This window comes from Chiloscyllium punctatum, chromosome 31 (genome assembly GCF_047496795.1).
Source record: "Chiloscyllium punctatum isolate Juve2018m chromosome 31, sChiPun1.3, whole genome shotgun sequence".
Classification (NCBI taxonomy): domain Eukaryota; kingdom Metazoa; phylum Chordata; class Chondrichthyes; order Orectolobiformes; family Hemiscylliidae; genus Chiloscyllium; species Chiloscyllium punctatum.
Window position 1 is genome coordinate 33,957,218 of NC_092769.1, and position 144,179 is coordinate 34,101,396.

At 43.9% G+C, this 144,179-nt stretch overlaps 2 long non-coding RNA genes and 8 other non-coding genes across 10 annotated transcripts; 8 read left to right on the forward strand and 2 right to left on the reverse strand.

The window, feature by feature from the left end:
• The first annotated feature begins 723 nt into the window (after positions 1 to 723).
• Positions 724 to 805, forward strand: trnal-cag (transfer RNA leucine (anticodon CAG)). Its single transcript has one exon. It is a non-coding gene; the product is annotated as a tRNA-Leu (tRNA).
• Positions 806 to 42,094: 41,289 nt separating this feature from the next.
• On the forward strand, positions 42,095 to 42,176 carry trnal-cag (transfer RNA leucine (anticodon CAG)). Its single transcript has one exon. It is a non-coding gene; the product is annotated as a tRNA-Leu (tRNA).
• Positions 42,177 to 57,003: 14,827 nt separating this feature from the next.
• trnav-aac (transfer RNA valine (anticodon AAC)) lies at positions 57,004 to 57,076 on the forward strand. The gene has a single exon. It is a non-coding gene; the product is annotated as a tRNA-Val (tRNA).
• A 1,664-nt stretch (positions 57,077 to 58,740) lies between these two features.
• On the forward strand, positions 58,741 to 58,822 carry trnal-cag (transfer RNA leucine (anticodon CAG)). The gene has a single exon. It is a non-coding gene; the product is annotated as a tRNA-Leu (tRNA).
• A 1,613-nt stretch (positions 58,823 to 60,435) lies between these two features.
• trnav-aac (transfer RNA valine (anticodon AAC)) lies at positions 60,436 to 60,508 on the forward strand. Its single transcript has one exon. It is a non-coding gene; the product is annotated as a tRNA-Val (tRNA).
• Positions 60,509 to 62,172: 1,664 nt separating this feature from the next.
• Positions 62,173 to 62,254, forward strand: trnal-cag (transfer RNA leucine (anticodon CAG)). Its single transcript has one exon. It is a non-coding gene; the product is annotated as a tRNA-Leu (tRNA).
• A 1,613-nt stretch (positions 62,255 to 63,867) lies between these two features.
• Positions 63,868 to 63,940, forward strand: trnav-aac (transfer RNA valine (anticodon AAC)). The gene has a single exon. It is a non-coding gene; the product is annotated as a tRNA-Val (tRNA).
• Positions 63,941 to 67,293: 3,353 nt separating this feature from the next.
• Positions 67,294 to 67,366, forward strand: trnav-cac (transfer RNA valine (anticodon CAC)). The gene has a single exon. It is a non-coding gene; the product is annotated as a tRNA-Val (tRNA).
• A 7,896-nt stretch (positions 67,367 to 75,262) lies between these two features.
• On the reverse strand, positions 75,263 to 115,117 carry LOC140456811 (uncharacterized). The gene is made up of 7 exons (XR_011953146.1): positions 115,022 to 115,117; positions 112,168 to 112,250; positions 109,563 to 109,670; positions 106,346 to 106,454; positions 101,194 to 101,300; positions 76,445 to 76,514; positions 75,263 to 75,348 (listed from the first exon to the last, which is right to left on the reverse strand). It is a non-coding gene; the product is annotated as an uncharacterized lncRNA (long non-coding RNA).
• A 10,052-nt stretch (positions 115,118 to 125,169) lies between these two features.
• Positions 125,170 to 128,937, reverse strand: LOC140456812 (uncharacterized). Its single transcript, XR_011953147.1, has 3 exons — positions 128,881 to 128,937; positions 127,347 to 127,429; positions 125,170 to 125,271 (listed from the first exon to the last, which is right to left on the reverse strand). It is a non-coding gene; the product is annotated as an uncharacterized lncRNA (long non-coding RNA).
• Between the last annotated feature and the right edge of the window lie 15,242 nt (positions 128,938 to 144,179).

Sequence of the window (144,179 nt, forward strand, 5' to 3'; positions counted from 1 at the left end):
TAGCAAAATGTATTGAGTCGCTTCTCGTCGATTCCCGCACAGGTTTCCGACTCAGTTGGTATCCATGTGGCTCATGTCCAGGAGTGAACATCTCTGCAGCAAATTGCCCGTTTAAGGTAAAAGGCACGGCAAGCGTCATCTCGAACTGGCTCCGAGGGCAGAGCATCCTCACAATGGGATCTGTCGCTCTCGGAATGTAATGCGACTTCCGGTTTTAGGGTAGAGAACTTTCTTTGGGACCCTTATTCTGCAAAACAGACACAGTGACTGAATAAATGCTGCACGGTATGATTTGGAACACGGCCTGCTCAGCTTTGTGCATTTTCCCTGTAGTCCGGCGTGTTTCGTGTTCCGTGTAAACGTGAAAGTCGTCCTGTTTCGAGCAATGGGTGAAATCATTTAGCAAAGCAAGAATCGAAATTGCAGTAATGTCAAGCAGCTCATGGTTATTTGACCAAATCATAAGCGAACATATATTGTCACGCACTCACAGATACATATGTAGCTGAAAAGAGTCTGAGAAGATAGACTCAGCTTACCATTGATTTTTGTCTGGATTGATGGGCTATCATTATCTACTGCGACATTGACATTGTAGCCGGGCACATCCCAGCAGCTGTGCGAGTCGGAGAGGGATCATGGAACCCTTTTCATGTGACTTTGCGTCTGTTGTTCTGCAGGGGCCCAATTGGAAATGCAAGAAAACGGGTCGTGCGGTCGGCTGGTAGTGTGGCCGAGCGGTCTAAGGCGCTGGATCCAGGTTCCAGTCTTGAAAGGGGCGCGGGTTCGAGTCCCGCCACTGCCATATCTGCTGTTTAACTCCAATGCTGCAGCTTGTTAAAATGCTGTTTCCGCCCCCACTGTATTGATGTTGAAAACAAAAGTAAAATGGGTTTGCTTCCCGGGGAATTAACTGTGGTGTGGGATAGTCCCACGCGGAAAATCGCAAACAGCTCTGACGTTCCAGGCAATTTGTGCGTTTACTGGAACCGAATGGAGACTGTTATTTCATCGCTGTTGTGATGAAACACTGCAGAAACGAACGACTTCCTTACTTTTGCTCCGACTGACCATACTCCGTGAAATTTTCCCAGACCCACAGTTGAGGATTTTTGCTGCTGGAAGTTACCTCAGAAACCCTGTTAACTCGGAATGTGGTGACTCGACTCGTCGTTATTTGGTTTTCTGGCCAATGGGAAAATCGATCCAATGAATTTCGATGTCACATGTTATTGAATTTCTCCCATTTCCTTTATTTCCGTCCTGGAGACATTGGAAGGGAAAGGGAATCTCATTGAGACTGTGATTGGTGAAATTCACTTTTTCTGGCCCGTTCTTATTATGTTCTTTCTTTCTCTCTTTTCAGCATTGTCTGGGAAGTGTTGGTGCACTAAGGCTGCAGTATGTTTCAAAAATTAGTTTGGAATTGCCCTGTTGTTAGTTGTGAGATTCGCCACCTCCTTCTGCTCCCACCCCCTCCTGCTGTCTACTCCCTCTCTCCGCACCACCACCTCCTCCCCCTCACCTCTTCTCTCCCCGCTAATATCCACCTCTGCTCTCCTCCTCCTCGCCCCCACACCTCACCCACTCTCCTCCTCCCCATCTCTAACACTCTCCTTTCCCCCTGCTGCTCTCTACCCCATCCTCCCACTCTCAGTCTTCCACCTCTCTCTTCCGCCCCTCTCTTCCGCCCCTTCTCTCCTCCTCCTCTCTTCTTCCCCACTCCATCCTCCCCTTCTCTCCTCCCACTCCCTTCCCTACCCTCTCTCTCCTCCCCTCTCTCTCCTCCCCTCTCCGTCCTCCCCCTAACTTCCCCTCTCTCTCCTCCCTCTCTCCGTCCCCACTCTCTCTCCTCCCCCTCTCTCCTCACACACCCTTCCCTCCCCTCTCTCTCCTCCCCGCTCCATCATCCCCTAACCTCCCCTCTCTTTCCACACTCTCTCCTTCCTCGCCCTCACTCCACCCACTCTCTCGCCTTCCCCTCTCTCTCCTCCCCTCTCTCCTTCCCTCTTGCACACTCTCTCTCCACCCCATCTCTCTCATCCCCCTCCCTCCTCCCCTCACCTCCCCTACACTGTCCTCCCCTCACTCTCTTCCCCCTCTTTCTGTCTCTTCCCCTCTCTCTCTTCCCCCTCTCCCCTTTCCCTCTCTCTCTCCTCCAGTCAACTCTGCCGTCTCCCCTCTGCTCTCTCCTCTCCTCTCTTCTCCCCCTTCCCATCTCTCATCATCCCTTCTCCCCTTCCTCCTCCCACTCTCCTCTCTCCTCTCCTCTCACTCCTCATCACTCTCTCCTCTCCCTTCTCCCCCTCCCATCTCTTCTCTCTCCTTTACCCCTCTGTCCTCATCCCCTATCCCCCTCCTCCTCCGTCTCTACTCTCTTCTCTCCCCTCTTGCCTCTTCCCTCTCTCCTCTCCCCTCTCCTGTCTCTCCTCACTTCTCTCTCCTCTCACTCCTCACCACTGTCGGCTCTCCCCCTCTGCTCTCTGCTCCCTCCTCTCTCCTCTCCCCTCTCTTCTCTCTCCTCTCACCTTTCCCCTCAGCTCTTTTCTCCTCTCTCCCGCTCAACTCTCCACTCTCTCCTCTCCCCCCTACCCCTCCTCTTACTTGTCACTACTCACTCCTCTCACTCCTCACCACTGTCTCCTCTTCCCTCTCCCCTCTCCTCTTCCCTCTCCCCTCTCCCCTTCCCTCTCTCCACTCCTCTCTCCCTGCTCTCCTCTCCACACTCTCCTCTCTACTCTCCTCTCTCCCTCTCCACCTCCTCTCTCTCCTCCCCATATCTCTCTCATCTCCCCCTCACCTCTCCCCTCTCCTTCCTTTCTCCCCTCTCCCGCTCACCTCTCCTCTCTCCCCTCTCCCCTCTCTATTTGGGCCCTGTCTCCTCATCCCCTCACCTCACCCCTTCTCATCTTCGACCCTCTCCTTTCTTTACCTCCCCTCCTCTCCTCTCCCCTTCCCCGCTCTCTCCTCCCCTCTTCTCCACACTCACTTCTTCCACTCTACCGTCCCCTTCTTCTTCATCCCTTCTCCTGAACCCCTTCCCTCCCCCCATGTTCTCCCCTCGTATCCTCTCCTCCCACCTGTCCTCCCCTCTACTCTCCCATCTCTCCTGCCCCCTCCTCCATGACTCTCCTCCCTGACTCTGCTCCCCTTCCCTCCTCACCTTCCCCCTCCTTCCCCCACTTCCGCCTCTCCTCCCACACTCTCTCCTCCCCCTCACCTCCCACCGTCCTCCCCAATGCTCCCCCTCCTTATCATCTTCACCGCTCTCCTCCCCAACCCTCCACACACCTTCCACCCCAAGTCCATCTCTACTCCACCTCTCACCCGCTTCTCCACCCCCTCTACTACTCCATCCCAACCTCTCCCTCGCCTTAACACCCCAAACTTCCCCTACGTCTTCGCCTCCTCCCCTTCTCCTCCCCCTCCTTCCCCCTCTCTCCTGCAACCTCTCCTCCTTTCTCCTCCCCATCACTTGCCCCCCACTTCATTCACTGTCTCCTCCCCCTCCTCCACCTTCCACTTGCTCCTCACCTCTACTCCTCTCCTTCATTCCTCTCCCTCTCTCCTATAACCCCCCTGTCCTACACCCTCCACCCCTCTACTCCCCCTCATGCCATTCAGCCCTCGCTCATCACCCCATGTCCTCATTTTCCCTCTCCTACCCAACTCCTCCTATTCTCTTCTCCCATCTCTCCTCCTACTCTCACCCACCGTTCCCAGCTCTCTCCTACAGCCCTCTCTCCACCCCTTCTTTCCTCTGCGCTGCCTCTTTCCCCAATCCCCTTATCCCCCCACCACCCCCTCCACAACCCTCTCTTCTCCCCCATCTCCTCCCCTCTCCCTCACCCCCCACACCACTTTCCCTCCCCATCTCTCACACTGAAAGATGAGGCATACAAAGTGATCAAAACTGTATGAAACTGGAAGATTGGGAAAGCATGAAAGGTCAAAAGAAAGCCACAAGGCGAGCGATAAGGAACCGTAAGAAAGAACAGGACAGAAAAATGCATCACAGAATTTAAAGACAGATAGCAGAAGTTTCTATGAAAACTTTAAATGAAAAAGAATGGCGAAGGTAAATGTTGGTCCTTCAGAGGATGAGAAAGGCCATTTAGTTATGGGATGTGATGGAACGGCTAAGGCACTGAACAGGTATTTTGTATCGGTCTTCACAGTGGAGGGCACTAATAACACGCCAGTGATTGACAAAGAGATGGAGTTGGTGAGGACTTGGAAATAAACATTATTACGGAATGCTAGTGTTGGGCAAGCTCATGGAGCTAAGGATAGAGAATTCTCCTGGTCCTGGTGTAATGCATCCCAGGGTGCTAAAAGAGACAGCTGTGGATAGAACAGCTGCACTGTCAGTAATTTTCCAAATGTGCTGGACTCTGGGGCAGTCTCTGCAGATTGGAATACAGTGGCACCGATGTTTAAAAAAAGGAATGTAGACATAAGATGGGGAAGTATAGATCAGTTAGCGTAACATCTGTAGTGGGGAAAATGCTTGAGTCTCTGAGCAGGGAAGAAAGAGCAAGGCATTGGTGGATCCTTAAGTGAATACCTTCCCACGCATGGAACAGCTGAACGACTTCTTCCCCGTGTGAATAGGGTGATGTTAAATAAAGACCATTGAATTTAAGGCCTTTACAGATCTTAACTTTTTTTCACCACAGTCAGCGGAAAGGTCTCTTGTCAGTGTAAAGTCACTGGTGTGACATGAAGCTGGATGACAAAATAAATCTCTTCACACAGAATGTCTGTGTCAATGAGTCTCCAGTAGGTCTGGGAATTTGCAATTCTTCTCACAATCCAGACATTTCCATTGTGCTCATCTCCTCACATATCTCCAAGTTGGATGATCTGGTGAATCCTTTCCCATAAACACAACATATTTATGGCTTCTCTGATGTGAATGTTTTTAGATTGTTAACTGGATAATGTTAAATAATTTCTGCAGTCAGTTCACTGGAACACTCACACTATTGTGTGTGTGTGTGTGTGTGTTGGTGTTTGACCACACACAATGTTGTTTGAAACCTTTGCTCACTGATAGACCAGATAATCATGTTCCCTTTATGTCTAAATGAATGTAGTGACTCTGTTGGATCTTTATATCATGTTGATTTGTCTCACTTCTTGCGAGAGTTGCAAGTGGAATTCATTGCAGCTAAATGTGAGGTTATGCACTTTGGGAAGAATAACAGGAAGGCAGAGTACTGGGTCAATGGAAATATTCTTGGTAGTGTGGATGTGCAGAGGGATCTTGGAGCCCATGTAAATAGATCCCTGAAAGTTGCCACCCAAGTGGATAGTGCTGTTAAGGCGGCATCCGGTGTGTTAGGTTTCATTCGTAGACGGAGTGAGTTCTGGAACCACAATATCATATAGCAACTATACAAAACACTGGTGCGGCCACAGTTGGAATATTGTGTACAGTTCTGGTCGCCCCATTATAAAAAGGATGTGGATTTTTTGGGAAAGGTGCAGAAGGATGGTGCCTGGACTGGAGGGAAGGTCTTATGTGGAAAGGCTGAGAGACTTGGATCTATTCTCATTGGAAAGAAGGCGGCTAAGGGGGGATTTATAGATACATATAAGGTAATCTGAGGATTAGATAGGGTAGAGAGTGAAAGTCTTTTTCCTAGGATGATGACGTCAGCTTGTACGAGACGGCACAACTACAAATTGAGGGGTGATAGATTTAAGACAGATGTCAGACGCAAATTCTTTACACAGAGAGAATGGAAAGTGTGTGTAATGCCCTACCAGCTAAGATAGTTAACTCAGCCACTTTAGGGAGTTTTAAACAATCCTTAGATAAGCTAGCTCATGGATGATTTTGGGATAGTGTAGGGGGACGAGTTGAGAAAATTCCACAGGTCGGCGCAACATTGAGGGCCGAAGGGCCTGTTCTGTGCTTTATTGTTCTATGTTCCATGTTCTATAATCTTAATCTTTTTCCAAGGTAGAAATGACAAATTCTAGAGGCCATAGATTTCAGGGGACAGGGGGAAATTTAAACAAAATAAAAACCAAAAGAACAGAAGATGCAGTAAATCAGAAACAAAAACAGAAGTTTCTGGAAATCCTCAACAAGTCTGGAAGCATCTGTGAAGAGAAATCAGAGTTCACGTTTCTGATGAAGGACCCGAAACATTAACGGATTTTTATTTTCTCAGAAGCTGCAAAACCTGCTCAGGATTTCCAACAACATGAGGAAGTTTAAAGGGAGTTATGTCAGGCAAGTTTCTTATGCAAAAGGTGGTAGATGACTAGAATGTACTCTCCTGGGAGGTGGTAAAAGCAGAAACAATCATAATGCTTCAGAGGCATTTGGGACGACACATAAGCCAGCAGGGGTTGGCAGGGACATGTATCATGTCCAGGCAGGTGGAATTAGTTTGGAATGGCATCATGGTCTGCACAGACATGATGGGCCGATTATTCCGGTGCTGTACTTTTCTGATTTCCAGGGGGTACAACGTATGGAGCGAGAGTTAATATTTTTTATAACACACAGTGAGTTGATACATTTTTAGAAAAGCAATGTAGAAAGGAAATATATATTTGGATAGCACAGAAACAAAGAGTAGAGACTGAGGGAAGGGGGGACAAGGTGTACAATTCTTTAAAGGAGAGAGGACATAATCAAAGAGTTTTGATCAAAACATATGGGATCCTGGGTTTCATTAAACAATTTCAGTGACTGATTAGGTCACAGTCAATCATTGTATCCAATTTAGGTCAACAGATTCCTGCTCAGGAAGGATCTGAGTGATCTTCAGGGTGTGGAGGACAGAATTACTGGTGTGGTGCATTGATGAAGAAAATGCAGTCACTGGATTGATTTGGAAAAAAAATGTCATTTTCTTTGAAGAAATCAAGTTGAATATATCTTGATAGATTAAAATGGATAAGATTATAACACATCTAGATAGATCAGACAATAAAATAAATTGCACTTGATAGTGATGGCTCAAAATGTAAGATTAGATTTAACGTTATGAGAAAGTGGGAGATGAGCAAGTGCTCCCGCTGACTGTATTGGCTGGAAATATGCAGAACATGCTGCCTATTATGGTGGTGCAAGTAGGGTTGATCAATGATTAACAAATACGATTATATCAGATCTGAGGGAAATAAACTTCCAGGGGTTTGGGGACAGTTGGAGAATGAGAATAAGGGATTCTGCTACAGAGAGACAGCTTAGATTTGATGGGTATCTTCCTGTGCCATAACACTATTTTTTTGTACTTGCTTAACTTGTTCTGGTTATTTGTGTTCAGTGTTAAATTATCATTAAGGTAAATCTGCTCTGTGTTCATGCTCAGACCAACACAGGTTGTCCTTCCACAGCAGGAGATAATGTCTACTGTTTTATACCTGGTTCTGGGGGAGTCCCCAGGTAGGGTACACAGAACTGAAAATCTGCTCCAGGGTGATTTAACCAGGACAGTGAACATCTTGGAACATCTAGTGCCACTCCAATACCTGAAATGCTTTCAGACTGACTGACTAAATGAAATATGTTCCTTCCACAGCATGTCGCTGGCTGGAGTTCTGTGGTCAGTGTTGTTCCACAAGGATCAGAAATGGCACATCTATTGTCAGTAACATATATCAATGATTAGCATGAAAATGTAAACGATTTAATTAGTAAGTTTCTAGATGGTGCAAATAGATGAAGTTGTGAATCGTGAAGAATGTTGTCAAAGGATACAGCAAGAAAGAGATCAGTTGGAAAACCCATACGAAGATAGATTTTAATCCAGACAAGAGTGAGGTGATGTATTTTGGGATGCTCATTGCAAGAGGAATGTATTCACTAAACCGAAGGGCTCTCAGCAGCATTGATGTACACAGGGATCTTCAGGGGCAAGTTCACAGTTCCCTGAAAGTGATGAAGGATCTGTATGGCATACTTGCCTTCTTTTGTCAGGGACTGAATATAAAACTGTCATTCGGCCACCTTTGGAGTATTGTGTGCTGTTTTGATCACCACATAAAAAGGAGGATGTGGAGGCTTTGGACAGCGTGAAAACAGGTTTACCACGATGTTGCCTGGATTGGGAGAGGTTGGAAAGACTTGGATTTTTGTCTTGGGAATTTCAGTGGCTGCGGGTGATCCGAAAGGTTCAGACAGAGTGAATAATCTGAATCTTTTTCTAAGGTGAAAATGGCAAATTCTAGAGGCCATAGCTTTAAGGGGAGAGGGGGCAAGTTTAAAGGAAATGAAAACCAAAACAACTGCAGATGCTGTAAACTAGAAACAAAAACATTTTCAAAACAGGTTCAGCAGGTCTAGCAGCTTCTATGAAGATAAATTACAGTTAACGTTTCTGAGGAACGGTGACCAGACCCAAAACATTAAATGTTTTTCTTCACAGATGCTGCATGATCTGCTTAACATTTGCAACAACATGTGCAAGTTTAAAGGGAGTTGTGTCAGACAAGCATCTTATGCAGAAAGTGGTAAGTGACAAGAATGTACTTTACTGAGAGATGGGAAAATCAGAAACAATCGCAACGTTTAAGAGGCATTTGGGCAGACACATAAACAGGCATGGATTGGCAGGGATATGGATCATGTACAGGCAGATGGAATTAGTTTGGAATAGCATCATGATCCGCACACACATGGTGAGCCAATTATTCCAGTGCTGTCCTGTTCTGATTTCCAGAGGGTATAATGTGTGGAGCGAGAGATAGTATTTTGAGTGGAATATGTCTCTTCTTTAGACCACACAGTAAGTTGATGCATTTGAGAGAAGCAATGTAGAAAGGTAATATATATATTTGAATGGCTCAGACACAGAGAGCAGGACAGCACGAATGGGGACAATGTGTACCAATCATTAAAGGAGAGAAAACAGAAAGTGTTTTGAGTAAAACAAATGGGATGCTGGGATTCATTATTGGTGGAATGATAACAAACTCATGGAAAAGATGTTGACCCTTGACAAATCTCCAGTTAGGTCACAGTCAATCATTGCATTCATATTGATCAACAGATTCCTGGTCAGAACGAGGAAGTTAAAATACCATAGAGGGGCCAGTTCCTTACCTTTTGTTTCTCTTTCAGGACACCGTGCGGTCTCAAGGGTTAAACAGTCCCCTGCAAAAGGCCTTATTTCTTCAACTGAAGGCCTGTACTCTGACAATACAGACAGAACACTACAGAAGGGGGGAGGCTGACAGTATCTCAAAATAGAACTTCTTGCTGCTACACATGTGGATTGCCCCGGAACCCCAGACAGAGGAATTTGCCCTTTCCAGACAAGACTGAGAGCCCTGTGCAAAACCCTGTTAAACTGCCTCTCACTTCTATTGTCTTACCTCCATAGGGCAGTGAATCCCCCATTTACTAAAGGAGGAGCCTTTCTGCCTTAATCTCTTCCCATCAACACATAGTCACATAGTCATGAACAATATGATAATCAATTTCTGTAATCCATTCACACGTTATCACAGGACATCGTCATTCATCAAGCTTTGTAAGGTCATAATTACCTGCTTTAAACTATGTAATGACAATCGCCCATTTGACTGATATGCCTTTGTCTAATTCCTATTAAATATACTGTCTCTGTGGGTAAGGCAGAGATTCATGAAGAAGAGTCTCTACAAGTAGACACTCTGCTACTTTAGAGATGCTTTGAAACTCTCGCCAGCTGTCCGATAATAAAGCTACTGTTATTGTGCAGAAAACTTGTCTCGTCTGGATTTGTGGAACAAAATGGGCATTAACAATGAAGGATATGACTGATCTTCAGAGTGTGGAGTACAGACTTACTGGAGTGGTTCACTGATGAAGAAAATGCAGTCACATGATTGATTTGAAGAAATGGCTATTTTCTTGGAAGTGAAGAAGTAAGATATAGTTTTGATAGAGCTGTATAAGATTATAACAGACCTAGATATAGCAGACAAAAAATATCTGCATTCGATAGGTGATGACACAAGAGTTAAGGTCAGATGTAAGGTTTTGAGACAGCGGGAGATGAGCAAGTGTTTCTGCTGACTGTATTGGCTGGAAATATGCAGAACATGTTGCCTATTATGGTGGTACAGGCAGAGGAGAAGATGAATGATTGATAAAAACAATTATATCAGATCTGAGGGAAATAAGTTTGGGGGATGTATGGGGAGTGAGAATATGGGATTCTGCTACAGAGAGCCAGCTTGGATTTGATTGGCCTCTTTCCGTGCTATAATGCATTTTATTTGGACTTGCTTAACTTGCTCTAGTCACCGATTAAGTTGTCATTTATGTAAATCTGCTCAGTGTTCCTACTCAGTCCAATACAGGCTGTCCCTCCACAGCAGGAGATAATGTTTACTACTTTATACTGGTTCGTGTGGGGGTGGGTGGGGGGGGGGGGGGGTGAGCTAATAGTGTGTATAACAGTCTGCTAACATTTATCTGAAATGGCAAAACAGCAGTGCAGCCACACTAGGGACAGACTCTGGAAATGTGGGGATTTCTTTACCCATCCCAGCTGGAAACTGGCCAAACCAGTCAGAATGGGGAGCTGTTGACCTGCTCTGTGTGTGTGTGGGGGGGGGGGGGGGGGGGGAGGCGGAGGGGGCGGGGGGTGTGTGGACGAGGGATTCACTCAGACATCCATCCTGCTGAGAAACCAATGAATTTACTCATAACCACAGCTGAAGGATTTTTTCTCTCTCTTTTTCACACCAAGGAATGAACAATGGTTTTGGCAGTTCATGAAGTTTTGCATATAGAGAACATAGTTTTGAAAATGTTCACAACATCGTTGAACATGTACAGATTCACACTGGGTAGAGACTTTTATTTTCCTTTATTCATTCACAGGATGAGAGTGTCGCTGGCCCGGCAGCATTTACTGCCGATCCCTAATTGCCCAGAGGGCAGGTAAGAGTCGACCACATTGCTGTAGGTCTGAGGTCACAATGTAGGCCAGACCAGGTAAGGATGGCAGCTTCCTTCCTGAAAGGGCATTACTGAACCAGATGGGTTTTGCTGGCATTCGATTAATGGTCATCATTAGATTCTTAAATTCTCGAGATTTTTAATTATTGAATTGAAATTCCCCCAGCTGCTGTAGTCGGCTTTGAACCCAGGTCTCCAGAACGTTATCTGAGGCTGTGGATTAACTGTCTAGCAACAATACCACTGGACCAAAACTTCCCCACATCGCTGTCCATCTGCACAGAGTGAACAGTGATTTTCTGGTTCATCACACATAAGTTTGCTGAATAATTGCAGGTGTTGGATGTTGATTGGCTATTGATATTCATCTATGAACAATGTATTCTGGGGTTTGATTCTGATGATGATTGGAAGCACCATCAGTCTTGTTATCTTTTGGGGATAAAAACAGATTTAATTAGCTTTCTGTTAAATGCATCACAATCGAGTTGATCCCATGACTTTCAGGCAGATTAGTTTCTTTTGAAGGGCTCTTCATTACCCCAACCTCCTCCATCCTCTCTCCAACAGTACAACAATCTCACAGAGTCTCGTTATGATTATGAATGAGACAATCTGATCAGCTGCTTCTTTCCCAACTCCTATGTTAAGTTGGATTTTAAACTCCCCTTGCTGCAGGTGTGATCCTGCATCATTGTACAGTGTTGCTCGTATTTCATGTCTTGGCCTATCAGTGTTCATGATACTGCATGTAGCTTCTTGTGCATGGGGCTGACCGTGTAAGAGTTCAGATCTTTCCTTCCACCAACAGCAGTAGAATTGTACTCCAACAAAATTAACAGAATCACGGCCCAGCATATTCCCCAACTTACCTCTTACCATCTAACCAGAGTATCAATCCTCATTCAACTGAGAGAATCCAGGAGGGCATGCCAGTAACAGCAGCATGAATACCTAAACATGAGGTGTTAACCTGATGAAGTTCCCAAAGAAGACTACTTGTGTGCCTAACAGCATAAGCAGCAAGTGATAGACAGAGTGAAGCAATCCAGGAAACAACAGAACAGATCTAAGATCTGCAGTCCAACCAAAACCAGTTGTGAATGAAATCAGAGCACAGCTGGAGTTCTGAGGACAGTTCTCTTCAAGATATGAACCAACAAGAATGTCAGACTGGATTAATTATCATAAAACTCAAGTCCATTTGATATTCATATATTTACAATCAGTGTTCAATTCACCAAATGTAGCTGAAGGTAAAGATAATCTTCAAGTGATTGTAACAGTGGAGACATCTGAATACTTGATCAGCAAATTAAAGCCTGTTGCCTTTAGATAGTAATAATTTTAAAGAGATTTTAAAAAGTTAGGTGACTTGAGTATAATAGAAGAAGTTGATTGATCGGTAGCTGATAATATTGTTTTAATCTGAAGTTAATTTAGGATGAGTAAACAAATAAACACATGGTAGGGAATCCCAGCCCCATGGAGTGCACATCCAGTTCCATGTGGGAAAACCAGGACACTTCTTGTGTGAATGACAACCACAGGAACACAGAGGTGACATGGGAAATGTCAGGAACACTCCTTTGACCACGGCTAAAGTACTTCACACATTTCTGATCCCCTTGTTCCAGAGTTGATGTGATCACACCAGAGAGGGTACAGAGGAGATTGATCAGAATGATTCTACAATTGGGAAATTTCTGCTCTGAGGAAAGGTTGGATAGATTGGGGATGATTTCCAAGGAGGATGAGCTGAGATTTAATTGAAGTGATAAAATGCTGAGGAATCCAGATCGGGTGGTTAGGAAGGAGCTATTCATTAACTGAGAGGTCAGAAACTGGAGGATTTTGATTGAAACTAATTCTCACAAAGAAGGGGAGGGGAGAATTCATTTCACTCGGAGATGGTGGGGAGCAGGAACTCATTGATGGGGTGGCAGAGGCAGTAACCAGCATCACATTAGAATAAAAGGACATGGATGTAACTGAGATGCTGGAACATGCAGGGCTGCGGACTAAAGTCTGCAGAATGGAATCATTGCGATTTACTTTACATTTCTCCAGAATATCAAACTCAAGTCCAATTTGAAAATTTATGAACATCATCCAACCTAAATTCCAAATGTCAGAATAAATTTATCAGAAAGTTACAGCACAGATCGAGGCCACTTGGCCTGTTCTGAATGTGTTGGCTGTAATAGAATGACCCAGGCTTTACAGCGTTCGTACTCACCAACGAGAGCAACAATTTCAGACTGTGAACTCTGCCCTCTATGTTGTTATAATCTGCTTTTATAATGTATATCTTTCACAGCTGCATAACTTGTTTCCTGGTTTCTTTCCCAGCCCTCACTCTATTCCCTGTGGCCTTGAGGGACTACCATTTCTGCTGTTTAATCTCTCCTGCCTTCCCCCGTGTAAAGGACTGTCTTTTTGTCCTTGTCTCAACCTCACCTTGCTCACAACCTGTTACATTTATGATTCCCAGACCTCTGTGACTTCACTGCGCCCTTTGGTCAATGGTACGAATTTTGAATTCTCTTCCTCATGAGATAATCGGAAATTTTTCTGGCTGCAGTTTCCCCTAGATTTTATTTTGATAAAAAAGACGATTTACATCAGAGTCAAGTATTTTGAGCCTTCATCCACAATTCTGAGCACTTAGACATAATTTGAGACCGTCCCACAGATGTGCAGGTTTGATGGATTGGCCGTGCTAACATGGCCTGTAGTGTGTAGGTTAGGTGGGTTGGGTTAGCCATGGTAAATGTGGGGTTATGGGGGTAGGGTGGGACAGCAGGTCATTGCAGACTCGATGGACTGAATAGCCTGTTTGTGTGCCTAAGGGATGCTGTGATTCTAACTAATTGTGATTGTTGTCACAGTTTCCTCATGCCAGGTTCATTTAGCTAAGGTACACATGCTGCGTTTTGTGTTTCTCTGGGTTCTCACTCAATCCTTTCCTTCAGTTTTACATCAATTTCACACTGTATGTGAGGGTGGGAATGAATTTGTAAATATAAATACTCCAACCGAAACCCCTCACAAGTCAGGAACTGTTTCTGCTAATAGCATCACTCACAACAGGAAAATAAAGGTTCAGTCAGAAATCTGACAGAAATGCAGCGGTTATAATCACTAGGAAAGGCTAAACAGCTTAAAACTCTTTTCTTAAGAAAACAGGAGGTTGAGAGACAACCTGGTACAAGTAGGAAGCTTTGTGTCTGTGTTTTCAGAGATTTGAAGCTGAAATCATTGGGTTGAAGCATATTTCATTACCCCAGGTCATCAAAGGTGCTATCGAAATGTGCATCTTTCTTTCTGCCTATCTGTCTGAGTTAACAATCAGATGGATAGGTCATTGAGTGTTTTCCCGAATCCCTGATTGAATCTGCCTCCCCCCACAATCTCACGTGCCTCACCACTCACTGGGTCTCGGAGAAACTCTGCTGTTATCATGAGAGCTTTCTTTGCTGTCACCTCCCTTAGTGTTTCTGCCTAATCCCCACTTCCCTTCATTAAATCCCAGTTGCCTCTAGTCCACCCACATGGGTATGTTGAAGAGCATGACAGGAGAATAGATTGAAACTCACAGTTCAATAGCCAGAATGAAAGAGTAAGGAGGAAATAAACGGGGTTTATGGATCCCGGGGATACTGACTCCATGATTAGTCCTTGTGGGCATTCCCGCAGTAATACTAGACAGCATTCCATGATATGAGTTAAACGCGGGTGGCCGGAGATGGAGCCACTGAACATGAACAGGGTTATTTCAAACACAGGAGGTTTGTTCAGTCAGTAACAGTGTGTTCAACATGGATGTGAAGTGAACAGTGAGGGGAAATGTTGCCACAAGCTGCAGATGGATAACTTCCATTGGAACAGGGGGAGGCCATTCAGCCCCTCAATCCTGCTCTGCCATTCAGGATGATCATGGATAATTTGTGGCCTAACTTGCAATTTTCAAAACCCTCCAAACTCATCAATAAACTCCTCTGCAACAGACAAGATGAACATTGAAAAACTGATCATCAGCAAATGCTGGGATATCAGGAACAAAAGCAGACATTGCTGTAAAAATTCAGCAGATCTGGCAGTATCTGTGGAGAGTGCACCTTTGCGACCAGTGACAGGTCAGGTCACCAGCTGCATCTGACCATTCTGCCTTTTCTGTAACACTCTCTGGAACAGGTTCCGGTGCAAGGGGAATGAGACTGTCAATAACAACTGAGAAAACAGGAGGATGTGCTCAATCAGGCTAAAACCCATTTTGGTCTTTCACTTTTAATTCAACTGGAAACATTATTCATTAATATTTCTGAAATAGGATAACAGACCAGACATCAACTCTTCATGTCATTGGGCCTGGGAAATTGTGCTAATTCTGACCTGGTCCAGCCGACATGTGAATCCAGACCCTGAATAATGGGGTTGACTCTGAACCATCTCCTGGACAGTTAGAATGGATGACAAATGCTGCCCCAGCAAGTGATGCCATGATCCCATGAACAAACAAAACAAATCCAATCACTGTGGTTACTTGTGAACTCGCCGATGATTCATCAAGCTGGATATCTGAGTGCGTGGCTTCCCACACTCAGAGCAGGTGAATGGCCTCTCCCCAGTGAGAATTCGCTGGAGTACAGTGAGGCTGGATGGTGCACTGAACCCAGTACGAGAGTGGGAGCACCTGAATGGTCTCGCACTGGTCTCCTGGGACCGGGAGAGTTGATATTCATCATCCCAGGGGATACTGGGTAAAAATACCTTCAAGAGGGATCTAGTGAGAGTAGATCGGGAGGAACTGTTCACATGCATGGGGGAATCAATAATGAGGAGGCTCTGATGTAAAGGGATTGATAAAGGAAGCACGTGTGACATGAGACAAAACGTTTTCATGCAGAGAAAGTTTATAGAATGCACTGCCAAAAGAGCGAGGTGGAGCCAGGTACAATGACGAGATAGAATTGAACAATTATTGGAAGGGGATGAATGGGAATGTTTATGGGGTAAAGGTAAAGAATGGCATTTGGTGAGGTGATGCTTTGGAGAGCTGATGAGTCAATCAGCCTCGTTTTGTCCTTCTGTGAACATTTCATTCTGAGCCCTCTAAGGAATTATCAGAGCAGGCATTGTGAAGAGGTCAGATTGAATGAGAGTCTCGGTGAACAAAAGTGGGACACCTAACAGAGAAGTTTTGGGATGGAATAAATGAAATGTTATAAATTTACACGGCCACCAACATTACAGCAGTTACAAGTGGGACTGATCAAGAGAGTGGAATTAGAGCAGCAAATAAATCTTAAACATTTATGCAGCTAAAGGGGATGCTGGGTAAAGATACCACAGATGGTGCTGATTTCATTCCAGACACATCAGCCAGGGCACACATCCTTGCAGTGTCTACCATATTGATCTCTTTAAGATGTTTGTTCATTTTTAGATAGTCCAGAGAAGACAGCTTCATTCTCCTCAATCACTTCTGCCAAGGCAATGCTGCTGTTACAATTCAATTCATTGGCATGTTACTGGCTGCTTCAAGGACTGGAACTGGAAATTGAGACTGAAAGGTTACTGTATAAAATATCTTCGATTGTATTGCCAGATTGCCAGACACATGAGGGGCTTTAACAAAAATAACTTAAATGATGGGCACTGAGTGTCAGAGTGCCTACTGTTGTGGGGGCATCCCGTTCAGATACAATCTATTGGTAATTGTTAGAATTGACTTGCACTGGCTCCAGAGAAGTGGTCAGAGCATTATAACGGTCATCGGAGATGGTAACAAATTTCCCATGGGTTACAAATCGTAAATGACAGAGGAAGTATGAGTTCTGCTGGTAAAGTGTATAAAGTTATTCAAAATGGCGCCAACTTACTTTCAGATACAAGTGAGAGAAAGGCACATTAAGTAGGTCATTGCATTCGTCCAAATTTAGAAATTCAGGGGAACTGAAGGGAGAGCTGGTGTTGGGAGTTATAGTAATGATAGGGGAAACCTTGTTTTACAGACAGAGAGAGTTCCCAGATGGGAAACTCAGCTTTAACATCACATCAACTGCAGAGTCGTCCAATTCCACAGGTCCTGATCCTTATCGGTAATATGGAAGGGGAAAGCAGCATTCCCAGCCCAGAAAAATCATTCCTATGTTATGCAAGTGGTCGAATATTTAACTGGTCATGTGATCTGGGAAGACACCAATGTGATTGGACCAAGGTGAGGCTGTGTACATGTAAGGACTGTGGGAAGGGATTCACTTACACCTCCCAGCGCGACACTGACTGACACAGTCACACTGGGGAGAGGCCGTTCACCTGCCCCATGTATGGGAAGGGAACTACTCGATCTTACAGGTAAAAACAATGACTGCAGATGCTGGAAACAAGATTCTGGATTAGTGGTGCTGGAAGAGCACAGCAGTTCAGGCAGCATCCAAGTCGCTTCGAAATTGACGTTTCGGGCAAAACCCCTTCATCAGGAATAAAGGCAGTGAGCCTGAAGCGTGGAGAGATAAGCTAGAGGAGGGTGGGGGTGGGGAGAAAATAGCATAGAGTACAATGGGTGAGTGGGGGAGGGGATGAAGGTGATAGGCCAAGAAGGAGAGGGTGGAGTGGATAGGTGGAAAAGAAGATAGGCAGGTAGGACAAGTCCGGACAAGTCAAGGGGACAGTTACTGAGCTGGAAGTTTAGAACTAAGGTGAGGTGGGGGAAGGGGAAATGAGGAAACTGTTAAAGTCCACATTGATGCCCTGGGGTTGAAGTGTTCCGAGACGGAAGATGAGGCGTTCTTCCTCCAGGCGTCTGGTGGTGAGGGAGCGGCGGTGAAGGAGAACCTGCTGAGGCACCAGAGATGGTACAGCGGATTAAGACCCTTCACCTGCTCCATGTGTGAGAAAGGATTAATTCAAATCTCTCACCTGCGAAGACATCAGTGCATTCCTATCGGGGAGAGGCCATTCACCTGCTCAGTTTGTGGGAAAGGATTCACTCAGTGACCTGCTGAAACACCAGCGAGCTCACTCTGGGGAAAGGCCATTCATTTGCTCCCAGTGTGGGGGGAGATTCACACAAATGCACCACCTGCGAAGTCCCAGTGAGCCCACACAGGGGGAGAGGCCATTCAGATACTCAATATAGGAGAATGGATTCAGTGATTCATCCCACCCCGAGTCCCCAGCGCGTTCACACTGGGTAAGAGCTGTTCACCCCTCTGCATGACAACGGATTTGCTGCGTCTTCAACACGATTGAGAGACCAGTGAGTGCACACAGGGAAGTTTTAAAGCCAAAATTTAAAAACCTTGTGTTAAAGATAAATGTTAAATAAAATCCATCAAACCGTACCTCACTGAAAACTGTTGTGAAAGTGCAATCTCCTGGAGAATGCCTGCCCACTTCTTCCTATCCGGGCTCCATGACTACATACATATCTGGGAGATAGCAGCAGGAGGCCATTCGGTCTTTCAATCCTGCTCCACCATTCAATGGGAATCAGCTGACCATCCAGCTCAGTCTCCTGTTCCTGCTCTGTTCCAATCCCCTTTCATGACTTCACCTCGAAGAACTATATCTAAGTCCTCCTTTGGTTTCACTGCCTCTTGTTCCAGTGATGTTGCTGTGTTACTGTGTGGGTATAGGCAGGGGTAATGTGATGGTGCTGCCTCCTGGAGGATGCACTCAGACCCCTCATCATCCTGCAGTAACATCAGTTGGATTTCATGCAACTAGAGATAGAAACCATTTCCAGGATATGGGCATCACTGGCTCAGTCAGCATTTATTCCCCATCTCTCGTTACCCTTGAGAAGATGGTAGTGAGCTGCTGTCTTGAACCATTCACAGTCCATTTGGTGCAGAGAGATCGACGATGCTGGGAGGGAGAGTGTTGCAGGATTTTGGCCGAGTGATTCTCCATCTTTGCTTCGTCAAATGCTGGTTAACTTAATCACGACCTGCACGTGATTTTGAGATTTCAGTCTGCAAACCTTCACCATCTCGCACCCTGTGTCCAGGATAATGTACAGATTAGAAATTCAGAACAGACAATTCTTCTTGTTTCTCTGGAATCTTTTTCCCTTTCTTCCCTCAAAACTGTAATCCTCCAGTCCACTTACTCTCTCCCACCATTCTGACTCTGCTACCCCCTAATGTACACCCTCCACATTCTCATAGAGCTACTAATAAACAGATCCATGCCACCACTTCCCGTCCCTGGTTAGACTCTGCACTCTTTCTGGGTTCACTTCCTTTCCCTTCAGTCAATGATGTAACAGCAGAATGAAACAAAAGGAAACAGAAAGGGAGGTGGCAGATCCTGGACCGAAGAGGAACCTTCAGTCTGGGAGAATGGGTCAGATCCTTCTTTGTTCCCCATTAGGTGATTCCCAGCATTACAATGAATTGGGAATGGAGAGTGTTCCTACATGGATGTAGTGACACTTTGACCCCCGAACAGATCAATACTATAAGCAGATACATTCCTCCTCCAGCCAATCACATGTGAAATACTTTCCGCAAAGTATACTTACCATAAGTACATCTCAAAAACCCGCCCACATTCTGTACATGTATAGTGCCGGGTTTCCCCGCACACGTATGGTCCCTGCCTCACGGATTGTGGAAGTTGTAGTCCCCATGAAGCCACTGGAGCCCTGTCTCAGGAAAGTGAAAGAAAAGCGTGGACTGTTGGGTGTTGTGTATAGGATCCCCATTCAGATACACAGAAAATATGGACTGTCACTGGGTTTTACGGAGACATCTGCTTCCACAACCTGATTTTCTAATGTAAGGAATATAGATTCAGCCAACTGGGGCGTGGGGAGTTTAATAGGAGGAGCAGATTTTAAGCAGAGGTGGCTCAATGGTTAGCATTCCTGAGTTTCAGCGTCAGGGACCTGGATTTGGTTCCAGCCTTAGGCGACTGTGTGGAGTATACACGGTCTCCCTGTGTCTGTGCGGGTTTCCTCTGGGTGCTCCAGTTTCATCGCACAGTCCAAAGATGTGCAGGTTAAGTGGATTGGCGATGCTAAATTGTCCACAGTATCCATGCGTGTGCAGGTTAAGCCATTAACCATGGGAAGTACAGGAAATGGTTGAGTCTGACTTGGATGCTCATTGTAGGATTGGTGTGGACTCCATGGATGATTACCCTGTTTCTGCATGGTAGGGATTCTATTCTATACCCATGAAGAAGAATGTACCTATCTCAATGTGCTGTGAATCTGTGGAATTCCCTATTCAAAATGCGGTGGATGCCAGGACAATGAGCAAATTTACTGAAGAAATATAGATGTTGATTTTCCAATGAGATGAAGGGTGAGAGAGAGCAGGCAGGAAAATCCAGCTGACACCGAGGTGAGCTCAATCATCACCGTATTAAATGGTGGAGCTGGTTCGAAGGGCTGCATTGCCTCTCCTGTGCCCAGGGCCTATCTTCTTACGGTAATAACTGGAAAGCTGAATCTAAAACTCACCACCTTCACCAAAGGGGATTTTTGGAAAAAGCAGTATATTCAGGTGGATTAGCGGTCCAAACGTAGATAGTGAGGAAGCATGTGGGAGATAATGATTTTGCAATTTTAAACTGAGGTGAGTTAAAAATCACACAACAACAGGTTATAGTCCAACAGGTTTAATTGGATCATGATGAAAGAGCAACGCTCTAATCTAGTGTGCTTCCAATTAAACCTGAAGGACTATAACCTGGTGTAGTGTGATTTTTCAATTTCTTCACCCTAGTCCAGCATCGGCATCTGCAAATCATGTAAACTGAGGGGAGACAGTGATTTATGGTTTTAGACTGTGTAGTACATTCACACCATCCAGAATACTCTGTTGTGAATATTTATCCTGTACTTTGTTACAAAGCTAAGGTCTCTAACAATGAAAACCAAAACACCCTGGTAACATCGCCTCATCCCGTAATCTGATAAAAAGACTTGTGATAAGTCTGGTTGAATTTAGAATACAGTTGGAAGGCGGGAATATTAAATCTAATCCCAAGATCCTGTGCTTAAACAAAGGAGACTACGATAGAATGAGGCAAGAGTTGGCTATTGTAGACTGGAAGCAAAGACTTTAGGGTGGGACAGTTGACGGACAGTGGAGGAATATCAGAGATTTTTTCCAAACTGCTCAGCAAAAGTGTATATCAGTGAAAAGGAAGGACTGTAGGAAAAGGAATAATCTGCCATGGGTGGCTAAGGAAATAAGGGAGTTTATCAAATTGAAATAGAAAGCATACAAATTTGCAAAGACCAAGGAGAAACTCGGAGATTAGAAAAACTTTAAAGATCAACAGAAAGCTAGATGGGATTGGGGGAGAAAAGTGATGAGTAGCTATCCACAGGGCCGGAATAGCAGTTTACACTGCTAGAGGGGAACCTATTGTTTGGTGAACATATGGCCTCTGTAACTTATCATAGAGATAATCCTGATCAAGTTCAAAATCACAGCACACTCCAAAAGCTTGTACTTCCAAATAAACCTGTTGGACTATAACCTGGTGATGTGTGGTTTTTAAACTTTGCCCACCCTACTCCAACACCGGCTCTTCCACATCAGAATCCTGACAGACAGCCCCACTGAGAGTGAACCGCCTGTCAGATACCTGATTGAGCCACAGGGGCGTGGGGGAGGGGTATGTGGTTTAACCACGAAGTGTTGAGCTGAACTCGACTTTTTAACTGCCATTGCCATGGAGATAATATTGAGAGACAGCATCCATTCAAAACCACAAACCACAAAGTTATAAGAATGGGAGCCATACGTCGGACAGGCGGGGAGTTACTTGATGCTGCCTGGAGGTGTTCTGCATGTACACTATTCAAGTAACTGCCATGTCTCATCAATAAAAGACTCAAAGAAGACCTCTCAGAGTTCTGTGCCTAGTTATTCCTATCCAGCAGGGTTCAGGAATATGAGCACACAGCAGTCAGTCTTCATAGTGGAGGATACGAAGAACATGCCAGTAATTGATAAGGAGACTAATGAAAGCGACAACCAAGAAACAACCATTATCACCAAAGTGTTAGAACTGGGCAAGCTAATGGAGCTAAAGGTAGACAAGTCTCTTTGCCCTGATCGAATACATCCCAGGGTGCTACCAGAGATAGCGGGAGAATTAGTAAATATACTTGGAGTCAGGGTCCTACAGCTGAGACAGGCTCTTTGGCCCAAGCCAATCAGATTGCCCATCCACGCGATCCCCATTTCCCTGCACTTGACCCATTTGCTTCTGACCCTTTGCTATCCATGTATTTGTCCAAATGTCTTTTACATGTTGTTAGTGTACCCGCCTCAACCACTTCCACTGGCAGCTCAGTCCATATACATACCACCCTTTGTGTAAAACAGTTGTCCCTCAGGTTCCCTTTCATAATTTCTCCTCTAACCGTAAACTGATGCCCTCCAATCCTTGGTTTCCTGAGAAAAAGACTGAGTGCATTCACCTTACCCATGCCTCTCATGATCTTATACACTTCCAGAAAACACCCCCCTCTGTTTCCACTGCTCTAAACAAAAATAAAATCTTCACTTGTCCAACATCTCTCTGTAACTCAGACCCCTGAGACCTGGCAAATTCCTTGTAAATTTCTTCTGCACCTTTTTACAGTTTAATAAGTGAAACCTACACTGCATTCATCACATTTGCAGTGTTTCCCCAAGGCATTGGAACTGATGTGACAACGCCAATGGATTACAAGCCATGATCGATAATTAACCCCTTTACAACAATCCCGTTTTCATAGTATTTTCCATGGTGCAGGGATCCTGGTGTCTTTCTGGTTGCATGATTAATTAAAAACTTGTCCTCATACAAAACAAATCAGTAACTTAATTGTTCATGGGAAATGTGCCATGTTTTTTCAGACTTTAAAAAGCAAATGAACTCTTTCTCCACAGTCACCACACTAACATGGACATGGCTGTGTCTCGGTACTTTTTTTCCCAGACACACTGACATTTGAAATATTCGCCCACAGACAGAATACACACCTTTCCTTCCACATGAAAAGGCCAATGATATTCAGATCGGCACGGATCAAGTAACTATCAAAACTGAACAGGAAGTTCAGTTGGAATTTCTCATCCACAAATCCGCCCTTTCAGAACCCTACAACAGAGAAAATAAGTCACAACTGTTCATACAGGATGGAAATTCATAAGACAATTATAGGATTAAATTGTAGTTTCTTTGTTTCCCCCAAAGCTTTAAATCTCAGTCTCACAATTTCTCTCTTCTGTGAACTGAAATCCAAACCAATCTCCTCACTCCTTCCCTCCACACCCAGTTCTTACACTCTCTATTCTCTGAATTCATTTTCAGAGCTCCTGTCTTCAGACTAAGAACCAAAAAAAGAGGCGGCACGATGGCACAGTAATTAGCACTGCTGCCTCACAGCACTAGGGTCCCAGATTCGATTCCAGCCTCGGACTCATTCTCTCCGTGTCTGCGTGGGTTTCCTCCGGGTGCTCCGGTTTCCTCCCACAATCCAAAGACTGGCAGTGCAGGTCAGTTGAATTAGCCACGGTAAATTACCCATAGTGTTTGGTGCTTTAGTCAGAGGGGAAATAGGTCTGGGTAGGTTGCTCTTCAGCGGGTCGGTGTGGACTGGTTGGGCCGAAGGGCCTGTTTCCACACTGTAGGAAATTTAATCAAATCAATGAATCTGACTCGGAGCCTCCCGGTGTTTGATGAATCCTCCCCCGACCTCCCAGGGTCAGACCCACATTGATTTTTTTCCCTCCAAACTGGAACCTCATACTCATTTCCCCCAGTCCAACCTCTGATGAGAACCATCCTGCACACACTGGCCAAATCATATCTGAACTAAAATGAAACAGATGAGAACTCTAATTACAGGCCCACCCCTGTCCCTTTCCATAACATTCCTGAATCTTCACAAGAGTTCTGATAACTTTCTGCAAAATGCTTCCCCATTGATACTTTGACCACTGGTCAGGATACCAGGGGAGGGGCCATTCACCTGGGTCCTGTTTTCAGAGGGAGGACGCTGCCATTGACAGATTAATCCCACACACCCACAGCCTCCCTGGCATTGACCCACCCTACACATACGCCAACAATTGCCCAGCTCTGCCCCCGTGCACTGGTCTCCCCTCCTACAGCACATGCTCCAGATCTCACAGGAGCCTGGGTGATTGACAGCAGCTGCTGCCTAATAGGATGGAGGGGGCGGGGCTGGAGAACTGGGACAATGGGATTGTAACCAATGAATGAATGTGGAGGACACTGGGGGATGGACAGGTCAGTGAGGGACAGGAACAGTGCAGTAGCAGAAGAGGATCCTGGACAAAGGGAGCAATAGAAGAGTCTGACAGGAGAGAAACTACGGGAAGGTTCTGTTTGGAGGCTCAGGCAGGGACAGCTGGAAGATAGTATCGAAAACATGACCAAGCCAATCAGCCTCTTCAAAGATGCTGTTACTCAACTCTGAACCAGATCCTCCTGGTCCAGAGGTAAGGACACTACCACCATTTCTTGGTGGGCTAGTGGAAAGGAGGGAAGAATTTCTCAATCTCAATCACATGGAAACTCCGTGAGCTCCTCCCACTTACTGTCTATGTTAGGGAGGGAGGAGACAGAGCAGGTGGGAGAGGGTTAGGGATATAGGGACTGCCTTTCAAAAGGAACTCACCTGTGTTGGTGATATCAACAAGACTCAATACACAGTCACTAACACAAAGCTGGTGTACGTGAACTTTATCCAGAATATTAACACCTATAATTGGGTGACACAGACCCCAATGTACAGAGTTAAGTTCTGGATATTAATAACGGCTTTGTGTGTGAGAAATCACTTCTCATGAACTTCAGTCAATTTTTTTGAAGTAACAACAAGAGGATTGATGGGGGCAAAGCAGTGGAAATGATCTAGATGGACTTCAGTAAGGCATCCAACAAGGTTCCCCATGGGAGATTGGTTAGCAAGGTTAGATTTCATGGGATACAGAGAGAACTAGCCATTTGGATACAAAACTTGTTCAAAGGTAGAAGACAGAGGGTGGTGGAAGGTTGCTTTTCAGACTGGAGACCTGTGACCAGTGGAGTGTCACAAAGGATCGGTGCTGGATCCACTAATTTTCATAATTTATATAAATGATTTGGATGTGAATATAGGAAGTAATGTTAGTAAGATGACACCAAAATTGGAGGTGTAGTGGACAATGAAGAGGATTACCTCAGATTACAACAGGATCTTGATCAGATGGTTGAATTTGCTGAGGACTGGCAGATGGAGTTTAATTTAGATAAATGTGGGGTACTGCATTTTGGAAAAGCAAATATTAACAGGATGTATACACTTAATGGTAAGGTCCTCGGGAGTGCTGCTGAACAAAGAGACCTTGGAGTGCAGGTTCATAGCTCCTTGAAAGCAGAATCGCAGTGAGATAGGATAGTGAAGAAGGTGCTTAGTATGCTTTCCTTTAATGGTCAGAGCACAGAGTACAGGAGTTGGGAAGTCATAGGAGTTGGGAGGTCATATTACCGCTATACACGGCATTGGTTAGACCATGTTTGGAATATTCAGTGCAATTCTGGTCTCCTTCCATCAAAACAATATTGTGAAAGTTGAAAAGGGTCAGAAAAGAATTACAAGTATGTTGCCAGGGTTGGAGGATTTGAGGTACAGGTAGAGGATGAATACACTGTTTTCCCTGGAGTGTCAGAGGCTGATGGGTGACCTTCCAGAGGTTTATAAAATCAGTAGGGGCATGGACAGGGTAAATACACAAGGTCTTTTCCCTGTGGTGGGGAGGAGGTACGATGGGCGATGGGAGACAGAGGGGAGAGACCAAGAGGGGAGGGTGACTGTTATTTTCTAGATCTACAACACAACCTTGTTTCTGTTTTCTCCCCATCCCCTTCAATCCCTCTGAAGGGCTCAGAACAAGTGCACATTCCCAGGAAAGTAGAGTTTCAGGGTGATCAAGTGCTGAAGGTTACATTTGGGACGCTGACTTTTATTCGTCTGTCTACTTATCAATAAATAGACCTGGGTTCCACTGTCCTGGATTCATGTCTGTGGTCACAGACGCGTCTGTCTCTGACCCTGTCACTGTAGCTCTGCCATTCTCCTTCCTCCCGTTCTGTGCAGCGGAGCTATCTGTGGTGTAATGGACCTGGCTGTTGATTTCCCCTGAGAGTCCACCCCACCCAGTATAGAATCCCAAGCGGTGCACAATATCTGTCTGAGAAGGGGAATGATCACTGGGGAGTGCTGCACTTCCTTCCTGAACCTTTTACTTGATCTGATGGTCACCCATTCCCTTTCTGCCTGTGTAATCCTCACCTGCAGTGTGACTAACTCACTAAAACGGCTGTCTATAACATTCTCAGTATCACAGATGCTCTACAGTAAGTCCACTCACAGCTCCTGTTCTGAAAAGCAGTTTCCCAGTAGCTGTAGGTGGGCCCACTTCCTGCACACGTAGCCGTCAGGGACACTGAAAGCGTCCCTTATGTTCCACATCGTACAAGAGGAGCAGACCACGGGTCTGAGGTCTCCTGTAACTATGTGTCTCTAGATTCAGCTAGTTACTCCCATTAAGAGAATTTAAATGAGCGAGAAACATTCCTTCATTTCAAACATTTCCATCATAATCAAAAGCCCCAATCTTTACTGAAGCTGACATTTTATATTATTAAAAACTGTTGAAAAACAAACTCAGCAGGTTTCACTTACAAATTGCCTGTTCCCATTGGGACCAAGTGAATTTCTGAATGTCCTGAACTAAAACTGAAGCTGTAGTTCACCTTCTCCCTGTCTCCCCTCGCTCTGTTTACACCCAACTCCAAAACACACTGATTGAGCCAAACAGCCCTCACAGTGCAGCCCTGTCATTTTTATTGCATTCTCCCATCTACACTGCCCTCAGCCTCCTGTATTGTTCCAATTCATCTCAATGGGAGATGAGGAATTGTATCTCATCTTTCACTTCAGCCCTTTGTAACCCCAGAGTGAACATAGATTTCAGCAGTTTCTGGATGAACAGACAGTTGTCAGAATCTGGAACATTCGAACCGAAATGGGGCTGCAATTTGAGTCCATAAGGAATTTTAACGAGAAGTTTGCAGTGAATTGAAAATAAGGGGTTTACAGGCAAACATCATGAAGTGGGTGACTGGGACAAAATCTGACATTTCCTACAAAGAGACGAGGTGTAATTTGGATCAATCTGTGCTCCCTCTCAGGGCACTATCTCCTTCCACAGCTGCAGGGCCCAGAACAGAGCACAAACCCAAAGGGTGATCCAACCACAAATTTGAATATCTTTTTGCTCGAAAAGAAACACTTTCCCACAGACAGAACAGACACACCTTCCTCCTTTCTACAGTTCAGTGTCAATGGTATTCAGATCCTGATGACCCTGCTGATGATAGAAAATTGCTTTTGAGATCCCTGTCTCAATTATTCTCAATTAATATCCTATAAAATGAATTCACAAAACAAAGCTCACAGTCAATGCAAGATGAATAGTGAAGGCAAACACTTCTCATGGTATGTGTTTGATGTGTAAATGCTCCTCTTCAAATCACCGCTCCCCCACCCAGGAAGAGGACATGTCTATGTGCCTCGCTGTACCTTGCCCCAAGTAAACATGGCGACCATAACCCAGGACCTATCACGGCCTGAGGCCCACAGCCGTTTTCCCATTTGCTGTAAACGTGGGAGCAAGAGTTTCTAATTCAGGCCTAACTACCTGTTCAGAGTGTAATTAAACCCTCTTAGTCAAAACTGGATCCAACTCCCCTTTCCAGTTTCCTCCCCCTGCACACATCAAGGGTCATTCTCGGTCCAGTGACCCTTCCTCAGAACCGACGGTAGCTGGGAAAATTAGAATCCCTACAGAGTGGAAACAGGCCATTGGGCCGAACAAGTCCACACCCACTCTCTGAAGAGTTGCTCAACCAAACCCATTCGCCGACCCTATTATTCTACATTTCCCCTGACTAATGCACCTAACCTATACATCCCTGAACACTACGGGAAACTTAGCTTGGCCAATTCACCGAACCTGCATTTCTTTGGACTGCAGGAGATAGGGGTTGAAGAGTAAATAATAGGTGGGGACAGAGCACAAAGAGAGACAGGAACATTTGGAAAGAAAAAGGAGTGAATAACGATCTGGCTTGGAGGGTGCACAGCTGTTAATGGAGGGGACAGGAACCTGTGTCTGGCAGCATCTCAGTGGAGGTGCTGGAAATGGCAGCTGATGATCTACGTTCTGCTGCAAAACAGACCCCGAGCTTCCAGTTGCCTGTCATTTTAACACACGAGTCTGTTCCCTGGCCAACATCTCAGTCTCATGCTTACTGCAGTGTTCCAGTGAAGCTTGATGCAAGCTGGCAGAACACTCCAGAACATACCAAAACGTCCCGTATTTCAAGGACTGCAATTTCCCCTCCCACGTGGTCAACAATACTCTCCAGTGCATCTCCACCACTTCCCACACCTCTGCCATTGAACCACATCTCTCCAACTGTAACAAGGATAGAAACCCCTAGTCCTCACCTTCCACCCAGATACAACGCATCAGCCTCCGCCATTTCCACCACCTACAATCAGATCCCACCAGATATATTTCCCGCTCCATTCCTTTCAGCATTCCACAGAGAACAATCCCTGTGAATTCCTAGTCAGATCCATGCTTCCAACTAACCCACCCTCCACTCCCAGCCCCTTCACTTGTCAAAGCAAGAGGTGTAAAACCTGTGCCCACACCTCCCCCTCACCCCTAAAAGGACCCTTCCACATCCAGCAGAGATTTTCCTACCCATCCAAACACCTCAACTATCATGGCCTTTACTTTCGATGTGGTCTCCTCTCCACTGGGGAGTCAGGACACCAACTTGTGGAATGTTTCAGGGAACATTTCTGGGATGCACGCACCAACCAACCCCACCATCCTGTGGCCGACCACTTCAACTTCCCCACCCACTCCTCCAAGGACATGCAAGTCCTGGGCCAACCCCACCACCAAACCCCAGCCACCCGACGCCTGGAGGAATAAAACCTCACCTTCCACATTGGGACCCTTTAACCACAGAATCAAGGTTCCCTCATCTCCCCTCCCTTACCTTATCCCAGATCCAACCCTCCAACTCGACACCACCCTCTTGAACTGTCCCGCCTGTCCATCTTCCTTTCCAATTATCCACTCCACCCTCTCTCCATTACCCTCCACCTATATCTACCTATTGCCTTCCTTGCTCCCTTCCCACCAACCCCTCAAATTCCTCTTATTTATCTCTCCGCCCTCTTACTCCCCCATCCCAAACCCGGCATTCCTGATGAAAGGAATATGCCCAAAACGTCGATTCTCTTGCTCCTGAGATGTTGCCTGACCTGCTGTGCTTTTCCAGCACCACACGTTAACGCAAGCTGGAAGAACAACACCTCATCTTCTACTTGGGGACCCTGCACCCCTCGAGCCCCAGTATCAAATTCCATACGTTTCGGTCCTGACCTCTCCAATGTCCTAGCGCCCTAGCCTCTTAACCCACATACCAGGCCCTTTTATTACAGCCTACCATTACCACCTCATATTTGTCTGAAATGAACTCGATCTGATAATCCTCAGCCCAGTTGATTGAAGTCCCATTGTACTCTGAGGTAACATTCTTCGCTGTCTAGTGCACCTCCACTTTTGTTGTCTACTGTAAAACTACTAACTATACCTCATATTCACATAGAAATCACTGATATAAGTGCTGAAAAGCAGTGGACCCAGCACCGATCCTTACAGCATATTGCTCATCACAGGCCGCCAGTCCTAAAAGCACTACACTCCGTCTCCAACCTTCCAGCCAATTTGTATCCAAATAGCTGGTTCTCTCCGTATTCCATGGTGTCTAACTTGCTAACCATTCTGTTATGTGGAACCTTTTTGAATGCCTTTCTGAAGTCCAAGTTAGTGATTTATGTACAAAGCCATGCTGACTATCCCTAATCACTTCTTGCCTTTCCAATTACATATAAACCTGTCCTTCAGAATTCCTTCCAACACCTTGTCTGCCACTAACTTCAAGCTCACCAGCGTATTGTTCCCTGGCCTTTCCTCATCACCTTTCTCAAATAATGGCACCTGTCTTGCAGCACCTCACCTGTGGCTATCGGTGATAGAAATATCTCAGCGAGGGTCCCATCAATTACTTCCCTAACGTCCCACAAAGATTTGGGATACACCCGATCAGGTCCCACAGATTTACTCAGCTTTATGTATAAGACATCCAGTACAACCTCTGTAATATGGATAGATGTCAAGTTATCACGATTTATCAGCCTAGAGAGCATAGCGTCAAAATAAGGGGGTATCTGATTTAGGACAGAGTTGAGGAGGAACTTCTTCAGCTAAAGGGTTATGAATCTGTGGAATTCCCTGCTGAGTGTAGCAGTTGACGTTGTCAACTTGAATGTCTTTAAGGCAAAATGTAGATTTGCCAACAGGAAAGGAATTAAGGGTTAAGGTGAGAGAGCAGGAATGTGGAGCTGAGGCCATGAAAAGATCAGCCCTGATCTCATTGAATGGCAGTGCAGGCTCGAGGGGCCAGATGGCCTACTCCTGCTCCTATTCCTTCCGTTCTTATGTTCCCACTGTCCAGCCGGCCCTTTACCTGGGGGTTGCAAAGAAATATTGAAAGTTCTTGCCTTGTACCTTCAAAATTCACCTTTGTCCAATTTTGAACACCAACTTTTAGATCTGGTCTATTATTTTCTGCAACTATTTTAAAACTAGTAGAATTATCGTCAGAGAATCCCAAGTGTGGAAGTAGGCCATTGGGCCCATCACATCCACGCTGACCCTCAGAGCCTCCTATCTTACCCCTGTAACGCTGCATTTCACATGGCCAATCCCCTTAGCCTGCACATCCCTGAACACTGTAGGCAATTTCACATGCTGGATTAGTGGTGCTGGAAGAGTACAACAGTTCAGGCAGAATCCAACGAGCATCTAAATCGACGTTTCGGGCGAAAGCCCGATTTCGCTGCTCGTTGGATGCTTCCTGAACTGCTGTGCTCTTCCAGCACCACTAATCCAGTATTTGGTTTTCAGCATCTGCACTCATTCTTTTTACCTTGCAATTTCACATGGCCAATCCACCCAACCTGCACATCCCTGAAAACTATGGGTAATTTCACATGGCTGATCCACCCAACCTGCACATCCCTGAAAGCTATGGGCAATTCAGCCTGGATTATCCTCCCAACCTGCACATCTTTGGACTGTGGGAGGAAACCAGAGCACCCGGATGAAACCCACACAGATAACCTCAATAAGGTGATCATCCTGTTCTTATTTCCCAGTTCCACCCAAGTAATGTCACCGGGTGAACTCCCATGAATATCCTCCCTAAGCACAATAATAATATTGTCCCTAATCAAAAACACCATTCCACCCTCTTTCTTATCCCCCTTTCTATCCTTCCTCTTACATCTATTCCCAAGAACGTTAAGCTACCTGTCCTTTCCAACCTAAACCACGTTTCTGTAATACCCACTATATCCCAGTCCCATGTTCAAAACCATATCTTAAGCTCATCTACTTTCCCTGTCAAACCTCTTGCATTGAAATAAATGCAGTGCAGTGCTATCAAAAGGGCAGACTGATGGTCCTGTTGGTGAGGGATGACGTTCAGTCCCTTGCGAAGGGGGAGACACGGAATCAGAAGATGTAAAGTCAGGTTGGAGGGTGGCTAATGTTGTCCCATTTTTCAAGAAAGGTGGGAGAGAGAAAACAAGGAACTATAGACCGGTTAGCCTGATGTCAGTGGTGAGAAAGATGCTGGAGTCAATTATAAAAGATGAAATTTTGGCTCATTTGGATAGCAGTAATAGGATTCGTCAGAGTCAGCATGGTTTTACAAAGGGGAATATACTGACTTGGATTGAAAATTGGCTGGCTGACAGGAAGCAAAGAGTAGTGATAAACGTTTCCTGTCGGAATGGCAGGCAGTGACTAGTGGGGTACCACAAGGTTCGGTGCTGGGACCACAGCTGTTTACAATACTTTTAATATGTTCATCTATATTATTACTGTAATATTAGCAAATTTGCTGATGACACAAAGCTGGGTGGCAGGGTGAAATGTGAGGAGGATATTATGAGAATACAGGTGAACTTGGACAGCCTAGATGAGTGCACGGATGCATAGCAGATGCAGTTTAATGTGGATAAATGTGTGGTTATCCACTTTGGAGGCAAGAACAGGAAGGCAGATTACTATCTAAAAGGAGTCAAGTTTGGTCAAGTGGAAGTACAATGAGATCGAGGTGTTCTTGTACATCAGTCAATGAAAGCAAGCATGCAGGTACAGCAGGTAGTAAAGAAAGCTCACTGCATGCTTGCCTTCATAACAAGAGGAATTGAGTATAGGAGCAAAGAGGTCCTTCTGCAGCTGTACAGGTCCCTGGAAAGACCACACCTGGAGTGTTGTGTGCAGTGTTGGTCTCCACATTTGAGGAAGAGCATTGTGGCTATTGAGGGAGTGTTGGGTAGGTTCATGAGGTCAATTACAGGAATGGCAGAATGATCATGTTGAAAGATTGGAGCGACTGAGCTTGTATACACTTGAGTTTAGAAGAATGAGAGGGGATCTGATAGACACCTACAAGATTATTAAAGGGTTGGACACTCTGGAGGCAAGAAGCATGTTTCCACAGATGGGTGAGTCCAGAACCAGAGGACACCATTTAAAAATAAGGGAGAGGCCATTTAGAACAGAGTTGAGGAGAAACGTCTTCACCCAGAGAGTAGTGGACACATGAAATGCACTGCCCCAGAAGGCAATGGAGGCCAAGTCTCAGGATACTTTCAAGAAAGAGATGGATAGCGCTGTTAAAGAAAATGGAATCAAGTGGTACGGAGATAAGACAGGAGCAGGATACTGATTGTGGACGGTCAGCCATGATCATAATGAATGGTGGTGCTGACTCAAAGGGCAAAATGGCCTATTCCTGCACCTATTGTCTATTGTACCTCGACAGTCCTACTGTGCCTTGCCCTTGCCTGCCTTGCCTGTCTAACTTCTCAACTGTACCAGCCTCAGACTTACCTCCTTTCTCACTATCTCTTTAGGTTTACCCCCACGCCCTCACTGGTTTAATGCCTCCCGAGTAGCACAAGCAAATCTCCCTGCTTGGATATTAGATACCTTCCAATTCAGGTGTAATCCATCCTTCTTATGCACGTCAATTCTACCCCAGCAGAGATTCCAATGATCCAAAAATGTGAATCCTTCTCCCGTGTATCAGATCCTTGGCCACGCATAAATCTGCTCTACCCTGCTATTCCTACTCTCACTAGCATGTGGCACCGGGAGCAATCCAGATATTACTACCCACAAGGTCCTGCTTATTATCCTCCAGGCTAATTTGCTGTATTCTCTCATCAGGACTTCATCCTTTTCTCTTATGTCATTGGTACCAATGTACAGCGACCTCCCACTGATCATTCTCCTCTTTCAGAATATTCTGCACACTCGGAGCCATCCTTCACCCAGGCAGCAAGGAGGGACCACTCCATTCTGATATCTCACTGTCAGAAACTGCATTCTATGCTGCAGACTACAGAGCCCCCTATCACCATCGATCGCGTGGAGCCTGATATACCTCACATTACACTAGTAACTTGGCTGTCAGTGCGATATTCCCGAGAGTCTGTGACCCCTAATGCTTTGCAAAACATTATACTTATTTGAGATGAAAATAACCACAGGAGACTCCTGCACTACTTGCCCTCCACTCCTCCCTTTACGAGAGGAAACCCATCTACCTGACTGGTTCGGCAGTTTTCCTGCCTTTCTGAAACTGCCACCTATCATACCACTCCCCCTCCTCCGGTTCCTGAAAATTCTTCATTACCTTTATCGGGTCAATGAAATCCTCCAGGAATTGCATCCTCACTTCCTGCAGACAATCAGGATCATTGCAACTTTCCTTAATCTCCGAAATCCAACAGGAAGAGCACACTGTACGAATGGCCATCTCTGCACCTTAACAGTCCACAGACCCAGAAAAAGGCACATTGTCTTACAGTTTTATAAAACACTCCTCTAGAATAAATTAGTACCAATATTTTATATTAAAAAACTGAATCAAAGTATCATAAGATGTGGACTTAAAGAAATAAACCGTCGCTCTACTGAACGTTGTAGCTTTCCTAAAATAAAACAGACTAAGATTTATCTTTTAAAAGACCGAAACCGACTGAGCTGTGAGTCACAGATGAACACCACTAAATAGAACCTTCGGTCAAATTTGTCCATGCCGACTAGATATCCGAACCTAATCTTATCCCTCTTGCCAGCACCTGGGCCATACGCCTCTAAATCTTTCCTATTCATGTCAAGTATCTGAATGCCTTTAAAATGCTATAATTGTCAGCCTCCACCACTTCTTCTGGCAGCTTATTCCATACAGGCACCACACTCTGCGTGAAAAAGTTGCTCCTTAGTTCCCTTTTATATCTTTCCCCTCTCACCATTAACCTATGCTCTCTATTTCTGGACTCTCCTACTCAGGGAAAAGACCTTGTCTGTTTACCCTATCCATGCTACTAATGATTTTATAAACCTCTGTAGAGGTCACTCCTCAGTCTCTAATGCTCCAGGGAGAGAAAGCCCCAGCCTTTTTGCTCTCTTCCTGCAGCTCAAACCCTGGCAATATCCTTGTAAATCTTTGTTGACCCTTTCAAGTTTCACAACATCTTTCCAATTGATGGAGAACAGAATTGCACACAATATTCGAAAAGAAGCCTAACTGATGTCCTGTACATGACCTTCCAGCTTCTATACTCAATGCTCTGATCAATAAAGGAATGTATTCCAAACACTTTCTTCAATATCCGATCTACCTGCAACTCTACGTTCAAGGAAATATGAACCTGCACTGCAAGATATCTTTGTTCATCAACACTATCTAGGAATTTGCCACTAAGTGTATCAGTCCTGTTAAGATTTGCTGTTCCAAAATGCAGCACGTCACATTTATCTGAATTAAACTCCATCTGCCACTTCTCACCCATCTGAACAACATCCTGTTGTACTCTGAGGTAACCCGCTTCGCTGTCCACTATACCTCCAATTTTGGTGTCATCTGCAAACTTACTATCTATACCTCCTATGTTCATATCTAAATCATATATATATATATATATATATAATGACGAAACGTAGTCGATTCAGCATTGATCCTTGCGGCATTCCACTGGTCACATGCCTCCAATCTGAAAAACAACCCTCCACCACTACACTGCCTTCTACATTTGAGCCAGTTCTGTATCCAAACGGCTAGCTCTCCCTGTATTCCATGAGATCTAACCTTGCTAACCAGTCTTCGATGGGGAACCTTGTCGAGCGCCTTACTGAATTCCATCGATTATGTCAACCTCTCTGCCCTCATCAATCCTCTTTAATACATCTTCAAATAACTCAATCAATTTTGTGAGACATTATTTCCCACGCACATTGTCATGCTGACTATCACTAATCAGTCCTTGCTTTTCAGAATACATGCACATCTTGTTCCTCAGGATTCCCTCCAATAACTTGCCCAGCATCAATGTCAGGGTCACCGGTCGATATCTCCCTGGCTTTTCCTCACCAACTTTCTTAAATAGTAGCACCACGTTAACCAACCTCTAGTCTTTCGGCATCTCACCTGTGATAATCGATGATAAAAATATCTCAGCAAGAGGCCCATCAATCACATTCCCAGCTTCCCAGAGTTCTAGGGTACACCTGATCAGGTGCTGAGGATTAACCAAGATTTACGGGTTCCAAGACACCCAGCACGTCCTGTAAGATGGACATATTCAACAAATCGACATCTATCTCCCCACATTCTATATTGTCCATGCCCTTCTCCACAGTAAACACTGATGCAAAATATTTAGTTAGTATCTCTCCCATCGCCTGCGGCTCCACACACAGGCTACCTTACTGATCTTTGAGGAGCCCTATTCTCTCTCGAGTTACGCTTTTGTTCTTAATGTATTTATTAACACCCTTGGGATTATTCATAACCCTATTTGCCAAAGCTATCTCATGTCCCCTTTTTGCCCTCCTGATTTCCCTCTTAAGTATACTCCTACTGTCTTTAATGCTCAGGTTTGTTTGGGATTTTTGGATTAGAATAAATGCAATATATTACATTTTGATAAAACAAACGAGGGCAGACTTACACTAAGTAAAAACAGGGCCTCGAGTAGAGATATGGAACAAAGAGGCCGAGGGGTTCAGGTCTTTCAAGTCTGTGTCACATGTAGACAGGGTGGTTAAGAAGGTGCTTCGCACACTTGCCTTCATTGCTCAGATCTTTGAGTACGAGAGCTGGGACTTTATTTTGGATGTTGAGGAGGCCTTTTCTGGAATTCAGTGTCCAGTTCTGGTCATGCTGATATCGGGAGGACATTATGTAGTTGGAGCGGATTCAGAAGAGATTTACCAGGATGTTGATGGGAATGGAGAGTTTGAATTATAAGCAGAGGCTGGATAGGCTGCGACTTCTTTCACTATCCAGAAACTCATCCGATTACCTTTGCAATTTTCTGAGTGTAATCGCCTCCGTCACTTCCTCTGGTAGCTCATTCCAAACACGCACAACCTTCTGTGTGGGAAATGTGCCGCAGGTCCTTTGTCAATTTCAGTCCACTCACCTTAAACCGATGCTCTCGATTTTTCAACTCACCCCAACTTGGGTAAAACACATAAATACTCAGTTTACAACCCTTCCATAAGATCATGTCGCAGCCGTTATGCTGCGGGGAAAGTCGTCCCAGCTTATTCCACCTCGCCCTACGGTCCAAACATTGACGACATCCTTGTCTATATTTTGTCATCAATTTCACGTGGTTTTTTTTACGTTTTCAAGATGTTAATTTCGCTGGACAATAACAAGCTCTTGGAAACAGAAAGGTGAAACGTAGAATTGCTTCAACTTTCAGTGCTGGATGCCATTGAGCTGCAGTACGGTAGCCTCGGCTGGTTTCTGTGGTGTAGTGGTCATCACGTTGGCCTAACACGCGAAAGGTCCCCAGTTCGAAACTGGGCAGAAACTGCTTTCTTTTTCAAGTGCAGCCTTTCACTTGCACAAGAACGGAGCTTCCTTGCTTGCTTTCCCATCTGCAAACCTGCCTTCGAATTTGCTTGAACGAATCTGCTCTCGTAGTGAAATGCAAGGCAACTCCATTTAATTACTGTGCAAAGCGTTATAAAGTTTTTCTCCAACCTGGTTCTGATCATATGCCATTCTGTTTGAGAGTGTAGTTGCCGCGTTCTGATCCTTCCACGAAAAGCAGTACCGCATTTGCATTCCTTGCGCAGGCGGCCCGGTTCAAAGGCAGGGAAGAAGCTGATGCGCTGGTGTCACAGCGCACCACGAATTCCTGAACTTGTCTGTCTGTCAAACGTACCCCAAAGTCGTCTCTGAAAGGCTTCATTTGGAAGCTGTCTGTCGTTATTCAACGCGCGAGAGTTGGCACCGGAGGTCCTGAATCATGTTTTGGAGCAGTTCGCACGTTAGTGGCTCATTCAATCAGCAACAGCAATGAAAAAAAACATACACTCTGAGAGGAACCTCCGGACCTGTGCTGTCATAGCGTCGCTAGTATTAAGGTGCGCCCCGAGATCTAAGCCATGTTGGAACTGTAACGGAGGAATCGACAGAGAGGCTACAGAATGACATCGCATCCATTTAATTTTCTTTAAATCACTGACGAGCAGGAAAATGTTCACGGAGAGGGCGAGTGTAGAAGTGTGGCAATTGAAGCTCTGGTGAAACTCCTTCTTTTTGATTCACTCAGCAAACAGAGACGTGAAGGTGACTCAGGCGTGAGAGCTCTTCACATCGAGAACAAAAAGCAATCAAGGGCAGTTAGCACCTCTTCCGGAGTGGGGGTGGGGTGAGGTAATTACCTTTTGAGTTCTGTTACTATGTTCAGAAACTGCCTTTTAGATTGAGGTGAACAGAAACTCCATTTCTAATAAGCACCATGGAAGTTAGCAAAATGTATTGAGTCGCTTCTCGTCGATTCCCGCACAGGTTTCCGACTCACTTGGTATCCATGTGGCTCATGTCCAGGAGTGAACATCTCTGCAGCAAATTGCCCGTTTAAGGTAAAAGGCACGGAAAGTGTCATCTCGAACAGGCTCCGAGGTCAGAGCATCCTCACAATGTGATCTGTCGCTCTCGGAATGTAATGCGACTTCCGGTTTTAGGGTAGAGAACTTTCTTTGGGACCCTTATTCTGCAAAACAGACACAGTGACTGAATAAATGCTGCACGGTATGATTTGGAACACGGCCTGCTCAGCTTTGTGCATTTTCCCTGTAGTCCGGCGTGTTTCGTGTTCCGTGTAAACGTGAAAGTCGTCCTGTTTCGAGCAATGGGTGAAATCATTTAGCAAAGCAAGAATCGAAATTGCAGTAATGTCAAGCAGCTCATGGTTATTTGACCAAATCATAAGCGAACATATATTGTCACGCACTCACAGATACATTTGTAGCTGAAAAGAGTCCGAGAAGATAGACTCAGCTTAAAATTGATTTTTGTCTGGATTGATGGGCTATCATTATCTGCTGCGACATTGACATTGCAGCCGGGCACATCCCAGCAGCTGTGCGAGTCGGAGAGGGATCATGGAACCCTTTTCATGTGACTTTGCGTCTGTTGTTATGCAGGGGCACAATTGGAAATGTAAGAAAAGGGGCTGTGCGGTCGGCTGGTAGTGTGGCCGAGCGGTCTGAGGCGCTGGATCCAGGTTCCGGTCTTGAAAAGGGCGCGGGGTCGAATCCCGCCACTGCCATTTCTGCTGTTTAACTCCAATGCTGCAGCTTGTTAAAATGCTGTTTCCGCCCCCACTGTATTGATGTTGAAAACAAAAGTAAAATGGGTTTGCTTCCCGGGGAATTAACTGTGGTGTGGGACAGTGCCACGCGGAAAATCGCAAACAGCTCTGCTGTTCCAGGCAATTTGACCATTTTCTGGAACCGAATGGAGACTGTTATTTCATCGCTGTTGTGATGAAACACTGCAGAAACGAACGACTTCCTTACTTTTGCTCCGACTGACCATACTCCGTGAAATTTCCCCGGACCCACAGTTGAGGATTTTTGCTGCTGGAAGTTACCTCAGAAACCCTGTTAACTCGTAATGTGGTGACTCGGCTCGTCGTTATTTGGTTTTCTGGCCAATGGGAAAATCGATCCAATGAATTTCGATGTCACACGTTATTGAATTTCTCCCATTTCCTTTATTTCCGTCCTGGAGGCATCGGAACGGAAAGGGAATCTCATCGAGACTGTGATTGGTGAACTTCACTTTTTATGGCCCCTTCTTATTATGTTCTTTCTTTCTCTCTTTTCAGCATTGTCTGGGAAGTGTTGGTGCACTATGGCTGCAGTATGTTTGAAAGAGTAGTTTGGAATTGCACTGTTGTTAGTTGTGAGATTACTTTATGACTCATGCCCTCGGACTGTCTCACATTTAGCATTCATGCATCTCTGTGTCTGAAAATGCATTAGGCATGCCAGTTTTGTTTGTGTTCCGTGTTAAATGCTTACTGTTTTGCGATTCGCTCAGTACAATACGAGTTAACAGGGTTTCTGAGGTAACTTCCAGCAGCAAAAATCCTCAACTGAGGGTCTGGGAAAATTTCACGGAGTATGGTCAGTCGGAGCAAAAGTAAGGAAGTCGTTCGTTTCTGCAGTGTTTCACAATACTACCTTTCCCGTGAGCAGTCGAACAGACGAAACGATTGTGCCACAGACAGCGACGGCAAGCTCTGCTAAAAAGTAATCCTTTAAAGCCGGTGTAAGCAACACGACGGTATTGGGGTACACCTCGTGGAATCAGATACTTCGGTGTATCTCGTCCATGCTCACCACATAGCCAAAGTTAAACAAGTCCCGTTCCCCAGCATTTGGCCCCGATCCCGCTAAACCCATCCTATCCAGAAACTCATCCGATTACCTTTGCAATTTTCTGAGTGTAATCGCCTCCTCCACTTCCTCTGGTAGCTCATTCCAAACACGCACAACCTTCTGTGTGGGAAATGTGCCTCAGGTCCTTTGTTAATTTCAGCCCACTCACCTTAAACCGATGCTCTCGATTTTTCAACTCACCCCAACTTGGGTAAAACACATAAATACTCAGTTTACAACCCTTCCATAAGATCATGTCGCAGCCGTTATGCTGCGGGGAAAGTCGTCCCAGCTTATTCCACCTCGCCCTACGTTCCAAACATTGACGACATCCTTGTCTATATTTTGACATCAATTTCACGTCGTTTTTTTTACGTTTTCAAGATGTTAATTTCGCTGGACAATAACAGGCTATTGGAAACAGAAAGGTGAAACGTAGAATTGCTTCAACTTTCAGTGCTGGATGCCACTGAGCTGCAGTACGGTAGCCTCGGCTGGTTTCTGTAGTGTAGTGGTCATCACGTTCGCCGAACACGCAAAAAGTCCCCAGTTCGAAACTGGGCAAAAACTGCTTTCTTTTTCAAGTGCAGCCTTTCACATGCACAAGAACGGAGCTTCCTTGCTTGCTTTCCCATCTGCAAACCTGCCTTCGAATTTGCTTGAACGAATCTGCTCTCGTAGTGAAATGCAAGGCAACTCCATTTAATTACTGTGTAAAGCGTTATAAAGTTTTTCTCCAACCTGGTTCTGATCATATGCCATTCTGTTTGAGAGTGTAGTTGCCGCGTTCTGATCCTTCCACGAAAAGCAGTACCGCATTTGCATTCCTTGCGCAGGCGGCCCGGTTCAAAGGCAGGGAAGAAGCTGATGCGCTGGTGTCACAGCGCACCACGAATTCCTGAACTTGTCTGTCTGTCAAACGTACCTCAAAGTCGTCTCTGAAAGGCTTCATTTGGAAGCTGTCTGTCGTTATTCAACGCGCGAGAGTTGGCACCGGAGGTCCTGAATCATGTTTTGGAGCAGTTCGCACGTTAGTGGCTCATTCAATCAGCAACAGCAATGAAAAAAAAAACATACACTCTGAGAGGAACCTCCGGACCTGTGCTGTCATAGCGTCGCTAGTATTAAGGTGCGCCCCGAGATCTAAGCCATGTTGGAACTGTAACGGAGCAATCGACAGAGAGGCTACAGAATGACATCGCATCCATTTAATTTTCTTTAAATCACTCTAGAGCAGGAAAATGTTCACGGAGAGGGCGAGTGGAGAAGTGTGGCAATTGAAGCTCTGGTGAAACTCCTTCTTTGTGATTCACTCAGCAAACAGAGACGTGAAGGTGACTCAGGCGTGAGAGCTCTTCACATCGAGAACAAAAAGCAATCAAGGGCAGTTAGCACCTCTTCCGGAGTGGCGGTGGGGTGAGGTAATTACCTTTTGAGTTCTGTTACTATGTTCAGAAACTGCCTTTTAGATTGAGGTGAACAGAAACTCCATTTCTAATAAGCACAATGGAAGTTAGCAAAATGTATTGAGTCGCTTCTCGTCGATTCCCGCACAGGTTTCCGACTCACTTGGTATCCATGTGGCTCATGTCCAGGAGTGAACATCTCTGCAGCAAATTGCACGGTTAAGGTAAAAGGCACGGAAAGTGTCATCTCGAACAGGCTCCGAGGGCAGAGCATCCTCACAATGGGATCTGTCGCTCTCGGAATGTAATGCGACTTCCGGTTTTAGGGTAGAGAACTTTCTTTGGGACCCTTATTCTGCAAAACAGACACAGTGACTGAATAAATGCTGCACGGTATGATTTGGAACACGGCCTGCTCAGCTTTGTGCATTTTCCCTGTAGTCCGGCGTGTTTCGTGTTCCGTGTAAACGTGTAAGTCGTCCTTTTTCGAGCAATGGGTGAAATCATTGAGCAAAGCAAGAATCGAAATTGCAGTAATGTCAAGCAGCTCATGGTTATTTGACCAAATCATAAGCGAACATATATTGTCACGCACTCACAGATACATTTGTAGCTGAAAAGAGTCCGAGAAGATAGACTCAGCTTAAAATTGATTTTTGTCTGGATTGATGGGCTGCGACATTGACATTGCAGCCGGGCACATCCCAGCAGCTTTGCGAGTCGGAGAGGGATCATGGAACCCTTTTCATGTGACTTTGCGTCTGTTGTTATGCAGGGGCACAATTGGAAATGCAAGAAAAGGGTCTGTGCGGTCGGCTGGTAGTGTGGCCGAGCGGTCTAAGGCGCTGGATCCAGGTTCCAGTCTTGGAAGCGGCGCGGGTTCGAATCCCGCCTCTGCCATTTCTGCTGTTTAACTCCAATGCTGCGGCTTGTTAAAATGCTGTTTCCGCCCCCACTGTATTGATGTTGAAAACAAAAGTAAAATGGGTTTGCTTCCCGGGGAATGAACTGTGGTGTGGGACAGTGCCACGCGGAAAATCGCAAACAGCTCTGCTTTTCCAGGCAATTTGACCGTTTTCTGGAACCGAATGGAGACTGTTATTTCATCGCTGTTGTGATGAAACACTGCAGAAACGAACGACTTCCTTACTTTTGCTCCGACTGACCATACTCCGCGAAATTTCCCCGGACCCACAGTTGAGGATTTTTGCTGCTGGAAGTTACCTCAGAAACCCTGTTAACTCCTAATGTGGTGACTCGGCTCGTCGTTATTTGGTTTTCTGGCCAATGGGAAAATCGATCCAATGAATTTCGATGTCACATGTTCTTGAATTTCTCCCATTTCCTTTATTTCCGTCCTGGAGGCATCGGAACGGAAAGGGAATCTCATCGAGACTGTGATTGGTGAACTTCACTTTTTATGGCCCCTTCTTATTATGTTCTTTCTTTCTCTCTTTTCAGCATTGTCTGGAAAGTGTTGGTGCACTATGGCTGCAGTATGTTTGAAAGAGTAGTTTGGAATTGCACTGTTGTTAGTTGTGAGATTACTTTATGACTCATGCCCTCGGACTGTCTCACATTTAGCATTCATGCATCTCTGTGTCTGAAAATGCATTAGGCATGCCAGTTTTGTTTGTGTTCCGTGTTAAATGCTTTTTTTTTGCGATACGCTCAGTACATTACGAGTTAACAGGGTTTCTGAGGTAACTTCCAGCAGCAGAAATCCTCAACTGAGGGTCTGGGAAAATTTCACGGAGTATGGTCAGTCGGAGCAAAAGTAAGGAAGTCGTTCGTTTCTGCAGTGTTTCACAATACTACCTTTCCCGTGAGCAGTCGAACAGACGAAACGATTGTGCCACAGACAGCGACGGCAAGCTCTGCTAAAAAGTAATCCTTTAAAGCCGGTGTAAGCAACACGACGGTATTGGGGTACACCGCGTGGAATCAGATACTTCGGTGTATCTCGTCCATGCTCACCACATAGCCAAAGTTAAACAAGTCCCGTTCCCCAGCATTTGGCCCCGATCCCGCTAAACCCATCCTATCCAGAAACTCATCCGATTACCTTTGCAATTTTCTGAGTGTAATCGCCTCCTCCACTTCCTCTGGTAGCTCATTCCAAACACGCACAACCTTCTGTGTGGGAAATGTGCCTCAGGTCCTTTGTCAATTTCAGCCCACTCACCTTAAACCGATGCTCTCGATTTTTCAACTCACCCCAACTTGGGAAAAACACATAAATACTCAGTTTACAACCCTTCCATTCGATCATGTCGCAACCGTTATGCTGCGGGGAAAGTCGTCCCAGCTTATTCCACCTCGCCCTACGTTCCAAACATTGACGACATCCTTGTCTATATTTTGTCATCAATTTCACGTGGTTTTTTTTTACGTTTTCAAGATGTTAATTTCGCTGGACAATAACAGGCTATTGGAAACAGAAAGGTGAAACGTAGAATTGCTTCAACTTTCAGTGCTGGATGCCACTGAGCTGCAGTACGGTAGCCTCGGCTGGTTTCTGTAGTGTAGTGGTCATCACGTTGGCCTAACACGCGAAAGGTCCCCAGTTCGAAACTGGGCAAAAACTGCTTTCTTTTTCAAGTGCAGCCTTTCACATGCACAAGAACGGAGCTTCCTTGCTTGCTTTCCCATCTGCAAACCTGCCTTCGAATTTGCTTGAACGAATCTGCTCTCGTAGTGAAATGCAAGGCAACTCCATTTAATTACTGTGCAAAGCGTTATAAAGTTTTTCTCCAACCTGGTTCTGATCATATGCCATTCTGTTTGAGAGTGTAGTTGCCGCGTTCTGATCCTTCCACGAAAAGCAGTACCGCATTTGCATTCCTTGCGCAGGCGGCCCGGTTCAAAGGCAGGGAAGAAGCTGATGCGCTGGTGTCACAGCGCACCACGAATTCCTGAACTTGTCTGTCTGTCAAACGTACCCCAAAGTCGTCTCTGAAAGGCTTCATTTGGAAGCTGTCTGTCGTTATTCAACGCGCGAGAGTTGGCACCGGAGGTCCTGAATCATGTTTTGGAGCAGTTCGCACGTTAGTGGCTCATTCAATCAGCAACAGCAATGAAAAAAAAACATACACTCTGAGAGGAACCTCCGGACCTGTGCTGTCATAGCGTCGCTAGTATTAAGGTGCGCCCCGAGATCTAAGCCATGTTGGAACTGTAACGGAGCAATCGACAGAGAGGCTACAGAATGACATCGCATCCATTTAATTTTCTTTAAATCACTCGAGAGCCGGAAAATGTTCACGGAGAGGGCGAGTGGAGAAGTGTGGCAATTGAAGCTCTGGTGAAACTCCTTCTTTGTGATTCACTCAGCAAACAGAGACGTGAAGGTGACTCAGGCGTGAGAGCTCTTCACATCGAGAACATAAAGCAATCAAGGGCAGTTAGCACCTCTTCCGGAGTGGCGGTGGGGTGAGGTAATTACCTTTTGAGTTCTGTTACTATGTTCAGAAACTGCCTTTTAGATTGAGGTGAACAGAAACTCCATTTCTAAGAAGCACCATGGAAGTTAGCAAAATGTATTGAGTCGCTTCTCGTCGATTCCCGCACAGGTTTCCGACTCACTTGGTATCCATGTGGCTCATGTCCAGGAGTGAACATCTCTGCAGCAAATTGCCCGTTTAAGGTAAAAGGCACGGAAAGTGTCATCTCGAACAGGCTCCGAGGGCAGAGCATCCTCACAATGGGATCTGTCGCTCTCGGAATGTAATGCGACTTCCGGTTTTAGGGTAGAGAACTTTCTTTGGGACCCTTATTCTGCAAAACAGACACAGTGACTGAATAAATGCTGCACGGTATGATGTGGAACACGGCCTGCTCAGCTTTGTGCATTTTCCCTGTAGTCCGGCGTGTTTCGTGTTCCGTGTAAACGTGAAAGTCGTCCTGTTTCGAGCAATGGGTGAAATCATTTAGCAGAGCAAGAATCGAAATTGCAGTAATGTCAAGCAGCTCATGGTTATTTGACCAAATCATAAGCGAACATATATTGTCACGCACTCACAGATACATTTGTAGCTGAAAAGAGTCCGAGAAGATAGACTCAGCTTAAAATTGATTTTTGTCTGGATTGATGGGCTGCGACATTGACATTGCAGCCGGGCACATCCCAGCAGCTGTGCGAGTCGGAGAGGGATCATGGAACCCTTTTCATGTGACTTTGCGTCTGTTGTTATGCAGGTGCACAATTGGAAATGCAACAAAAGGGGTTGTGCCGTCGGATGGTAGTGTGACCGAGCGGTCTAAGATGCTGGATCCAGGTTCCAGTCTTGAAAGGGGCGCGGGTTCGAATCCCGCCACTGCCATTTCTGCTGTTTAACTCCAATGCTGCAGCTTGTTAAAATGCTGTTTCCGCCCCCACTGTATTGATGTTGAAAACAAAAGTAAAATGGGTTTGCTTCCCGGGGAATTAACTGTGGTGTGGGACAGTGCCACGCGGAAAATCGCAAACAGCTCTGCTGTTCCAGGCAATTTGACCGTTTTCTGGAACCGAATGGAGACTGTTATTTCATCGCTGTTGTGATGAAACACTGCAGAAACGAACGACTTCCTTACTTTTGCTCCGACTGACCATACTCCGCGAAATTTCCCCGGACCCACAGTTGAGGATTTTTGCTGCTGGAAGTTACCTCAGAAACCCTGTTAACTCGTAATGTGGTGACTCGGCTCGTCGTTATTTGGTTTTCTGGCCAATGGGAAAATCGATCCAATGAATTTCGATGTCACAAGTTATTGAATTTCTCCCATTTCCTTTATTTCCGTCCTGGAGGCATCGGAACGGAAAGGGAATCTCATCGAGACTGTGATTGGTGAACTTCACTTTTTATGGCCCCTTCTTATTATGTTCTTTCTTTCTCTCTTTTCAGCATTGTCTGGGAAGTGTTGGTGCACTATGGCTGCAGTATATTTGAAAGAGTAGTTTGGAATTGCACTGTTGTTAGTTGTGAGATTACTTTATGACTCATGCCCTCGGACTGTCTCACATTTAGCATTCATGCATCTCTGTGTCTGAAAATGCATTAGGCATGCCAGTTTTGTTTGTGTTCCGTGTTAAATGCTTACTGTTTTGCGATTCGCTCAGTACATTACGAGTTAACAGGGTTTCTGAGGTAACTTCCAGCAGCAGAAATCCTCAACTAAGGGTCTGGGAAAATTTCACGGAGTATGGTCAGTCGGAGCAAAAGTAAGGAAGTCGTTCGTTTCTGCAGTGTTTCACAATACTACCTTTCCCGTGAGCAGTCGAACAGACGAAACGATTGTGCCACAGGCAGCGACGGCAAGCTCTGCTAAAAAGTAATCCTTTAAAGCCGGTGTAAGCAACACGACGGTATTGGGGTACACCGCGTGGAATCAGATACTTCGGTGTATCTCGTCCATGCTCACCACCTAGCCAAAGTTAAACAAGTCCCGTTCCCCAGCATTTGGCCCCGATCCCGCTAAACCCATCCTATCCAGAAACTCATCCGATTACCTTTGCAATTTTCTGAGTGTAATCGCCTCCTCCACTTCCTCTGGTAGCTCATTCCAAACACGCACAACCTTCTGTGTGGGAAATGTGCCTCAGGTCCTTTGTCAATTTCAGCCCACTCATCTTAAACCGATGCTCTCGATTTTTCAACTCACCCCAACTTGTGTAAAACACATAAATACTCAGTTTACAACCCTTCCATAAGATCATGTCGCAGCCGTTATGCTGCGGGGAAAGTCGTCCCAGCTTATTCCACCTCGCCCTACGTTCCAAACATTGACGACATCCTTGTCTATATTTTGTCATCAATTTCACGTGGTTTTTTTTACGTTTTCAAGATGTTAATTTCGCTGGACAATAACAGGCTATTGGAAACAGAAAGGTGAAACGTAGAATTGCTTCAACTTTCAGTGCTGGATGCCACTGAGCTGCAGTACGGTAGCCTCGTCTGGTTTCTGTAGTGTAGTGGTCGTCACGTTCGCCGAATACGCGAAAAGTCCCCAGTTCGAAACTGGGCAAAAACTGCTTTCTTTTTCAAGTGCAGCCTTTCACATGCACAAGAACGGAGCTTCCTTGCTTGCTTTCCCATCTGCAAACCTGCCTTCGAATTTGCTTGAACGAATCTGCTCTCGTAGTGAAATGCAAGGCAACTCCATTTAATTACTGTGCAAAGCGTTATAAAGTTTTTCTCCAACCTGGTTCTGATCATATGCCATTCTGTTTGAGAGTGTAGTTGCCGCGTTCTGATCCTTCCACGAAAAGCAGTACCGCATTTGCATTCCTTGCGCAGGCGGCCCGGTTCAAAGGCAGGGAAGAAGCTGATGCGCTGGTGTCACAGCGCACCACGAATTCCTGAACTTGTCTGTCTGTCAAACGTACCCCAAAGTCGTCTCTGAAAGGCTTCATTTGGAAGCTGTCTGTCGTTATTCAACGCGCGAGAGTTGGCACCGGAGGTCCTGAATCATGTTTTGGAGCAGTTCGCACGTTAGTGGCTCATTCAATCAGCAACAGCAATGAAAAAAAAAACATACACTCTGAGAGGAACCTCCGGACCGGTGCTGTCATAGCGTCGCTAGTATTAAGGTGCGCCCCGAGATCTAAGCCATGTTGGAACTGTAACGGAGCAATCGACAGAGAGGCTACAGAATGACATCGCATCCATTTAATTTTCTTTAAATCACTCTAGAGCAGGAAAATGTTCACGGAGAGGGCGAGTGGAGAAGTGTGGCAATTGAAGCTCTGGTGAAACTCCTTCTTTGTGATTCACTCAGCAAACAGAGACGTGAAGGTGACTCAGGCGTGAGAGCTCTTCACATCGAGAACAAAAAGCAATCAAGGGCAGTTAGCACCTCTTCCGGAGTGGCGGTGGGGTGAGGTAATTACCTTTTGAGTTCTGTTACTATGTTCAGAAACTGCCTTTTAGATTGAGGTGAACAGAAACTCCATTTCTAATAAGCACCATGGAAGTTAGCAAAATGTATTGAGTCGCTTCTCGTCGATTCCCGCACAGGTTTCCGACTCACTTGGTATCCATGTGGCTCATGTCCAGGAGTGAACATCTCTGCAGCAAATTGCACGGTTAGAACATAGAACATAGAACATAGAACAATACAGCACAGAACAGGCCCTTCGGCCCACGATGTTGTGCCGAACTTCTATCCTAGATTAAGCACCCATCCATGTACCTATCCAAATGCCGCTTAAAGGTCGCCAATGAATCTGACTCTACCACTCCCACGGGCAGCGCATTCCATGCCCCCACCACTCTCTGGGTGAAGAACCCACCCCTGACATCTCCCCTATACCTTCCACCCTTCACCTTAAATTTATGTCCCCTTGTAACACTCTGTTGTACCCGGGGAAAAAGTTTCTGACTGTCTACTCTATCTATTCCTCTGATCATCTTATAAACCTCTATCAAGTCACCCCTCATCCTTCGCCGTTCCAACGAGAAAAGGCCGAGAACTCTCAACCTATCCTCGTATGACCTACTCTCCATTCCAGGCAACATCCTGGTAAATCTTCTCTGCACCCTCTCCAAAGCTTCCACATCTTTCCTAAAGTGAGGCGACCAGAACTGCACACAGTACTCCAAATGTGGCCTAACCAAAGTCCTGTACAGCTGCAACATCACCTCACGACTCTTGAATTCAATCCCTCTGCTAATGAACGATAATACTCCATAGGCCTTCTTACAAACTCTATCCACCTGAGTGGCAACCTTCAAAGATCTATGTACATAGACCCCAAGATCCCTCTGTTCCTCCACCTGACCAAGAACCCTACCATTAACCCTGTATTCCGCATTCTTATTTGTTCTTCCAAAATGGACAACTTCACACTTGGCAGGGTTGAACTCCATCTGCCACTCCTCAGCCCAGCTCTGCATCATATCTAAGTCCCTCTGCAGCCGACAACAGCCCTCCTCACTGTCCACAACTCCACCTATCTTTGTATCATCTGCAAATTTACTGACCCACCCTTCGACTCCCTCATCTAAGTCATTAATAAAAATTACAAACAGCAGAGGACCCAGAACTGATCCCTGCGGAACTCCACTTGTAACTGGACTCCATGCTGAATATTTACCATCTACTACCACTCTCTGACTTCGACCGGTTAGCCAGTTTTCTATCCAATTGGCCAAATTTCCCTCTATCCCATGCCTCCTGACTTTCCGCATAAGCCTACCATGGGGAACCTTATCAAATGCCTTACTAAAATCCATGTACACTACATCCACTGCTCTACCCTCATCCACATGCTTGGTCACCTCCTCGAAGAATTCAATAAGACTTGTAAGGCAAGACCTACCCTTCACAAATCCGTGCTGGCTGTCCCTAATCAAGCAGTGCCGTTCCAGATACTCGTAAATCCTATCCCTCAGTACCCTTTCCATTACTTTGCCTACCACAGAAGTAAGACTAACTGGCCTGTAATTCCCGGGGTTATCCCTATTCCCTTTTTTGAACAGGGGCACAACATTCGCTACTCTCCAGTCCCCTGGTACCACCCCCGTTGCCAGTGAAGACGAGAAGATCATTGCCAACGGTACTGCAATTTCCTCTCTTGCTTCCCACATAATCCTAGGATATATCCCGTCAGGCCCGGGGGACTTGTCTATCCTCAAGTTGTTCAAAATGTCCAACACATCTTCCTTCCTAACAGATATCTCTTCTAGCTTATCAGTCCGTTTCACACTCTCCTCTTCAACAATACAGTCCCTCTCGTTCGTAAATACTGAAGAGAAGTACTTGTTCAAGACCTCTCCTATCTCTTCCGACTCAATACACAGTCTCCCACCACTGTCCTTGATCGGACCTACCCTCGTTCTCGTCATTCTCAGGTTTCTCACATACGCATAGAATGCCTTGGGGTTATCCTTGATCCTATCCGCCAGGGATTTTTCATGCCCTCTCTTAGCTCTCCTAATCCCTTTCTTCAGGTCCCTTCTGGCTATCCTGTATCCCTCCACTGCTCTGTCTGAACCTTGTTTCCTCAACCTTATGTAAGCCTCCTTCTTCCTCTTTACTAGACATTCAACCTCCCTCGTCAACCAAGGCTCCCTCACACGACCATTTCTTTCCTGCCTGATCGGTACATACATATCAAGGACACGTCGTATCTGCTCCTTGAAAAAGTCCCACATTTCCACCACATCCTTCCCTGACAGCCTATGCTCCCAACGTATGCTCCTCAAATCCTGTCTTACAGCATCGTAATTTCCCTTCCCCCAATTGTAAAAACTTCCTTGTTGTGTGCACTATCCCTCTCCATAACCAAGGTGAAAGTGACAGAATTGTGGTCGCCATCACCAAAATGTTCACCCACTAACAAGCCCACCACTTGTCCCGGTTCGTTACCGAGTACCAAATCCAATATGGCCTCCCCTCTGGTTGGACAATCTACATACTGCGTTAGAAAAGCTTCCTGGACACACTGCACAAACACCGCCCCATCCAATCTACTTGATCTAAAGAGCTTCCAATCAATATTTGGGAAGTTGAAGTCGCCCATGACTACGACCCTGTGGCTTCTGCACCTTTCCAAAATCTGTTTCCCAATCTGTTTCTCCACATCTCTGCTGCTATTGGGGGGCCTATAATAAACACCCAACAAGGTGACTGCACCTTTCCTATTTCTGACTTCAGCCCATACTACCTCCAGAGGCAGATCTCCCTCAAACTTCCTTTCTGCAGCCGTTATACCATTTCTAATTAGCAATGCCACCCCCCCTCCTTTTTTACCACCCTCCCTAATCTTACTGAAACATCTGTAACCAGGAACCTCCAACAGCCATTCCTGTCCCTCATCTATCCATGTTTCCGTGATGGCTACAACATCGTAGTCCCAGGTACCGATCCATGCCTTAAGTTCACCCACCTTATTTCTGATACTCCTTGCATTGAAGTATACGCACTTGAGCCCATCTCTGTGTCCGTAAGTAGTCCCTGTCAGTGCTACCTTCTCCACAGCCTCCCTACAGTCTTGGACATCCTTGGACATCCTGACACACAGGTAAAAGGCACGGAAAGTGTCATCTCGAACTGGCTCCGAGGTCAGAGCATCCTCTCAATGTGATCTGTCGCTCTCGGACTGTAATGCGACCTCCGGTTTTAGGGTAGAGAACTTTCTTTGGGACCCTAATTCTGCAAAACAGACACGGTGACTGAATAAATGCTGCACGGTATGATGTGGAACACGGCCTGCTCAGCTTTGTGCATTTTCCCTGTAGTCCGGCGTGTTTCGTGTTCCGTGTAAACGTGTAAGTCGTCCTTTTTCGAGCAATGGGTGAAATCATTTAGCAAAGCAAGAATCGAAATTGCAGTAATGTCAAGCAGCTCATGGTTATTTGACCAAATCATAAGCGAACATATATTGTCACGCACTCACAGATACATTTGTAGCTGAAAAGAGTCCGAGAAGATAGACTCAGCTTAAAATTGATTTTTGTCTGGATTGATGGGCTGCGACATTGACATTGCAGCCGGGCACATCCCAGCAGCTGTGCGAGTCGGAGAGGGATCATGGAACCCTTTTCATGTGACTTTGCGTCTGTTGTTATGCAGGGGCACAATTGGAAATGCAACAAAAGGGGCTGTGACGTCGGATGGTAGTGTGACCGAGCGGTCTAAGATGCTGGATCCAGGTTCCAGTCTTGAAAGGGGCGCGGGTTCGAATCCCGCCACTGCCATTTCTGCTGTTTAACTCCAATGCTGCAGCTTGTTAAAATGCTGTTTCCGCCCCCACTGTATTGATGTTGAAAACAAAAGTAAAATGGGTTTGCTTCCCGGGGAAATAACTGTGGTGTGGGACAGTGCCACGCGGAAAATCGCAAACAGCTCTGCTGTTCCAGGCAATTTGACCGTTTTCTGGAACCGAATGGAGACTGTTATTTCATCGCTGTTGTGATGAAACACTGCAGAAACGAACGACTTCCTTACTTTTGCTCCGACTGACCATACTCCGCGAAATTTCCCCGGACCCACAGTTGAGGATTTTTGCTGCTGGAAGTTACCTCAGAAACCCTGTTAACTCGTAATGTGGTGACTCGGCTCGTCGTTATTTGGTTTTCTGGCCAATGGGAAAATCGATCCAATGAATTTCGATGTCACAAGTTATTGAATTTCTCCCATTTCCTTTATTTCCGTCCTGGAGGCATCGGAACGGAAAGGGAATCTCATCGAGACTGTGATTGGTGAACTTCACTTTTTATGGCCCCTTCTTATTATGTTCTTTCTTTCTCTCTTTTCAGCATTGTCTGGGAAGTGTTGGTGCACTATGGCTGCAGTATATTTGAAAGAGTAGTTTGGAATTGCACTGTTGTTAGTTGTGAGATTACTTTATGACTCATGCCCTCGGACTGTCTCACATTTAGCATTCATGCATCTCTGTGTCTGAAAATGCATTAGGCATGCCAGTTTTGTTTGTGTTCCGTGTTAAATGCTTACTGTTTTGCGATTCGCTCAGTACATTACGAGTTAACAGGGTTTCTGAGGTAACTTCCAGCAGCAGAAATCCTCAACTAAAGGTCTGGGAAAATTTCACGGAGTATGGTCAGTCGGAGCAAAAGTAAGGAAGTCGTTCGTTTCTGCAGTGTTTCACAATACTACCTTTCCCGTGAGCAGTCGAACAGACGAAACGATTGTGCCACAGGCAGCGACGGCAAGCTCTGCTAAAAAGTAATCCTTTAAAGCCGGTGTAAGCAACACGACGGTATTGGGGTACACCGCGTGGAATCAGATACTTCGGTGTATCTCGTCCATGCTCACCACCTAGCCAAAGTTAAACAAGTCCCGTTCCCCAGCATTTGGCCCCGATCCCGCTAAACCCATCCTATCCAGAAACTCATCCGATTACCTTTGCAATTTTCTGAGTGTAATCGCCTCCTCCACTTCCTCTGGTAGCTCATTCCAAACACGCACAACCTTCTGTGTGGGAAATGTGCCTCAGGTCCTTTGTCAATTTCAGCCCACTCACCTTAAACCGATGCTCTCGATTTTTCAACTCACCCCAACTTGTGTAAAACACATAAATACTCAGTTTACAACCCTTCCATAAGATCATGTCGCAGCCGTTATGCTGCGGGGAAAGTCGTCCCAGCTTATTCCACCTCGCCCTACGTTCCAAACATTGACGACATCCTTGTCTATATTTTGTCATCAATTTCACGTGGTTTTTTTTACGTTTTCAAGATGTTAATTTCGCTGGACAATAACAGGCTATTGGAAACAGAAAGGTGAAACGTAGAATTGCTTCAACTTTCAGTGCTGGATGCCACTGAGCTGCAGTACGGTAGCCTCGTCTGGTTTCTGTAGTGTAGTGGTCGTCACGTTCGCCGAATACGCGAAAAGTCCCCAGTTCGAAACTGGGCAAAAACTGCTTTCTTTTTCAAGTGCAGCCTTTCACATGCACAAGAACGGAGCTTCCTTGCTTGCTTTCCCATCTGCAAACCTGCCTTCGAATTTGCTTGAACGAATCTGCTCTCGTAGTGAAATGCAAGGCAACTCCATTTAATTACTGTGCAAAGCGTTATAAAGTTTTTCTCCAACCTGGTTCTGATCATATGCCATTCTGTTTGAGAGTGTAGTTGCCGCGTTCTGATCCTTCCACGAAAAGCAGTACCGCATTTGCATTCCTTGCGCAGGCGGCCCGGTTCAAAGGCAGGGAAGAAGCTGATGCGCTGGTGTCACAGCGCACCACGAATTCCTGAACTTGTCTGTCTGTCAAACGTACCCCAAAGTCGTCTCTGAAAGGCTTCATTTGGAAGCTGTCTGTCGTTATTCAACGCGCGAGAGTTGGCACCGGAGGTCCTGAATCATGTTTTGGAGCAGTTCGCACGTTAGTGGCTCATTCAATCAGCAACAGCAATGAAAAAAAAAACATACACTCTGAGAGGAACCTCCGGACCTGTGCTGTCATAGCGTCGCTAGTATTAAGGTGCGCCCCGAGATCTAAGCCATGTTGGAACTGTAACGGAGCAATCGACAGAGAGGCTACAGAATGACATCGCATCCATTTAATTTTCTTTAAATCACTCTAGAGCAGGAAAATGTTCACGGAGAGGGCGAGTGGAGAAGTGTGGCAATTGAAGCTCTGGTGAAACTCCTTCTTTGTGATTCACTCAGCAAACAGAGACGTGAAGGTGACTCAGGCGTGAGAGCTCTTCACATCGAGAACAAAAAGCAATCAAGGGCAGTTAGCACCTCTTCCGGAGTGGCGGTGGGGTGAGGTAATTACCTTTTGAGTTCTGTTACTATGTTCAGAAACTGCCTTTTAGATTGAGGTGAACAGAAACTCCATTTCTAATAAGCACCATGGAAGTTAGCAAAATGTATTGAGTCGCTTCTCGTCGATTCCCGCACAGGTTTCCGACTCACTTGGTATCCATGTGGCTCATGTCCAGGAGTGAACATCTCTGCAGCAAATTGCCCGTTTAAGGTAAAAGGCACGGCAAGCGTCATCTCGAACAGGCTCCGAGGTCAGAGCATCCTCACAATGTGATCTGTCGCTCTCGGAATGTAATGCGACTTCCGGTTTTAGGGTAGAGAACTTTCTTTGGGACCCTTATTCTGCAAAACAGACACAGTGACTGAATAAATGCTGCACGGTATGATTTGGAACACGGCCTGCTCAGCTTTGTGCATTTTCCCTGTAGTCCGGCGTGTTTCGTGTTCCGTGTAAACGTGAAAGTCGTCCTGTTTCGAGCAATGGGTGAAATCATTTAGCAAAGCAAGAATCGAAATTGCAGTAATGTCAAGCAGCTCATGGTTATTTGACCAAATCATAAGCGAACATATATTGTCACGCACTCACAGATACATATGTAGCTGAAAAGAGTCTGAGAAGATAGACTCAGCTTACCATTGATTTTTGTCTGGATTGATGGGCTATCATTATCTGCTGCGAAATTGACATTGTAGCCGGGCACATCCCAGCAGCTGTGCGAGTCGGAGAGGGATCATGGAACCCTTTTCATGTGACTTTGCGTCTGTTGTTATGCAGGGGCACAATTGGAAATGCAAGAAAAGGGGCTGTGCGGTCGGCTGGTAGTGTGGCCGAGCGGTCTAAGGCGCTGAATCCAGGTTCCAGCCTTGAAAGGGGCGCGGGTTCGAATCCCGCCACTGCCGTTATGCTGTTTAACTCCAATGCTGCAGCTTGTTAAAATGCTGTTTCCGCCCCCACTGTATTGATGTTGAAAACAAAAGTAAAATGGGTTTGCTTCCCGGGGAATTAACTGTGGTGTGGGACAGTGCCACGCGGAAAATCGCAAACAGCTCTGCTGTTCCAGGCAATTTGTGCGTTTACTGGAACCGAATGGAGAATGTTATTTCATCGCTGTTGTGATGAAACACTGCAGAAACGAACGACTTACTTACTTTTGCTCCGACTGACCATACTCCGTGAAATTTTCCCAGACCCACAGTTGAGGATTTTTGCTGCTGGAAGTTACCTCAGAAACCCTGTTAACTCGTAATGTGGTGACTCGACTCGTCGTTATTTGGTTTTCTGGCCAATGGGAAAATCGATCCAATGAATTTCGATGTCACATGTTATTGAATTTCTCCCATTTCCTTTATTTCCGTCCTGGAGGCATCGGAACGGAAAGGGAATCTCATCGAGACTGTGATTGGTGAAATTCACTTTTTATGGCCCCTTCTTATTATGTTCTTTCTTTCTCTCTTTTCAGCATTGTCTGGGAGGTGTTGGTGCACTAAGGCTGCAGTATGTTTGAAAGAGTAGTTTGGAATTGCCCTGTTGTTAGTTGTGAGATTACTTCATGACTCATGCCCTCGGACTGTCTCACATTTAGCATTCATGCATCTCTGTGTCTGAAAATGCATTAGGCATGCCAGTTTTGTTTGTGTTCCGTGTTAAATGCTTACTGTTTTGCGATTCGCTCAGTACATTACGAGTTAACAGGGTTTCTGAGGTAACTTCCAGCAGCAGAAATCCTCAACTGAGGGTCTGGGAAAATTTCACGGAGTATGGTCAGTCGGATCAAAAGTAAGGAAGTCGTTCGTTTCTGCAGTGTTTCACAATACTACCTTTCCCGTGAGCAGTCGAACAGACGAAACGATTGTGCCACAGACTGCGACGGCAAGCTCTGCTAAAAAGTAATCCTTTAAAGCCGGTGTAAGCAACACGACGGTATTGGGGTACACCGCGTGGAATCAGATACTTCGGTGTATCTCGTCCATGCTCACCACATAGCCAAAGTTAAACAAGTCCCGTTCCCCAGCATTTGGCCCCTATCCCGCTAAACCCATCCTATCCAGAAACTCATCCGATTACCTTTGCAATTTTCTGAGTGTAATCGCCTCCTCCACTTCCTCTGGGAGCTCATTCCAAACACGCACAACCTTCTGTGTGGGAAATGTGCCTCAGGTCCTTTGTCAATTTCAGCCCACTCACCTTAAACCGATGCTCTCGATTTTTCAACTCACCCCAATGTGGATAAAACACATAAATACTCAGTTTACAACCCTTCCATAAGATCATGTCGCAGCCGTTATGCTGCGGGGAAAGTCGTCCCAGCTTATTCCACCTCGCCCTACGGTCCAAACATTGACGACATCCTTGTCTATATTTTGTCATCAATTTCACGTGCTTTTTTAACGTTTTCAAGATGTTAATTACGCTGGACAACAACAAGCTATTGCAAACAGAAAGGTGAAACGTAGAATTGCTTCAACTTTCAGTGCTGGATGCCACTGAGCTGCATAACGGCGGCGCCGGCTGGTTTCTGTAGTGTAGTGGTCATCACGTTCGCCTAACACGCGAAAGGTCCCCAGTTCGAAACTGGGCAGAAACTGCTTTGTTTTTCAAGTGCAGCCTTTCACATGCACAAGAACGGAGCTTCCTTGCTTGCTTTCCCATCTGCAAACCTGCCTTCGAATTTGCTTGAACGAATCTGCTCTCGTAGTGAAATGCAAGGCAACTCCGTTTAATTACTGTGCAAAGCATTATAAAGTTTTTCTCCATCCTGGTTCTGATCATATGCCATTCTGTTTGAGAGTGTAGTTGCCGCGTTCTGATCCTTCCACGAAAAGCAGTACCGCATTTGCATTCCTTGCGCAGGCGGCCCGGTTCAAAGGCAGGGAAGAAGCTGATGCGCTGGTGTCACAGCGCACCACGAATTCCTGAACTTGTCTGTCTGTCAAACGTACCCCAAAGTCGTCTCTGAAAGGCTTCATTTGGAAGCTGTCTGTCGTTATTCAACGCGCGAGAGTTGGCACCGGAGGTCCTGAATCATGTTTTGGAGCAGTTCGCACGTTAGTGGCTCATTCAATCAGCAACAGCAATGAAACAAACATACACTCTGAGAGGAACCTCCGGACCTGTGCTGTCATAGCGTCGCTAGTATTAAGGTGCGCCCCGAGATCGAAGCCATGTTGGAACTGAAACGGAGGAATCGACAGAGAGGCTACAGAATGACATCGCATCCATTTAATTTTCTTTCAATCACTGACGAGCAGGAAAATGTTCACGGGGAGGGCGAGTGGAGAAGTGTGGCAATTGAAGCTCTGGTGAAACTCCTTCTTTGTGATTCACTCAGCAAACAGAGACGTGAAGGTGACTCAGGCGTGAGAGCTCTTCACATCGAGAACAAAAAGCAATCAAGGGCAGTTAGCACCTCTTCCGGAGTGGCGGTGGGGTGAGGTAATTACCTTTTGAGTTCTGTTACTATGTTCAGAAACTGCCTTTTAGATTGAGGTGAACAGAAACTCCATTTCTAATAAGCACCATGGAAGTTAGCAAAATGTATTGAGTCGCTTCTCGTCGATTCCCGCACAGGTTTCCGACTCACTTGGTATCCATGTGGCTCGTGTCCAGGAGTGAACATCTCTGCAGCAAATTGCCCGTTTAAGGTAAAAGGCACGGAAAGTGTCATCTCGAACAGGCTCCGAGGGCAGAGCATCCTCACAATGGGATCTGTCGCTCTCGGAATGTAATGCGACTTCCGGTTTTAGGGTAGAGAACTTTCTTTGGGACCCTTATTCTGCAAAACAGACACAGTGACTGAATAAATGCTGCACGGTATGATTTGGAACACGGCCTGCTCAGCTTTGTGCATTTTCCCTGTAGTCCGGCGTGTTTCGTGTTCCGTGTAAACGTGAAAGTCGTCCTGTTTCGAGCAATGGGTGAAATCATTGAGCAAAGCAAGAATCGAAATTGCAGTAATGTCAAGCAGCTCATGGTTATTTGACCAAATCATAAGCGAACATATATTGTCACGCACTCACAGATACATATGTAGCTGAAAAGAGTCTGAGAAGACAGACTCAGCTTACCATTGATTTTTGTCTGGATTGATGGGCTATCATTATCTGCTGCGAAATTGACATTGTAGCCGGGCACATCCCAGCAGCTGTGCGAGTCGGAGAGGGATCATGGAACCCTTTTCATGTGACTTTGCGTCTGTTGTTATGCAGGGGCACAATTGGAAATGCAAGAAAAGGCGCTGCGCGGTCGGCTGGTAGTGTGGCCGAGCGGTCTAAGGCGCTGGATCCAGGTTCCAGTCTTGAAAGGGGCGCGGGTTCGAATCCCGCCACTGCCATTTCTGCTGTTTAACTCCAATGCTGCAGCTTGTTAAAATGCTGTTTCCGCCCCCACTGTATTGATGTTGAAAACAAAAGTAAAATGGGTTTGCTTCCCGGGGAATTAACTGTGGTGTGGGACAGTGCCACGCGGAAAATCGCAAACAGCTCTGCTGTTCCAGCCAATTTGTGCGTTTACTGGAACCGAATGGAGACTGTTATTTCATCGCTGTTGTGATGAAACACTGCAGAAACGATCGACTTACTTACTTTTGCTCCGACTGACCATACTCCGTGAAATTTTCCCAGACCCTCAGTTGAGGATTTTTGCTGCTGGAAGTTACCTCAGAAACCCTGTTAACTCGTAATGTGGTGACTCGACTCGTCGTTATTTGGTTTTCTGGCCAATGGGAAAATCGATCCAATGAATTTCGATGTCACATGTTATTGAATTTCTCCCATTTCCTTTATTTCCGTCCTGGAGGCATCGGAACGGAAAGGGAATCTCATCGAGACTGTGATTGGTGAAATTCACTTTTTATGGCCCCTTCTTATTATGTTCTTTCTTTCTCTCTTTTCAGCATTGTCTGGGAGGTGTTGGTGCACTAAGGCTGCAGTATGTTTGAAAGAGTAGTTTGGAATTGCCCTGTTGTTAGTTGTGAGATTACTTTATGACTCATGCCCTCGGACTGTCTCACATTTAGCATTCATGCATCTCTGTGTCTGAAAATGCATTAGGCATGCCAGTTTTGTTTGTGTTCCGTGTTAAATGCTTACTGTTTTGCGATTCGCTCAGTACATTACGAGTTAACAGGGTTTCTGAGGTAACTTCCAGCAGCAGAAATCCTCAACTGAGGGTCTGGGAAAATTTCACGGAGTATGGTCAGTCGGATCAAAAGTAAGGAAGTCGTTCGTTTCTGCAGTGTTTCACAATACTACCTTTCCCGTGAGCAGTCGAACAGACGAAACGATTGTGCCACAGACTGCGACGGCAAGCTCTGCTAAAAAGTAATCCTTTAAAGCCGGTGTAAGCAACACGACGGTATTGGGGTACACCGCGTGGAATCAGATACTTCGGTGTATCTCGTCCATGCTCACCACATAGCCAAAGTTAAACAAGTCCCGTTCCCCAGCATTTGGCCCCTATCCCGCTAAACCCATCCTATCCAGAAACTCATCCGATTACCTTTGCAATTTTCTGAGTGTAGTCGCCTCCTCCACTTCCTCTGGGAGCTCATTCCAAACACGCACAACCTTCTGTGTGGGAAATGTGCCTCAGGTCCTTTGTCAATTTCAGCCCACTCACCTTAAACCGATGCTCTCGATTTTTCAACTCACCCCAATGTGGATAAAACACATAAATACTCAGTTTACAACCCTTCCATAAGATCATGTCGCAGCCGTTATGCTGCGGGGAAAGTCGTCCCAGCTTATTCCACCTCGCACTACGGTCCAAACATTGATGACATCCTTGTCTATATTTTGTCATCAATTTCACGTGCTTTTTTAACGTTTTCAAGATGTTAATTACGCTGGACAACAACAAGCTATTGGAAACAGAAAGGTGAAGCGTAGAATTGCTTCAACTTTCAGTGCGGGATGCCACTGAGCGGCATAACGGCGGCGCCGGCTGGTTTCTGTAGTGTAGTGGTCATCACGTTCGCCTAACACGCGAAAGGTCCCCAGTTCGAAACTGGGCAGAAACTGCTTTGTTTTTCAAGTGCAGCCTTTCACATGCACAAGAACGGAGCTTCCTTGCTTGCTTTCCCATCTGCAAACCTGCCTTCGAATTTGCTTGAACGAATCTGCTCTCGTAGTTAAATGCAAGGCAACTCCGTTTAATTACTGTGCAAAGCATTATAAAGTTTTTCTCCAACCTGGTTCTGATCATATGCCATTCTGTTTGAGAGTGTAGTTGCCGCGTTCTGATCCTTCCACGAAAAGCAGTACCGCATTTGCATTCCTTGCGCAGGCGGCCCGGTTCAAAGGCAGGGAAGAAGCTGATGCGCTGGTGTCGCAGCGCACCACGAATTCCTGAACTTGTCTGTCTGTCAACCGTACCCCAAAGTCGTCTCTGAAAGGCTTCATTTGGAAGCTGTCTGTCGTTATTCAACGCGCGAGAGTTGGCACCGGAGGTCCTGAATCATGTTTTGGAGCAGTTCGCACGTTAGTGGCTCATTCAATCAGCAACAGCAATGAAACAAACATACACTCTGAGAGGAACCTCCGGACCTGTGCTGTCATAGCGTCGCTAGTATTAAGGTGCGCCCCGAGATCTAAGCCATGTTGGAACTGAAACGGAGCAATCGACAGAGAGGCTACAGAATGACATCGCATCCATTTAATTTTCTTTCAATCACTGACGAGCAGGAAAATGTTCACGGGGAGGGCGAGTGGAGAAGTGTAGCAATTGAAGCTCTGGTGAAACTCCTTCTTTGTGATTCACTCAGCAAACAGAGACGTGAAGGTGACTCAGGCGTGAGAGCTCTTCACATCGAGAACAAAAAGCAATCAAGGGCAGTTAGCACCTCTTCCGGAGTGGCGGTGGGGTGAGGTAATTACCTTTTGAGTTCTGTTACTATGTTCAGAAACTGCCTTTTAGATTGAGGTGAACAGAAACTCCATTTCTAAGAAGCACCATGGAAGTTAGCAAAATGTATTGAGTCGCTTCTCGTCGATTCCCGCACAGGTTTCCGACTCACTTGGTATCCATGTGGCTCATGTCCAGGAGTGAACATCTCTGCAGCAAATTGCCCGTTTAAGGTAAAAGGCACGGAAAGTGTCATCTCGAACAGGCTCCGAGGTCAGAGCGTCCTCACAATGGGATCTGTCGCTCTCGGAATGTAATGCGACCTCCGGTTTTAGGGTAGAGAACTTTCTTTGGGACCCTTATTCTGCAAAACAGACACAGTGACTGAATAAATGCTGCACGGTATGATTTGGAACACGGCCTGCTCAGCTTTGTGCATTTTCCCTGTAGTCCGGTGTGTTTCATGTTCCGTGTAAACGTGAAAGTCGTCCTGTTTCGAGCAATGGGTGAAATCATTTAGCAAAGCAAGAATCGAAATTGCAGTAATGTCAAGCAGCTCATGGTTATTTGACCAAATCATAAGCGAACATATATTGTCACGCACTCACAGATACATATGTAGCTGAAAAGAGTCTGAGAAGATAGACTCAGCTTACCATTGATTTTTGTCTGGATTGATGGGCTATCATTATCTGCTGCGAAATTGACATTGTAGCCGGGCACATCCCAGCAGCTGTGCGAGTCGGAGAGGGATCATGGAACCCTTTTCATGTGACTTTGCGTCTGTTGTTATGCAGGGGCACAATTGGAAATGCAAGAAAAGGGGCTGCGCGGTCGGCTGGTAGTGTGGCCGAGCGGTCTAAGGCGCTGGATCCAGGTTCCAGTCTTGAAATGGGCGCGGGTTCGAATCCCGCCACTGCCATTTCTGCTGTTTAACTCCAATGCTGCAGCTTGTTAAAATGCTGTTTCCGCCCCCACTGTGTTGATGTTGAAAGCAAAAGTAAAATGGGTTTGCTGCCCGGGGAATTAACTGTGGTGTGGGACAGTGCCACGCGGAAAATCGCAAACAGCTCTGCTGCTCCAGCCAATTTGTGCGTTTACTGGAACCGAATGGAGACTGTTATTTCATCGCTGTTGTGATGAAACACTGCAGAAACGATCGACTTACTTACTTTTGCTCCGACTGACCATACTCCGTGAAATTTTCCCAGACCCTCAGTTGAGGATTTTTGCTGCTGGAAGTTACCTCAGAAACCCTGTTAACTCGTAATGTGGTGACTCGACTCGTCGTTATTTGGTTTTCTGGCCAATGGGAAAATTGATCCAATGAATTTCGATGTCACATGTTATTGAATTTCTCCCATTTCCTTTATTTCTGTCCTGGAGGCATCGGAACGGAAAGGGAATCTCATCGAGACTGTGATTGGTGAAATTCACTTTTTATGGCCCCTTCTTATCATGTTCTTTCTTTCTCTCTTTTCAGCATTGTCTGGGAGGTGTTGGTGCACTAAGGCTGCAATATGTTTGAAAGAGTAGTTTGGAATTGCCCTGTTGTTAGTTGTGAGATTACTTTATGACTCATGCCCTCGGACTGTCTCACATTTAGCATTCATGCATCTCTGTGTCTGAAAATGCATTAGGCATGCCAGTTTTGTTTGTGTTCCGTGTTAAATGCTTACTGTTTTGCGATTCGCTCAGTACATTACGAGTTAACAGGGTTTCTGAGGTAACTTCCAGCAGCAGAAATCCTCAACTGAGGGTCTGGGAAAATTTCACGGAGTATGGTCAGTCGGATCAAAAGTAAGGAAGTCGTTCGTTTCTGCAGTGTTTCACAATACTACCTTTCCCGTGAGCAGTCGAACAGACGAAACGATTGTGCCACAGACTGCGACGGCAAGCTCTGCTAAAAAGTAATCCTTTAAAGCCGGTGTAAGCAACACGACGGTATTGGGGTACACCGCGTGGAATCAGATACTTCGGTGTATCTCGTCCATGCTCACCACATAGCCAAAGTTAAACAAGTCCCGTTCCCCAGCATTTGGCCCCTATCCCGCTAAACCCATCCTATCCAGAAACTCATCCGATTACCTTTGCAATTTTCTGAGTGTAGTCGCCTCCTCCACTTCCTCTGGGAGCTCATTCCAAACACGCACAACCTTCTGTGTGGGAAATGTGCCTCAGGTCCTTTGTCAATTTCAGCCCACTCACCTTAAACCGATGCTCTCGATTTTTCAACTCACCCCAATGTGGATAAAACACATAAATACTCAGTTTACAACCCTTCCATAAGATCATATCGCAGCCGTTATGCTGCGGGGAAAGTCGTCCCAGCTTATTCCACCTCGCACTACGGTCCAAACATTGATGACATCCTTGTCTATATTTTGTCATCAATTTCACGTGCTTTTTTAACGTTTTCAAGATGTTAATTACGCTGGACAACAACAAGCTATTGGAAACAGAAAGGTGAAACGTAGAATTGCTTCAACTTTCAGTGCTGGATGCCACTGAGCTGCATAACGGCGGCGCCGGCTGGTTTCTGTAGTGTAGTGGTCATCACGTTCGCCTAACACGCGAAAGGTCCCCAGTTCGAAACTGGGCAGAAACTGCTTTGTTTTTCAAGTGCAGCCTTTCACATGCACAAGAACGGAGCTTCCTTGCTTGCTTTCCCATCTGCAAACCTGCCTTCGAATTTGCTTGAACGAATCTGCTCTCGTAGTGAAATGCAAGGCAACTCCGTTTAATTACTGTGCAAAGCATTATAAAGTTTTTCTCCAACCTGGTTCTGATCATATGCCATTCTGTTTGAGAGTGTAGTTGCCGCGTTCTGATCCTTCCACGAAAAGCAGTACCGCATTTGCATTCCTTGCGCAGGCGGCCCGGTTCAAAGGCAGGGAAGAAGCTGATGCGCTGGTGTCACAGCGCACCACGAATTCCTGAACTTGTCTGTCTGTCAACCGTACCCCAAAGTCGTCTCTGAAAGGCTTCATTTGGAAGCTGTCTGTCGTTATTCAACGCGCGAGAGTTGGCACCGGAGGTCCTGAATCATGTTTTGGAGCAGTTCGCACGTTAGTGGCTCATTCAATCAGCAACAGCAATGAAACAAACATACACTCTGAGAGGAACCTCCGGACCTGTGCTGTCATAGCGTCGCTAGTATTAAGGTGCGCCCCGAGATCTAAGCCATGTTGGAACTGTAACGGAGGAATCGACAGAGAGGCTACAGAATGACATCGCATCCATTTAATTTTCTTTAAATCACTGACGAGCAGGAAAATGTTCACGGAGAGGGCGAGTGTAGAAGTGTGGCAATTGAAGCTCTGGTGAAACTCCTTCTTTTTGATTCACTCAGCAAACAGAGACGTGAAGGTGACTCAGGCGTGAGAGCTCTTCACATCGAGAACAAAAAGCAATCAAGGGCAGTTAGCACCTCTTCCGGAGTGGCGGTGGGGTGAGGTAATTACCTTTTGAGTTCTGTTACTATGTTCAGAAACTGCCTTTTAGATTGAGGTGAACACAAACTCCATTTCTAAGAAGCACCATGGAAGTTAGCAAAATGTATTGAGTCGCTTCTCGTCGATTCCCGCACAGGTTTCCGACTCACTTGGTATCCATGTGGCTCATGTCCAGGAGTGAACATCTCTGCAGCAAATTGCCCGTTTAAGGTAAAAGGCACGGAAAGTGTCATCTCGAACAGGCTCCGAGGTCAGAGCGTCCTCACAATGTGATCTGTCGCTCTCGGAATGTAATGCGACTTCCGGTTTTAGGGTAGAGAACTTTCTTTGGGACCCTTATTCTGCAAAACAGACACAGTGACTGAATAAATGCTGCACGGTATGATTTGGAACACGGCCTGCTCAGCTTTGTGCATTTTCCCTGTAGTCCGGCGTGTTTCGTGTTCCGTGTAAACGTGAAAGTCGTCCTTTTTCGAGCAATGGGTGAAATCATTTAGCAGAGCAAGAATCGAAATTGCAGTAATGTCAAGCAGCTCATGGTTATTTGACCAAATCATAAGCGAACATATATTGTCACGCACTCACAGATACATATGTAGCTGAAAAGAGTCTGAGAAGATAGACTCAGCTTACCATTGATTTTTGTCTGGATTGATGGGCTATCATTATCTGCTGCGAAATTGACATTGGAGCCGGGCACATCCCAGCAGCTGTGCGAGTCGGAGAGGGATCATGGAACCCTTTTCATGTGACTTTGCGTCTGTTGTTATGCAGGGGCACAATTGGAAATGCAAGAAAAGGGGCTGTGCGGTCGGCTGGTAGTGTGGCCGAGCGGTCTAAGACGCTGGATCCAGGTTCCAGCCTTGAAAGGGGCGCGGGTTCGAATCCCGCCACTGCCATTTCTGCTGTTTAACTCCAATGCTGCAGCTTGTTAAAATGCTGTTTCCGCCCCCACTGTATTGATGTTGAAAACAAAAGTAAAATGGGTTTGCTTCCCGGGGAATTAACTGTGGTGTGGGACAGTGCCACGCGGAAAATCGCAAACAGCTCTGCTGTTCCAGCCAATTTGTGCGTTTACTGGAACCGAATGGAGACTGTTATTTCATCGCTGTTGTGATGAAACACTGCAGAAACGAACGACTTACTTACTTTTGCTCCGACTGACCATACTCCGTGAAATTTTCCCAGACCCACAGTTGAGGATTTTTGCTGCTGGAAGTTACCTCAGAAACCCTGTTAACTCATAATGTGGTGACTCTACTCGTCGTTATTTGGTTTTCTGGCCAATGGGAAAATCGATCCAATGAATTTCGATGTCACATTTTATTGAATTTCTCCCATTTCCTTTATTTCCGTCCTGGAGACATCGGAAGGGAAAGGGAATCTAATCGAGACTGTGATTGGTGAAATTCACTTTTTATGGCCCGTTCTTATTATGTTCTTTCTTTCTCTCTTTCCAGCATTGTCTGGGAAGTGTTGGTGCACTAAGGCTGCAGTATGTTTGAAAGAGTAGTTTGGAATTGCCCTGTTGTTAGTTGTGAGATTACTTTATGACTCATGCCCTCGGACTGTCTCACATTTAGCATTCATGCATCTCTCTGTCTGAAAATGCATTCGGCATGCCAGTTTTGTTTTTATTTCTTTGTTACATGCTTTCTGTTTTGCGATTCGCTCAGTACATTACGAGTTAACAGGGTTTCCGAGGTAACTTCCGGCAGCAAAAATCCCCAACTGGGAAAATTTCACGGAGTATGGTCAGTCGGAGCAAAAGTAAGGAAGTCGTTCGTTTCTGCAGTGTTTCACAATACTACCTTTCCCGTGAGCAGTCGAACAGACTAAACGATTGTGCCACAGACTGCGACGGCAAGCTCTGTTAAAAAGTAATCCTTTAAAGCCGGTGTAAGCAACACGACGGTATTGGGGTACACCGCGTGGAATCAGATACTTCGGTGTATCTCGTCCATGCTCACCACATAGCCAAAGTTAAACAAGTCCCGTTCCCCAGCATTTGGCCCCAATCCCGCTAAACCCATCCTATCCAGAAACTCATCCGATTACCTTTGCAATTTTCTGAGTGTAATCGCCTCCTCCACTTCATCTGGCAGCTCATTCCAAACACGCACAACCTTCTGTGTGGGAAATGTGCCTCAGGTCCTTTGTCAATTTCAGCCCACTCACCTTAAACCGATGCTCTCGATTTTTCAACTCACCCCAACTTGGGTAAAACACATAAATACTCAGTTGACAACCCTTCCATAAGATCATGTCGCAGCCGTTATGCTGCGGGGAAAGTCGTCCCAGCTTATTCCACCTCGCCCTACGGTCCAAACATTGACGACTTCCTTGTCTATATTTTGTCATCAATTTCACGTGGTTTTTTTTACGTTTTCAAGATGTTAATTACGCTGGACAATAACAAGCTATTGGAAACAGAAAGGTGAAACGTAGAATTGCTTCAACTTTCAGTGCTGAATGCCACTGAGCTGCAGTGCGGTAGCCACCGCGGGTTTCTGTAGTGTAGTGGTCATCACGTTCGCCTCACACGCGAAAGGTCCCCAGTTCGAAACTGGGCAGAAACTGCTTTCTTTTTCAAGTGCAGCCTTTCACATGCACAAGAACGGAGCTTCCTTGCTTGCTTTCCCATCTGCAAACCTGCCTTCGAATTTGCTTGAACGAATCTGCTCTCGTAGTGAAATGCAAGGCAACTCCGTTTAATTACTGTGCAAAGCATTATAAAGTTTTTCTCCAACCTGGTTCTGATCATATGCCATTCTGTTTGAGAGTGTAGTTGCCGCGTTCTGATCCTTCCATGAAAAGCAGTACCGCATTTGCATTCCTTGCGCAGGCGGCCCGGTTCAAAGGCAGGGAAGAAGCTGATGCGCTGGTGTCACAGCGCACCACGAATTCCTGAACTTGTCTGTCTGTCAAACGTACCCCAAAGTCGTCTCTGAAAGGCTTCATTTGGAAGCTGTCTGTCGTTATTCAACGCGCGAGAGTTGGCACCGGAGGTCCTGAATCATGTTTTGGAGCAGTTCGCACGTTAGTGGCTCATTCAATCAGCAACAGCAATGAAATAATTTACACTCTCAGAGCTGCAACTGCCTCACTTCTCCACTCGCCCTCCCCGTTTACATTTTCCTGCTCGGCAGTGATTTAAAGAAAATTAAATGGATGCGATGTCATTCTGTAGCCTCTCTGTCGCTTCCTCCGTTTCAGTTCCAACATGGCTTAGATCTCGGGGCGCACCTTAATACTCGCGACGCTATGAAACACAGCGTGGTAACAGGCCATTTGTTTGAAAAAAATGACCCTCTAAAGAGTAACCCACCCAAACACTTTTCCCGATCATATTTCTTCACATTTATTTCTGACTAATACACATATCCCTGAACACAACGTGCGGTTTAGCATGGCCAGCTCACCTAACCTGCATATGTTCGGATTGTGGGAGGACACCACAGCAAAGTCACATGCACTTGGGGAGAACGTGCAAAGTCCCCACAGTCACCCGAGGAGGGAATCAAACCAATGTCCCTGGCGCTGTGAGGCAGCATTGTTAAACACTGAGGTACCATGTAATCTTATGCAATAAGTAAAATCAGTGAAAGATACGAAAAAATAAGTTTCAAATGAACACTCTCCGATAATGTCAAAGTATGTCAATCTTACATTCAATACGAATAGGTGTATGGAAATAAAAAAAAATCCCGGCAATTCATGTATAAACAATAATTAAAAGTTTAATTTGATCAAAGGTCATAACAATATTTAGATGAATTGCAATTTTTAATAACAAATATCGGTAATTAGCTGACTAATGAACACTTGAAAGTGGCATATATTTACTTAACGCTGAAGAAAGCGACTTGTTTTCCCCCTTGTTACACAGCAGAATAACAATGTGTGTGTGTGTTCGAAATGTTTGAATCAAGCTCTTTCTAACAAAATGACTGATGACTTACGATCACTTAGACTTGTCACCTTTAAAACCACAACATTCTCAAATATTTTCCAGGAATTTACAATCAGAAGAACTAGCTAATTCCTTTTCATAGGAACCCAAAGAGAATAAGTAGCGGATATTGTGAATTAGTGAGTCAACGCAAGAATTCAACTGAAGACAATATCCCTTCTTTCCAAAAATGTTCAAAATTTTAAAAAATCAAAATTTATTGCCATTGTTGAATGAAAGAAAAAAGAGATGCTAATTCTTTTTCATTTGATTTTGTTGCATGAAACATCCGTAAATCGTACTATAATTACAAACACAATAAATGTGAGCATTGAAGTTAAATATAATTAATTGAATTCAACTATGTTTCAACAGGTAAAATAAAAATTGATACTTACAATGATTGACAGATTGTGCACTGCAATCTCTTTACAGTGGTTCATGTACTGTGCCGTAAATCCACATTTGCGCAACCTACTAGATTGAATAATTATTATTTTTTATTATAAATCAGCAACGATTGAATTATCAAAGTCTGTCAATGCATTAATGAATAATGAAAAATCTCTTTTTGCAAGTGATTGAGCAATGTCTGGAAATGAACTGGAATTAATTCAGTGAAAAGTAATTACATTTTCCTGAATTTTAAGGCTGAGATTACCGTGATCATTCAAATGAGCAAACATCAGATATTTGCAATAACGTTGGATGGGAAGTCATTGGTTCCTTTGTGGGGTAGGTGACCTGAAAAATAAAGGTATTTTCATACTGTACTATTAGCACTAAGACATAATGAATTAAATCTAAATGTGAATCTCACTATACTTGTTCAAAAGACATTTTTTTTATAAATAATTGTGCCATTATTGTAATGGCAATGACTTGATAATGAATGCTGTCTTTTGAAGAATTAAAATGAATCAATATTTCAAAAGCACTTTGCTGTGATGTTGATTGGATATTTATTAAGATCAGTAAACTGAGGAATAAAACATTGTACCTAGCTTTATGGATTGAAGAAAAATGTGCCATTCAGTGATTATGGAGCAAAAATATTTTTTTAAGTAAAAAATGTACGTAATACAAGAATTGTGAATTTCCACACACTGGATTCCTTGTAGAGATATGTTACATCAATTTATATGATCAATATTATGATCAATGTTTAAAGACTTGTGTCAGAATTAGGAAGAGAATTAGTAAGTCATGAAAGTGAGCTTGAAACTGAACAATGTAGTCAATGATATGTGCGATTTTAATAATATTGTCATTTTTGTACAATGATGAATAATGTTGGAATAGAAATGACAAAAAATCAACATGGTCAAAGCAGTTCTTTTCTTACAATGAAATGAAAACAATAATCATTTTGTAGCACGCATGATTTGAACTAGCAGTTTTTTTAATGTGACATATACAGTGAAGACTAACCCTTTTGCAAAAATGTGGGAAGTTCACAAATTTAAAATGCAGTATTTGTTCAATTTGTAATAAAAATGGTTATAATTTGAATTGTCTCTTGTACACACACAACAAAAAAGGAGCTTAAAGATTGTTATATTGACAAAGATTTGCTTCCCAACATTATTGTAGTATAGTCAATATCCGGGATAAAGTAGAATTATTGGTTTAAACAATACAAATCAACATTAACGACTGAGCTGAAATATAGCACATCAATTGCATTAACTGCATAGAATAGTAAATAAATGCTTACTGTTGTCATTTGTCCTAGAAACAATAAGATACTCACTCAGGTTATTCCACTGAATAGTAATCAGCTGATGATGAATATCTTTATGTCGCTTTATGTGCACTGTTTTGTGTGAACATTGATTTCAATAAATTTAGATATTTACATGAATTAGGAACAGACTGATAACTGGGTGTGAAAGATCTTATTTAAGATGAGACAATTTTTATGTATTCATGAGGTTTGCTGAACAAAACACTGTTAAGTCATCATGCAATAAACTGGATTAGAGAGAAATATGCAAATTCAATTTTCAAATGAATGCACTCGGATATTTTCACAACATTTCAATCTTACATTCAATATAAATAGATGAATGGAAAACTAAAAGCAAATTTCAGACAACTCATAAACAGATCAATAACTAAAAATTGATATATAGTAGGAAGTGGCATTTGTTTATTTAACTGAAGGAGAACTTAATTTTTTTTCTCATACTTATCCCTTTGAAGCATCAAGTTCTATGTGCAGTCTGAACTCAGTTCTTCAGAACAAAAGAAAATCAAGGAATATCTTTACTTTGTATATTTCATCTTTGTGAGTGCAACATTATCAAATATTTTGCAAAGAATATTGATTGAGTGGAATTTGATACATTCTGTTATTAGCGGACTGAAGAAAATATATAGCAGATACAGTGATTATTGGAATGAACAACAAATGAAAACATATCTAATGTTGAATTGAAAGGCAATTCATTCGATTCTTAGATATTTTCTTCTCGCATTCAGAGCTGCTCTGGCACAGCTCTGTGCAAGATGGGAATTGAAATTGTATCCTCTGGTCTGGTAACAGAGACACGACCAGAGTTGCACAAGATTCCTTCATAACATTCCCAACCAGGCTGGGCAGGGCTGAAAACTAATCAGATGTTTATTGTGATAACTGGATTGGAATTAAATGGTTGGATACTGTGTGCAATCTTCTGAAAATTCAGTAGTAATTTACAATAATGATGGGTGTTAACAAATGTCTTAATTTAACATGATTTTTATGATCACTTGTGGAACGACAACTTGACAGAATTGTGTGATTACTGTGCATTATAAATAAAAATGAATATAATTATTCTATATGTTCATAGGTTCCACATTTTCTGAAATGTAAATTACAATGTTTTTGATCTACACGTAAATTGGAACAAAATGATGAATTGGTCAATCAATGTGCCTATTCAACTTTCATTCTTTCTGAAATATACGATTTCTAAGAAGTCACCATTTCCTGTGGTTGTTTAATGAAAGAAGAGAGATGCCAACCCTTTTTTGTGTGCTTCAAAAAATTCATGTGGATTTCAATGATTTTGCACGTGAAAAATATTCAATTGTTATTGTGATTAAAAACACAATAAATGTTAACATTGAAATGATTTCCAATCAAATCAATTCAAAAGTGTTTCCAAGTTTAAAATGAAAAGCAATATTCAGAATGATTGAGTGATTGTGCATTGCAATGTCCTTGCATTAGTTATTATATGAAAACATAGTTCCACATGTACACCCCTTACTGAATTGAACAATTATTAGGTTTTGGCAACAAATCAATTTGAAATATTTTATTAATGAATTTAAGAATAATGAGGTATCTCCTCTTACTATTCCACTGAGTAATGTTAAGAAATGAAGAGAAATATTGCAGTGTAAATTAACTGGTGTTCTCTGAATTTCAATGGCTGAGAAGACTGTGATCTTTCAAATGAGCAAAAGTCAGATATTTACAAATGATGTTGCAATGGCAATTATTGGTCTTTTGTGGGTGTATTGGCCTTATCAAACAAGTTTTAATGTTGTAGCACTCACACTAAGAAATATGCAAGATATTAAAAGCACATTGTACTTGTTATAAAGCCTCAGTTAAAGTATTGCGTAATTATTGTAATTGACAATTGTTTCTAAAATCCTGATAGATAAATTGCTTAATATTTTGAATGCACTTTGCTCTGATGTCGATTGTATATTCATTAAGATTAATAAACTGAAAATTAAAATATAAAACGTGGTTTTAATAATTAAAAAATCTCAGCAACAATTGAACATCGTTCGACTTTTGTTTGGTCGGTTCGTGTCTATTTTATTAATGTAAATGTTTAGATAAATGTCAGAACTAGGAAGAAAATAATGAGGATGGGAAAGTGAGCATTATTATGAACTAAACATCGAGTTAATGACATTTGGTACAGGAAGTCATTTTGTAGCAAAAAACTAATAATTGTGATTATTGTTCATTGACAACTAATGTTGGAAGAAAATAAAACTACCTCAAAATGAAATTAAAATAAATATCATTTTGGAGGTCACATGATTTGAAAAACGGAAATTGTCACTTAATGTGACATTTGAGCTGAAGAATCGTTCTTCCCCCCGCCACCCACATGTGTAGTCCTTTCAATAATTTAAAATTTAGTATAAGTTGAACTAAATAACAAATGGATGTTCCTCCATTGTTTTCTTGAAAACAAAAATTAAAAAAATTAACATGAAAATGATATCGCTCTGCAAGGAATAATTTCACAGATAATAAGTGTTTGTATTGAATTTAAACGTCACCATAGCAGTCGGAGTGATTTCCCCTGACAGGGAATGAAGACTGAGGAGATAGGCCGAACTCAGGCAAGTGGAACTCATGCTGCAATCAGTTAATGCAGGGATCATCCCCCGAGGCCAATCTAGGAAGGGAGGTCCATGACACAATGTAACGTGTACAGGAAAAAGCAGTATTTTTACACACCTTCTGTATTACAATGTCCACATGCAATGTGGTTACAGTCCTTCCCTCATGATACAGACACCCGATCCTGTAGAACACCTAATCTTGGATGAACATCGCTATGGATAGCCTGAGCTTCCTATTGCTTCATGGTGTTTTACAGGTGCTATAATCTCCAGGCCTTGGGATCTCTGTGCATTTTATTTCCTCACATTACAAAATTAATTGCTGCAGTCCTTTGGGCCTCTCACTATGCCTTATTCACGATTCTCAAGAATATGTAATTAGAAATTTTTAAATGTTCTGAGCAACTTTAAAATAGTAACTATTTCTGACAATCAAACCCTGTCTGTTTCCCTGACAGCCGCTGTGGAAGTTAGCTGGGCTCTATCCTGCAGTTGGTGTTTATTCATTCACTGGGACAATTATTCTTTCATTTATGAAAGTCAGGGTTGGTCATTTTTCGGTGTGCCTGCATTCTCTTATCACTATCTGGAATATGACTGTCTGGAATAGCATACTTATGGACTTGGAGTAGGATTGTACAAAATGTTCTTTTTTTAACTTAAGACTGAAACAGACTGTTCGTCTTATTTATCTCCCCTCCACCATTTTGTGTTTTAATTCCAAGGCAGGCTGCTCGGGGCTTCCCTACAGCAGCAAATCAATGAGGATTTCTGCATTAAAATAAAAATCAACATTCGCAACCATTAGGAAACAGTACCATTCAATATGCTTACGTCACTGAGACTTAATTCCACACTTAAAGCCGACTATACTGATTTGATCAATGATTACATATTAGATATAAGTAACAATTAGTGTTAAACCTAGTCATTGTAATCTTAAAATGATTAGAAATGTCATATTACAATCTGCAACATGTAGAATTGGAGTCTAAAACAATCAGACGTATCTTCATTTGTAAGGCTGAATATGAATCCAATGCCTTCTGTGAACATTCAAATGAGAAGATATCAGATATTTCCTGTCAGTGTTGGATGAGGAATCATTGCTTGGTTTGTGGTTGTGTTGACCTGGAATAAAAGATAATGTTTTCTTTGTAAAATTGGCACTACGAAACAATGATTTAAATTAAAATGTGAATCTCACGATATTTGTTACAAAACCTACATTAAATTACTGTGTGATTGTTGGACTAACAATGAATTAGTAATCTATTTTAGAACACTGACACATTAAGTGATTCAATATTTCCAAACGGGTTTGCTGTGATATGGTACTAAGCACATATGCTCTTACTTAAAAATTAAAATCATGGCAATTGAAAGAAAGATAAATACACATACCATGCGCTTATTGTAAATTCATGCAAAATTCAACTGCGGAATATGTTTAAAGCAGTTTTTCCTGAAATGAAAAGATAACTAGAATGATTAGCAGCAGGATGTAATCGCAAAAAAAAATATTCAATGTGACTATTCAGCTGCAGGCAGCTCCCCTTCCTTACACACATGTAAAACTTCCAACAATTCAAAATTTACTGATAAAGAAAAGAACATACGCATGTAAATTCTTTTTTCTTGTTGACAAAAAAGTCACAAATTTGAATTTATTTTAGCTTTAAAATATTTAACTATTACTTTGATCAGAAATACAATAAATCTTCATGTTGAAGAAAAATCAAATCAAATCAAATCAAAATACACATCGATATTCACAATAATTGGGAGAGTGAACACAACAATATCTTTCCATCAGTTAATGTACTGAGCCATAATTCCACTTTATATCCCTTACTGGATTGATCAATTATTAGATATTAACCATAACTAAATTATTAATATGCTATCATTGAACTGAATATTAATGAGAAATCTCATTAATGTTTGAACGAGCAATGTGTCAACATAAACAGTAATTATTAGTGAAATGTGTAAGATATCTCTTCATCGATGAGGCTGAGATTACTTTGATTGTTGAAACGAGTATCATTCAGATATTTATAATGAGCATTGGCTGGAAATCAATGCTTTTTGGTGTAGACCTGAAAGATTTTGTTATTGTAGTATAGGCAGTAAGAAATTATGATGTGCATCTCACCTTGCTGAATATTTTCAAGTTTTCTAACAGGTTTCTGGTCCAATCTTCAGTTTAACATGGGTAATGTTGGGTCAGAACATCAATAACTGCAAACATTTTAAACACATCTCCATCAAAGTTGCTAATCTGATAATTCAGAACAAATATCAAAAAATTACCTCTGTAAATTTAATTGACTATATTTTTAGTTTGTAGTCAAGTTCGTTATCTACTTATTTCCTTCCTATTTCTGACACCAGTGGCTAAATATTGATTAGATGAAATGTCATATGAGATAGACATTAGCTTTCTCTCAAAGATCTGTACAGCACAGGAATGGGCCATTTGGCCCAGAACGTTGTGCTGAACATAATGTAAAAGAAACTCATCCCTTCTGCCTACCCTTGGTCCATACCCTTCCAAATTATCGAAATGAACATTAAAGAGCCTTAATGTATCTGCTTCCACCACCAACCCTCGAAGTTCATTCCAGACACCAATCACTCCCTGTGTACAAAACAAATTGCCCCTTACATGCCCCTTGAACTTTCCCTCCTAACCTTAAACACATGTCACATAGTTTTTGATGCTTCAACTCTGGGAAAAACTTTCTGACCGTCAACCCTATCTACGTATCTAATGATTGTACAGACTTCCATCAAGTCTTCCCCCAGTCTCTGCCACTTCACAAAAAAGCAATCTGAATTTTTCTCGCCTCTCCAAATCCAGGCAGCATCCTGATAAACACCCTATGTACCCTCTCCAAAGCCTCCATACCCTTCCTGGAACATGGCGAACAAAAGTGAATACAATACTTTAAGTATGCCTTAACCAAAGTGTTAAAATGTTACAACATGACTTCCTGACTCTTGTAACCAGTTCCCTGACCAATAAAGGCAAGCATGCCATTTGCCTTCCTAACCACCTAATTACTTGCATGGTCACTTTCAGGGAACCATGGTCTTGAACGCCAAGATCCCTTTGAATAATAAAGCTGTCAGGGTCCTGCCATTAACTATCTACTTTTTTTTAACATTTGAGCTTCCAAAGTGAAACACCTCACACTTGTATGGATTAAACTTCACCTTTAATTACTCTGCCCATATCTGCAATTTATCTTTTTCCTGCTGCATTATTTGACAACACTCTACATTGTCCCCAACTGCACTGAACGTTATATCATCTGCAAACTTATTAACTCACCCAATTAGATTTTAATCCATGTCACTTCTATATAATTGCATCGCAAACAGAAGGGTTCCAGTACAGATCCCTGTGGAAAAAAAGACAGAAAATGAGGGAAATGCAGAATTCTTGAAGAAATGAGGTTTTTTCAAAGACAGAATAATTCTGATGAATAATCTTCTAAAGTGTGATTTTTTAAAAAATTAACCCAATATTTTAATTCTGAGTTTATTGATCTTAATGAACATCCAGTACAAACTGCTTTGAAAATATTGTATCATTTTAAGTGTTGCGTTCTCACATTAAATATTATTTAATTGTTATTTCAATTATCACACGATCACGAGATTAACATTTTCGTTGAATCCATTATTTATTAGAGCCAGTATCATAATGAAATACTGACATTCTTTTCAGGTCAACACACCTGCAATTATCCAAAGTTCCCTCACCCAACACTCATTCTAACTCTCTCATTCTCTTTCATTTGAATTCTCGTATTAATGGAAGGATCATTAACCAGTCTTATCAATTAAGAGATTGCTAACTATTTTTTACATAAATATTTCATTTTTTTCCCAACATATTGCACAATTACATTGCAATAAGAGTTTTCTCATCATTCTTAATTTTGTTATCAGCCATTTTAAAACTAATTATTACCAAAATCTAACCGGTAATCATTGTTGAAATCCAATATCTCCAGCTGTATATGTGGAACTATGTTTCAGTACATCAACTGATACAAACAATATTGCACTCTACAATCTCTTAATCTTAGCAAAAATAATTTTAAGTGTGGAATCTTAGCTGGATTGAATTGGTTGTAAGAAAAAGTGCAGTCTGAAGAAAGGTCTCTCGGCCCAAGTGTTAACTCTCTCCACAGATGCTGCCAGACCTGCTGAGTTATTTTCCAGCAATTCCTGAGTTTGTTTGTGATTTCCAGCATCCACAGTTTTGTTTACATTCTTGTATTGATTGTATTTCACTTCAATTCCAACATTGCTACATTTCTGATTATTACAATAAGAGCTAAGTATTTTTCATGTTAAGCATTATTTAAATTCACGTGTTCCTTGTGTAAATAAACCAGATTTAACAAATGTTTGTTCTATGCTTTTACAATAAATCTTGAATTCTTAGAAATCACATTTTTTTGAAAATGAGGGAAGTTGTTTTTCGCTGAGTAGTCACATTGAATGACTAATGCTTTATTTCCAATTCATGTGCAATAAAAAGCAGGTTAATTTTAATTTATGCAGATGAATAACTGCTTCAAACAAATTGACTTACTTGATTATCATGAGATTTATGTTTAATTAAGACCATTGCTGCTTCGTTCCATCATTATTAGAAATTACTAATTCTTTTTATCGGTCCATTACACAATGGAACTGTCTAATACAATCCGAGTCCAATTATAACAATAAATATCTGAGCAGTTTGCCCTGTGAATAAACACAGTAAGTATGTGCCCTTCCTGCATGTGAATATTATGGAGGGCTCTGGTAATGTGTGTACTAGTAGACCAGGAGCCATGGGTTCAATTCCCACCTTCAACAGAGATGTGTCAAAACACCTCAGAGTTGATTAGAAAATACCTAAGTGTCGACTGAATTGCTTTTCAATCAACATTGTCTCAACTTGCAACTGTTGTTCATTATAATGATCACAACATCTTGAATTTATTTGCTTCACATCACTGATGAAAGTATGAATGTTATTACGCTGCTTCTAAATACCTCTCAACTTTTAATAACTTTGCAGTCTTAAAGATTCTACGCTGTAAATAATATTTAAGGTGAGGGGGAAAGATTTAAAAGGGGTCTGAGGGGCAACTTTTCCACACAGTGTGTTTCACATATTGGGATGAGCTGTGAGAGGAAGGGCAGTGGCTGGTACAATTACAACATCTAAAAGACTTTTGGACAGTTTATTGGATAGAAAACGTCCAAAGGGGTATGGGATAAACACAGGGAAATGGGACTAGTTTAGTTGAGGAAACCTGGCCGGAATGCCAAGTTAGGCTGAATGGCCTGTTTCCCTGCTGTATCAATCTAGCATTCTACAATTCAAACTTCACTGTGATTGGTAAAGGAAAGAACAACCGGGTGTTAATTCTATTTTGTATCCATAAAAAAGTGACATGAATTTTAAATAATTTTGTCACATGAAATAGTTTGCTCTTATTGTGATTAGAAATACAATGAATGTGAGCATTGAAGTGAAATATAATTTAATCAATTCAACTGTGTTTCCATGGTTAAAATAAAAATTGATATTCACAATCATTGTGAGTTTGTACATTGCAATATCTTCACATTACTTCATGTACTGAGCCATTATTACACATTTATACCCCCTACTGAACTGAACAATAATTAGATATTAGCAACACTTAGATTTTCGAAAATCTATCAGTGCACTTGTAAGAAGGAGAAATTTAATTTTGCTACATGACTGTGTAATGTGCAGACATGAACAGGAATTATTGCAGTGAAAAGTCGTTACAGTTTTCTGAATTCATAAGGCTGAGATTACTGTGATTATTCAAATGAGCAAAAGTCAGTTTACAAAGCGTGTTGCATGCAAAATGATTGGTTCCATTGTGGGATAGTTGACCTGAAAACAATAGCATTGTTTCAATGGATTAAATTAAAATATGGATTAAAATAATGTATGGTTCTGACGATACACGTTAGAAAGACAAACAAATTATTCTGCCATTATTATAAGGATAGTGAATTCCTAATAAATGTTGTATTCTGAACAAATAAATTGACTCAATATTTTAAAAACACTTTGCTCTGATGTTGATTAGATGTACATTAAGATCGGTAAACTGAAGACTGAAATATAATACCTCGATTGATGGATTGAGGACAATAAATGAGCCATTCAATAGTTATTGAAGAGAATTCTTTTTTGTCAAAATGCAGACAATACAGAAGTAATGTATTTCATTCAATTAGTTTACTTGTAGAAACATGTGATGTGATTTTAATTTATGTAATTTTATACTGATCGATGTTCAAACATTTGTGCCTGAATTAAGAAGAAAATAAAAAGATAATGAAAGTGAATATGAGAGTGACCACAAGATACAGTCCATGATATTTGATAGAAAAAGGAATTTGCATAATCTCATGACTATTTAATGTTAATAAATAATTTACTTCTCAGGTACTGAAGCAGTCCAAGTCCAAGTACAACAAGATCTGGACAATATCCAGGCTTGGGCTTACAGGTGGCAAGTAACATACATGCCACACAAATGCAGGCTATCACATATAAGACATAACCTAACCACCATCCCTTGACACTCGATGGTGTTACCATGACTGAACACCCACTATCAACATTATCCAGTGGATAATCATTGATCAGGAAAGGAATTGGTCTCACCACATAAACACAGTGGCTACAAGAGTAATTTAACTCCTGGCTCCTGAAATCCTGTCCACCACATAAACACAGTGGCTACAAGAGTAATTTAACTCATGGCTCCTGAAATCCTGTCCAAACGCTACCAGGCACAAGTCAGGAGTGTGACGGAATACTCCCCACTTGCCTGGATGAGTGCAGCCCTAACAACACTCAAGAAACTTGATACCATCCGGAATAAAGCAGCCCGCTTGATTGGCACTGCTGCTACTGAGCATCAGTGATGGTGAGGGTGGATGATTGTGGATGTCCTAGCTACAATCTCTGCCTCTTCTTATTAACAAAGATAAAAGAATCTTACATTGCTCAACTTTCTCATCAACAGCCCTCTTTTATATCAACCAGCAGCATTTCCACCAAGAGCAGCTTCTCTTAAAATATTTTGACAGTAACTTGTAATTAACTGGTTACTACAATTACAACTGAAAATGTGTTGCTGGAAAAGCACAGCAGGTCAGGCAGCATCAAAGGAGCAGGTGAATCGACATTTCGGGCATAAGCCCTTCTTCAGGAAGGTCCTGAAGAGGCAGTGAACCACATTTTGAAATGATCTTCCTGAACATAATATAGATCAGGTTAAAACTGAAGTAGGTGTCTTACACAACTTGCTGCAAGAACACAGACAGTAGAATCTGAGGTGATCATGAGTATGTGGAGGTGAATGTGGGAGACAAGCTGGGACTGTATTGGAGTAGTCACGGTGAGAGGGGACAAATGCTGGATGCAGGGTTTCAGCAGCTGATGGACTGATGCTCAGGTGAGCCATCGGAAACTGAGCAAGTGACCACCATCTAATAGGACAGAGAAACTGATCCATCAGCCTGAAACTGACTGATCACGTGGCTGTCAGTGACTCCAACACAAGGGAATGGAAACATTGCTCAGAGCCTGTTTCTGTAACATTCAACACAACCAGGAAATGGAAAGTGAATAATGAGCTGAAAACAAGGCCACTGCTCTGTTAGAGTCAAAATCATTTAATGTTCAGTTATTGAACATTATTGACTCTCAGACTATTCTAACCTGCAGAATCACAGGAAAAGGGGAAAGTAAACAACATTCTTGGCAAAGACAGAATGAACCAACTGCTTGTATAAACATGCGATGTGGTGGTGGGCGGCACAGTGGTTAGCACTGCTGCCTCACAGCGCCAGAGACCCGGGTTCAATTCCCGCCTCAGACTGTGTGGAGTTTGTACATTCTCCCCGTGTCTGCGTGGGTTTCCTCCGTATGCTCTGGTTTCCTCCCACAGTCCAAAAATGTGTAGGTTAGGTGAATTGGCCATGCTAAAATTGTCTGTAGTGTTAAATGTAGGGGAATGGGTATGGGGTGGGTGCACTTCGGCGGGTCGGTGTGGACTTGTTGGGCCAAAGGGCCTGTTTCCACACTGTAAGTAATCTAATTTAATCTAAAGGGCCTGAATCCTCCACATACTGACAAACACAGGTACCATCAATTTTCGATAGACAATGAAATTCTTCAGAAAAACCCTTCCCTGCTGATGGTGTGTGGTAGAAAACATTCTCAGTGAGAACTGTCACTTATTTCCTTTGAAAAGAATCTCAGTTTCCCCTCAGAAAAGCAGGTGTGTCCCTCACTTACAGACTGATTTACAGACAAAGGAAACCTGATCAGGGACTCGCAGGTTAATTAAGCTGTTAGTGACAGTCCATTGCACACAACAAGAGCTTAGACCACAACAGATTCTATGAAACCAACAATGCAATGAAAAAGGTGAATTAGTCTTTATAATCATGCAGCCTCTCTCAATCAAATAATTCCAGTCAACTTCTAAATATTTTAAAACTATTAATACCAATGTATACATATTTATTTCCTTTCCTAATTTCCTCCAAAACATCTGATTATTCTCTTCAAAATATATTTTAAATGGTCAATTCATAATCACAATTCATTTCCGATTATTCTTAGTGCAAAACAACTTGCAAACTAAAATAATTTTCATGTCAATAATGACACTGGAAACTTTGTTATGTAGTTCAACCATATTTCCAAATATTGTTTTGGTTCATTATTGCAGTGAAGCTAAAATTAAAGTCTATTTATTTTCTCTGATATCCTTCCATTACTTTATTCCCTAATAACAATGCCCATGGTGTAATGGGTGACAAGCATTAAATAAAATTGAATTTTCAATGCAAAACCTGTACAAATAATCACATATTATTCAGTTCATTCATTATCGTTGATTATGAGGGTTATTTTCACTGTATGATCACGTTAAATTCACTTAAATAATCACAGTAGAATTTTCCCCTTTAAAAATATGTAAAGTGAATGTCAAATTATTAATGTTTCAAGTCAAACCAAATTCACATTTTGTTCTGTTTTATTCCAGGAATGACGGAATATGTTACATTATTATGGGAAACAGGAACAAGTGAAAGTGGTGGCTCTCAGACATGAGGCCTTAAAGCCAAAGGGCCAGGTGGTAGTTACAGTGGGGGGAGGTACCTAGTGCCCCACTCTCCTCAGAAGGCAGTGAGGATGGTGACACTGACTGGAACGGGTTAGATGACAAAGCACCCACGTATGGACAGAGGGATGGCAATGGGTGGGATGACCCACCGCCCTGTAAGGCCCAGAAGGCCGTGTCTATGGCACCACTGGGCATCAAAGCTCAAACTTGGACAGACAGGAGGGGGACAAGAAAGCGAACTGACAGAAAACCAAACTGAACCGTTTACCTGGCTATACGATAGATGTTGGTGTCTGAACACCCAGCCTGATAGAGAAATGGTTATAATGGGCCTTATTGGGAGAATATGGATGAATTAGTTGAGGTACAGTCTCACCGATGATGGTGTTAGGCCAAAATCTTTTAGGCCAAGATGCCCGGACGTGTACAGCAGAACCTGTCTCTGCAATGAGAGGGTGAGGGTGTGAGCCGACACCGCCCAATCACAGCTGATCAGTGCCTCCAGGCATTTACAGATATTGCAGGGACACACTAGGGAGGGGACAGACTGAATGGGCTAAAATAACCTTGGTGACTCAGGGACCCAAGGGTAATATCGAGGATCATACAGAGAGGAAGCTTGAGGTGTGTAAGGACCATGGGGGATTACCAAACCCCAATCTGTGATGATGACATCAGTTTGTTGTTTTTAAACTGGGACCCTATTTAACTGTAATTATAAACATGGGACTCCCAGTGGGAGATAATTCTAACCACATTCTGAATTGGGCCATGAGAGCTGAGGCAAACTCAGAAACACAGGGGAATAGCTGCAGTACAAGGAGGGGAACCAGACCCACAATGTTACAAGGGAAGCAGGAAAGGGCACATAGCCAAGGAACGTAGGCAGAGAGAGGGAGATAGATGTTCACATTGTGTGTGTGTGCATGTGTTCACTTAGGCACATGAATATGCATTGACGCTGTGTTTGGGAACCAGCAGAACAAAGATTAATACAGGAGTATCTATATCAGTTACCGACACGGATTTGCCCCTCACCCCTCAATTACTAAAATGAGAGCAGTTGGACAGGGAATCGAGGAAGCTGGATGAAATGAACCTCTCCCGACGCAGATCACGGATATGGCAAAATATATTCAAATATGGGAGTGTGAAACTGAGGAAGGGACCATTCTGGGAGTTGTCAGTTTCGAACAGTTAGGACCAACTATTGATGCGGAGACACAAACTCTAATATGGGAACAACCTGGCCAGGCCCGGGACAGGAAGCAAAGGAGAGGTGACATCTCCAGAGTAGTTACCTTGCAGGGAGACTGGAACAGTCAGGGAATCTGGGGAGTTATAGCTATGACCCAAACAGCAGTGTAGGTAACTCAAACAGGAATGTGGGTTATTATCTGTAGATCCTGTAAAGATCGAGGGCCCTCTCACTCCCCACACAAACCGGATTCCATGAAAGCTGGGGCTGAGGAGGCAATCATTGTGACATATACAGATTGAGAGAAGCAGGGAATAGTCAGACCAACAGTATCCCAGACTAACTCACAGAAGCCAAACGGCTCATCCCACCTCACTATTGATTATACCTCCCTCAGTAAATCTGCCACTAAAGAGTATCCTACAGTGGTGAACCACACCACTTTATTTAATGGATTAAAATTGCAACAGGATACAGTCTCAGCCCTTGATATCGTGAACGGGTTCCTGTGGACCTAGAACGGTCAGAATTAGCTCGTATTTACTGTCTGAGGAAAGCAGTAGACCTGGATCCAGTTACCTCAGGGACCTCAAAATATTCCAGTATATCCCACCGATACATGGCTGATGGAGTTCGTCGATTTAATCTTACCAACACCTCATTACCTCAGTTGGAGAGAAAGAACATATCCGGATATTACACAGAGTATTGGGTCAGGTCAGGCAGGCCAGGCTTAAAATTAACCCATAGAGCGTGGGAAGGTAGGGAGAGATGTACCTGGGACATCACATCAGGAAGATCAAATCAGGAAGGGAGGGGGACAATCCCAGTGGAACAAAAGACCATGATTTCAAAACTATCTACCTGCACACCATGAAGGGGATAAGGCAAACTTTAGGATTGTTTAATTATTGGAGGACTTTTTTGGAGAATTACCCAGAAATGGCAGAACCATCACGAGCCCTGACAGAAGCACGGACATTAGCCAGGTGTCAGGGAGTCAGCATATACACAGATAGACAGCATGCCTTTGGTATAGTTCATGACCAAGTGATAGCCTGGGCTCGGTGAGGGTACATCACCCTGTCTGTGGGCACGTAGAGCATGAAGGATAGGTCAGAGACTTAGTGGAAGCAGCTAACTTTCCCAGTGAAGCAGCAATAATGAAGATTATAGCTCAAGGAAAGTAGAAACCTCACACCAACGGAGCAGTGAGTATGTGGGTAAGGCAGGTGAATAGACAATAGACAATAGGTGTAGGAGTAGGCCCTTCTGCCCTTCGAGACAGCACCACCATTCATTATGATGATGACTGATCATCCTCAATCAGTATCCTGCTCCTGCCTTATGCCCATAACCCTTGATTCCACTATTCTTAATAACTCTATCCAATTCTTTCTTGAAAGCATCCAGAGACTTGGCCTCCACAGCCTTCTGGGGCAGAGCATTCCATACACCCACCATTCTCTGGGTGAAGAAGTTTATCCTCAACTCTGTTCTAAGTGGCCTACACCTTATTTTAATCTGTGTCCTCTGGTTCAGGACTCACCCATCAGCGGAAACATGCTTCCTGCCTCCAGAGTGTCCAATCCTTTAATAATCTTAGATGTGAAATACTGATTGAAACAATGCAGACATTTGAGGAGATGGCAATGGCCGTAGCTACAGAAGTGAGAGACGAAGGTTTAATGATATTCCCAGAAACAGTCCTACAACAGGAGAAACAGGAATGGGAAAAAGGTGCGGCAGTAATAGGACACAACAGAGTCTGGATGATCCAGCAGTGCCACTACACTGTATAAGACAAACATTATTAAAACATATCATGGGCTGGCCCATATTGGGGAGGATAAAATGCAATATCAGATGATCCACGACAATCCTTGCCTGGAACAGGGAGAAATACAGCAAGGTTTTGTTGAAGGTGTGTAGTCTGTTCACAGTGTGAGCCAGGGAAAACAATAAAATGGAGGCAGCAGCAGGGACCCAGGGGCCCACGGGAACAATTACAAATGGATTTTACACACACACCCATCCCAATCCCAGGGAAGGAAATCCTGCTGGGTTTTAATAAATAGGTTTACTCAGTGGGTGGAAGCATTCCCCTGCAGATCCTGACCACGGGACAAATGTTACAGGGAACATAGCTAAAGAGCTATGTGCCCTGTTTGGTACTGAACAGAAATCCCATCCCCCATACCACCCCCAGAGCTCTGGGACAGTAGAAGGAATGACGCAGACACTGAAAGCTAGTCTGGCTAAGGCTCTCTCAGAGACAGGACAGCGATGGGTTAGAGTACTCCCCACCAGCCTAATGAAACTAAGGACAACCCCAGCAAAGCGGACGGGACTGTCCCCCTTTGAATTAGTGACTGGATGGACTATGCAGATGCCACAGGGTATGGTAGTGGGAGGGCCGGAGATGTGTGGTAGTGGGAGGGCTGGAGATGTGCAATGACAAGGATAGGGTTAAACCATTTGTGAAAGAACTGGCAAAGCAGCTGCATGAGCTGAGAGAATCAGAGACTGGGAAAGGAAACATGGAAATATCCGAGCTGACATTCCAAACCCTGGAGTTCAGGTCAGGAGGAAAATATTACTGGAACATATGAAGTAAACACATCAAAATGCTGGACTTACCTGGGGGAGACAGAGAGGGACCCCTCCCATCATGTATTAGTAAGGAGCTCTGAATAAATGTTGGTCATGCTGCTCAACACAGAACTCAAGGCTCCTCTTTGATATTTCTCCCAGCAACAGTTGTGCAGAGGCATGTTGCTGGCTGGAGCTCTATGGCTAGTGCTGTTCCACAAGGATCAGAACTAGGACATCTGTTGTTTGTAATGTATATAAATGAAAAGTTTGAAAATGTAAACGATTTAATTAGCAAGTTTGTAGATGGCACAAACTTGAAGTTGTGAATCGTCAAGAATGATGGCAAAGGGTACAGCAAGAAAGAGATGAGTCAGAAAGTTTTGTGGAGAAATTGCAGATATATTTTAATTCAGACAAGTGTGAGGTGATGCGTTTTGGAAGACACAAAGCAAGAGGAATGTATACAATAAACGGAAAGGTCCTGAGCAGCCCTGATATACAGAGGGATCTTCAGTTGCAAGCTGAAAGATCCCTGAAAGTGGTGAAGGTGGTGAATGGCAGGCTTGCCTTCTTCTGTCAGGGGAGTGAATATAAAACTATAATCAGGCCACCTTTGGAGTATTGTGTGCCGTTTTGATCACCACATTATAGGAAGAAGGTGAAGGCTTTTGGGAAGGTGGAAACAGGTTTACCAGGATGTTGCCTAGATTGGGAGAGGTTTGAAAATCTTGGATTGTTCTCTTTGGAAAGTCAATGTCTGTGGGGTGACCCAACTGGCACAGACAGAGTTTGTAAATCATGGTTTACTACAGAAATTGTATCTCTTGTTAAAAAGAAGAAAGAGGCTTATGTGTTGATAAGGCAAAATGGTACAGGTGAAGCAATAGAGAGTTACAGATCAGCTAGGAAGGATTAAAAGAGAGAGTTAAGAAAAGCAAAGGGAGGACACGAGTCATCTTTAGCAAACAGAATAAAGGATAACCCTGAAAGTTTCTCTACGTATGTGAAGAATAAAAGGATGATTAGAGTAGGAATAGGGCTAATCAAAGACAGAAGTGGGAAGTTGAGTGTGGACCCTGCAGAGATCGGAGAAGTGCTAAATAAATATTTCTCATCGGTGTTTAGACAGGAAAAGGAGGATATTGTAGAGGACAAAAATGAGGTACGAGATATTAGACTAGAAAGGATTGAGGTTAGTTACGCACAGGTGTTATCAATTCTAGAAGGAGTGAAAGTAGACAAGTTCCCAGGACGGATGGGGTTTATCCATGGATTCTCTGGGAAGCTAGGGAGGAGATAACAGAGCCTTTGGCTTTGATATTTGGGTCATCATTGTCTATGTGTTTAGTACCCGGGGACTGGAGGATTGCAAATGTTGTGCCCTTGTTCAAGAAGGGTAGCAGAGATGACCCAGGTAATTATAGACCAGTGAGCCTTATTTCCATTGTAGGAAAGGTTTTGGAAAGGATTATAAGAGATAATAGTTAGAATCATCTAACAAGCAACAATTTGATTTCTTATAGTCAACATGGTTTCGTCAAGGGCAGGTTGTGTCTCACAAACCTCATTGAGTTTTTTGAGAAGGTGACCAAGCATTTCGATGAGACTCGGGCAGTTGACGTGGTATACATGGACTTCAGTAAAGCCTTTGATAAGGTTCCACATGGTAGGCCGATGGAGAAAATGCAGAGGCATGGAGTTGAGGGTGATTTAGCAGTTTGGATTAGACACTGGCTTTCTGAAAGAAGGCAGCGAGTGGTGGGATATGGAAAATATTCAGTCTGGAGCCCAGTTACTTGTGGTGTTCCACAAGGATCTGTTTTGGGACCACTGCTGTTTGTCATTTTTATAAATGACTTAGACGCAGGCATAGGTGGATGGATTAGTAAATTTGCATTCGACACTAAAGTCTGTGGAGTAGTAGACAGTTTGGAAGAATGTTACAGGTTGCAGGGGGATTTAGATAAACTGCAGAATTGGGCTGAGAGGTGCAAGTGCAGTTCAATGCAGCTAAATGTGAGGTGATGCACTTTGAGAAGAATAACAGGAAGGCAGAGTACTGGGTCAATGGAAAGATTCTTGGTAGTGTGGGTGTGCAGAGGGATGTTGGAGTCCATGTACATAGATCCCTGAAGGTTGCCACCAAGGTGGATAGTGATGTTAAGGCAGCATACGGTGTGTTAGGTTTCATTGGTAGAGGGATTGAGTTCTGGAACCGCAATATCATGCTGCAACTATACAAAATGTTGGTGTGGCCACAGTTTTAATATTGTGCACAGTTCTGGTCGCCCCATGACAAAAAGGATGTGGAAGCATTGGAAAAGGTGCAGAAGAGATTTATCAGGATCATGCCTGGTGTGGAGGGAAGTTCTTATGAGGAACGGCTGAGAGACTTGGATCTGTTCTCATTGGAAAGAAGGCAGCTAAGGGGGGGGATTTGATAGAGACATGCAAGATGATCAGAGGATTAGATATGGTAGACAGGGATAGTCTTTTTCTTAGGATATTGATGACAGCTTGCACAAGAGGGCACAATTACAAATTGAGGGGTGATAGATTTAAGACAGATGTCAGAGGCAAATTCTTTACACAGAGAGTGTGGTAAGTGTGTGGAATGCCCTACCAGCTAAGGTAGTCAACTCAGCCACATTGGGGAGTTTTAAACAATCCTTAGATAAGCTCATGGATGATTTTGGGATAGTGCAGGGGACGAGTTGAGAAAATTCCACAGGTCGGTGCAATATTGAGGGCCGAAGGGCCTGTTCTGCACTGATATGCCTTTGTCTAATTCCTATTAAATATACTGTCTTTTTTTGGTAAGGCAGAGATTTGTGAAGAAGAGTCTCTACAAGTAGACACTCAGCTACTTTAGAGACACTTTGAAACTCTCGCCGGCTGTCCAATAATAAAGCTACTGCTGTTGTGCAGAAAACTTGCATCGTCTGGATTTGTGGAACAAAATAGGCATCAACAATGAAGGATATGAGTGATGTTCAGACTGTGGCGTACAGACTTACTGGAGTGGTTCACTGATGAAGAAAATGCAGTCACTGGATTGATTTGAAGAAATTGCGATTTTCTTTGAAGTGAAGAAGTTGGATATATATTTGGTAGAGCTGCATAAGATTATAACAGACCTAGATATAGCAGACAAAAATATCTGCATTCGATAGGTGATGGCACAAGAGTTAAGGTCAGGTGTAAGGTTTTGAGACAGCGGGAGATGAGCAAGTGTTTCTGCTGACTGTATTGGCTGGGATTATGCAGAACATGTTGCCTATTATGGTGGTGCAAGGAGAGAAGATCAATGATTGATATAAACAATTAGATCAGTTCTGAGGGAAATAACCTTGCAGAGTTTGGGGTTCGTATGGGAATGAGAATATTGGATTCTGCAACAGAGAGCCAGCTTGGATTTGATGGGTCTCTTTCTGTGCTATAATCTATTTTATTTGGACTTGCTAAGTTATCATTTAGGTAAATCTGCTCAGTGTTCCTACTCAGTCCAATACAGGCTGTCCCTCCACAGCAGGAGATAATGTTTACTGTTTTATACTGGGTCTTTGGTGTGGGGGGGGGGGGGGGCGCAGGCTAACGGTGTGTGTAACAGTCTGCCAACATTTATCTGAAATGGCAAAACCCCAGTGCAGCCACACCAGGGATCGACTCTGGAAATGTGGGGAATGCCAGAAGGGAATTCTTTACCCATCCCACCTGCACATTGGCCAAACCAGTCAGACTGGGGAGTTGTTCACCTGCTGTGGGTGGGTGGGGGGAGAAGGGGAGATGGGATTCACTCAGGCATCTATCCTGCTGAGACACCAGTCAATGTACTGATAGCCACAGTTGAAGGATTTTTTTTCTCTTTTTCACGCCATGTAATGAACAATGGCTTTGGCAGCTCATAAAGTTGTGCACTGGGTACAGATTTTTATTTTCCTTTATTCATTCACAGGATGAGGGTGTCGCTGGCCCGGCAGCATTTACTGCCCATCCCTAATTGCCCAGAGGGCAGGTAAGAGTCAACCACATTGCTGTAGGTCTGAGGACACAACGTAGGCCAGACCAGGTAAGGATGGCAGCTTCCTTCCTGAAAGGGCATTAGTGATCCAGATGGGTTTATCTGACAATCGATTAATGGTCATCATTGGACTCTGAATTCACAAGTATTTTTTTTTATTGAATTCAAATCCCCCCCATCTGCTGCAGTAGGCTTTGAACCCAGGTCTCCAGAACACTATCTGGGGTTTTAGATCAACTGTCTCACGACAATACTACTCGGCCAAGACTTCCCCACATCGCTGTCCATCTGCACAGAGTGAACAGTGATTGTCTGGTTCATCAGAACCGATTAATCACACATACGTTTGCTCAATGATTGCAGGAGTTGGATGTTGATTGGCTGTTGACATCCATCTCTGAACCATGTATTCTGGGGTTTGTTTCTGATGATGATTAGAAGCATCATCAGTCTTGTTATCTTTTGGGGATAGCTTTCTGTTAAATGCATAGCAATCAATTCTATCTCACAACTCTCAGGCAGATTAGTTTTTGTAGAAGAACTCTCCTTCCCCCCAACCTCCTCCATCCTCACCTCCAACAGTACAATAATCTCAGAGTCTCTTTATGATTATGAATGAGACAATCTGATCAGCCGCTTCTTTCCCTACTCCTCTGTCAACTTGGATCTCAAACTCCCCTTACTGCAGGTGTGATCCTGCATCATTGTACAGTGTTGCTCGTATTTCATGTCTTGGCCTATCAGTGTTCATGATATTGCATGTAGTATATGGGGCCAACAGTGTAAGAGTTTAGCTCTTTCTTTCCAACAACAGCAGTAAAATTGTACTCCAACAAAACTTACAGAATCACGGCCAAGCATATCCCCCAACTTACCTCTTACCATCAAACCAGAGTATCAATCCTCAGTCAACTGAGAGAATTCAGGAGGGCATGTCAGTAACAGCAGCATGAATACCTAAAAATGAGGTGTTAACCTGATGAAGTTCCCAAAGAAGACTACTTGTGTGCATAACAGCATAAGCAGCAAGTGATAGACAGAGTGAAGCAATCCAGGAAACAACAGAACAGATCTTAAATCTGCAGTCCAACCAAATCCAGTTGTGAATGAAGTCAGAGCACAGCTGGAGTTCTGAGGACAGGTCTCTTCAAGATATTAACCAACAAGAATGTTAGACTGGATTAATTATCATAAAACTCAAGTCCGTTTGATATTCATATATTTACAATCAGTGTTCAATTCACCAAATGTAGCTGAATGTAAAGATAATCTTCAAGTGACTGTAACAGTGGAGACATCTGAATACTTGATCAGCAAATTAAAGCCTGTTGTGTTTAGATAGTAATAATTTTAAAGAGATTTTATAAAGTAAGGTGACTTGAGAATAATGGAAGAAGTTGATTGGTGGGTAGCTGATAATGTTGCTTTAATCTGAAGTTAATTTAGGATTAGTTAACAAATAAACACATGGTAGGGAATCTCAGCCCCGTGGAGTGCACATCCAGTTCCATGTGGGAAAACCAGGACACTTCTTGTGTGAGTGACAACCACAGGAACACGGAGGTGACACTGGAAATGTCAGGATCACTCGTTTGACCACGGTTAAAGTACTGCACACACTTCTGATCCCCTTATTCCAGGGTTAATGTGATCACACCAGAGAGGGTACACAGGAGATTGATCAGAATGTTTCTACAATTGGAAAATTTCTGCTCTGAGGAAAGGTTGGATAGGCTGGGGGTGATTTCGAAGGAGGATGAGCTGAGATTTAATTGAAGTGATAAAATGCTGAGGAATTCAGATCGAGTCGATAGGAAGGAGCTATTCATTAACTGAGAGGTCAGAAACTGGAGGTTTTAGATTGAAACTAATTCCCAGAAAGAAGGGAACGGGAGAATTCATTTCGCTCGGAGATGGTGGGCAGCAGGAACTCATTGATGGGGTGGCAGAGGCAGTAACCAACATCACATTAGAATAAAAGGACATGGATCTAACTGAGATGCTGGAACATGCAGGGCTGTGGACTAAAGTCTGCAGAATGGGATCATTGTGATTGATTTAACATTTCTCCAGAATATTAAACTCAAGTCGAATTTGAGAATTTATGAACATCATCCGACCTGAATTCCAAATGTCAGAATAAATTTATCAGAAATTTACAGCACAGATCAAGGCCACTTGGCCCATCCTGCATGTGTTGGCTGTAATAGAATGACCCAGGCTTTACAGCGTTCTGTACTCACCAATGAGAGCAACAATTTCAGACTGTGAACTCTGCCCTCTATGTTGTTATAATCTGTTTTTTCAATGTATTTCTTTGACAGCTGCTCACCTTGTTTCTTGGTTTCTTTCCCAGCCCTAACTCCATTCCCCATGGCCTTGAGGGACTACCATTTCTGCAATTTAATCTCTCCTGCCTTCCCCCGTGTGACAGACTGTCTTTTTGTCCTTGTCTCACCCCCACCTTGCACACAACTTGTTACATTTCTGATGGTTCCCAGACCTCTGTGACTTCACTGCGCACCCTGGGTCAGGGGCACGAATTTTGAATTCTCTTCCTCATGAGATAATTGGAAATCTTTCTGGCTGCAGTTTCCCCCAGATTTTATTTTGAAAATAAAAGAGGATTTGCGTCAGACTCAAGTATTTGTGAGCCTTCATCCACAATCCTGAGCACTTAGACATAATATGTGACCCTCCCACAGATGTGCAGGTTTGATGGATTGGCCGTGCTAACATGGCCTGTAGTGTGTAGGTTAGGTGGGTTGGGTTAGCTATGCTAAATGTGGGGTTATGGAGGTAGGGTGGGACAGCAGGTCATTGCAGACTCGATGGACCGAATAGTCTCTTTGTGCACCTAAGGGATTCTGTAATTCTAACTAGCTGTGATTGTTGTCACATTTTCCTAAGTCCAGGTTCATTCAACCCAGGTACACATGCTGCCTTTTGTGTTTCTGTGTGTGCCCATAGTGTTAGGTAAGGGGTAAATGTAGGGGTATGGGTAGGTTGCGCTTCCGCGGGTCGGTGTGGACTTGTCCACAGTCTCCATGATTGTGCAGATTCAGTGGATCAGCCATGGGAAATGCAGTGTTAAATGGATGGAGTGCTTCAGGTGGGATGCTCTTTGGATGGTTGGTGGGGTTTGATGGGCCAATGCTCTCCTGCCACACTGGTGGGATTCTATTCTATGATTGTGGATAAAGGCTATTCTATGATTGAGGATAAAGCAGGGTGTCCTTGGAGAGGTGGTAATAACTGGAAAGCTGAATCCAAAAATCACCACCTTCACCAAAGGAGATTTTGGGAAAATGACAGATAGTCAGGTGGATTAGCATTCCAATCTTAGATAGTGAGGAAGCGTGTAGGAGATAATGATTTTGCAATTTTAAACTGAGGGGAGACAGTGATTTATGGTTTTAGATTGCGTCGTACATTCGCAGTGTCCAGAGTACGCTGTTGTGAATATCCATCCTGTACTTTATTACAAAGCCAAGGTCACTGACAATGAAAACCAAAACACCCACGAAACATCGCCTCCCCTCGTCATCTGATAAAAGAATTCTGATAAGTCTGGTTGACCATAGAACAAAGATGGAAAGTTGGAAGATTAAATCCAATCCCAAGATCCAGTGCTTAAACAAAAGGAGACTACAATAGGATGAGGCAGGAGTTGGCTAATGTAGACTGGAAACAAAGACTTTATGGTGGGAAAGTTGACGGACAGTGCGGGAATATCAAAGCAATTTTTTGAAGTGCTCAGCAAAATTATATATCAGGGAAAAGGAAGGACTGTAGGAAAAGGAATAATCTGCCATGGGTGGCTCAGGAAATAAGGGAGTCTATCAAACTGAAATAGAATGCATACAGATTGGCAAAGACCAAGGAGATTAGAAAAACTTTAAAGATCAACAGAAAGCTAGATGGGATTGGGGGAGAAAAGTGATTAAGAGCTATCCCCAGGGCTGGAATAACAGTTTATACTGCGAGAGGGAAACATATTGTTTGGGGAATATATGGCCTCTGTAATTGTTGAAGCACTTACATGTTACCATAGAGATAATCCTGATCAAGTTAAAAATCACAGCAGACTCCAAAAGCTTGTACTTCCAAATAATCCTGTTGGACTATAACCTGGTGATGTGTGGTTTTTAACTTTGTCCACCCCACCCCAACCCCAGCTCCTGCACATCAGAATCCTGATAGATACCCCACTGAAACTGAAGTGCCTGTCAGATACTTGAGGGAGCCACGGGGGCATGGGGGAGGTGTGTGTGATTTAACCACAATGTGCTGAACTGAACTAGACTTTCTAACTGCCGTTGCCAATGAGATAATACTGAGAGACAGTCTCTATTCAAAGTCTCAAACCACAAAGGTATAAGAGTGGGAGCGGGGGGGGGGGGTGGGAAGAGTTAACTGATGCTGCCTGAAGGCGTTTTGTATGTACACTATCCCTGTAACTGCAATGTCTCATCAATAAAGACTCAAAGAAGACCTCTCAGAGTTCTGGACCTAGTTATTCCTATCCAGCAGGGTTCAGGATTATGAGGACACAGCAGTCAGTCTTCACAGTGAAGGATACGAAGAACATGCCAGTAATTGATAAGGAGACTGAGGAAGGTGAGGACCCAGATAATAACCATTATCGTGAAAGAGTTACAGCTGGGAAAGTTAATGGAGCTAAAGGTAAACAAGTCTCATTGTCCTGATGGAATACATCCCAGGATACCAACAGAGTTAGGGGGTGAAATAGCAAATGCACTTGGAGTCATAGAGTCTGACAGCAGAGACAGGTCCTTTGGCCCAAACTGGCCCATGCCGACCAGAATGTCCATCCATGCTAACCCCATTTCACTGCACTTGGCCCATTTGCTTCTGACCCTTTCCTATCCATGTATTTGTCCAAATGTCTTTTACCTGTTGAGTGTTCCTGCCTCAACCACTTCCACTGGCAGCTCATTCCATATACATACCACCCTCTGTAAAACAGTTGCCCCTCAGCTTCCCTTTTATTCTTTCTCCTCCAACCTTAAACTGATCTAATCAATCCGTCCAATCCTTGAGTTCCTGGGAAAAAGACTGAGTGCATTCTCCTTATCCATGCTTCTCATGGTCTTATATACTTCTAGAAAAGAACCCCCTCAGTTTCCTCTGCTCTAAAAATAAAATCCTCACTTGTCCAACCTCTCCCTATAACTCAGACCCCTGAGACCTGGCAACTTCCTTGTAAATTGTTCTGCACTTTTTACAGTTTAATAACTGAAACCTACATTACATTCATCATATTTCCAGTGTTTCCCCACGGTGCTGGAACCGACGTGACAATGCCAATGGATTACAATCCATGATCGAGAATGAACTCCTTTACAACAATCCCGTTTTCATAGTGTTCCCCATGGTGCAGGTATCCTTGTGTCTTTCTGGTTGCATGGTCAATTAAAGACTTGTCCTTCTACAAAGCAAAGTTGTGGCTTAATTGTTCCTGGGAAATGTGCCAGGATTTTCCAGACTTTCACAGACAAATGAAATCTCTCTCCACACTCACCATGCTGACATGGACTTGGCTGTGTCTCAGTACTTTTGCAGTCACACCGAGATTTGAAATATTCGCCCACGGACTGAATGCACACCTTTCCTTCCAGATGAAAAGGCCAATGATATTCAGATCAGCACGGATCAAGTAACTATCAGATCTGAACATGAAGTTCAATTTGTATTTCTCATCCGCAAATCCACCCTTTCAGTACAATACAACAGAGCACACAAGTTACCACTGTTAATACAGGATGGAAATTCAAAAGCCAATTGTAGTATTAAACTGTAGTTTCCTTGTTCCCCCAAAGCTTTAAACCTCAGTCTCACTATTTCTCTCTTCTGTGAACTGAAATCCAAACCAATCCCCCCACTCCTTTCCTCCACACCCAGTTCTCACACACTCTCTCTTCGAATTCAGTTTCCGAGCTCCTGATGAGAACCATCCTGCATACACTGCTTCCTGCACACTCTGGCCACGACCCATCTGACTAAAATGAGCCAAATTAGAATTCTAATTGCAGGCCCATCCTTGTCCCTTTCCATAACAACCCTGAATCTTCACAACAGAGTTCTGATAACTTTCTGCAAAACGCTGCACCACTGATAGTCTGATCACATGTCAGGGTAGCAAGAGAAGGGCCATTCCCCAGGGTCCTGCTCCCAGAGGGATGAAGCTGCTAATGATAGATTAATCCCTCACACCCACAGCCTCCTTCCCAGGCACTGACCGATGCTGCACATAGTCCCACAATTGGCCTCCACTGCATTTGTCTCCCCTCCTACAGCACGTGCTCCCGATCATACACGAGTCCAGGTGATTGACAGCAGTTGCTGCCCAATATATGAGAATCCCTACAGTATGGAAACAGGCCCTTTGGCCAAACAAGTCCTTACTGACCCTCCAAACAGTAACTTACACAGACCCATTCCCCCTAACTAATGTAACTAATACTATGGGCAATTTAGCATGGACAATTCACCTGCCCTGCACATCTTTGTGATTGTGGGAGGAAACCGGAACACCCGGAGGAAACCCGCTCAGACACGGGGAGAATGAGCAAATTCCACACAGACAGTCGCTGTGGCCGGAATTGAACCCGGGTACCTGGTGCTGTGAGGCATCAATGCTAATCACTGAACCGTCTCTATCGACGGGAGGGGGCGGGGAGGGAGGACTGGGATAACGGGATTGTAAACCATGAATGAATGTGGTGAACACTGGGGGATGGACAGGTCAGTGAGAGACAGGATCAATGCAGCAGCAGGAGGGGATCCTGGACAAACTGAGCAATGGGAGAGTCTGACAGGAGAGAAACTACAGGAAGGTTCTGTTTGGAGGCTCCGGCAGGGACAGCTGGGAGACTGTATGGCCTGGTGGCTTGGGCAGGTTTACTAATCAGCCTCTTCAAAGATGCTGTTACTCAACTCTGAGCCTGATCCTCCTAGTCCAGAGGTAAGGACACTTACATTATTTCCTGGTGGGCAAGGGATACAGGGACTGCCTTTCAAAAGGAACTCACCTGTGTTGGTGACATGAACAAGACTCAATACAGACTCACTGACAAAATGCTGGCGTACTTGAACTCCATCCAGAATATTAACACCGATAATTCGGCAACGCAGACCCCAATGTACAGAGTTAAATCCTGGATACTAATAACAGCTTTGTGCATGGGAAACGATATCTCATGAATTTGACTCAGATTTTTTGAAGAAGTAACAAAGAGGATTGCTGAGGTCAGAGCATGGACATGATCTACATGGACTTCAGTAACATGTTTGACAAGGTTCCTCATGGGAGACTGGTCAGCAAGGTTAGATCGCATGGAGTACAGAACTGGCTCGAAGGTAGAAGGCAGAGGGTGCTTTTCAGGCTGGAGGCCTGTGACCAGTGGAGTCTCACAAGGATCGGTGCTGGATCCACTACTTTTCGTCATTTATATCCATGATTTGGATGTGAACATAAGAGGTATTGTAAGTAAGTTTGCAGATGATACCAAAATGGGAGGTGTAGTAGACAGTGAAAAAGATTACCTCAGAGTACAAGAGGATCTGGATCAGATGGGTGAATGGGCTGAGGAGTTCAGTTTAGAAAAATGCGAGCTGCTGCATTTTGGAAAAGCAAACTTTAGCAGGACTTATACAGTTAATAGTAAGTTCCTGGGGAGTGCTGCTAAACAGAGACATTGGAATGCAGGTTCATAGTTCCTTAACAGTAGAGTAGCAAGTAGATAGGATAGTGAAGGCCACAGTTGGTCTGCTTGTCTTTACTGGTCAGAGCATTGAGTATAAAGGTTGGGAGGTCATATTGCGGCTGTACAGGACATTGCAAAAGTTGCCGAAACAATATTCCATAGAATTCTGTTCTCCTTCCTATCAGATGGATGTTCTTAAACTTTAAAGAGATCAGAAAAGAATTATAGCATGTTGCCAGGGTTGAATAGGCTGTTTTCCCTGGAGCGTCAGAGGCTGAGTGGTGACCTGAAAGAGATTTTTAAAATCAGGCTGGGCATTGATACGGTAAATAAACAAGATATTTGCCCTGCAGTGGGGGAGTACAGAACTAGGGGACTGGGAGGGAGGGTAGGCAGATCGAGAGGGGTGGGACCGAAATGGATGCGGAAAGAGGGGGGGATAGAGAGGGGTGGCACAGAGACGGGTCGGGACAGAAAGTGGGATTAGAGAGGAGGGGAACGCGGGAGGAGGAGGGGAACGTGGGGGGGGGGTGGGGGAGGTTGCGACTGACAGAAAGGGTGAAGGGAACAGACTGGCGGGGAACAGGCCGATTGGGAGGGGGGGGGTGAAGAGACAGGCCGGTGGGGAAAGGCCGACAGAGGGAGGGGGACAGGCCAACAGGGGCTGGATGAGCTTTGGGTAATGGTAGGTTACAGAGTTAGGGTGGAATGCTGTTCCGATGGTTGGTATGGTCTCATGGGCCGAAAGGCTTGCTTCCACACTGTAGGGATTCTGTCACTGAGTATAGGGATTAGGAGGGCACGTTGTGGCTGAGTAGGGCATTGGGGAGGCCAGTTTTAGAATACTGCATTCAATTGTGGTCTCCCTGATTTCAGAAAGATGTTACCAGAATAGGACTCAACCTCTTAATGACAAGTTCCTGGGAGGTGTTGACAGACAAACAGACCGTGCAGTGTGGGTTGATAGTTCCTTGAAAGTGTGGTTGAAGGTAGACAGGTCGGTGAAGGTGGTGTGCGGTATGCTAGCTGTTATTTAACAGTGCATTGAGTATAGGAGTTGGGACATCATGTTTCGGTTGTACAGCGTATTAGCTCGGCCACTTTTGGAATCCCCAGACTGCTTTCAATTCCAGTCTCCCTGTTCCAGGAAAGATGTTGGGAAACTTGGAAGAGTTCAGAAAAGTTTTTCCAAGGTGTTGCCAGTATTGGAACATTTGAACCATAGGGAGAGGCTGAATAGGCTGAGGCTATTTCCCTGCAGCACTGGACACTTTCGGTGGCTTTATCGAACTTTATAAAATTATGAGGAGCAATGATAGGGTGACTAGTCATGGTTTCTTTTTTTCTCAGGGTAGGGGAGACAAAACAAATGTGAATCTTTTTTCCAAGGAGGAAATGACAAATTCTAGAAGAGAGATGGCAAGTTTAAAGGATATGAAAACCGAACCAACTGAAGATGCTGTAAACCAGGAAGAGAAACAGAAGTTTCTGGAAAAGCTCAGCAGGTCTAGCAGCATCTGTGAAAAGAAATTAGAGTTAACGTATCTGAGGAAGGGTGACCAGACCCGAAACTTGAACTGAACTTTCTTCACAGATGCTGCATGACCTGCTGAGCATTTCCAACAACATCTGTGCAAGTTTAAAGGGAGTTGTTTGGAGTATATACCTGAGAGGAACTTTATAAAGTGCGAGTGAGACCACATCTGGAGTAATGACAGAAGTTTTGGTCCCTTTATTTAAGGAAATACATCATTCCATCAGAGGCATTTCACAGAAGATTGACTGGGATGAATCCTGGTTTGCAGGGATTATCTTTAAAGAAAAGGCTGAAGAAGTTGGGACTTTACTCACTGGATTTGGGAAGAACGAGAGGGGATCTCATTGTAACATGTAGGATTCTTAAGGAGTTTGACAGGGTAAACAATGGGAGGATGTTTCCCAACATGAGGGAGTCTGGAACCAGATTCTGGGTCAGTCACAGAATCACGGGTTCTGTTTTGGATACATCAAGTTTGAGGCAACACCGACACGGGTCAGGGGTTTCAGTAGCAATGGAGCTGGGTGAGGTGGAGACAAGCAACATTTTAAGAGATTGTAATTGCTGGTGTTTGTGATTGTGTAGATGTCTGATCAGAAGGTCACCTTGGGGTCAGATATGACAGCAATAGTGTCAAGAGTGTGGTTCTGTCTCAGACAGTTCCCAGGGAGAGGGAGGGGCTCAGCAGTCAGGGAAAGTAATTTGTAACAGCAACTGAAGGCAATGGGTTTAACCATTGCAACGTTCTGTTGCAGGAAATTGCAGCCAATCCCGTAGTGGGAGTGTGATGAGCAGTTTGATAACTGAGTAATGGAGAGGGATGATGGGGAGGGAGAGCTGGGCATTGACAGTGTACATGTGAAACCTAACACGGTGCTTTTGGACAATGTCACCTCCTGGCAGTATGTAGGTGAGATAAAGGAGCGGCCAAGGAGAGATCCTTAAGGGACACCAAATACAAGGAATTCAGAAAGGAAAGGGAGAGTCGGGATGGAGTAGGTTTTTCAAACAATGTTGGGTTCAAATATTAGTTTGTAGCAGAATGGGAGAGACGGACATAACCAGAAAAGACAGACAGACAGAACAAGGAACAATATCTGTGAATTGGGGAGGGGGGGTGATGAGGAGGAGGAGCAGCCCAACTCCAAAAGCACTATTCCTACATCAGTGACATCACCCAACTCCACCCTAGTCTCAGCTCATTTACTGAAACACTCGTCCATCCCTGTGTTATCTCCAGACTTCATTATCCAAACACACTCCTGGCCAGCCTCCCACATTCAACTTACATGTAATCTCGAGAGTTATCTAAAACCCTACTGCCCAAGTGCTCACTTGTACCAAAACTTGTTGATCTATCAAAAGGCTCCTATTAACAAGCAACAATTTAAAATTCTCACCCTTGATGTAATTCCTGGCTGTGAACATCCCTGTCTCCCTGCACCACACAACCTGTGAAACCCTGACAACTCATTTTCTTTCAGACTCCCAACGATGTGTTTATTCATTGCTTCACTGGTCTGGCTGTTTCTACTGTTGCCAAGGCAACACGGTCTGGAATTCCCACCCTAACTGCCTCAGACCTGCTTCCCTCCTTCAAAGGTATTCCTGAAAACCTGCTTATTTGGCAATTCTTTTGATCACCTGACCTAATATCCCCATCTTTGGCCTTATGTCAGAAGTTCTCAATAGTATTTCTGTGGAATTATAAATATGATTAAAAAAAACAAACTGTTGTTGATTTGCACACACATTGTCAACTCTTCACTGTCGCTGAGTGAATAATCTATAACAGCTCTTACCCAAACACATTGTGGGAACACCTTCACCACACGAACTGCAGCTGTACAAGGAAGTCAAACATCACCTTCTCTATAGGCAATGGGGCTTTGGCATTGATCACTGGTATCTGTGGAGGGAGAAACACACAGTTGATATTTCAGGGAGTGCAAAATGCATTATAGGGAGGGAAAATGGTGCAGAATTTGGGATTTTCAAATTTGTGTTTTACAATGTGCACTAAGTTCTGTAAAACCTCTCATCCCATACCATGAAAATTTCCTTCTCTTCCTGGTCAATATGTCTTTCCTTTCCCCTGCCCTTCACCTTCACACATTTCCAATGCCTTGGTCACAACAACACTGTGCTGCCAGTGAAGTTTATGACATGGTTGAGTATTGCCCCGCCCCTCATTCACTCCGATTGGTTGAAGGACCAACTAGCACCTCGAGCCCCGTTCCCCAACTCTTATTGGTCCTGCGCTGACATCAATCATCCGAGGTCCATTGTGGGCTGGAGCATGCTCAGTGCTTCCTGCTTTTGTTGTTCATCAGGTCTCAGAGAGAGAGAGGGCTCATCCCTGTTTCGCCTGATGTCAGACAATAACAACGACTACCTGCATTGTATGGAGCCTTTCACATTGACAAATCTCCTAAAATGCTTCACGAATGATGGAAACGTTGATTAAAGAGAACGATTTTTAGATACATATTTAAGGCGGACAGAGGGGTTTAGGGAAGATATTCCAAAGTTTGTGTCCTCGGCAGCTCCAATCGTGGAGTGATATAGGTGGGCAACAGCTTACAATGGAGACAGTTAGTGGCTAACCATAAGTTCACAACCTCATGTCATAGCCCCCTACCCCACACACCAGGCCTCGTTCTCACAGCCTGCCATTACACACTACCTATGGTTCGCCATTAACAGTCTCCATTAACAGCTAAAGACCCTCCCCCAGCCAGATCGTTATCCACTCCTTTATCCAACTACTCTTCTCACTCTATCCCCATCTATCCTTTACTCCTTTTATCCTCCCCCCACACTACCTTCTGCACATAAACTGACCTTTTTTTCTCAGTAATATCTGTTCTGTGGAAGGGACACTGAGTCTGAAACTTTAACTCTGATATCTCTTCACAGATACTGCCAGACCTGCTGAGCTTTTCCAGAACCTCCTGGTTGTTGTTTCTGATTTACATCTTCCGCAGCTCTTTTGGTTTTAATTTACCGGGAGTCTGTAATTCAGGTCCCACAGCCTCTGCCCCAGTCTCTGCTGTCTCTCCCATCCCCACCCAGTGACACTGCACCTGCACAGCTCATGGACATGTGTTGTCTTGCTGGCCACACCCCTCATTCAATCCCATTGGCTGCAGGACCACACAGATTCTCCTCGCATTGGTCTGGAGCTGCCGTCAATCAGCCGGGCCCCATTGTGATGAGAGTGGAGGGCTAATCCCTCTCTCTGCCCTGGGATGAGCTTCATCATTCAGAGTGAATGGGACAGTATCAAAGAGCACAGGGCCTGGGGGCTATTCAGCCCATTGGGGCTGTACTCTCTCCCTCTGGAGATGCTGCAAATCTGTCCCAAGTCCCCTCCCATGTGCCCATAGCCCCCCAAATCTTTCCTTAAAAAGTAAAATTCTAAGTCTGCTTCAGAATACCTGCTGAATCTGTGTCGTTCAGACTGTTCCAGATGCTCAGAACTTACTGAATAAAATAGTGTTCACATTTTCACCTTGTATTATTTGCCAATTACTTGAAAGTAGTTACTAAAAATTGTGACAGTGTGAACAATTGCTCTCTCTGCAAATTCAAGACCTTGGAACCAAATCTGCACCAGATCGAAATCACTGCTTCACCTTCTCAGCTCCAAGGATAATTATCTGTGCTTCAGCTAGCTCTCTGCAAAAGAGAGGAATGAATCTTAATTTATTAAGATCAAAGAAACAGACCTTCAGTCCAATTCGTCCGTGCCAACAAGGAATACTAAACTAATGGATCCCCATTTACCAGCTATTGGCCTGTATCCATCAAAACCCTTCCTATTCATGTACCCAATTGGAAGCCTTTTAAATGTTGTGATTTTATCAGCCTCCACTACTTCATCTGGTAGCCCCTCCCATACACACACCACACTCAGCTTGAAAACGTTGCCATTTATATCCCTTTTAAATTGTTTTCCCTCTCAACTTAAACCCAGGTGCTCTAGTTTTGGACCCACCTAACCTGAGGAAATCGGACCCCGGCTGCTCACCTTATTCACACCCCTCGTGATTTTATAAATCTCCATGAAGTCACCTCTCCGTCTTTGACTGTCCAGAGAAAATAGCCCCAGCCTATTCAGCCTCTCCCTGTAGCCCAAATCCTCCAATCCTGGCAACGTTTTTGTAAATCTTGTCCAAACCTTTTCAAGTTTCATAACATCCTTACCAGAACAGAGTAATTCAAACTGAAAACAGAATTCCAGAAGTGGCTTAATCAATGTCCTGTCCAGCCACAATATGACATCCCAGCTTCTGTATTCAATGCATTGACCAATAACAGAGAGCTTTAATGGAGTCCCATTTGCCAGCGGTTCACCCTTATCCCTCTAAATCCTTCCTCTTCATGTACCCAATCAGATGCCTTTTAAATGCTGCAATTGTACTAGCCTCCACCCCTTCCTCTGGCAGTTCATTCCATACTTGCAATGCCCTCAACATGAACAAGATGCCCCTTAGATCCCTTTTAAACCTTTTCCCTCTCACCTTAAGCCTGTGCCCTCTAGTTCTGGACCCACCGAACTTGGGAAAAAGTCCCTGACTGCTCACTTTATCCACGCCCTTCATGATTTTATAAGATCACTTCTCAGCCTCCAACTCTCCAGGGAAAATAGTCCCAAGCTATTCAGCCTTGCCCAATAAGCTCAAACCGTCCAACCCTGGCAAAATCCTTGCAAATGTTTTCTGAACCCTTTCAACTTTCTCAACGTTATTCCAAGAACAAGGAGATTTGAACTGAAAACAGAATTCCAGAAGAGCTGTAATCAGTGCCCTGTCCAGCCACAATATGACATCACAACAGCTGCGTTCAATGCAATGACCAATAACGGGGAGCGTACCAAATGCTGCATTCAGTACCCCGCCTCCCTGTGACTCTACTTTCAAGGAACTAGGAACCTGCACTCCAAGGTCTCTTTGTTCAGCAATGTTCCCCAGGACTTTACCATTAAGTGTATAAGTCCTGCCCTGATTTGCCTTTCCAAAATACAACAGCTCACATTTATCTAAATTGAACTCCGTCTGCCATTCCTTGCTCCAATGGCTCATCTGATCAAGATCCTGTTGTATTCTGAACTAACTTTCTTCATTGTACACTACACCTCCAATTTTGGTGTCTTCTGTAAACCTCATATATTCACATCCAAGTCATTTATTTAAGGGACCAATATCCATCCTTGCAGCACATTGCTGCTCACAGGCCTCCAGTCCACAAAGCAACTCTCCATCATCATCCTCTGTCTCCTACCTTCAAGGCAGTTTTGTAATGGCTTGTTCTCCCTTCATTCCATGTTATCTAACCCTGCGAACCAGTCTGCTTTGTGGAACCTTGTTGAATGTCCATATAAACAACATTCAACGCCTGGCTTAATCAATTTTCTTTGTCACTTCAAAACACTCACTCAAGTTAGTGAGACACAATTGTGCATGTACAAAGTCACATTGACTCTCCCTGATCATTCCTTACCTTTCCAAATAGATGGATATCCTGTCCCTCGGAATCCCTTCCAACAACTTGCCTGCCACTGACTTCAGGCTCACTGTTCTCTTGTTCTATGGCCCCTCCTTACCACCTTTTAAAAATAATGGCACCTCACCTGTCGCTATCAATGATACAAATACCTCAGGAGAGGCCCAACAATCAGTTCCCTAGATTTCCAGAAAGTTCCAGGATACACCTGATCAGGTTCCAGGGCTTTATCCACCTTGATGCGATTTAAGACATCCAGTCCCACCTCCTCTGTAACATGGACACTTTTCAAGTTATCACTGTTTATTTCTCCAAACTCTCGAGCTTCCTTATACTTCACCAGTAAAAATGACGTGAAATATTTGCATATCTTTCACACCCCCTGTGGTTCCATAGACAGCCTTGTTGACCTTTAAGGAGTCCTATTCTCTGGTCCAGTTAGTCTTTTGTCTGTGATATATTTGTTTAATCTCTTTGGATCCTATTCCAGGACATCCCAGAAAGGCCTACTTCAAGGACCATAATTTTCCTCTGACTTGATCAACAATGCCCTCCAACACATACCCTCCACTTCCTGCACCTCCGCTTTTACCCCACCCCTCCAGCCACAATAAAGAATATAACCCTGCGGTCTTCACCTTCTACCCCACTAATCTCCAGATACAGCGCATTCACCTTTGTTATTTCTGCTACCTAAAGTCAGACCACACCACTAGAGGCAGATTTCCCTCCCCACCTCTATCTGTGTTCCGCAGAGACCATTCCTGCTGCGCCTTCCTTGTTCGGTCCACACCCTCCCACCAACCCACGCTCCACACCCTTGACCCTCCCTTACCGCCATGGGAGATGTAAAACATGCGGCCATACCTCCCTCTGACATCTGTCCAAAACCCCAAAAGGATCTTTTCACATCAAGCAGAGATATGCCTGCACATCCCAAAACCTCATATACTGCATCGAGACACTATGGGAAATTTAACATGGTTCATCCAACTAAACTACACATCTTTAGACTGTGGGAGCAAACTGGAACACCCGAAGGAAACCCTTACAGACACTGGGGAGAATGTGCCTACTCCAACACAGACAGTCGCCCGAGGCTGGAATCAAACCCAGGTCCCTGGTGCTGAGGAAGCAGCGCTAACCACTGAGCCACAATACTGTGCGATCTTTGGTGCTGATGTGCTGCCCCACTGATACCTCAGTCACTCACCCTGCCTCATGTCCTGATGACGGAGTGAAATTATCGCTAGACACTTAATCCAGAGACCCAGATAACATTCTGGGGACCCGGGTTTGAATCCCATCACGGCAGATTTTGGAACGTGAATTCAATAAATATCTGGGAAAAAAAACCTAGTGACGACAAGGAATCCATTGTCAATTGTTGGAAAAACCAATGTGGTTCACTCACGACCTTTAGGGAAGGAAAAATGCCATCCTTACCTGGTCTGGTCTGCATGGAACTCCAGACCTATAGCAACGGGGTTGACTCTTATCCGCCCTCTGGGTAAACGCAGCAATAAATGCTGGCCGAGCCAGTGACTGCCTCATCCTGTGAATGAATAAAGAAAACAGGTCAGGTTTTGTTCCTTCTCTAGTAGGTACATCCTACAAACTGAATCTGAAATGTTCTCGTACACACTGAACAAATACCTTTCCATCCAAGCCCTAAACACTACAGCACTCCGAGGCCATGTTGGTAAAGTTAAAACCACTTATCATTGTATCCATGTTGTTCTTATAGATAACTGAGATCTCTCGGTAAAATTGTGTCTCAATTCCCCGCTGACTATTGGGAGAGAATCTATAATACAATCCCAGTAAGATGGTCATCCCTTTCTTATTTCTCAGTACCAACCAAATAACATGCCTGGAGGTACTCCCAGGAATATCCTCCCGAAGCCCAGCCATAATGTTATCCCTAATCAAAAACACCTCTCTCCCTGCTCTGTTGGCCACTTTCTATCCTCGCTATAGCATCTATACCCTGGAACATTAAGCTGTTAGTCCTGTCCATCTCGGAGTGATGCTTCTGTAATTGTGGTAATATCCCAGTGCCATGTTCAAAACCATACCCTGAGCCCACCTGCCTGACCTGTCAGGTTTCTTGCACTGAAATAAATGCAGTGCAACCGGTCCGTCGCACCTCATTCTGTGACTTGCTCTTGCCTGCCTTGACAGTCTGACTGGTGAACAGTACCAGCCTCAGACTCACCTCTTTTCTCACTCTCTCTTTAGGATTACCCCGACTCCCTCACTGGTTTAATGCCTGCCGAGTGGCACGAGCAAATCTCCCTGCTCGTCAGGACCCCATGCTTTCCCCTTCCTATGCCATTGGTACCAATATACAATGTCCTCCCACTGGTTATTTTCCCTTTTGAGAATATTCTGCTCCCTCTGTGAGACATCCTTGACACTGGCACCAGGGCAGCACCACCCCATTCTGATGTCTCACTGTCAGCAGAAACGGCAGACTGTGTCCCTGACTAGAGAGTCCCCTATCACCATCGATCCTGTGGAACTGGATATACCTCACATTATGTTCGAAGCCAGTCTCAGTACCAGTAACTTGACTGTCAGTGCGACTTTCCCGTGAAAGTCTATTACCACCTTCATTTTCCAAAACAGTATACTTGTCTGAGATGGGGATAGCCACAGGAGACTCCTGCAGTACCGACCTACCCCTCCTAGCTTTCCTGGAGGTAACCCATCTACCTGACTGTATCTGCAGTATCCTGCATTCCTGAGACTGCCACCTATCACACCCCTCAGCTCCTGTCAATTCCTCACTGCCTTTAATCACTCCTCCACCAATCCATGCGATCCAATAGGATTTGCAATCACACTTCCTGCAGGCATACTCATCAGGGTCATCGAAACTCTCCCTAATCTCCCACATCCGACAGGAACAGCACGCCACTCTACAACAGGCTATCTCTCCACCTTAACAATCTACAGACCAAGACAAAGGTACAGTCTTACTGCTCGAAAAATACTGCCCGAGAATAACTTAATGCTTAAGTTTTATATCTTAAACATTTAATCAAGAGACCATAAGACATTAAAAAGAAATCCTCACCTGACTCACTATTGTAGATTTAATAAAATAAAACCGACTAAGATTGATCTTTGAAGAGACTGAAACTCACTGAGCTGATCCCCGGCTCTGAGTACTTCCAAGGGTGAGGTCTCTCTGAGGACAGCTGTGAAATATCTCTGTTTTTCTTCTCTGCCCACTCCATTTCCAGAGAGGTTTTTAACTTCACAGCAAGTCAGCTCAGAGAGGTCACTGCTTGGTTTTATTCACTGGGGGTATGCCTTTGATGCCCAGACCAGTATTCATTGGCCACCTTTACTTGTCTTGGAGAAAGTGGTGGTTAACCGCCTCCCTGAAATGCTGCAGTCCATGTACACCACAGTGATGTTTGGACAACAGTCCCCCTCTGGCCCCACAACCCTCCCTGTCTCTGTAATCGCCCTTCGGCTTCAGAAATTACTTGTCCGTGGCATAAGATTTTTATTTGGATTCATTTTTGTTTCATAAACACCCCCCCCCCCACCACCAAAACTGAAATATTTCACTCCCAAACAAATTTCTGTTGATTGACCTTTTGGAGAGGCTGACACATGGACGTTGCAATATTTTATCTCACATTGTACACGTAGAATGATGGAACTTTCTTTTAAACATTGCTAAAAAGGGAGGCAATGGCTTAATGGTATTCCTGCCAGATAAGTGACATGTGCAATGTTCCGAGGATTACGGATAGAATCCCAACATGGCTGATGGCAGCATCGGAATTCAATACAATCTAGAATGGAAAGGAGAATGATGACCATGAAACTATTGTTGATTGTAAGAAAACCCATCTGGTTCACTAATGTCCTGTAGGGAAGGAAAAGGTCATCCTCACCTGGTCTGGCCTACATGTGACTCCAGACCCACAGCAATGTGGTTAACTCTCAACTGCCCTCAGGAAAAGTACTTTAAAAACTGTTAACAAGTACTCCGCAGGTAACACTTAAAAACTGGCTGTTCACATTGGGACCATGTGAATTTCTGAACGGCCTGAACTAAAACTGAGTTTCAGCTTCACCTTCTCCCTATCTCACATCAGTCTGTTTACACCCAACTCCAGAACACTCTCATTGAGCCAAGCAGCCCTCACAGTGCAGCCCTGTCATTTTCATTGTCTGCTCACACCTACACTGCCCTCAGCCTCCTGGACTGTTCTAATGCATCTCAATGGGAGCTCAGGGACAGCACCTCATCTTTCAGCTCAGCCCTTTGTAACCCCAGAGTCAACATGGACCTCAGCAGTTTCTGAATGAACAGACAGTTGTCAGAAGCTGGAACATTCCACCTGAAAAGGTACTGGAATTTGAGTCCAAAAGGACTTTTAATGGGAAGTTTGCAGGTAATTGAAAATATGAAGTTTACAGGTTAACATCATGAAGTGGGTGATTGGGTCTAAATTTGAGAGTTCTTACAAAGAGAATTTGGATAAATCTGTGCTCCCTCTCAGGCTAATACCTCCTTCCTCAGCTGCAGGGCCCAGAACAGAGCACACACCCAAAGGATGATCCAACCATGAATTTGTACATCTTTCTGCTTAACAAAAATATTGGAGATATTTTTTCACAAACAGAACAGACAAACCTTTCTCCTTCCACAGTTAAATACCAATGATATTCAGATCCTGATGACTCCATTGACTGTAAAAACTTGATTTTGAGATCCCAGGCTCAATTATTCTGATTTAATATCCTATGAAATGAATTCACAAAACAAAACTCTCAGTCAGTGCAGGAAGAATATAAAGACATACTTTTTTCTTGGTATGTGCTTGATGTGTAAATGCCTCTCTTCAAGTTGCATGCCCCCCCCACCCCCCAAATCGTAGGAAGGGGACATGCACATACGCCTCACTGTACCTTACCCCCAATAAAAATGGCGGCCATATCCCAGGACCTTTCACTGCCTGAGGGCCGCAGCCATTTTCCCATCTGCTGCAAACGCTGGATTAAGAGTTGCTAATTCAGACTTACGAACCACGCAGTGTGTAATTAAAACTTCCCAGTCTAAAGTGACTCATTATCTCCCTGTCTCTGAGGCCAATCTCCCCTTCCCTGTTTGCGTCTCCCACATTCACCGACGGCCGAGTCACGTGGCACTGCACAGGCAGAGTTACTGGTGACGTGTCATCCCACTAGCCACGCCCCTCATTCACTCCCATTGTTTGGATGACCAGCTGGTTCCACTTGGTCCACCAGTCCCACCATTTTTTCCTATTGGTCCGAAGCTTCCACCAATCAGCTGGACCCCATTGTGAGGTCAGTGGTGGGATCCTCCCCCTGTCTGAATCAAACCTGGACTGTGTATGGATGGTGTGAATCAGGAACAACAAGCAGAAGGTGCTGGAAAAGCTCAGCAGGTCTGGCAGCATGTGGGAACAGAAATCTGTCCAGTGGCCCTTCCTCAGATCCGATGGGAGCTGGGAAAATTAGAATTCTGACAGTGTGGAAACAGACCATTCGGCCCAAAGGCTCCACAGCGTCTCTCCGAAGGGTATCCCATCCAGACCAATTCCCCTGACATATTACTGTATAGTTCTCCTGACTAATGAACCTAACCTACACATTCCTGAGCATTATGGGAAGTTTAGCTTGGCCAATTCAACCAACCTGCACATCTTTGTACTGAAGGAGATAGGGGTTAAAGAGTAAATAATAGGCAGGGACAGAACCAAAAGAGAGACCAGAACATTTGGAAAGACAAAGGAGTGGATTACGATCTGGCTGGGAGGGTGCATAGCTGTTAATGGAGGGGACAGGAACCTGTGTCTGGCAGCATCTCAGTGGAGGTGGCGGAAATGGCGACTGATGATCCACGTTCTGCTGCAAAAACAGATCCCGAGCTTCCAGCTGCCAACCACTTTAACATATGAGTCTGTTCCCAGGCCAACATCTCTGTCTTATGCTTACTGCAGTGTTCCAGTGAGGCCAGAACAGACCAAATGGCCCCGTATTTCAAGGACTGCAATTTCCCCTCCCATATGGTCAATACCATCCAATGTATCTCCTCCACTTCCCGCACCTCTGCCTTTGAAACCCACACCTCCAACTGCAACAAGGATAGAACACCCCCCGCCCCCACCCCCAGTCCTGACTTTCCACCCAGATACAACACATCATCCTCTGCCATCATTCCACCACCTACAATCAGACCCACCACCAGATTCTTAAGGGGTTTGACAGAATAAATAATAATGTGTCTGAGGGCAAACACTGAGAGGGGAGTCTGAAACCAGATTCTGAGTCAGTCACAGAATCAAGGGATCTGTTTCGGATTTGTCACGTTTAAGGCAACACAGACACGGTAAGGGGTTTCAGTAGCAATGGAGCTGGGGTGAAGAGGAGACAAGCAACGGTTTGGAATTCCTGGTGTTTGGGATTGTGTGGATGTCTAATCAGAAGGTCAGCTTGGGGTCAGATATAACTGCAATACTGTGAAGAGTGTAGTTCTGCTGCATAGTTCCCAGTGAGAGGGAGAGGCTCAGCACTAAGGGGAAGGAATTTGTCCGGCAACGGGTTTAACCATTACAATGTTTCATTGGAGGAAACTGCACCTAATCGAGTAGTGGGAATGTGGTAAGCAGTTTGAGAACTGAATAACAGTGGAGTAGTTGGGAGGGATGATGGGGAGGGAGAGCTGGGCATCGTCAGTGTACATGTGAAACCCAACACGGTGCTTTTGCACAAGGTCACCTCCTGGTAGTATGTACATGAGATACAGAAGGGACCAAGGACACCAAATGCAAGGAATTCAGAAAGGAAAGGGAGAGTGGAGATGTAGCAGGATTTAGGGAGAGGAGGACGGAACCAGAAAAGACAGAACAAGGAACAATATCTGTGAATCGGTGAGGGGGACTGATGAGGAGGAGGAGGAAAGAGAGTTGGAAAGTCTGTCGTTTAGTGAGATTAGGTTAAAGGGTCAAGGTGAGCTCTGATAAGGCTTGACAAGAGACTGGAGGAAGATATAAGTTTAGGACAAAAACCAGGAACACTACGTGACGCAGCTTGGCTTGGCGGGCTAGTGGGAGGGAGGGAAGCAGCAGATCGGATTATCTCAGTCTTAGTGACAGAGAAACTCCATGTGCTCCTCACTCATTGTTGGAGAGAAGGATGGAGGAGACAGGATGATGGACAGTGTTTCACAAAGAAACAAAACCAGGGTTAGTGATATTCAAAGTGAGTGTACAAACCTAATGTATTTAACCTTTATCCAAAATATTAAAACAAACGACTGAAGTCCTGGTTCGAATCCCATATTGGCAGGTGGTGGAATCTGAATTCAAGAAAAAAATAACGAATTAGGAATCTCCTGATCTCCATAGAACCATTTTCAATGGCGAAAAACATCCTGCCAATCTGACAGTGGCCCAGGCAGCGACTCACTGTATTAATCACTGCAAAGTCGCAACAAAGGAATGAAACTGGATGGACCACTCGGCATCTAACAAGGCACCATTTAATACAACCACAGAATCAGCCCTCTCGATGGTGCAACGTCCTCCAGACTAATATCTGGATTTTGGGGCCAAAATGTGCAGAGCTGTCTCACAGACCAATCAAGGAACAGCCTGACATAGTCATACTCATGAAATCAACCCTTACAGACAATGACCAGACACCACCATCACCATCCCAAGATATTGAGATTGTGGTGCTGGAAAAGCGCAACAGGTCAGGCAGCATCCGAGGAGAAGGAGAATCGACGTTTCGAGCCTAAGCCCTTCATCAGCCTGACCTGCTGAGCTTTTCCAGCACCAGACTCTTGACTCTGATCTCCAGCATCTGCAGTCTTCACTTTCTCCTGAAATCTCTGGATATGTCCGGGTCCCACCAGCAGGACAGATCAGGCAGAGGTGGTGTACAGAGAGGGAGGATTTGCCCTGGGAGTACTCAGCATTGACTCCGGAGACCAGGAAGTCTCATGGCTCCTGCTGATTACCACGTCCCGTCCTCCCTTGGCTGATGAATCACTTCTCCTTCATGTTGAACAACATTTGGAGGAAGCACTGAGGCAATAAAATGGTGTCAAACGCACTCTGGGTACAGGATTTCAATGTTCACAATTGAGACGAGCTCTGCAACAGAATTACTGACTGAGCTGGTCAGGTCCTAAAGGGTATAGCTGCTCAACTGAGTCTACAGCGGGTGGTGAGGGAACCAACAAGAGTGTAAAACATACTTGATCCCATTGTTATGAATTGACCAGCGGCAGATCCATCTGGCCATGACAGTATCAGTACGAGCGACCATCACACATTCCTTTTGGAGACAAAGTCTTGCCTTAAAGTTGAGAAAAACCTCCATTGTGTTGAGTGACACTATAATCGTTCTAATTGGGACAGACTTCGAAGAGGTGTAGGATCTCAAACTGGATCTCTCTGAGGCACTGTGGGACATCAACAGCAGCAGAACTGTACTCCAGCACAATCTGTAATCTCATGGGTTTGTAAATCCTGCTCTCACCCATCACAATGGACAGGAAAGGAGGGCATGCCATGAGCAGCACCAGACAGACCTAAAAATGAAGTGCCAACCTGGTGAAGCTACCAAACAGAACTACCTGCATATCAAACAGCATCAGCAGCAAGCAACAGAGCTAAGTGATCCTACATCCAATGGAACAGATCAGAGCTCTGCAGTTCTGCCACACCCAGTTGTGAACGGTGATGGACAATTAAACAAATCACTGAAGGAAGCATCACAGATATCCCCACCCTTACTGATGGAGGGGCCTCACACATCCACGCACCAGATAAGATGACAGCATTTGCTGCAATCTTCAGCCAGAAGTGCAAAGTGGGATGATCCATCTCAGCCTTCTCCAGTGGTTTCCAACATCACAGATGTGAGTTTTATACCAGTTCGGTTGAGTTTGAATAACATCAGGAAACGGTTCAGTAGTGCAAAGGCTATGGGTCCTGCTAACATTCTGGCAATAACACTGATAGATTGTGCTCCAGAACTTGCCACCCACCAAGTCACGTACCGCTCCTGCACTGGCATCTATCTACAATGTGGAACATTGCCCAGGGATGTTCAACACAAAAACACAGGGCAATCCAACCCAGCCAATTTCCATCTATCATTCCACACTCGATCAGCAGTAAAGTGATGGAAGATGTCATCAACAGGGCTACCAAGCAGCAGCTGCTCAGCAACAGCCAGCTGAGTGACACTCATTTTAGGCTCCACCAGGGCCACTCAGCTCCCGATTGTGTTACCGCCCTGATTCACAACCTGACAACAAGCTGAATCCCAGAGGCGAGGGGAGGGTGACAGCCCAGTCCCACTCCAAGATCACTAATTCTAGCTGATTCCACCCTTGTCTCAGCTCATATACTCTCATCCACCTTGTGTTATCTCCAGACTTCATTATCCAAACATACTCCTGGCCAGCTTCCCACATTCAACCTCCCTGTAATCTCAAGAAAAACTAAATCTCTGCTGCCCAAGTAATCCCTCGTACCAAAACTTGTTGATCCATCAAAAGGCTCCTATTCATAATCAACAACATAGAGCCACAGAGACGTACAGCATGGAAACAGACCCTTCAATCCAACCCATCCATGCTGACCAGATATCCCAACCCAATCTAGTCTCACCTGCCAGCATCCGGCCCACATCCCTCAATTTAAAATTCTCACTCTTGATTTAATTCCTGGTTGTGATCATCCCTAGCTCGCTGCATCACACACCCCTTGAGACCTCGACAACCCATTCTGTTCGAGACGCTCAATGACCTGTTAATTCATTACTTCACCTGTGTGGCTGCTTTTACAGTTGCCAAAGCAACAAGGTCTGAAATTCGCAGCTAAAACCTCTCAGGTCTGCTTTCCCCCTTTAAGACATTCCTCAAAACCTGCTTATTTGGCAATGCTTTTGGTCACCTGACCTAATATCATCCTTCTCTGGCCTTATGTCTAAAGTTCCCAATAATATTTTTATGAAATTATAAGCAGGATAATAAAACTACAAACTGTTCTTGATTTGAACATTATCTTCAAATGTCTGTTGCTGTAATGAATACTTTGTAATGTCTCTTACCCAACCACATTGTGGGAGCACCTTCACCACACAAACTGCAGCTGTACAAGAAAGTCAAACATCACCCTCTCCACAGGCAGCAGGGCTTTGGCAATGATCACTGGTATCTGTGGAAGGAGAAACACAGTTGATGTTTCAGGGAGTGCAAAATGGATTAAAGGGAATGAAAATGGTGTAGTATTTGATAATTCGAAATAGAAGGAAAATGCACTTGCTAATTAGAAAAAAGAATTCTTGACTGTCAAAGATTTTCCAGAAAAAAATTAATAAGCAGCACATGGTCAGGGGCTGGGTGGCAGTGAAAAATTAACTTACAAAAATGTCTGTAAAAGTAATGGTAAAATACTAAACAGACCAAAAATACACCCATTGTTCGATACTGAGCAAGCTAGACATTGACAAAGTGGTCATGAGGGAGCCCAGAGATGAAGCAGAACAGTGTAAGCTGCTATGATCCCACAGTCATAGAGATGTAGAGCACCGACATAGACCCTTCGGTCTAACTCATCCTTGCCAACCAGGGATCCAAACCTAATCTATTCCCATTTGCCAGCACATGGCCCATATCCCTGTAAATGCTTCCTAATCATATTATCTGTCTATTTAGATGCCTTTAACATATTTTAATTGTACTAGCCTCCCACCACTTCCTCTGGCAGCTCATTCCACCCACTGCATGAAAGAGTTGTCCTTTAGGCCCCTTTGAAATTTTATCCATTCACCCTAAAGCAATGCCCTCTACTTCTGGACACCACCACTCTAGGGAAAACACCTTGTTCATTTACTCTATTCATGCCCCTCATGATTGTATAAACCTCCATAACATCACCACTCAGCCTATAGCACTCCAGGGAAAACAGCCCCAGCCTTTTACGCCTCACCCGACAGCTCAAATCCTCCAACCCTAACAACATCCTTGTAAGTCTTTTTTGAAACCTTTCAACTTTCACAGCACCCTTCTGATAGGAGGCAGGCCAGAACTGCACACAATATTCCAAAAGTGGCCTAATGAATGTCCTGTACAGCAACATGACCTCCCACATCCTATACTCAATGCTCGAACCAATAAAGGAAAATACACTGAACACCTTCTTAACCATCCTATCTGCCTGCAACTTGACTTGCAAGGACTATAAACCTGCAGTCCAAGGTCTCTTTGTTCCACAAACCGTCTCCAGGGTCTTGCCATTCAGTGTATAAGTCCTGACCTGATTTGCTTTTCCAAAATGCAGCACCTCACATTTATCTAAATTAAACCCATATGATCAATATCTCATTGTAATCTGAGGTAACCTTCTTCATTATCCACAATACCTCCAATTTTGAATGACCTGCAAACTCATTTACGATACCAAATCATTTAAATGAATGACAAAACAAATCCAGAAATAAACATCCATTTCTGAGTTTGAATGTGCTCTGTGTAAATCCTGCCCAATGACTCTGTCCCAGAGAAAGGCTGCACATGCACCTGGCTGCACCTTGCCCCCTACAAAGCTGGTGGCTCCACACGTGTCCAGTGAATTTTTGCCCCAAATAAAGATGGCGGCGCGCACTCATGCCTGCAGCCACACTGAGGCAATTCCTTGTTTACTGAAAACACGAGACTGGGACGTTCAAATTAGTGTTTTCCGATGTGCATATTTTGTTCTTAAAACCTCTCCACTCATACAGAATCTCTCTCACCTCCTGCTGTTCCACAGACAGCCTTGATTTTTGCGGGTACCTATTCTCTGCCTGGTTACTCGTTTGTCCTTAGTGTATTTGTACAATCACTCTGGATTCTCCTTAAACCTAATTCCTAAAGCTATCTCATGTCCCCTTTTTGCCCTCCTGGTTTACCCAGAGTATACTCCTACTGCCCCTATACTCCTCTAGGGATTCACACAAACACAGCTCTCTGTACCTGCCATATGCCTCCTTCATTTTCTTGACCAGGCCCTCAATTTCTTTCGACAGACAGCATTCTCTACACCGACCATCCTTGGCCTTAACAGGAATATACTGTCTGTGTACTCTTGTTGTTGCAGGCCTATGGAGGCAATGGCAGATGAGGACAGAGAAACAATCATTCCCAGTAATGAGGTAATGTTGGGAAAGATAACAGCCTAAAGGTAGATGGGTCTCCTGGCCCTGATGGATTGCATCCCAAGGACTAAAGGAGATAGAGGGGGGAGGGGGGAGGGGGGAGGGGGGAGGGGGGAGGGGGGGTCAATAACAAATAGACTCGTGATAATTCACTAAAATTTGTTGGATTCTGGGATGGTTTTGACAGACTGGAAGCTGCAAATGCAGTGCCACTGTTTTTCAAAAAGGACCCGTTAGCTTAACTTCTGTAGTGGAGAAAATGCTTGAATCTCTCAAGGAAGTAGTGGTGAGATATCTGGGTAGAAATTGTCTCATTTAGCAGATACAGCATGGATTCAGGAAAGACAGGTCATGTTTAAGGATTTACTGGAATTATTTGAGGATAGGACGAGCGCGTTGGACAAGGTGGACTCGGTGGATGTGGTGCACCTGGATTTCAAGAAGGTATTCGACAAGTTGCCACACAAAAGGCTGCTGTATAAGGTAAAGATGCACAGCATTATGGGTAATGTATTATCATTGATACAGGATCGGTTAACCAACAAAAAATAAAGAATGGGGATAAACGGGTGTTTGGATTAGTGTTGGCACTACAACTGTTTGCAATTTACACAAATGTTTTGGAGTTGAGGACCAAGTGTATGGCGACAGAGTTCACATTTGATACGAAGGTGAGGTAGAGCAATGTCTGCAGAGGGCATTGTCAGTCTGCACAGGGATACAGATAGGTTATGTGAGTGGGTAAGGGTCTGGCAGATGGAGTTCAAAGTTGTGATATGTGAGGTCATCCATTTTGGTTGGATGAACAGCAAACTGGATGATGAAATGGTGAAAACATGCAGTGGCTGCTGTACAGAGGGAGCTGGGTGTCCTTGTGCATGAATCACAGGAAGTTGGTTTGCAGGTGCAGCAGGTAATTAAGGCAGTGAAGGGAATATTGTCCTTCATTGCTAGAGGGATGGTTATGCTGCAGCTGTACAGAGTGCTGGGGAGGCCACACCTGGAGTACTGTGTACAGGATTGATGTCCTTACATTAGCAAGGGTGTACTGGCACTGGAGGGAGTACAGAGGAGGTTCACTAGTTTGAGTTGGAAGTTGAGAGGGTTTGCGTATGTGGAGAGATTGAGAAAATTGGTTCTATAGTCATTGTAATTTAGAAGAATGGGAGGTTGGAGACAAAAAAATAAAATTATGAAGGGGGTAAGAAAGATGGAAGCTGGAATGTTATTTCCACTGGGGACGGTTGAAACGAGAGCATAACCTCAAAATAAGGGGGAGCAGATTTGGACTGAGTTCAGGAGGAGCTTCTTCAGCTAAAGGGTTGTGAATCTGTGGAATTCCCTGCCGAGTGCAGCATTTGATGTTATCAACTTGAATGCCTTTAAGGCAAAATGTAAATTTGTGAACAGGAAAAGAATTAAGGGTTATGGTGAGAGAGCAGGAATGTGGAGCTGAGGCCATGAAAAGATCAGGCCTGATCTTATTGAATGGCAGAGCAGGCTTGAGGGGCCAGTTGGCTAACTCCTGCTCTTATTCCTTATGTTTTAATGTTCCCACTTTCCAGCCATCCCTTTCCCTGGGAATAACCTCCCGCAAACAAATTTTGAAAGTGCTTCCCTTGTGCTGTCAAAATTGGCCTTTGTCTAATTTAGAAACTTAACTTATAGATATGGTCTATTATTTTCTGTAACTATTTTAAAACGAGTAGAATTATCAGAGAATCCCGACAGTGGGGAATGAGACAATTCAGCCCATCACATCGACACTGACCCTCAGAGCCTCCTAACCTCCCCCTGTAACGTTGCATTTCCCAGGGCCACCCAACCTACACATACGTGAACACTGTGGGCAATTCAGCCTGGATAATCCACCCAACCGACACATCCCTGAACACTGTGGCAATTCAGCCTGGATAATCCACCCAACCGACACATCCCTGAACACTGTGGGCAATTCAGCCTGGATAATCCACCCAACCAACACATCCCTGAACACTGTGGGCAATTCAGCCTGGATAATCCACCCAACCTGCACATCCCTGAACACTGTGGAAATTCAGCCTGGATAATCGAACCTACCCAGCATATCTTTGCACTGTGGGAGGAAACCAGAGCACCCAGATGAAACCCACGCAACAACCCCAATAAGGAGATCATCCCTTCCTTATTTCCCTGTTCCACCCAAATAACTTCACTGTACGTACTCCCAGGAATGTCTTCCTTAAGCACAACCATAATGCTGTCCCTAATCAAAAATGCCACCCCCCCTCCTCTTGTCCTCCTTTCTATCCTTCCTATAGCATCTATACCCGGAAACATTAAGCTGCCAGTCCTTTCCATCCCTGAGCCACGTTTCTATAATACCCATGATATCCCAGTGCCATGTTCAAAACCATACCCTGAGCTCATTTGCCTTCCCTGTCAGGCCTCTTGCATTGAAATAAATGCAGTGTAACTGCTAAATCCCACCTTGTTCTGTGCCTTGCCCTTGCCTGCAATGACTATTTGCCTTCTGAACTGTACCCCTCAGAGATACCTCTTTTCTCACTATCTATTTGCGATCACACCCACTCCTTGCTGGTTTACTGCCTCCCGAGTAGCATTAACAAGTCTCCCTGCCTCGATATTAGACACCTTCCAAATCAGGTACAATCCATCAATTCTACTCCAGAGTTGATCACAATGATCCAAAAATGTGAATCCTTTTCCCCTGCACCAACTCCTTAGCCACTCATTGAGCACCTCCTCCTCCTCCTCTGTCATATGGACTTTTTTTCAAGATGTCACCATTTATTTCCCCACATTCTATATCTCCCATGTACTTCTTCACAGTAAACACTGATGCAAAATACTTGTTTCCCATCTTGCCCATCACCTGCAGCTCCACACAATGTCTGCCTTGCTGATCTTTGAGGGTCTCTATTTTCTCCCTAGTTATCCTTTTGTTCCTCATGTATTTATAAAAGCCCTTTGGATTATCCTTAACCCTATTTTCCAAAGCTATCTCATGTCTCCTTTTTGCCTCCCGATTTCCCTCTTAATTATACTCCTACTGCCTTTATACTCAAAGGATTTTTAGATTGGAATAAATGCAAAATATTACATCTTGATAAAACAAACGAAGGCGGGACGTACACTCATTAAACGTAAGGCGTTGAGTAGTGATATGGAACAAAGAGACCGAGGGCTTCACGTCTTTGAAGTTTGTGTTACATGTAGACTGGGTGGTTAAGAAGGTGTTCAAGCACACTTACCTTCATTGTTCAGACCTTTGAGTATAGGAATTAGGACGTTATATTGAGGTTGTACAGGATGTTGGGGAGGCCTCTTCTGGAATTCTAAACCCAGCTCTGGTCATGCTGTTATAGGAAGGATATCATTAAATCGGAGCAGGTTCAGAAGAGATTTACTGGAATGTTAATGGGAAAGGAGGGATTGTGTTATCAGGAGAGGCTGGGACTTTTTTCACTGGAGTGTAGGAGGTTGAGGGGTGACCTTATTAAAAGGTTTATGAAATCGTGAAGAGTGTAGATAAAGGTGAATGGCCGGGAGAGAGGGGAATTCATTTTGAGAAGAGATGAGAAAGATTTGAGAAAAGACATTAGGGGTTTTTTTTAAATTTACATGTGTGGAATGAACTTCCAGAGGAAGTGGTTGTTGTGAATACAATTACAATATTTAAAATACATTCAGATAAGTACATAAATAGGAAATATTTGGATGGATGTGGACCAAGCGGAGGCAGGTACAATTAGTTCAGTTTGGAATTATGTTCGGCATGGACTGGTTGGACCACAGGGCCTGTTTCCTTGCTGTATAACATTAGGACTCTAATTCTCACTACCTCCAAATTCCTCCATCCTCACAACTCTCCCGATCACTGTCACCTCATCCAGCCTCACAACTCTTCCTTATTTATATGATGCCTCTCCAGCCACAGAACGCTCCCTATCTCTAATCTTCTCCAGTTTCTCAAATCTCTGCTACATGTGCCTTTCTTTAATTCCAGCCTTAAGGATACCCTCATTCACTCAGATTGGTTGGAAGACAAACTGGTCCTGCCTGGTCCTCCAGTCCCACCCTCTGCCTCCTATTGGCCTGCGCTGACATCAATCATCTGAGGCCCATTGTGAGGTGAGTGGTGGTATCCTCCCTCTCTGCCCTGGGATGAGCTTCATCATTCACAGTGAATGGGGCAGTATCACAGAGCACAGGGGCTGGGGGCTATTCAGCCCATTGGGGCTATACTCCCTCCCTCTGGAGATGCTGCAAATCTGTCCCAACTCCCCTCCCATTTGCCCATAGCCCCCCAAATCTTTCCTTAAAAAGTAAAATTCCAAATCAGTTTATGAATAACTGCTGAATCTGTGTCCAGCTGCCATTCAGACTGTTCCAGATGCTCAGAATTTACTGAATAAAATAATATTCACATATTCATCCTGCATTAGTTGCCAATTACTTGAAAATAGTTATTAAAATTGTGACGTTGTTAACAATTCTTCTCTCTTTCTGTAAATTAAATACCTTGGAAACAAATCTGGACCTGGTTGAAATCATTGCTTAACCTTCTCAGCTCCAAGGATAATTATCTGTGCTTCTGCTAGCTCTCCACAAAAGAGGAACACTTCTTATTTTCATTTATTAGTGTCAGAGAAGTACAGCACAGAAACAGACGTTTGGTCCAATTGGTCCATGCCAACTAGGAATCCTAAACTAATGGGGTCCGGTTTGTCAGCTATTGGTCCGTATCATTCGAAGCCCTTCCTATTCATGTACCCAATCGGATGCCTTTTAAATGTTGTAATTCTGTCAGCCTCCACTACTTCATCTGGCAGCTCATTCCACACAGCTCAGCTTGAACACGTGGCCCCTTAGATCCCTTTTAAATTTTTGCCCTCTCAACTTAAGCCCATGTGCTCTTGTTTTGGACCCATCTAACCTGGGGGCAAAAGACTCTGGCTGTTCACCATATCCACGCCCCTCGTGATTTTATAAATCTCCGTAAAATCACCTCTCAGTCTTTGACTCTCCAGGGAAATTAACCCTAGCCTATTCAGCCTCTCCCTTTAATTCAAATCCTCCAACCTGGCAAAATCATTGTAAATCTTGTCTGAACTCTTTCAAGATTCACAACCTCCTTCCCACAACAGGGAATTTTGAACTTAAAACAGAATTCCTGAATGCCTTAATCAATGTCCTGTCCAGCCACAATATGACGTCCCAGCTTCTGTATTCAACGCATTGACCAATAAATATAAGTGTACCAAACGCCACCTTCACTAGCCTTCCTACCTGCACCACCACTTTCAAGGAACAATGAAACTGCACACCATGGTTTCTTTGTTCAACAACACTCCCAAGGACTTTACCATTAAGTGCATACGTCCTGTCCTGATTTGCCTTTCCAAAATACAACAGCTCACATTTATCTAAATTGAACTCCATCTGCCATTCCTTGCTCCAATGGCTCATCTGATCAACATCCTGTTGTATTCTGAACTAACCTTCTTCACAGTCCACTACACCTCCAATTTTGGTGTCTTCTGTAAACCTACCGACCATACTTCATATTCACATCCAAGTCATTTATTTAAGGAGCCCATATCCATTCCTGCAGCACACTGCTGCTCACAGGCCTCCAGCCCACAAAGCAACCCTTCCATCACCACCCTCTGCCGCCTACCTTCAAGCCAGTTTTGTATCCAAATGGCTGGTTCTCCCAACATTCAATGTTATCTAACCTTGCTAACCAGTCTGCTTTGTGGAACATTGTTCAGTGTCCATATAGACAACGTCCACAGTCTGCCTTCAAAAAAACTCAATCAAGTTAGAGAAAGAGAAAGAGACTTTCCCACACACAAAGCCACGTTGACTATCCCTAATCATTCCTCGTCTTTCCAAATACATGTAAATCCTATCCCTCAGAATCCCTTCCAACAACTTGCCTGCCACTGATGTCAGGGTGACTGTCCTCTTGCTCCCTGGCCTTTCCTTACCACTTTTTAAAATAATGGCACACATCTTCCAGCACCTCATCTGTCACAAATGATGATATAAATATCTCAGGGAGGGGCACTGCTATCACTTTCCTAGCTTTCCACAAATTTCTGGGATACACCTTGCTACGATCCAGTACATCCACCTCTGTAATATGGACACTTTTCAAGTTATCACTATTATTTCTCCAAACTCTCTTGAACAGAATAGCACAGTATCTCTCCCACTTTCTGTTGTTACATAGATGGCCTTCTTGATCTTTAAGGTGCCCTATTCTCTGCCTGATTATTCTTTTATCCTTGATGTATTTGTAGAATCTCTTTGGATTCTCCTTAAACCATTTCCTAGAGATATGTCATGTCCCCTTTTTACTCTCCTGATTACCCTCGAGTATATTCCTGTAAAAACGTGATCCTGTACTCTCAATTCCTCTGCTTCTGGCATATCTGCTCCCAGGAGAAGCAATTCCACTCCAGGACATCCCAGAAAGGTTTCCTATTTCAAGGACCACATCTCCCTTCCACGTGATCAACAATGCCCTTCAATGCATATCCTCCACTTCCTGCACCTTCGCCTTTACACCACCCCTCCAACCACAAGAAGAATATACTCCACCGGTCCTCACTTGCCACCTCACTTATCACCAGATACAGCGCATTAACCTCTGCCATTTCTGCTACCTACAGTCAGACCCCACCTCCAGGAATATATTTCCCTCCCCAGCCCTTTCTAAGTTCTGCAGAGACCATGGGAATTTTGGTGCTGATGTGCTGTCCTACGGATACCTCAGTCACTCACCCTGCCAAATGGCCTAGTGAGATTATCACTCGATGGATAATCCAGATACCCAGATAACGTTCTGGAGCCCTGGGTGGGAATCCTGCCAGGGCAGGTGGTGGAATGTGAATTCGATAAAAATTTGGAATTAGGAATCTATGAAAGACCATGAATCCATTGTCGATTGTTGCGAAAAAAAACCCCATCAGATTCACTAATATCCTTCAGGGAACGAATCTGCCATTCTAAACAGGTCGGGCCTACATGTGACTCCAGACCCACAGCAATGTGACTGCCCTTTGGGCCCAGCCAGTGACACCCTCATCCTGTGAATGAATAAAAAAGGTCAAGTCTTGTATACAACCATACTATTCTTACAGATAAGTGATGTCTTCGTAAATTTGCTTCTCAATTCCCTGCTGACGATTGGGGAAGGGGTGAGGAGAGATCAATAATACAATCCCAGTAAGGAGATCATCCCTTTCTTATTTCTCAGTTCCACCTGTATAACTTGCCTCGATATACTCCCAGGAATACCCTCTTGAAACCCAGCTGTAATGTTATACCTAATGAAAAATACCACTTCCCCTGCTCTGTTGCCCCCTTTCTATCTTTGCTATAGCATCTATACACTGGAACATTAAGCTGCTAGCCCTATCTATCCCTGAGTCATGCCTCTGTAATTGCGATAATATCCCAGTGCCATGTTCAAAACTATGCCTTGAGCTCATCTGCCTGACCTATCGGGCCTCCTGCATTGAAATAAATGCAGGGTAACTGCTCAGTCCTACCTCGTTCTCTGCCATGCCTTTGCCTGCCTTGACTGTTTGACGTCTGAACTGTACCAGCCTCAGACTGAGCTCTTCCCTCACTCTCTCTCTGGGTTTACCCACATTCCTTCACTGGTTTAATGCCTCCTGAATAGCACTAGCAACTGTTCCCTTCCAGTGCCAGTACAATCCATCCTTCTGATGGAGGGCAATTCTACCCCACAAGAGATTCCAATGATCCAACAATGTGAACTCTTCTATTCCTATGTCATTGATACCAATAAACAACAGCCTCCCTTCAAAATGGTTATTCTCCCCTTTAAGAATATTCTGCTCCCTCTCTGAGACATCCTTATACAAAAATTACACATTCGAGTAATAAACCTTACATTCATCAGGTCATCATAAAAGGATTACATGACACATTGAAGGTTTGGGGAGACCTTTTGAGAGAATGCGATGATTCCAAGGAGAATTTTTAAGCAGCAAATGGGATTGATCTGGAATACAATACTCACACACAATGCGAATATCCAGATCCTGATATACTGAGTAATTCAATCAGAGTTTGGCAAAACATTAACTGAGATTACCATCTGAATGTCCACCTGTAATATCCTGTAATACAAGTTTATAAAATCTGTCACTATCAGTTCAAGTTAGAAACCCACACCATCCCCTCCTCGTGGCCCAGGATTACTGTACATATTACCCTTGAGGACATCAGCAGTCAACTCAAAGGGAAATCTGTGGGTTTCTAGGAAATTCCAACTTGAGATCTCATGTGACTGAACACAGCAGTTCTTTGACACATTGGAGAAAATGATCCAAGCGTCAGTGAGATATGGGGAACAAGAATTACTTTCTTTTCTTGCATTCCGTGCTGCCGCTCTGCCTCATCAATAAGACATGGGTGTGAAAGGCTAATGCCTAACGATGGGCAAGTTGTCTCCATCCTGACCAATGGGTTGGAAGATCCTCTCAATCACTCCAAAGCATATCGCTAAAAAGATGGCAACTCTGTCTGCTTCCCATTGCCCACTGCTCCCAGTAAATGTTTGGAAGAATGGGAAGGGGGGATATCTCCTAGAAAAGGCATAACCGGAGAGGATTATGAAAAGAGAGAGATGCACAGGAGAAGGGGGCAACAAGTTACCAAATGGGGAGTAACTTGGGAAAAATGGGAAGTTGATCATTTTGGAGGAGATAATAAAGAACAAAGTACTATTTAAATGGTGGAAACTGCAGAAAGCTGCACCACAAAGGGACCAGGGGTAATTGTTCAGGAAACACAGAAAGCTACCACACAGTTACAACAGGGAATCACGAAGGGGAATCGAATGTTTTGTTTCAAAAGTTTGCAGTATTAGAGTTTGGAGTCTCTACCTGAGAGTAACGTATGGAAGTGCTGGTGAGACCACCATATCTGCAGTAATGAGAGCAGTTTTGGTCCCTTTAGAGAAGGAAATGTGTGACTTTACTGGAGGCATTTCAGGGAAGATTCAATGATTTGGAGGGATTATCTTTCAAATAAAGACTGAAAAGGTTGGGACTCTACTCACTGGATTTTGGAGAAAGAGAGGTGATCTCATTGAGACAGATGGGATTCGTAAGGGGTTTGGCAGGATAAGTACAGAGGGGATGTGTCTGAGGGTAAATACTGAGAGGGGAGTCTGAAACCAGATTTTTAGTCACGGAATCAAGGGTTCTGTTTTGGATTCAAGTTTAAGGCGACACAGACGCGGGTACGGGGTTTCAGTAGCAATGGAGCTGGGGTGAGGTGGAGAAAAGCAACGTTTAAGAGATTGGAATTCCTGATGTTGCGATTGTGTGGATATCTGATCAAAAGGTCATTTTGAGGTCAGATATAACAGCAATATTGTGAAGAGTGTCATTCTGCCTCAGAGTTCCCAGTGGGAGGGAGGGGCTCAGCAGAAAGGTAAAGGTAAGGCAATAAGTTTAACCGTGACAATGGTTCATTGGAGGAAACTGCAGCTAATCGAGTAGTGGGAGCGTGGTAAGCAGTTTGATAACTGAGTAACAGTGGAGTAATGGAGAGGGATGATGGGGAGGGAGAGCTGGGCATCGTCAGTGTACATGTCAAACCTAACACAGTGTTTCTGGATGATATCACCTCCTGGCACTATGTACGAGAGATACAGGAGAGACCAAGGATAGATCGTTAAGGGACAGCAAATGCAAGGAATTCAGAAAGGAAAGGGAGAGTGGAAATGGAGCAGGATTATCCAACAACGGTGAGGTCAAATATTAGTTTTTCACAGAATGGGAGAGAAGGACACAATCAGAAAAGTCCAACAGACAGAACAAGGTACAATATCTATAAATTGGCGAAGGGGAGTGATGAGGCAGCAGCGGAGGAAAGAGAGTTGGAAAGTGAGTTTAACGAGATTAGGGTAAAGGGTCAAGGTGAACTCTGATAAGGCTTGACAAGAGACTGGAGAAAGATGTAGGTTTAGGACAAAAACCAGGAACACCACGTGAGGCAGTTGGGCTCAGTGGGCTAGTGGGAGGGAGAGAAACAGCAGATCGGATTATCTCAGTCTTAGTGACAGAGAAACTCCATGTGATCCTCACTCGTTGTTGGAGGGGAGGATGGAGGAGACAGGATGATGGGCAGTGTTTTACAAAGAAACAAAACCAGGGTTAGTGATATTTAAAATGAGTGAACAAACCTGATGTATTTAGGTTTTATCCAGAATATTAAAACAAACGACTGAAATCCTGGTTCGAATCCCATCTTGGCAGATGGTGGAATCTGAATTCAAGAAAAAAAAACATATTAGGAATCTCCTGATCTCCATGAAACCATTGTCAATGGCGAAACAAATCCTGCCAACCTGAGAGCGGCCCAGCCAGCTACTCACTGTATTAATCACTGCAAAGTCTCAATACAGGAATGAAACTGGATGGACCAGTTGGCAACTAACAAGGCACCAGAAATTACAACCACAGAATCAGCCCTCTTGATGGTGCAACATCCTCCTCACTAACATATGGTTTTTGGTGCCAAAACGTGGCGAGCTGTCTCACAGACTAGTCAAGGAACAGCCTGACATAGTCATACTCACGGAATCATCCCTTACAGACAATGACCAGACACCACCATCACCATCCCTAGATACCGAGAGTGTGGTGCTGGAAAAGCACAACAGGTCAGGCGCATTCCGAGGAGAAGGAGAATCGACGTTTCGAGCCTAGGCCCTTCATCAGCCTGACCTGCTGTGCTTTTCCAGCACCAGACTCTTGACTCTGATCTCCAGCATCTGCAGTCTTCACTTTCTCCTGAAATCTCTGGATATGTCCTGTCCCACCGGCAGGACAGACCAGGCAGAGGTGCTGGCACAGTGGTGTACAGAGAGGGAGGATTTGCCCTCGGAGCACTCAGCATTGGCTCCGGAGACCAGGAAGTCTCATGGCTTCTGTTGATTATCACGTTCCGTCCTCCCTTGGCTGATGAATCACTTCTGCTTCATGTTGAACAACACTTGAAAGAAGCACTGAGGCAATAAAATGGAGTCAAACTTACTCTGGGTACAGGATTTCAATGTCCACAATCGAGACTAACTCTGCAACAGAATTACTGACTGAGCTGGCCAGGTCCGAAAGGATATAGCTGCTCAACTGAGTCTACAGTGGGTGGTGAGGGAACCAACAAGAGTGTAAAACATACTTGATCTCATTGTTATAAATTGACCAGCGGCAGATGCATCTGGTCATGACAGTATCAGTACGAGCGACCATCACACATTCCTTTTGGAGTCACAAGTCTTGCCTTAAAGTTGAGAAAAACCTCCATTGCGTTGAGTGGCACTATCACCGTTCTAAATGGGACAGACTTTGAAGAGATGTAGGATCTCAAACTGGGTATCTATGAGGCACTGTGGGACATCAACAGCAGCATAACTGTTCTCCAGCACAATCTGTAATCTCATGGGTTTGTAAATCCTGCACTCACCCATCACAATGGACAGGAAAGGAGGGCATGCCATCAGCAGCACCAGGCAGACCTAAAAATGAAGTGCCAACCTGTTGAAGCTATCAAACAGGTCTATTTGCACATCAAACAGCATCAGCAGCAAATGATAGAGCTAAGTGATCCTACATCCAATGGAACAGATCGGAGCTCTGCAGTTCTTCCACACCCAGTTGTGAACGGTGATGGATAATTAAACAACTCACTGAAGGAAGCATCACAGATATCCCCACCCTTATTGATGGAGGGGCCTCACACATCCATGCACCAGATAAGATGACAGCATTTGCTGCAATCTTCAGCCAGAAGTGCAAAGTGGGATGATCCATCTCAGCCTTCTCCAGTGGTTTATAACATCACAGATGTGAGTTTTAAGCCAGTTTGATTCAGTTTGAATAACGTCAAGAAATGGTTCAGTAGTGCAAAGGCTACGGGCCCTGCAAATATTCTGGCAATAATACTGATGGCTTGTGCTCCAGAACTTGCCACCCACCAAGTCACGTACCACTCCAGCACTGGCACCTATCGACAATGTGGAACATTGCCCAGGGATGTTCAACGCAAAAACAGAGGGCATTCCAACCCAGCCAATTTCCATCTATCAGTCCACACTCGATCAGCAGTAAAGTGATGGAAGATGTCATCAACAGGGCTACCAAGCAGCAACTGCTCAGCAACAGTCAGCTGAGTGACACTCATTTTAGGCTCCACCAGTGCTCTCGATTGTGTTACCGCCCTGATTCACAATCTGGCCACCAGCTGAATCCCAGAGGTGAGGTGAGGGTGACAGCCCAGTCCCACTCCAAGATCACTAATTCTAGCTGATTCCACCCTCATCTCAGCTCATTTATGAAATCTCTCATCCATCGTGTGTTATCTACAGACTTCATTATCCAAACACACTCAGGGCCAGCTTCCCACATTCAACCTCCCTGTAATATCAAGAAAGTCTAAATCTCTGCTTGTTGATTCATCAAAAGGCTCCTAATTATAATCAACAGCATACAGCCATAGAGAGGTACTGCAAGGAAACAGACCCTTCAGTCCAACCCATTCATGCCGACCAGATACCCCAACCCAATCTAGTCTCACCTGGCCAATATCCCTCAATTTAAAATTCTCACACTTGATTTAATTCCTGACTATAATAATCCCTGCACCACACACACTTTGAGACCTCGACAACCTATTTTCTTTGAGACTCCCAACCATTTGTTAATTCATTACTTCACCTGTGTAGCTGTTTCTACAGTTGCTGAAGCAGCATGGTCTGAAATTAACAGCCAAAACCTCTCAGGTCTGCTTTCCACCTTTAAGACATCCCTCAAAACCTGCTTTTTGGCAATGCTTTTGGTCACCTGACCTAATATCTCCATCTCTGGCCTTATGTCTAAAGTTCTCAAGAACATTTTTGTGAAATTATAAGCATCATAATAAAAATACAAATTGTTGTTGATTTGGACATTATTTTCAAATCATCACTGTTGCTGAATGAACAATCTATAATGCCACTTACCCAACCACATTGTGGGAGCACCTTCACCACACAAAGTGTAGCTGTACAAGAAAGTCAAACATCACCCTCTCCACAAGCATCAGGGCTTTGGCATTAATCACTGGTATCTGTGGAAGGAGAAACACAGTTGATGTTTCAGGGAGTGCAAAATGGATTAAAGGGAATGAAAATGGTGCAGAATTTGAATAATCAGAAATGGAAGGAAAATACACTTGCTTGTCGGAAAAAAGAATTCTTGACTGTCAAAAATATTCAAGAAAAAAGTAATTTGATAATAGAGCAGTACATGGTCAGGGGCTGGGCAGCAGTGAAAAACTCATTTACAAAGGGTCTATAAAAGTAATAATACAGTAGTAAACAGACCAAAAATACACCCATGGTTCGAGACTCGATATTGACAAAGTGGTTATGAGGAAGCCCAGAGGTGAATCAGAGCAGTATTGGCTGCTATGATCCCAACGACTCTGAACTAGAGAAAAGCTGCACATGCGCCTGGCTGCATCTTGCCCCCTAGAAAGATGGCGGCTCCTCACGTGTCCAGTGAATCGTTGTCCCGAATAAAGATGGCGGCGCTCACTCAGGTCTGCAGTCGCGCTGAGGCCATTCCCCATTTACTGCAAACACGGGACTGGGACGTTCAAATGTGTTTTACGACGAGCACAATTTGTTTGTAAAATTTCTCCGCTCATAGCAACACAGTTTTTCTCCCGTTGCCCTGTTTATTTCTTTCCTTACCGTATCCTTTCTCTCCATAACTTCAGGGACATTCATTACAGCCACTCTGCGCTGCGCGTGAGGTTGATCACATGGTTTAGTTTAGCTCCGCCTTTCATTCACTTTGATTGGTTGGAGGACCACCATCACGCTAGGTCCTCCAGATCCGCCCACAGTCCTTTCATTGGTCCGGAGCTGACATCAATCACCCGCGGGTCACTTTGTTGGCTAGAGCATGCGCAGTGCGTCCTGCTTAACTGATACGTTGGGGAATGTGATGGGAGAGTTTACTGAGGGTCAGAATTCCCTTTGTGTGAGCTCTGCAGTAGATTTCCTTTATTCATGGAGGGAATTGTCTTCCTACTCGTGACTGTATAGCTGTGATTGATGAATCAATACCATCTGAATCTGTACATAAACATCCCATTTTCACTGCTTTTCACAACATCTGAGATCTTTAGCACATTATATCACACTCTTCTTTGGAAACAAAAAACAACATGAAACGGAGGCTCAAGGAATCGGAACAGGAGTAGGGCACTCAATCCCTTCAGCTTGTTCCCCCATTCGATCAGATCATGGCTTGGCCAACCCAGACCTCAACACCTCTTTTATGCTTGATCCGCATAGCCCTCAACTGCTCAATATTTCAAAAGTATATCTGCCCTCTTTTAAAATAATTTGAGATAGAATCACAGATTCCCTACTTTGTGGAAACAGGCCCTTCAGCCTAACAAGCCAGAACAACCCTCCGAAGAATAACCCAACCATTCCCCTCCCACATTTAACTTACACAATTTTTTGGGCGAGAAAATTCTAGCCATTCACTGAGAAAAAAAATTCTTTACTTTTCCGAAAATGAATGTTCCCTTATGTAATGTCCCCTGGTTTGAGACTTCACTGGTGCTAAAAGATCTAGTCAACATCTACCATGTCAAGCTCCTCAGAATCTTGTTTCCATAAGATCACTCCTGCTTATCTATTCTTGATAGGTCAACCCTTTCGTCCTCAAAGCAGCTAAGTGAATATTTCTTGAATGGTCTCCGATGTTAGTTTATTCTTTATTAAATATGGGAGCTAACATTGTATACAGTACTCGAAGTGAGGACTCAGCAACAGCCAGTGTTGTTAACCAATCCTCAGTCCATACGAATACATTACGCTGATACCATGAGCTCCTAAATTGTGCAATTAACTTTTATGTAGCACCTTATCATTTACATTTTTAAAATCCAAATACAGAACATCATTGGATTGCCCTTTATCAGCCCTGCTTGTTATCTCCTCAATGAACTGTCATAAATTTGTCAAATATAGTTTCTCTTTCACAAAACCCAGTCTACCATGTTTAATGATAAGCTTTTCTAAATATCCTGCAAATTCTTTCTTTAATATTTGACTCTGTAGATTATTTCAGTAAATTTGGTAAGTATGATTCCCCTCTCTTAAATCCGTGCAGACTCTGTCCAATCCGTCACTGTTCAGTAAGAAATTTGACTGTACTCCAATATAGTTATTAAATGTATCTGTATTTATTTTTAAAAACTGATTACTTAGAAATGCTGGACCCATGCAATATCAATGAATTAATGACTCTGAATTGGGGTTATATTTTTTTTTGTTAGTTCCTTTTCGTACTGTGTTATGCAGACAGCACCAAGTGATCACTCTTAATTTTGAGGAACTTTGAAAATAATATATTTTAAAAATGACATCCCAAAATGCTGCCTCATTAGTGTGCAAGGAGGATTTTGCATTCAATAGTTTGCAGATAAAATTGAACAGATTTTTGCTGCAATTTGGCCAGACTGCAGGTTACACCAAAGTAGCAACTGTGTTGTCAAATTCGTACTTGACACTGCCCGAGGCGATACTGATGGGACTTCACTTTGCCATTCTTGTTCACCAGCTTTATTTCCAGGTTTAATCGTATAATCATCTAGAGCTTGTAATTTTAGACAACTTCTCTTTTAGGAACATATGTAAGTATCATACTGAAATGTTGCACTGAATGGTACCAAATCTGAAATTAGTCTCTAATCTGATAGTAACATGCTCTGACCCTTCTACATATGTATTGGCATAAGTCTATGCCAGTTATTTTTCTGACGCCTGTGATTCCTGATGAAGGGCTTATGCCCGAAACATCAACTCTCCTGCTTCTCGGATGCTGCCTGACTTGCTGTGCTTTTCCAGCATGACACTTTTCGACTCTGAATTGGTTCCTATTGCACTTGGAGAAGATTAAACCAAGAATAATTTTTGTTGATCAAAGGAGAAAGTGATGACCATAGGAACCAATTCATGAAATTCAGATATCTCACATTTACCTTAACTGTGTGAAGTCTAAATTATTGTCAGTAATTGAAACTGTGCTGACAAACTTGTGCAGTATCAGTGCCTCAGTTGAAGAGTGTTCCCAGATATCGGGCAGCTGTAGAATTTTGTTTTGCACTCAGCTATATGTTGTTCTCACTTGTTTCTTTGTGAAAGATTACAAAATTAACTTGGATGAATGAACTTATGATTTCTTTAACCAATGTTAGGAGAATAAAATGTCAGTATTTCAAGTGCTGATAAAGTAAAATAAACTGATAATCAGTAGAAAGGGTTTAAGATGGATATGGAACAAATGCTCGCAAATGGGACTAGATTAATTTTGGATATCTGGTCAGCATGGCCAAGTTGGACTGAAGGGTCTGATTTTGTGTTGTACAACTATGATTTCATTCTCTCAGTTATTCAAGAAGTTAAATACTTCGAGGAGGAAAAGGAGAATTTATGCAGAGAATGCACCTGAAATGATGATTGAGGTATATCAAACTCACATTGTTGCATGACCTTTTCCTCTGGGTTCTTCAATGAACAAACTTGTTTTATTATCTGAATAACTATGTATCATCTGATTTGTTTTGCACAAAATATTTCGTTAGGATCTGGTGAAATATTAAGAAGTGTTCATGTTTAAAATTTAGGCAGCGTGATTGTTCAGCAAGAAATGGTTGGCGTTTTACTCCCACTGAATCATTGCTCTATAAAAGGTAACAAGCTTTTTATCTGTTCTGGGCACTGAATATATGGAAGTCAATTCTGAAGGAAAAAAATCCTCGTTTGTAATGTTCCCACATATGTGGAGTAATTGCTTCTGGTCATTCTTCAGGTTATAGAGGCTCAGAAAGAAATGAGTTGGCCAAAGTTAGGAACATCATTTGGATGGACTATGCTCATTGGGGAAACTTGCAGGATCTGTAGAAGAAACACGTGTATGCAATAAACCTGAACATTGTTATTTTTTTCACAGAGCTTGGGACCCAACTGGAGCAGCAATGAAGCTTGTATTGTTTCTTAAATTTCCGAGCTTGCCAAATTATTGTCAGTAAATGCAGGTGACTTTATCAAAGCACATTTCACACTCCCCAGCGAGGAACTTGATCCCAATTCTGTCAGTCCATCCATTCCTATGGATAAGAATATTTTAAATGTGAGCACTCCATTTAACTATTTGAATCGAATACTTCAGTGGTTACGTCCTCTTGGATTCTTAATTTCAAATTACTCAATGTGATTTTTTTTGTCCCCCCTGAATTTGCCAAGAACTGGGCAGTTCTGGAATATTGTAAAACATTTACAATAGATGCATTCACACTATTGAAGGCAACCTGACAGATTTGAATACCATTCAGGTAGTCAACAACAATACATAAGTAACTTTATGAATTGCTTACTGTACACCAACAACGCAAGCCAAGTGTTAGTGAAACCACAGTTGTCTCCTGTGGATTCCCAACTCTAAACAGTGCATTCCAGATATGTTCACTATCACCATCTGGGAGCAGTCTTCCAAAGTGCTCCCAGAATTTAGAAAGTGCATACACTGCCCCCCAAAGCTAAATCTGCTCTCACAGGCTTCACTCTTATTGTATGCAATGACATTTATTGTCCAGTTCTTTAACGTGACAAATGAGTTTACAAACAATTTATAAAATAGTTTAAATCCTGAAGAAATGTGATGTCAGCCCTTTGTAGAAGTGAATGGAAAGTGTGATGTTTGCTTGACCTTTGGCTCTATGTATCAGACTGAACTGAACTTTTAGTAAGATGTGGGATGTTTCCCACACACTTTGTTTAAAAAACAAAGATTATGCTCTGAGATTTAAATGTTCAATCAGGTTTAATATAAATCAGTCCAAAAATTGAGTTTGACTTCAGCTCCTTTAAAGAGACATGCTTTTGGCATTCAATTTTGTGACATGTGATTATTCTCTGGTAAAGGTGGCTGTGTGCAACACTGCAGGGTGTTGTACTGAAGTGCCTGATTGGGTGGATGAGCTTTATTACTGGTGTAACTTGGCTAATTTTGAGATGGAATATTATTGTGAGTTAAATCTTGTTTTTAAACTGAGACGTGCTTGTGTAACTCAAGTGTGGACACCACGCTCATGTTTACAATTAACCTTTCACTTATTTACGAAACAGATCGGAAAAATACTAAAGTTCACTATAGAAAGCACAGTGCTGGAGAACGGCAGGTCCAGCAGCATCTCTGAGGGGAATAAAACATTGGAAGCTCCAAGTCTCATGACCATTTGTCCGTTCAGACGAAGAGTCACTGAAATTGAAATGTAACATTGTGTTTCTCTTCACCGATGCCCTCAGAACTGCTGAGTTTCTCCAACACTTTGTTTCCGAAGTTCAGATCTCCAGAATCTGCAGTTTATTGTTTTGTTATCGATCCTATGATTTGACTTGGGGAGCGAGAGGCAGCAACCGTGATCAACTAGGATAAAACTCTCCAACCATGGAAAGCAAACACATAGTTCTTTATACTTTGCAAAACATGACTGTAAATAAGAAATGCAATTAAGCTAAGTGCAAGGCGGCATACCACTGGCCTTGTCTCAAACTTTCATTCATCTTTGAGAACTAATCTGTCAGAATTGTGTTTGCTTGCTTCCTTTGAGATCACAGTCCACAAATATCCCAGTTCCAATTCCTGGGCCGGACCCGGTTACCACATTGCAGTGGGGTGGGCAGCTTTGTGTCAGCCTGAGGTTTTTGTTAATAACAACATTGCAGGTTGAAGTTGACGGTTATGACGAATATTGCATCATCAAACTTGGAGGAAATCCTTCCGAATGTATTGATTAACTGGACTGAGCCTGTTTACATGAGCCTGTTAGTAGTGCTGTAATATTCTCAGTTAATAATCACACAACACCAAGTTATAGTCCAACAGGTTTAATTGGAAGCACACTAGCTTTCGGAGCACTGCTACTTCATCAGGTGATGGTGGAGGGCACAATTCTAAGGCATAGAATTTATAGCAAACATTTAGTGTGATGTAACTGAAATTATTCATTGAAAAATACCTTGATTGTCTGTTGAGTCTTTCATCTGTTCGAATACCATGATAGTTTGACTTCTTTCATGTGTAAATCACAAAACCTTTCTTTTAAAAGCTGCATTCCTGACAGTGGCCCACCAAATCACTCATTGTATTAATCACTGCACAGTCTCAACAGAGGAATAAAACTGGATGGACCACATTACATCTACCAATGCACTAGAAAATACAACAACAAAATCTGCCCTCTTGACACTGCAACTTCTGTCTCACTGTGGGCCAAAACAGCAGCAGAACTGTACTCCAGCCCAATCTGAAATCTCATGGCCTGGTATATTCCCCACTCAACCATTAACATTAAGCCAGGGGAATCAACCCTAGTTCAGTAGAGAGTTCCGCAGGGCATGCCAGGAGCATACCAGGCATACCTAAAAATGTGGTGCCAACCGTGAAGCTACCCAACCTGCATGCCAAACAGCACAAGCAACACCAAATAGAACTTTGTGATCCAACAACCAATGGATCAGATCTGAGCTCTGCAATTCTGCCACACCCAGTTGTGAACGGTGATGGACAATTAAACAACTCACTGCAGGAAGCATCACAGATATCCCCACCCTTACTGTTGGAGGGATCTCACACATCCATGCAACAGACAACAGCATTTGCAGCAATCTTCAGCCAGCAGTGCCAAGTGGATGAGCCTTCTACATTGGTCCCTGACATCACAAACGTGAATCAACTTGGTTGAAAACTTATTTCAAATCAGATCAAGAAATGGAGAAGTAGTGTAAAGGCTGTCGGCCCTACCAACATTGTGGCAATAATACTGATGGCTGTGCTCTAGAAATTGCTGCCCACCAAGACAAGTCCAGCACTGGCACCTACTGACATTGTGGAACATTTCCCAGGGATGTTAAACACAAAAACGCAGGACAGAGCCAACCCAGCCAATTTCCCTCCATCAGTCGACACTCGCTCAGCAGTGAAGTGATGGAAGGTCTCATCAACAGTGCTGTCACGCAGCTGCTCAGCAATAACCTTCTGTGACACTCAGTTTGGGTTCTGCCAGGGCCACTCAGTTCCTGATCTTGTTACAGACTTGATTCACAAACTGATAAACAGCTGAATTCCAGAGGTGAGGTGAGGGTGATTGCCCAGTCCCACTCCAAGACCACTATTTCGACTTCAGTAATAGCACTGGACCTCACCACAGTCTCAGCTCATTTTTTGAAACACTCATTCATTCATTTTGTTGACTCTAGATTTCATTATCTAAACCCACTCCTAGCCAGCATCCCACAATCACCCTCTCTATAATATCCAGAATATTGAAAACTCAACCGCCCAAGTGCTCACTTGTACCAGAACTTGCTGATCCCTCAAAAGGCTCCCAATTATAAGCAACAACAATTTACTTTCACACACTTGATTTAATTCCTGGCTGTAATCATTCCTATCTTCCTGCACCACACACCCTTTCATATTTCAATAACTCATTTTAGTTTAGACTCCCAATGATGTGTTTATTTTTGAGTTCAGCTGTGTGACTGTTTCTATAGATTCCAAGGCAACACGGTCTGGAATTCCCACCCTCTAAGATCTGCTTTCTTCCTTTAAGGCATTCCTGAAAAATTGCTTATTTGGCAATGGTTTTGGTCACTGGACATAATATTCTCCAGCTGTGGCCTTATATCAAAAGTTCTCAATATTTTTGTGAAATTAAAAACATGTTGATTTGTACAGATATCTTCTACTTTTCACTATCGCTGAGTGAATAATCTGTAATGTCTCTTACCCAACCATGTTGTGGGAGCACCTTCACCATTCAAACTGCAGCTGTACAAGGAAGTCAAACATCACCCTCTCCACAGGCAACAGGGCTTTGGCAATGATCACTGGTATCTGTGGAAGGAGAAACACAGTTGATGATTCAGGGAGTGCAATATGAATTATAGGGAATGAAAATGGTGCAGAATTTGACTGTCAGAAATGGAAGAAAAATCCACTCACTATTGGAAAAAAGAATTCTTGACTGTCAAAGATATTGTGGAAAAAATAACCTGATAATGGAGCAGCATACGGTCAGGAGTCGGGCTGCAGTGGACAATCCATTTACAAAAAGGTCTGTGAACGTCGTAGTAAAATACTAAACATGGCAAAAATACTCTCACGTGAGACTGAGGAAGCTAGATAACAAACAAGTGGACATCAAGGAGCCCAGAGGTGAATCAGAGCAGTGTTCACTTTTATGATCCCACAGTCAGAGATGTCTAGCACAAAAACAGTCTCTTCAGTCCAACCTATCTATGCAAACCAGATATTCTAAACTATTACCATTCGCCAGCACTTGACCGACATCCCTCTGAACCCTTCCTATTCAAATGCCTTTGAAATGTTTCAATTTTGGTTGCCCTTTCGGCTCCTTTTGAATTTTTCGATGTGCACCAAATGTTTGTAAAACCTCTCAGCCCATACCAACACCATTTCCGTCCAACTTCCTGATGTTTATTTCTTTCCTTACCAACAGCTCTCCATCCACACGTCCCGCACATCCGCGTCCACCGTGAAGATGATCACGTGGTATAGACTAGTCCCGTCCCTCATTTACTCTGATTGGTCGGAGGACCAAATGCCCCGCCAGGTCCTCCAGCTGTGCCCCTGTCTTTCCATTGGTCTTCCGCTGACATCAACTACCAGGGGCCCCATTGTTGCCTGGAGCATGCGCACTGCTTTGTGGCTTTTGTTGCTGTTTATCAGTTACAAGAGTGAGACACAAAGTTAAAAATCACACAACCACCTGATGAAGAAGCTACAAAGCGAGTGCTTCCAAATAAACCTGTTGGACTATAACCTGGTGTTCTGTGAATTTTAATTTTGTCCATCCTAATCGAACACCAGCACCTGAAAGTCAAGAGTGCGGGAGGAATTCAATATATAACAACAAAAGAACTCGGAACAGGAGAAGGCCGTCCTGCCCTTTGAGCTTGCTCTGCCATTCATTAAGATCATGGCTGATCATTTCATGGACGCAGAACCATTTACCAACGTTCTCACTATATCCCTGAATTAATTAATTATTTCTTTTTTAAAAAAAAAAGTTATCTTAGCTTTAAAAACGTTTACTGAACTAGCATCAACTACTTCCCTGGGCAGTGAATTCCATCGAGGTCAAGAAGATCCTTCCCAATTAAGTCCTAAATTTGCTGCCTCTAATCTTGAGGTGATGCTCTCTTGTCCTGGCATCATCTGCCAGTGGAAACACTCTCTCTACTTCTATTTTATCCACTCCATTCATTATTTTTTATGTTTCCCATTCTTCTGAATTCCAATCAATATAATCCCAATCGACTCAGTCTCTGTTAAGCCAACCCCCTCAACTCTGGAATCAACCTAGTTAACCTCCTCTGCACCCCGTCTAGTGCCGGTACATCCTTGAGCAAGTAAGGAGACAAAAACTGCATGCAGTACTCCAGGTGTGGCCTCACCAGCACCCAATACAGCTGGAACATAACCTCTGCTTTTAAACACGGTCCCTTCAGCAATGAAGGCCAAAATTCCATTTGCTTTCTGAATTGATTGTTGTACCTGGTGACCAACCATCATGCAGAAGGATACTCAGGTGCCCCTACATAGCAAATGATGCAACCTTTTAAAACTCAAGTAATAATCTCTTTTTTAATGTTACTCCATCCAAACAGTAGGACTTTACATTTATGAACATTCTATTCCAAATGCCAGACCATTGCCCACTCACTCAATGTGTTAATGTTCCTCTGCAAAGTTTCCCAGTCCTCCGCACACTTTGTTCTGTTACTCATCTTAGTCTCATATGCAAACTTTGACACCCGACATGTGGTCGCCAACTCCAAATCATCGGTATCAATTCTAAATAATCGCAGTCCCAACACGATCCCTGAGGCACACTATGAGTCACTGATTGCCAGCCAGAATAGTACTGATTTATCCCCACACTTTGCTTCCTGTTAGTCAACCAATCTTCTATCTATTCTAATACTCTACCCCTCAGGCCATGCACCTTTATATTATGCAACAGCCTCTTGCACAGCACCTTGTTGAAGGCCTTTTGGAAATCCAGGTACACTGCATCCACTGGGTCTCCGTTGTCTACCTTGCTCGAAATGTCTTCATAGAATTCCAAAAAATGTGTGAAGCATGACCTGCCCTGCATGAACCCATGCTCTGTCAGGCCATGGGACAATTTCTATCAAGATTCCCTGCTATTTCTTCCTTGATAATAGGCCTAAGGAAGTTTCCCACTACAGAGAATAAGCTAACTTGTATATAATTCCCCACCTTTTGTCCACCTCCTTTTTAAAAAAGTGGCGTCACTTTTGCTGCTTTCCAATCTGCTGGGACTGCCAGAGTCCAGTGAATTCTAGAAAATTACTGCCAGTGCATTTGCTATTTCTCCTGGCATCCCCTTTAGTACCCTGGGATGCATTCCATCAGGGTCTGAAGACTTTTCTGTCATTAGCTCAATTACCTCCAACAGTCCAACACTAGCTGTTCCGTAATAATGATCGTTTCCAAATCCTCACCTATCTTTGTCTCTTTGCTAATTATTGGCAAGATATTAGTGTCCTCCACTGTGATATCCCATAATTAAATGTTCCTTCTCATTTTCCAAAGGACCAACATTTACTTTAGTCACTCTTTTCTCATTTAATATAAAATTTTGCTGTCTGTCTTTATGGTCTGTGCTCATTTATTTTTCTCATGTTCTATCTTACTTTTCTTTATAGCTCCTCTCTTGCTTTCTGTTGACCTTTAAAGTTTTCCCAGTTCTAGTTTCAGGCTGTTTTTGGCCACTTTGCATGCCTTCTCTTTCAATTTGATCGTTTTCCTTAGATACCCATCGCAGTGTATGCCTTTTCTTAAAGTCCCTCCTTTTCACTGGAATATGCCGTTGTTGAGCACTTTGTAAAGTGCCTTTGAAAATATTCCACTGCTCATCAACTGTCCCACCATAAAATCTTTGTTTCCGGTCTACTTTATCCAGGTTCTCCCTCATTCTATTATAGTTTCCTGTGTTGAAGCACAGGACACAGGTATTAGATTTTATCTTCACACTCTCCATATGTATTCTAAGTTCAACCATACAGTGATCACTTCTTTCAAGAGGATCCCTAACTCTCAGGTCATTAATTATTCCTGTCCCATTGCACAGGGCCAGATGCTGGATAGATTGCTCCCTTGTCAGTTCCATTTCATACTGTTCAAGAAAACTATCATGGATACACTTAATAAACTCAAGGCTTCTCTGACTGAGCTGGTTCGATCAATCTACATGTAGATTAAAATCACCCATGATAATAGCCATACCATTTTTACGGGCAATAGTTATTTCTTTGTTTATTGCCCATCCCAATGTGATGTTATTATTTGGTGGCCTGCACACTACACCTATCAGTGACTTTCTTGTTAGAATTTTGAATGCATCATTCCTGTTTCTCCAAATGTACAGCAATAACAACAACTACTTGCATTGTATGGAATCTTTTACAATGGCAAATCTCCTAAGGTGCTTCATGGATGATCAAAATGTTGATTAAAGAGAATGATTTTAAAATATATCTTAAAGCAGGATAGAGAAGGTTAGGGAGGGTACCACTCGTGGAGTGATGCAGGTGGGGTGGGTTGGAAAGGGAACGTGTAAAGTGGAAATGGAGGAGCACAGGCAGTGCATAAGGTCTTAAGGACAGAGGTGGTTCCAGACTGAGTCTGTCTGTCAGACAGTATGGCTGCCTCATGGAGTTTGAAGCACTGCAATGGGTCCATGCATGTCATGTTAGTCAAGGAGAGTATAACGGTGGCTGAGAGAACTTTTGGTGAGGACTAGTCTCCTGAGGTAGTGTGGGCTGAGGTTAGAAACAGAAGAGGAGAGGTCACACTGCTTGGAGTTTTTTTTATAGGCCTCCGCAGAATTCCAGGGAGGTGAAAGAGAGGATTAGCAAAATTATTCTGGATAGGAGTGAAAGTAACAGGGTGGTCATTATGGGGGACTTTAACGTCCCCAAAATTGATTGGAAATGCTATAACTCTAATACGTCGGATGGATCAGTTTTATCCAATGTGTACAGGAGGGCTTCCTGATACAGTTTGTCGAAGGGCCGACAAGAGGGGAGGCCACATTGGATCTGGTCCTTGGTAATGAACCAGACTAGGTGTTTGATTTAGTAGTAGGTTAGTACTTTGGAGAGAGTGACCATAATTCAGTTAAGTTTAGTTAAGTGATGGAAAGGAATTAGTACATGCCACAGGTCAAGGGCAATTATAATGCTATTAGGCAAGAATGAGATGCACAGAATGGGGAAGCAAAATGCAGGTGATTCAGACAATGGAAATGTGGAGCTGGTTTAGGGAACAGATATTGCGTGTCCTTGATGGGTATGTCCCTGTCAGGCAGGAGGAAGTGATAAGGTAAGGGAACCTTGGTTTACTGCGGAAACTGCATCTCTTGTTACGAAGAAGAAGGAGGCTTAGGTGTTGATGAGGCAAGATGGTTCAGATGAGGCGATGGAGAATTACAGATCAGCTAAGAAGGATTTAAAGAGAGAGTTAAGAAGAGCAAAGAGACGACACAAGCGGTATTTAATAAATAGAATAAAGGAGAACCTTAAAGCTTTCTATAGGTATATGAGGAATAAAAAGATGATTAGGGTAGGATTAGGGCCAATCACAGACAGAATGGGAAGGTGAATGTTGACCCTGTGGAGATCGGAGAGATGCTAAATGAACATTTCTCATTGGTTTTCACTCAGGAAAAGGAGAATATTCCGGAGGAGGAGAATGAGGTATGAGATATTAGACTAGAAATTATCAAGGTTAGTTATGAACAGGTGTTATCACTGCTGGAAGGAGTGAAAATAGACAAGTCCCCTGGGCTGGATGGGATTTATCCGAGGATCCTCGGGGATGCTAAGGAGAAGGTAGCATAGCCTTTGGCTTGGATATTTGAGTTGTCATTGTCTGCAGATTTGGTACCAGAGTACTGGAAGATTGCAAATGTTGTGCCCTTGTTCAAGAAGGGCAGTAGAGATGACCCAGGTAATTATTGACGAGTGAGCCTTACTTCTGTTGTAGGAAAGGTTTAGGAAAGGATTATGAGAGATAAGATTTATAATCATCTGGCAAACATCAATTTGATTTCAGATGGTCAACTTGGTTTTGTCAAGGGCAGGTCATGTCTCACAAACCTCATTGAGATTTTTGAGAAGGTCACCAAGCTTGTAGATGAGGGTAGGGCATTTGATGTGGTATACATGGACAAAAGTAAAGCCTTTGACAAGGTTCCACATGGTAGGCTGTTGGAGAAAATGCAGAGGCATAGAATTGAGGGTAATTTAGCAGTTTGGATGAGAAACGTGCTTTCTGAAAGAAGGCAGCGAGTGGTGGTTCATGGAAAATATTCAGCCTGGAGTCCAGTTACTAGTCATGTGCCACCAGGATCTGTTTTGGGACCACTGCAGGTATAGGTGAATGGATTAGGAAATTTGCAGACGACACTAAAGTCAGTGTAGTAGTGGACAGTGTGGAAGAATGTTACAGGTTGCAATGGGGCTTGGATAAACTGCAGAATTGGGCTGAGAGGTGGCAAATAGAGTTCAATGCAACTAAAAGTGAGGTGATGCACTTTGAGAAGAATAACAGGAAGGCTGAAGACTGGGTCAATGGAAAGATTCTTGGTAGTGTTGGTGTGCAGAGGGATCTTTGAGTCCATGTACATAGATCCCTGAAAGTTGCCACCCAGAATGATAGTGCTGTTAAGAAGGCAAACGGTGCATTAGGTTTCATTCGTGGAGGGATTGAGTTCCGAAGTTGAAATACCATACTGCAACTATACAAAACACTGGTGCAGCCACACATGGAATATTGTGTTCAGGTCTGGTGCCCATATTTCTGGTGCCCCCATTCCCCCCACTCCAGTTACAGGC